This window comes from Thamnophis elegans, chromosome 5, assembly GCF_009769535.1.
Source record: "Thamnophis elegans isolate rThaEle1 chromosome 5, rThaEle1.pri, whole genome shotgun sequence".
Taxonomy (NCBI): Eukaryota; Metazoa; Chordata; class Lepidosauria; order Squamata; family Colubridae; genus Thamnophis; species Thamnophis elegans.
The window spans coordinates 90477385-90590345 of NC_045545.1; the positions used below are offsets into that span (position 1 = coordinate 90477385).

General features: G+C 43.7%; 2 protein-coding genes across 2 annotated transcripts; both read right to left on the reverse strand.

Moving 5' to 3' along the window:
* Positions 1–5397: 5397 nt before the first annotated feature.
* On the reverse strand, positions 5398–18786 carry RPS21 (ribosomal protein S21). Its single transcript, XM_032217218.1, has 6 exons — positions 18683–18786; positions 15972–16065; positions 9892–9955; positions 9197–9268; positions 7700–7755; positions 5398–5466 (listed from the first exon to the last, which is right to left on the reverse strand). The coding sequence occupies exons 2-6, from the start codon at positions 16019–16021 to the stop codon at positions 5457–5459; spliced, it is 252 nt and encodes an 83-aa protein (XP_032073109.1). The 5' UTR covers positions 16022–16065; positions 18683–18786; the 3' UTR covers positions 5398–5456.
* A 6962-nt stretch (positions 18787–25748) lies between these two features.
* Positions 25749–89533, reverse strand: CABLES2 (Cdk5 and Abl enzyme substrate 2). The gene is made up of 9 exons (XM_032218550.1): positions 88875–89533; positions 56791–56883; positions 55904–55981; positions 52374–52482; positions 48995–49160; positions 40994–41097; positions 32972–33078; positions 30322–30526; positions 25749–27721 (listed from the first exon to the last, which is right to left on the reverse strand). Exons 1-9 carry the CDS (start codon positions 89465–89467, stop codon positions 27581–27583), a joined length of 1596 nt encoding a protein of 531 aa, XP_032074441.1. The 5' UTR covers positions 89468–89533; the 3' UTR covers positions 25749–27580.
* Between the last annotated feature and the right edge of the window lie 23428 nt (positions 89534–112961).

Here is a 112961-nt window from a genome sequence, read left to right on the forward strand (position 1 = left end):
TTAGACCTATTGTAATCTCACACCAATTTCCTAGGTTCCAGCAGCCGGGAGAGCGAATTCCAAGAAGGGGGTGTGTCAAGGGGAATTTTCTCTGATTTTGAACAATAGCAACCTTCCTCTTTGGAAGTAGCGTTAAATGCCCTTCCTTTGTTTGCTTCCAGCTTAACCTTGTGGGTAACGCTTAGAGAGATTTACTGTTTCCACCACAAATTATATTTTTGCAAGTTTCTGCAATTTATAGGATGAAAATGGCACATTGCCGACTGACGATGCCTTGATTCAGCTTACATGAGAATCAACACTGCCAAGAGAAAAGATTAACTAAAAAGTAAAGGTAAAAGTTCCTTTCGTACATATGTATTAGTTGTTCCCGACTCTAGGGGGCAGTGCTCATCTTCATTTCAAAGCCAAAGAGCCGGCCTATCCGAAGACATTTCTGTGGTCATGTGGCTGGCATGACTAAACACAGAAGGCGTGCAGAACGCTGTTACCTTCCCACCAAAGTGGTCCCTACTTTTCTACTTACATTTTTACATGCTTTCGAACTGCTCGGTTGGCAGAAGCTGGGACAAGTAACTGGAGTTCACTCAGTTACGCAGGGATTTGAACCGCCGAACTGCCGACCTTTCTGATCGACAAGCTGTGTCTAGCCACTGAGCCACCGTGTCCCTAAAGATTAACTAGATAGGATTAACTAGTTAAGCGAGGCTGTATTGCCACTTTTTCACAAAAGCCGCAGCTGTTGGACCAGCATACCTGGACAATGAGAACCTGGGAAGGCACCCGGTGTAACAAATGTTGGCAGAAGTTGCCAAGGGTGTTTCTCAGGTTTTTCACAGACAACATTCCAGTTTTGGGAGAGGTCCAGACTCCAGAGATGACTTTTTTTTTTTTGAATGACCCAAAGCTCTTGTTATCGTCAAAACAGTTTGGTGGGACTGTGTTTTCTGGAAAGACTTCTTGGCCAAGAAAAGGGACAATGAATTTTTCTCTAGGGGGAAAATTATATTTATGGAGGGCTGAAGCCTTCTCTTTTTCATTCATGTTTTACAGCTAGACATTAGGAGTATTAGAATAGAATAACAGAATTGGAAGAGACCTTGGAGGTCATTTAGTCCAACCCCCTGCTCAAGCAGAAGACCCTATACCAATGAGGGCAAACCTTTTCTTCCTCTGGTGCCAAAAGAGTGTGTGTGTGTGTGTGTGACAACATGCACGTGTGTGCCAACACCCATAACACAATGCCCCACCATGCTCAGGGGATGTGTGTCGCACCCCCCCCCCTCTTTTGGTCCTAGAAGGCTTCAGAGAGGCCGGCTAGCACCAAAATGGGGAATTGGTGGGTAGGCAAGCCGAACCCACCCACCCCCTTTTGGTCCTAGCAGGTCTCTCTGAAACCTCCTGGAACCAAAATCGGGGTGCGAGCCCCCCCGCATCACCCCCACCCTCCATGCATGCATGTGCATTTCCCCACCCTCCCATGAATGCACACACGATCCCCCACCCCTGTGCATATGTGCATGTCTCTCAGCAAGGACCCGAAATCAGCTGGCTGGTGAGAGACATGCGCACAGCTTACCTAGGCGATGGCTCGCGTGCCCACAGAGATGGCTCCGCATGCCACCTGCGGCACACCTGCCACAGGTTCACCATCACGGCCCTAGACTGTTTTAGACAAATGGTTGTCCAGTCACTTCTTAAAAGCCTCCCAATGTTGGAGCATCCACAAAGCCTGAAGGCAACTTGTTTCAAAACTAAAATGGTCATCCAATTTGCAATCTGAAAGAGTCCATTCCACTCTTAAGCCGTTTATCATGGATTATTTGGGAGGCCCCATTACAGGTAGACTCTGGCTTACAACCACAATTGGGTTCAGTCCCTTTAAAATGAATGGATAAGAATTTCACGTTACTGCAAAATAGCCATGTAAGGGCAGGAGGGCACCCTTGGCACCAACCTCCTCCCGTTTATTCCCTTTCATGGCGCTTTTGAAATCTGAACTATTTCTGTCTGAGAACAGCGCAGAGCGTTTTACTGCATGCCGATTCTTAAAATACATCTGGAAAAATTCCCTAAAAGAGCCCAGGCTGGCAAAACACACACACACACACAACCACCCCACCCCAAAACCTTATTTCTAACGGATAAGAGAACAGGCGTTTTTATGTAGCCGCTTGAATGCAGAAATACTACTGTAGTGCTGGGTGGGGAATTAGGTTACTCGTACCCGTGCATGAATGACAAAGGGAACTCTTTCCAAAAAGTCTGCATCAGGTTTTTTTTTAACCGCTGGAATGGGGAGCAGAAATCAAGAGTCGGATGAAGTTGAAATTAACCCTCAAGATTTTATTTATTTCCCTTTTGTCTTCCTAAACCTCCCTCCCTCAATTCTAGGGCAAAAATCAAACAGCAAACAATACTATTTAATGCTTTGATATTGTTCTCCAATCAAGGAACCATCTACTCAGATAAACAAACAGTAAACAAGTGTCTAGTTAAGGAACCAAGACACTCCTAAAACATTGCTAAAGCAGGGTGCTAGTATATAAACAGAGCAAAACTCATTCCCTTCTAGCACTGATCATGTTACCTAGTTGGGTGATTCTCCTGGCACTTACAACCACTGTAGCATCCTCGGTGTCATGCGATCAAAATATGGGTGCTTGGCAACTGGCGTGCGCAGCTGGTCCTCCATTGTGGTAGACCACAATGAGGACCAAAATTTATGTTGCTAAGTAAGAATTTGCTAAGTGAGTTTTGCCTCCATTTTGACTTTTCTTGCCACACTCGTTCCATGAAATCATTGCAGTTGTTCCATTAGTAACAGTTAAGTGAACCCTGTTTCCCCAGTGACTTTGTCAGGTTGCAAAAGGGGATCACGTAACCCTGGGACACTGCAACCGTCATAAAGGCAAGTCACTTGTCAAGCACCTGAATGTGAATCACGTGAGCATGGGGATGCTGCGAGGGTCGTTTTAAGTGTGAAAAATGGCCATTAAGTCACTTTTTTTCTCAATGCTGTTGTTACTAAGTGAACTGTTGTAAGCCGAGGACTTTCTGTATTTATGACGGTTGCATCATCCTGAGGCCATATGATTGTTGTGACCTTCCCAGCAAGCAAGATAGGAGCTCCATGGAAAAAAGGGTCATAAAATCAGGCATAATTCACTGAACCTCCTGGCTCAGCAATGAAAATTGTTCCTAAATTCAAGGACTATCTGTAATACCCAGTTCCTGCAACCGTTCTTCATATGTTTTAGACGGGAGGCCAAAACATATGAAGAACGGTTGCAGGAACTGGGTATGTCTAGTTTAATGGAAAGGACTAGGGGAGACATGATAGCAGTCTTCCAGTTTCTCAGGAGCTGCCACAAAAAAGAGGGAGTCAAACTGTTCTCCAAGGCACCTGAGGGTAGAACAAGAAGCAATGGGTGGAAACTAATCACGTGAAGTGTTAATACCACTTTATAATGCCTTGGTAAGGCCAAACTTGGAATACTGCATCCAGTTTTGGTCACCACGATGTAGAAAAGGATGTTGAGACTCTAGAAAGAGTGCAGAGAAGAGCAACAAAGATGATTAGGGGACTGGAGGCTAAAACATATGAAAAATGGTTGCAGGAACTGGGTATATCTATTTTAATGAAAAGGACTAGGGGAGACATGGTAGCAGTCTTCTAATATCTCTAATTAATTATTGTCAGGAAATTTCTCCTCAGTTCTAAGTTGCTTCTCTCCTTGATTAGTTTCCACCCACTGCTTCTTGTTCTACCCTCAGGTGCCTTGGAAAAGTTTGATTCCCTCTTCTAGGGGAGACATGCTATCATGTGTCCCCTAGTCCTTCTATTAAATTAGACATACCCAGTTCCTGCAACCGTTCATGTTTTAGTCTCCAGTCCCCTAATCATCTTTGTTGCTCTTCTCTGCACTCTTTCTAGTCTCCACATTTTTTCTACATCGTGTCGACCAAAACTGGATGCAGTATCCCAAGTGTGGCCTTACCAAGGCATTATAAAGTGGTATTACTTCACGTGATCTTGATTCTACCCGTTTATGCAGCCTAGAACTGTGTTGGCTTTTTTGGCAGCTGCTGCACATGGCTGGCTGATATTTAAATGATTGTCCACTAGGACTCCAAGATCCCTCTCACAGTTACTACTATTGAGCAAGATACCACCTATACTGTACCTGGGCATTTTGTTTTTGTTGCCTAAATGTAGAACTTTACTCTTTTCACCACTGAATTTCATTTTATTAGATAGTGCCCAATGTTCGTTTGTCAAGATCCTTCTGTATCTTTAGCCTATCTTCTGGAGTATTGGCTATTCCTGCCAGCTTGGTGTCATCTGTACCTTCTTCAGTGATGTTGTAACAATGAAGGTTCCTAAATGAACTATTGTTGACGACTACCTATATATGGAAGCCTGCCTAATTTGTTAAAATTTCTGTTGAGTCATGTCCAATTCTCCCATTATTTTATTCCTAGGGCTGAGAGTGTGTTTCTATCTCTCTCAAGTATTAGAATCCCACAGTCAATAACTCAACAAAGATCCATAGATGATACTTCAAATCACCCAGAGGTGTATGGATTGTCTGTTGTCACACTGCAACAAAAACAAGTAAAGAAGCCATGTATGATTGTGGGCTGCATCTTAATTCAGAAATTTTAACTTGCATGTTGACAAACTCCAAGTGTCTCAAAACTGTGGATCTTTTAGCTGAATCTAATACACCTATTTCTAAGGCTTATGAATGTTTTAATCAATCCACATCTTAATAAAAAGACTTCACCAAATTAATTGCTTATTTCAGTTTCTTAAACTTACCGTATTTTTCAGAGTATAAGACGCACCTTTTTCCATCAAAAAAGAGGGTGAAAACCTGGGTGCATCTTAGACGCTGAATACAGCATTTTTGGCCTCCTGAAACCCCATCCCCTTTGCAAAAATGGCCATGCATAGCCTTTAGGAGGCTTCCAGAGTGTTCCTGGGGGCTGGCGAGGGCAAAATGAGCAAAAATGGGCCTTTGTTTGCTCGTTTTTGCGTCCTCCCCCCGGAGCACTCCTAAAGACTATGTATGGCATTTTTTTTTTTTGACAAAAAACAGGCCATTTTTGGGAGGTCTGTAGAGTGCAAAAACTTTTTTTTAAAAAAATTGCCTCTTCAAAATCTTGGTGCATTCTTATGCTTCGGTGTTTTATACTCCGAAAAATATGGTAATTTAGGAAACACATACTTTTCTAGGATCAATGCCATCGAAATCAACAATTTAATTACACACAGGACTGTATTCTTAAACTGTCTTAAAATGACACCTATCGATAATGCCGTAAACTTCAAAATTAGCCATGGGTAAAGCACTCTGCCTGTTACGACTTGAAATGATGCACTGTACAACAAACGTTTTCCAATGGTTTATTTTCTAGGAAATCCCACGTCGTGACATTTTTTTTTTCAGTTAAAAATTCCTGCAAAGACAAAACAAAATACAGAATGGTTAACTTTCCAAGACATTAAGGACATGGGATCACAGAAATTCTTCCCTGGAACCTGCCCTATTTGACTTTATCTTAAAATAAAATGTTTGGCTGCAACTCTATGCTACATCTGAAAATATACTCAGAAGCACCGAAAAACAAGAGAGGGGGAGGCTTTCATAGGGAAAAATGTTGAGATTGCCTTCTGATTACAGAATAATAGAGCTCATTTATTTAGTCATTTATTTGACATTTATAGGCCGCCCTTTTCCCTGAGGGGACTCAGGGCGGCTTACAATTAATAGGAAGGGAGTGCAAGACAAAACACAAGAAAAAAAATGTGAATAAAAAAATAAACCAGTAAAACACAACATTCATTCAGCATTCGGGTGGGGCGAGGTTAGGGTCTTATCCCCAGGCCTGACGGGATAGCCAGATCTTGAGGGCTGTGCGGAAGGTCTGGACGGTGGTGAGGGTGCGAATCTCCACGGGGAGATCGTTCCAAAGCGTCGGAGCTGCAACCGAGAAGGCTCTCCTCCGCGTAGTCGCCAGTCGGCACTGACTGGCGGATGGAATTCGGAGGAGGCCTACTCTATGCGATCTGATGGGACGAAGGGAGGTAATTGGCAGAAGGCGGTCTCTCAAATAGTCAGATCCACTACCATGGAGGGCTTTATGAATGGTGAGTAGCACCTTGAAGCGCACCCGGAGATCAACAGGTAGCCAGCGCAGCTCACGGAGGATCGGTGTTATGTGGGCGAACCGTGGTGCGCCCACGATCACTCGCGCGGCCGCATTCTGGACTAGCTGAAGTCGCCGGATGCTCTTCAAGGGCAGCCCCATGTAGAGCACATTGCAGTATTCCAGCCTGGAGATCACAAGGGCTCGAGTGACTGTTGTGAGGGCCTCCCGATTCAGGTAGGGCCGCAACTGGCGTACCAGGCGAACCTGGGCAAATGCCCCCCTGGTCACAGCTGACACACAACAGCCACTCGGTCTTGTCTGGGTTGAGTACCAGTTTGTTAGCTCTCATCCAGTCCTTAACGGCCTCAAGACCCCGGTTCATCACGTCCACCGCTTCATTGAGTTGGCATGGGGCGGACAGATACAACTGTGTATCGTCCGCGTATTGATGGTATTTTATCCCGTGCCTCCGAATGATCTCACCCAGCGGTTTCATGTATATGTTGAATAGTAGGGGGGATAAGACCGAGCCCTGCGGCACCCCATAAGTTAGGGGCCTCGGGGACGATCTCTGCCCCCCACCAACACCGACCTGTCCGAGAGGTAGGAGGAGAACCACTGCAAAACAGTGCCTCCCACTCCCACCTCCCGCAGTCGTCGCAGAAGGATACCATGGTCGATGGTATCGAAAGCCGCTGAGAGGTCAAGGAGAACTAGGATGGACGCATGGCCTCCATCTCTGGCTCTCCAGAGATCATCGGTCAATGCGACCAAAGCGCTGAAAGGGACTTTGGGGATCTTCTCGTCCAACCCCCTCATAAGCAGGGAATCCTATACCATTTCAGGCAAATGGTTGTCCAATCCCTTCTTCAAAACCGCCAGTGATGGAGAAACCACAATTTCTGGAGGCAAGTCATTCTATTGATTAATTGTTCTCACTGTCAGGAAATTTCTCCTTAGTTCTGATAAATGGGTGTTTTATAAGAATTATTTTTTGTGAGATGAATGGCTATATACCATATTTTTTGAAGTATAAGACGCACCAAGATTTTGAAGAGGCAATTTTTTAAAAAATTTTTTTTGCACTGCATACAGTACCTCTGAAACCCTCTGCGCGCCTCATTTTTTGTAAATAATGGGGCATGCTTCTGGGGGTTGGGGGGCAAAAATGAGCAAAAAACAGCCCCGTTTTTTTACCAAAAAATGGCCTGTTTTTCACTTGTTTTTGCTCTCCCCACCCCCCCAAGAGCACTTTGCAGGCCTCCCAAACTTTCTGCATGTCCATTTTTGTGAAGGGGGCAGCGTTTCAGTAGGCCAAAAATGCTGCATTCAGTGTATAAGATGCACCCAACTATTCAACCTCTTTTTTGGGGGAAAAGGGTGCATCTTATACTCTGAAAAATATGGTAAACTTTATAAATAAACAACCATTTTCACCAAGGCATATCTTTTGGGAATAACATGTCTCCCAATGACATCCATGATGTGCTATCAAACAAAACAGAAAAGAAAGATGCATTATCACAGCTTCCAGACTTACTTGGAAACAATTCCATCATTCTTTGCCAGTCGCAGAATTGAGTCATCAGACTCCCCCTGAAAAACAGTTTTGTAGTTAGATAAGATGAAGAAATTGAATTCACATCCTGAATTTCAATCTGCAAAATGCTTCGGTGAATTTGGGAAGTTGTCCAAAGGAAATTCATTGGCAACTAAAAGGACAAGTTTCTAATATTAAGAATCAAGTACTATCACATACTTATTTGCTAAGTTTTTAAGGTCAGAAAACGGCCGAGATTGAAAACCTATAAAGAATTTATAATAGTCTAAAATTAGAATATAGAACTAGTATTTGTACAGTGAAGGTAAAGCATTCCATAACAAAACATTGACACTGAAATGGTTTGGTCCTGAAGTGGTTTGATCTTGAAAGAAGTCCATTCTAAGGTTTGTCTGTTTCTTGAACAATTTGAAAGGTGGTCTGTTTGAGGTTACAACATTCCATGATGGAACATTTTATTCCTGAATGTTATTTTGTTTTATTATGTATGTATGTATGCATGCATGTCCCACCTTTTAGTATTTTTACAAATAACTCAAGGCAGTGAACATATCCGACACATTTTTTTGTGTCTTTTAATGACCCCAGTGGAGTCAGAGCAACTGAATGGAGTGGAGTGTTTATTGGCCGGGTGCCCTTCCTGTTGCCAATGCAGAGTTTGCAGCTGATATTTACTCATTGTGCCCAGAGAGAAAAATATCTGCCACTACCTAGGATTGAACTCACAGCCTCCTGATTCTGAGGAAAGAGCTCCACCTCTAGGCCATTGTACCACTCAGTGAACATAGCTGACACATATCCCTCCTATTTTCCCCACAACAACCCAAACAAAGTTGGTTGGGTTGAGGGGGTCTGGCTCAAAGTCAGCCAGTTGGCTTTCATGGTTAGGGCGTGACTTAAACTCACGGCCTCCCACTTTCTAACCTGATGCATAAGAGCTATGGTGGCACACTGGTTAAGAGTGCAGTACTGCAGGCTACTTCTGCTGACTGCCAGCTGCCTGCAATTTGGCAATTCGGATCTCAACAGGCTCAAAGTTGACTCAGCCTTCCATCCTTCCAAGGTGGGTAAAATGAGGACCCAGATTGTTAAGGCAATATGCTGATTCTGTAAACTGCTTAGAGAGGGCTGTAAAGTGGCATATAAGTCTAAGTGCTATTGCTATTAACCATTAGACCAAACTAGCTCTAATATTATGCAGTATGGTATTCAAAATTTCTTGCCTGCATTCTTTCTGTAATACAAACAAAATGCTGACAATTTATTTGTGTAATATACCCACTGCTCTTACTAATTTCCGTATTCAGAAGACAACCATCCCTAGACCTAAAGTCTTCACTTTAATTGAATTGCTACAAGGAAAATTGGAATGGATGTAAACATGTATAAAGACAATGAATGAAACTACCCATTCTATGTTTATAAACTATTCAGAAATAGGCAAGCTCTGAGTCATTGGAAAACAATTAGACTTACCATCCGACGGATTGCTCCACAAATGGCATATGCTTTGAACTGGCCATTCACTCTGCCTGTGGCTTTGTCAACCTGCCATTGGAATTAAGAGGGCTCAATTAACTGTTACACAATCATAACTGCAAGCTGAAAGATTGGAGGTATGAGGCACAGAATATATTTATTCATTTTATGTTTTATAGATCTAACCAGTTTGACAACCAAGCAAACTCCAATCCCATCCTGAACAAATGGGTTTAAAGGAAAAGATGCATTTACTGAGCTAGGGCTGGGAAAAAAATCCCATTTATTAAAGAATATTTTTCATTACTGCTATTCCAAGGCACATCGAAATGAAAGAGAAAAAAGGAAGAATTTGAAGTAATTTTAAACTTTTAAAAGAAACGTGAAACAAAATGATGATCTCATCCTCCTTTAAGTAATATTTTGTTCTAACAATATTTATTCTCTTTCTCTCATTGCTAGCTTTCAGTTGTATTCCGAAAGCTTTTGATTAACAGTTGTAACGTAACAATCAAGCTCTGGTTTTGTTGGCCTGCATTAGAAAATACAGCTTAATGCCTAATGCCCATACATCTGGATCTATCACCCCAAAATAAATACAAATATGTTTGACTATGCAACTGCAACTAGCTGTTTATTTTATTTGAAAAACTGGTAAGATTTCAACTTGGGGTTACAGATATTTTACTTACTTCTGCAACATTTATTTGGATGGAAGCATGGTCTTTAGCACCAATTATCCGATTGCTAGCAGAGCTGAAGGGAAAGAAATACATAAATAGAAGAACTTAAAATCAGACACTGATTTAGAAAAAAAATGTTCTGTTATCTTTCTAGATAACTCAGCATGTAGCATCAATTCCATTTCTTGACATGCCAATTTACCACTCTTTTAGCAGAAGTTCCTACACAATAAATAAACACACACACACACCTCAGAATCCCTCTTATTAAGATGTTGTAGGAGGGCAACTGTACTAATCTACTGTAAGAAAAACCAAAAACCTTTTTTCTAACAAATTTTATTAAACACATTTTCATAAGCTGCAGTTTATGTTTTATACCTTTTAAAGAAATATATTAGTCAGAAATTTCAGATGCCAGATTCCTCCTTATATTTTTAGTTGTAAATCAGGCATATACACTTGAATAACACAAATCACTGTGTGTGCACATGTAATGCACCAGAATAAAACACCATGCCCAATTAAGACACATTTAAGATTAAATTATAATTTGGGTTAAAATCATGAATCAGAAAGCTACTGAAAGGTTTTTCCTGAGAAGGAAAGTTTTTCATCTATAGTAGAGCATTCATTTGGGTATAAAGGTAAACCCAGATTCCAATGTATTTTCAGTTAGCAATTCTCGCTTCCAGAGTGCCCGCATAATATTGAAAACTTTTACTTCCATTTAAAAGTAATTACAATTTTATTTTATAATCTAAAATTGGACAAACTGTTAATCTTAAGCTATAACTGATATAAATAAGGTATTTTCAAACAATAATTTATGAAGTATGATTTTCTCCCATCTTAACTAAACTAACTAGTGGTTAAGGCATCAGGCTAGAAACTAGGAGATTGTGAGTTCTAGTCTCGCTTTAGGCATGAAAGCCAATAGGTGACTTTGAGCCAATGCCCAGGAGACAATAATTTCTAAGCCTTCCTTGGGAAGTAAAGCCAGCTGGATGACCTTAGGCCACTCAATCTAATCCACCTCACAGGGTTATTGTGGGAAAAATTAAAGAAGGAAGGACTATAACCTATGTTTGCCATCTGGGATTATTTCAAAGAATGAGGGCAGGCTAAAAACATCTAAATAAATAAAAAGTACTTAAAAGGTTCCCCCTCGCACATGTGCTAGTCGTTCCCGACTCTAGGGTGTTGTTCTGTTTCAAAACAAAAGAGCTAGCGCTGTCCAAAGATGACTGTGTGGTCATGTGGCGGGCATGACTCAATACCGAAGGTGCACAGAACGCTGTTACCTTCCCACCAAATGTGGTTCCTATTTTTCTACTTGCATTTTTACGTGCTTTCGAACTGCTAGGTTGGCAGAAGCTGGGACAAGTAACGGGAGCTCACTCCATTACGCAGCGCTAGGAATTCGAACTGCTGACCTTTGTGATCGACAAGCTCAATGTCTTAGCCACTGAGCCACAACGTCCCTAGAAAATACTTAGTGGCTATGGTGGAAGACAAAGATTAGTTTAGTTAAGGTTCCTTCGCACCACTGAAACAGAGAAGCCTGACGGTGTAGTTCAGTGGTTCCCAAACTTTTTTTGGCCATGCCTCACCTAAGCATCTCTAAAATCCCGATGCCCCCCCCCCACCTGTGACACATAATTCTTACTTTACTAAAAAATGAACTCTACTCACACGGAGGAAGCCTAAAAGGCCATTAACTTGGTTTAAACAAAGTTTAAATAGCCTCCATTAAAAATCAAATTGCCCCCCACGTTGGGAACCACTGGCTTTAGTTGTAAATATTAGGCCTGATACTGCTGGTTTCTTTCATTCATGGAATAACATAAACAAATTGTCCCAAGCTTGCTTTGTTGGGCCATCTGAACATGCTGCAATGACTTCTGGCAAAAATCATATAGGGGGAGGAAAAAAGAACAAAGCCTGTGATTGGTTCAAGTTAAGGAGGTTTTCCCAGGTACCGAGAGGATGCTGAGCTAAGCTTGCAAGTAAATTGCCTAACACGTATAGCAGTGAGAAGTCTTCGGATGCTGTCTGAGTTTGGTTGCTTTCTTGCGGATGTTTCATTACCAGTGGTGGGTTTCAATTTTTTTTAGAACCTCTTCTGTAGGTGTGGCTTGCTTTGTGGAAGCGGCTTGCCGGCCATGGGATCGAGTGGGAGTGGCTTGGCAATCATGTGACTGGGTGGGCATGGCCAACTTGTAAAATGAGGTGAAACTCATTTAACAACGCTCTTGCTTAGCACCAAAATGTTGGCTTAGAAACTCTGGCATTTGATGCACACAAGTCTTAAAGCTGTCAAGTTACAAGAGCCTTGCACCCCTAACCCTTTAGAAAAAAACCCCAGGGATGTTCAAACTTGACAGCTTTAAGACTTGTAGATTTCAACTCCCAGAATTCCTCCTCCAGTCATGTTGGCTCAGGAACTCTGGCATTGAAGCACGCAAGTCTTAAAGCTGTCAAGTTACAAGACCCTTGCACCCCTAACCCTTTAGAACCCCCCCCCCAGGGGTGTTCAAACATGACAGCTTTAAGACTTTAAGGTTTAGATAGGACTCTTAGAGGCGGGCGGGGCGATTGGTGAGCCAGCCAATCAGTGAGCGGTGGGTGGGGCAAGTATGGTGCAGATGGGCGGGGGGAGGGAGCTGGAACCGGTTCTAAACAGCATGGTAGATTTGTGGAACCTCTTCTATAGAAGAGGTTAGAACTGGCAGGAACCCACCCCTGTTCGTTACCCAAAATTGGTAATACAATCAGTGCCACTAGCTAGCACTGATGATGTTATGTAGTTTGGATAAGGAAACATCTGCAAGAAAACAACCCAGCTCAGAGAGCATCAAAGACTCCTCATTTTAACCCTGAGTTACAAATATTCTCATTTATCAGTACTTACAGCAGTTAGAAACAACTACCTAGAAAAGCGATGAATTCCTTTCATCAGATCTGTAGAGATGGAAGCTAGAAATCAGGGCTTGACTGCCCTTCCAATCCTTATAAATCCACGGCTAAGATTATTTTACTTGATTACCAGACTATATTTACTGTGTTGAGCTTTAGAGAGCCATAAAAGTTTGGATTTTTTAAAAGAAAGCTCCCAATGAGCAATTCATACAAGTTAGGTGTCCATAATCTGGCATGTGTTTGGCTGTTTACTGTTCCATGAGTCTGCAGTCTTTATAATTTTTCTGTACTACTGTTTTTGGAATTGTTAGTTTTGTTATTCCATTTTACTATTTTAATCAAGATAGATAGAATAGAATAGAACAAGCAAAACCAAGCATTTAATAATGAGTGCCATACCATGTGAATGAATCATACAAATGGCAAGAAAACAGGGGCAGTAAGGAATAACACAGGTTATGTAGACAGTAAACACAGGGTTAATCAAAATGGCTCAAATGTCTATACACCAATGCACAGAGTATGAGGAATAAACAGGGTGTCTTAGAAATTCAAGTAAATGAGGGCAGATACAATATTGTTGCCATTACAGAAACCTGGTGGGATGAAACCGACAAATGGAACATACAGCTAGAAGGATTTAAATTATTTAAAAGAAATAGACCAAATAAAAGAGGTGGAGTTGCACTATATATAAGAAATAATTACCTTTCGACAGAAATAGAGCACAACAATGATGAGAACTATCTTGAATGCATTTGGGTCAATATTAAAGGTTGGGGGGGGGGGATGACATTGCCATAGGTCTATACTACAGCTCCCAAAAGAAACCAGCATGGCTGCATAAAGAACTCTCTGACAAATTGAAAGACAAAAAAGATAAGTATAAAAAGTGGAAAGGGGGGAGGGGACATAACTAAGGCAGAATATCAGCAAATAGCCCGAGCATGTAAAGATAAAGTGAGGAAAGCTAAGGCTCACAATGAAGAAAGGCTTGCCACAAAAGTAAAAAATAACAAAAAAAGCTTCTTCCAACATGTTAAAAACAAGAAAAAAGTTAAGGAAACAATTGGTCCATTGCTGGGAGAAAGTGGCAAGAAAGTGACAAGCAACAGGGAGAAAGCCGAACTATTTAACTCATGTTTTGCATCTGTCTTATGAAACAGTCCAACCTATCAAAAACAGCACCACAAAAATCAGCTTAGGAACACAAGTTGAAATAGGGAAGAAAATGGTAAGTGAGCACCTGTCTACCCTAGACGAGTTCAAATCACCAGGACCAAATGGATTACACCCCAGGGTTCTCAAGGAACTGGCAGACGAGATCTCAGAACCACTGAACTATATCTTTCAGAGATCCTGGAGCACCGGGGAACTACCAGAGGACTGGAAAAGAGCTGATGTGGTTCCCATCTTCAAAAAAGGGGAAAAAAACAGATCCGGGAAACTAGAGACCTATCAGCCTGACCGCAATACCAGGAAAGATTCTGGAAAAGATAATCAAGCAACGAATTAGCGAACACCTAGAAGCAAACAAAGTAATAGCCAAAAGACAACATGGGTTTGTCAAAAACAGATCATGCCAGACTAATCTTATTGCATTCTTTGATAATGTGACAAAATTAGTGGACCAGAGGAATGCCGTCGATATAGTTTACTTGAACTTCAATAAGGCATTTGATAAGATAGACTACTTACTACTAGATAAAATAGAAGAATGTGGGTTAGACAGGATCACCACCAGATGGATTTGTAACTGGCTGACCAACCACAGTCTTCAGTGGAACTGCATCTTCATGGAGGGAAGTATGTAGTGGAATACCCCAAGGCTCTGTTTTGGGCCCAGTACTCTTCAACACCTTCATCAATGATTTGGATGAGGGACAAAAAGGGGAACTCATCAAATTTGCAGATGACACCAAACTAGCAGGAATAGCCAACACTCCAGAAGATAGGCTCAAGATACAGAAGGATCTTGACAAACTTAAACATTGGGCACTATCTAATAAAATGAAATTCAACGGTGAAAAGAGTAAGGTTCTACATTTAGGCAAGAAAAACGAAATGCACAGGTACAGTATAGGTGGTACCTTGCTCAACAGTAGTAACTGTGAAAGGGATCTTGGAGTCCTAGTGGACAACTATTTAAATATGAGTCAGCAGTGTGCAGCAGCTGCCAAAAAAGCCAACACAGTTCTAGGCTGCATAAACTGAGGGATAGAATCAAGATCATGTGAAGTGTTAATATCACTTTATAATGCGTTGGTAAGGCCACACTTGGAATACTGCATTCAGTTTGGTTGCCACGACATAGAAAAGATGTGGAGACTCTAGAAAGAGTGCAGAGAAGAGCAACAAAGATGATTAGGGGACTGGAGACTAAAACATATGAAGAACGGTTGCAGGAACTGGGTATGTCTAGTTTAATGAAAAGAAGGACTAGGGGAGACATGATGGCAGTGTTCCAATATCTCAGGGGTTGCCACAAAGAAGAGGGAGTCAAACTATTTTCCAAGGCACCTGAGAGTAGAACAAGAAGCAATGGGTGGAAACTAATCAAGGAGAGAAGCAACTTAGAACTGAGGATAAATTTCCTGACAGTTAGAACAATTAATCAGTGGAACAGAAATTGCCTCCAGAAGTTGTGAATGCCCCAACACTGTAAGTCTTTAAGAAAATGTTGGATAGCCATTTGTCTGAAACGGTATAGGGTTTCCTGCCTAGGCAGGGGATTGGACTAGAAGACCTCCGAGGTCCCTTCCAACTCTGCTATTGTATAAGAACAGAATAAAATTCTTTATTGGCCAAGTGTGATTGGACACACAAGGGATTTGCCTATGGTGCATATGTTCTCAATGTACATAAAAAGACAAGATACATTCATCAACTATCATAAGGTACAACACTTAATGATAGACATAGGGTACAAATAAGCAATCAGGAAACAATCAATATCAATCATAAGGATACAAGCCACAAAGTTACAGTCATGCAGTCATAAATGGGAGGAGATGGGTCACAGGTGATAGATGAAGGGAATGTTAAGACACTTAAGAGTACTGCTGATTTGGAGCCATATGTAAGATCAAATAAGTAATAATACAGCTATATCAGTTTCCAAACTATCCAAGGAAGACACACAATTTCTGATGATCAGACATACTCACCATTTACGAGGCACGTAGAGATCTACAAATTCCCCAGCGTCGTTCTGCATTATGCTTCTTTTACTTGCCTCAAATCAGGTGCAACAGATGATTTCTAAAAAAGATTATTGCTAAGATCAGTTGTTAAGCGAATCACTGCAGTTGTTAAGTGAATCATGCAGTCATTAAGCAAATCTGTCTTTCCCCATTGACTCTGCTTGTCAGAAGCGGCTGGGTAGGTCACAAAAGGTGATCACAAGACCCTGAGACAATGCAACTATCATAATTATATCCCAGATGCTAAGCACCTGAATTTTGGTCACATGATCATGGGGATGCTGCAAGAGTTGAGTGTGAAAACAGTCATAAGTCATTTTTTTCAGTGCTGTTGTAACTTTGAAAACAATTGGTTCTAGGTCAAGGATTACCTGTAGCTGCCCATTTGCACGTAACTTTACAGGATAGAAACTGGAATTGCCAATATTGGCTTATACATCTTTTGGAAACAAGATCATATCCAACTGGCCACTAGTACCCCATTAAGATAACCGTGTATTTAATAACATTTGTATTTGAATGGCAGGATACAAGCTCTCTCCCATCCCTACTAAAGGAAGTCCCTTCTCTTTTCACAGATGCAAGCAGGAATACACCCAGGCAGTTCCTCATTCTTCTTGGCCACTACAACTACCAGCCACTCTGAAGACTACAGAAATTATAGATGCAAATATGTGGAAAGCAACAGGCCGTAGAATGGCTGCATTCATTTGCTCTGATAAATCTGCATCTGGGACAGGGGTATTAAACTCGCAGGATGGATGTAACTCGCAGGATGGATGTATCACGCGCTGGCCACCTCCACACCCGGTTTAACAAAGGGGAAAAAAGTCATGATACGTCACATGACGATGAGTGTTTGACACCTCTGATCTAGGAGATAAAACTCATAAACTTGAGTATAAAAATCTGCAAAGACTGCTCTTCTTAAATCAAAGTTTTCTCAAAAGCTCCAGTTCTATGACATGCATGGATAAGAAGGTGGCTAAACTTTCCCACTGTTCAACCCCATTTTCTAGGTTCTTATGAGCGCTAAGTGAAGCAGAAGGAATGGGCTTGACTTGGAAAAAGTGCCAAGAAGAGCAACCAAGATGATTAAAGTCCCGGAGACTAAAACATATGAAGAATGGTTGCAGGATTTGAGTTTGGTTAGTCTAGATCAGGGGTAGTCAACCTTTTTATACCTACCGCCCACTTTTATATCTCAGTTAGTAGTAAAATTTTCTAACTGCCCACCAGTTCCACAGTAATGGTGATTTATAAAGTAAGGAAGTAACTTTACTTTATAAAATTTATAAAGCAGAGTTACAGCAAACCCTTACCGCCCACCATGAAAGCTGAAACGCCCACTAGTGGGCGGTAGGGACCAGGTTGACTACCACTGGTCTAGAGAAAAGAAGGACTAGGAGGGTGACATAATAGCAGTGTACCAATATTTGAGAGGCTGTCGCAAAGAGGAGGGAGTCCATTTATTTTCCAAAGGGCAGGACAAGAAACAATGGATGGGAACTAATCAAGGAGCCGAGGTGGCGCAGTGGTTAGGGTGCAGTGCTGCAGGCCACTTCAGCTGACTGTTATCTGCAGTTCAGCAGTTCTAATCTCACCGGCTCAAGGTTGACTCAGCCTTCCATCCTTCAGAGGTGGGTGAAATGAGGACCCAAACTGTGAGGGCGATATGCTGACTCTGTAAACCGCTTAGAGAGGGCTGAAAGCCCTATGAAGTGGTATATAAGTCCAACTGCTATAAGGAGAAGCAACTTAGAATTAAGGAGAAACTTCCTAACAGTGAGGAAAATCAACCAGTGAAACAGCTTGCCTTCAAGGTTGTGGGTGCTTCATCACTGGAGGGTTTTAAGAAGAGATCAGATAGCCACCTGTCTGAAATGGTATAGGATCTTCTGCCTGAGCCGGGGGGGGGGGGTGGGGGTTGGACTAGAAGACCTCCAAGGTCCCTTTCAGCTCTATTCTGATCACAGACGTTGGTCCAACATTTCCACTAAGCATAGTCACCATAAAAAAAACAAACTAATGTGCATTTGCCTTGAACTAGAAGGATGGAGATAACTAACATCATCGATAAGAGATACTTGGCTGACTGACCCTGCAAAGTGGCGCTCAATGATCTGGAAAGCGAAGCCTGCACCTGCGGGAATGCGCTAAGAAGAAGGTCGAGCAGGTACCTGGCTGGATCTGACAGGCAAGGGCAGGATCTGTTCTCTCTGGCCTTAAATGCAAGCCAAAAAGGACGGATCCAAGATACAGGAATCAATGTGAAGCCAAGCATGCACAGCTTAGCTGGCTTTCCAAAGGGGAACCCAGGCGGGTGGGCAGGAAACGTGGCCAGGCAGCCATCAGATGGGAAAAACCAGGATAGAAATGTTAACAAACGAAGCTCTCTGGATATTTTCATTTGGAACCCTTGCACTAGTACAGGGGGTTGGGCTCGATGACCTCAAGGGGCCCTTCCCACTCTAGGCTCTACCCTCCTAATGGGGCTTTCTGCATAGGCAGCATTGGGAAAAAGAGGGTCGCGGGCGCATCCCTCCTTCCCCGCCCCGCTCCCAGCCCCGCGGAAACAAAGGAAGATTCCCCCTTTCAGCCGTGGCCCGACCGGCCCCGGGGAAAGGCGGCGAGAAAGAAGCGGCCCCCGCGAACCGGGATAGGCCTCGCCTCACCTCCTCACACGCCGCGAGCTCAAGCCGGAAAAGGAAGAGGGCGTCACTCCGAAGCGACTCGAAAGCTCGCTGCCGAAGGGAGGGGGGAAGGCCGCGGAGCGGCGCGCGGGAGATGACGACATCCGAACGCGAGAGCGAAAGCGGCGGGAAGGCGTCCCAGAAAGCAGAAGGGGGGGGGGAGGCGCTATTTTGAGGGCGGGGCGAAGAGGGCGTAAGTCACGCCCATGCCTTTCTCTTGTTACAAGGGCGGGAAAGGCCCAAGCTGAGCGCGCGCTTCTAGGAGCGGTGCGCCATCTGAGGAGAATTCCGAATCGTCCAGCGGGAGAAAGAAGCGCGCAAAGGAGCCTGCGATGTGTCCTATATATTGCCTCATGCTGGCTGGGGAATTCTGGGCTTTGAAGTCCATCCATTCTTAAAAGTTGCCAAGTTTGAAAAAAAACACTGATCTAGATAGGCCTTGGATCAGATGGGCATAGCTAGTTTGGTGAAGAGAAGGACCAGGGGACACATAGCAGCAGCAATAGCAGTTAGACTTATATACCGCTTCATAGGGCTTTCAGCCCTCTCTAAGCGGTTTACAGAGTCAGCATATCGCCCCCACAGTATGGGTCCTCATTTCACCCACCTCGGAAGGATGGAAGGCTGAGTCAACCCTGAGCCGGTGAGATTTGAACCGCCGAACTGCAGATAACAGTCAGCTGAAGTGGCTGCAGTACAGCATTTTAACCACTGCGCCACCTTGGCTCTTAGCACTGTTCCAATATTTGAAGGGCTGGCACAGAGAGGAGGTCAAGCTATTTTCCAAAGCACCTGAAGGCCAGACGAGGAATAATGGATGGAAACTTCTCCAGGAGAGATTCAACCTAGAAATAAGGAAAAATTTTCTGACAGTGAAAGCAATCAACCAACGGAACCAAAGTTGCCTTTAGAAGTTGTGGGAGCTTCATCACTGGAGGCTTTCAAGAAGAAACTGGACTATCATCTGTCGGAAATGGTGTAGGGTCTACTTGGGCAGTGGAGGGGGGTTGGGCTAGATGACATACAAGGTCCCTTCCAACTCTGTTAATCTGTACCTGGATTCAGATCCCATAATCCCTAGCCCATGACTGGGTATGATAGGAGTCTCAGCCCCTCAATTAATTAGAGGGCAGCCTGGAAAACAGAAAACTATCCCGGGATTCGTGGCTTCTGCCAGCTCATCAGGGAAGCTCACCACATTGGAGTAGTGCAGCCAATATTGGTCATCATGATACAAAAAAGATACTGGGACCTTGGAACGTGTGCATAGAAGCACAACAAAGATGATTAGAGGGCTGGAGGCTAAAAAATATATGAATACAAAATGGGTGTGTCTAGTCTAAGGAAGAGATAGACTAGGGTTGACATAGCTGTCTTCCAGTACTTGAGGAGCTGTCACAGAGAAGATGGGAACCATTTATTCTCCAAAGCACCTCAGGACAGGAGAAGTAGTAACAACGGATGGAAACTTATCAAGGAGAGATTTGACATAGAATTAAGGAGAAATTTCCTGTCAGCTAGAGCAATCAGTGGAACTGCTTGCCTTCAGATTAAGAAGTTGTGGATGCTCTGTCAATAGAGGGTTTTAAGAGCTGGACAGCCATTTCTGGATTGGTATAGGTCTTCTGTTTGAGCAGGGGGTTGGACTACAAGACCACCAAGATCCCTTTCAACTGTTCGTGGCTTTTGCCAACTCATCAGGGAAAATACTGTTTGTGTATGAGGTAGCATTGCAACAAGATTTCTCTTCATTCTGGGCAGCCCATCTTCGCACCAAATTGGCTTCCTGGGAAGACACTTGGTATTGCTCCTTTGAAAAGCAGTGGTGTCAGTAGGAACTGCCAGGCCAACCATCTCTCCCGGTGTTGTATGATGGATGGAACTACTTAGGGCTAGATGGGCCTGGCATGGACCACCGCACCACAAAATGAAAAGGGAACTCAACCTGTCAATTCAGGTCTTACTGATGGGAAGTGAAGCGCAACAGCCAACACCAAGAAGCCATTTTGTATCTCTGTCCTACTCTCCTGACCTACCTGAAAATGACAGCTGCTTGAACTGGCCCTTCTTGCCATTTGCAAGGGTGAGCAAATGTCAAAATATATCTAATGACATCACACAAAGGCTACTGTGTGTCATTTTGACATCACTGTAGTTTGCTGAAGCTGTTGCCGTTTGCTTCCTGGGCATGTTTTGCTCTGAGGATTAGACAAGCCAAATTAGGTTAGGTACACAGAGCTGATCTGATACAGGATATGGGAGATTCCATTCTATATCCTATAATGGGCGTCTCTGCATTTGTGGAGCAGCAGAAGTAGAAGATCTGGCTAACATCTTATTTGATTGTTGCCTGTATAAGGTGAGAGACAGGTACCTTGGTCTATATACTAAACCAGTGATAGTCAAACCTGGTCCCTACGGCCCACTAGTGGGCGTTCCAGTTTTCATGGTGGGCGGTAGGGGTTTGCTGTAACTCTGCTTTATAAATTTTATAAAGTTACTTCCCTACTTTATAAATCACCATTACTGTAGGACCAGTGGGCGGTTAGAAAATTTTAGAGATTCAAAAGTGGGCGATAGGTATAAAAAGGTTGACTACCCTGTACTACACGAATGATACATTGGGATCCCCATATCAGAACAACTTACCTTATGTGCGGCCAGAATCTGAAAATAACATTTCACACAGCACAGTACTTGAGTAAAATGGTTCGGTTCAGATCGGCATTATGGGATTGAGGTAGATTGTAGAAAATTATAGAAATATAATTTTAGCATATTTTATTTATCTACCACTATATATTAAATTATTGTACTTTATTCCAATTTTATTTTAAATCATATTTTATTTGTTCTATTTTAAATACTTTTTTATCAGATATTAGTAATAATTTGTGTCTGGAACTCTACATTCTCTCCTTGGATATGCACAATTCATCCCTATCTGAACATCAGCCCTATCAATATAAAAGCCAACGAAGTTAGTTTTGGACTCAGGTAATCCTCAGAGATTGTTTTTGAAATTTGATACTATACCTACGTAAGAGTTATGCATACAAGACTCAGTATACTTTACCCTATTGAATTATTGCCGACATCCTGGGTTTGAGACCTGAGTGCCATATGACGGGGTGAGCTCCCAATACTTCTAGCTCCTGCCACCTAGCAGTTAGAAAGCATGCAAATACGAGTAGATTAATAGGTACCAGTTTGGTGGGAAGGGAAGTATTTTGTGCACTTTTGGCATATAGCCATGCTGGCCACATGACCACAGAGATGCCTTCGGACAAAACTGACTCTGGCCAGAAAACAGAGATGAACCCTGCACTGTAGAGCCAGACACAACTGGACAGGGAAACTTTACCTTTACTTAAATCCTTTCATTTTACAATTTATTTGACATATGGTAGTACATCTTATGAAACAACCCCGAGTAGTTCGCAGCACTATGTTCGTTATACTATCCCCTTTTGATGATAAACATACTTTTCATCCTCATCCCCCTTAGAATGATTTGAACAAGTATCAACCCATTCCAGCTTAGTGCAATCTTCATTAGCCTATCATCCCTATACCTATAGGAAACTATAGGTATTTAATGATTTAATGATTTAAGAGCCATGGTGGCACAGTCATTAGAATGCAGTACTACAGGCTACTTCTGCTGATTGCCAGCTGCCAGGAGTTCGATTCTGACCGGCTCAAGGTTGATTCAGCCTTCCATGGTGGGTAAAAAGAGGACCCAGATTGTTGGGGGCAATATGCTGGCACTTTAATTTCTTAGAGAGGGCTATAAAGCTCTGTGAAGCGGTATAGAAGTCTGCTATTGCTATTGAACATTTATCGGTTAAAACCAGATAAATGTGGTGAAATGTATCTAGAATGCATGTATTCAAGTTGTATGATAATCACCTTTAGTCCAATGGTGGCTATTTTGAGGCCTCTCCTATTTTGTCTAATTATAGCATCCAGCACCACTTTAGTTGTGGGTGTTGAGAATTATAGTTCAGTAGCATCTATCAGGCCATAGGTTTCCCACTTTTTAGTCTTTATAGCAAAGCTCTCAATTCTGGAAACACATTTGAACATATCCAGGTTCCAAAACAGCCTGCACTGTTGCGGTTATTCTTTGTGTCATAACTGAACAATTCTGATGAGATGTACTGAAGACTACAATGTGTGAAGCCTATCATGTACTTGTAAATAGGTTACAGTTTTGCTGCAAAAGCAGCCACTGATAGAAAGGTCAATAGCTAAATATAGATGCCATGAAAAACATTGATCTACCCCTTCGCAATTACACTGAAGCTCATCAATTTTGCAACTCCGTTTTGTTAAATACCCAAGGCTGATTTTCATTGTCTAATATATCACTGATCAACGGATATTAAAACATGGGCACTTGTTGAAAGAGGTGACCTGTATATAGTTATAATTGGAACAGCTATTTATGGATTTTCCCCCTATTTGTGCAACTAATGAGAAGGGTCAATTTGCTGACAGTTCAAATTACAAGTGAGGAATATACAACTAAGTCATTATTCTTACATATAAGCTATGTTTTTTTCTAGCATATTATTACTATACATCAAAGAATTATTGTGAAATATATGTAGACAAACTTAAGATTTTCACACAAATCAGTTCTAGCAAACTAATACTAACAGCAATTCTGAGTAAACTTTGTTTTCATAGTCAACATTACACTTAATATAAGACAGATAAAAATTAGCAGTATCCCAATTCTAAAACCCCATTATTTATTCCAGAAGGTCCTAGCAAAGAAATCAGTTTTATCAGCTTAATGGTATAAATGGTATTTGTAGTAATGGCTTAATATTCCAGTATAAATTTATAGAATATAAGGAGGTAAAATCTAAAACTATAAAATATATCAAGTAAAGCTAAACCTGAGTCTCTCATATATATAAATATTGTAAATATATAATATATATAAATATGTATTATTTTGTCTCTGTCTTTAAGGTATGTCTATATTTACATATATAAACATATTTTAAAGACAGGCAAAATAAAGCAAATCAGTAGTAATCTTTCTTGCTTTTTCCCTTATGTTTTGATGCATAACTATTTACTGGTAAAACATGAGTAATATACAATCTATTTAATATTCAGACTCATATATATACAATTCTAGCTTTGGAATATGCATGTCCAGAAAGTATTTGTTCTAACATTTAACATTCAGTTGTTCATAAAATCACAGGCTGTTTTTTGTGCAGGGAGGAAAAGAAGAAAAAGACACACCACAATGTTTTAAAGGGTTATTTATGACACAAACCTGAAATATATTCAGATGTGCTAAGTTATAAAATAGGTATCAAAACATTCAATTACACAAACATTCAGTTATTAACAAATTCATTCATTTCATTTGGAAGAACAAAATCAGACAATATACAAAGCAGAAACTTAAAATTTAGGACAACACAAATTTACTAACATAAAAATATACAAACTCCAATTCAGAATGTTTTCTTGGGATGAAGGTATACGAGCACCATTATTTACATAAGAATCTATAATTTAAACTTCAATTGTCAAAAGATTAGTATCTTACTCCAAAGATAGTAAACTGGGATTTTATACTGGATCTAAGTTTGGTTGTAATAATAATAGTTACCACGCAGTGGCAGATATTGCATGAACAAGGAATACAGTGAGTCTTAGACAAATGAGAACCAACCACCCCAAATTAGGTATGAAATTGCAAACACATTACACTCTCCATATTCACTACAGTATTCAATAGTTGAACTGTTCTATGTAACTCAATGTACAAAGCCAAAGTGCAAAGTTAAAAAGGATGATACTCAATTCCTCATTCTTTTGAATCCTGAAGCAACATTGACTCGAATATTAGGCAAGATTTTCAGTCTCTTCCTTCCAAAATATATTTCCATGTATAATAAAAGACCAGAACGAGTCTTTTGTCAATATATAGACCACTGCATATTTGCAAGTCCATATAGAGAGAATCAGGAGAAGGGAAGAGGAGAAAATCAGAATCCCTGATTTATAGATGGGTCCTTAGTTCTAAAATAGATTTTTCTTTAAAAAGTTGTACCGTCAGTCATTACAAATCCACTTTATTATCTGAAGAGGTGAACTCGTACCATTGCCATATACATTTAACACTTAAGGTGTTTTGAGCTTTTAAGGAAAACAGCCTTCTCCAACCTTGTTGCCTCCAAATATACTCTAGAAGGCAGCAACGAATTGCAGAAGAACTTACTTGTCCCAGTGCCCGCATATTACGGTAATAAATGTTTTAACTAAACTGTACATGTTTCCAGAGACAAAATTAAATTTCAGAGTTTAATTAGGACAGCCTTTTCAAGCAGCCTTTTGACAAGCCTATTTGCTTGAAAAAAAGATAACAGCAATAGCACTTAGACTTATATACCACTTATAGTGCTTTACAGCCCTAAGCGGTTTATGGAGTCAGCATATTGCCCCCAACAATCTGGGTCCTCACTTTACCAACCTCGGAAGGATGGAAGGCTGAGTCAACCTTGAGCCTGTCAGGATCGAACTGCTGGCAGTTGGCAAATTTAACCTGCAATACTGCATTCTAACCACTGCGCCATCATGGCTCTTATACCTGCCTTACTTGGGAATCTAAGTTGGCAAATATTTTAGAATACAATGTAGCTAGTCAAGTCATTTGGTGTTAGGTTAGAACTGTTTAACAAAATTGGAAAAATTTGGAGGGGGGGAAATCTGTTGCTTTCTGTTCAGGTGAATTAATGTCTCACCCAATTATCTCTAAGGTTTCCTGGGAAAAACTGGGATGGCATTCTACACTGAAATTCCGTAAAGAAATGCTACGTACCACATTTTTAATTGTGAGCAATAGTTAAGCTACTATACATTGTATCAAAAAAGGCTACAATTAGGACTTGACAGGTATTATTAATACAATGAGGTGCATTAATTTGCAAGCCATGATTAGAAAGCCATTCTCAACTGGGTTGGCTCAAATTTCAATAACAAGCTGACTTTGGGTTAAAAATATTTTTCCAACTAGTTTTTGTTCATGCATGAGTGCAAGAAAAGTCGGATAAATCAAAACTCTTCATGCTAAATAATGCAATCTTGGGTTCTAGTCTTTTTCTCTCCCTTCACTCCAGATGTTTCTGACCCCCTTTGCAACTTTCCATCCCAAACCATATGTATTTCCATCTTAAGATTTGTGGCATTCTAGGTAGTAAACGCCCTCTATTTTACTAAGAGGCTCAGTTTCTGCAGCCCAGAATGATTGACTGTACCATTTAAGATTCAACAGACTTGTGTCTATAATTTTAAATGCTTTTGTTAAACAACATTTACTGTCTTAAAACAGCTTATTGGAGAGAATTTGTTCTCTAAGTTTCTCCCCAGTGTGCTTGTTTACTGTACATTGTCATATGATGGTAGCAGTGTACCTGTGCTCAAAAATGTGATTTTATCCTATACTTGGTACCTTCCATACTGATGCACCTTTATCTTCCCTCTTATTTTGCAAGATCTCTCTCTCTCTCACACTAAAACTGGCCAAAGTTACACTAAAAAAAGTAGAATGGACATTAATCGCAATATCCAAGAAGTAATTTTGTTCACTGGCAAATATCACACGTATACACAGACACTTTGATTTATATCACAATATTGCTTAGGAAAAAAAACAACAACCTGACAGCCACTGACTCCTCTTATAGTCTCAAGAAAGTTCATATTTTAGCATCTCAATGCTTAAATCAATGTATTGTCCAAGTGTATAAAAACGGCATCTACCCAGCACACTGCTAAACATTGGCCTTTATAACATTGGCGGTTTGAATGTGCATTTAAAAACCAGGTTTGTGAGGAACATCACAGTGACGAAAAGCTTGGAAGAACCTTTTTTTTTTTTTTTTTTTTAAACCTTTTACAGAAGTTAGATATGCTGAGTTTCATTGGCTTAATTTAGGTAACGACAGCTATACTTCCCGAGACATTTACATGTCAGTAGCATACAGGAAAGATAATATATGAACACTTTGTTATAAATAAAAGAGTTATTACTTTCAGGCTACAGAAAGCAGTAACAGAAACACATAGCTCTGGAAGCTACATGTCAGAATTACTGCCATTAAATCAATGGTTTCACTCAACCTCTGAGGGACACGTTAAAATGAAGACTGTTTTGCCATGTAGCTCCTTGTTCAACAAGTGCAATATTTCATTTAAAAAGAAAGCAAAACTGAACAATCAACATAGAGAACCTTCCCAGAAATGATAGTGCAGATACGTTAATTTTTTTCCTTATAGCACAAGTAAATAAAGGCAAAAGGATAAATTGCTGCTTAAGTTCAGAATTTGCCACTAAGTAACGTAACTTTAAAAACAAGAAAGAGAAAAAGGGAGACTGGTACCAGCCCAGCCTTAGGCACATCCTTCTTCTTCCCCTCCCCAAGTTTTTATGGTTTGAAATGTCATTTTTTTCTGAAGCACTAATTAAGGAATGGAAGTGTTGCTCTTTTAAGTTTGAAGGAGAGGGGGGAAAAGAGAGTAAGGAAATGATAAAGTAGCAGTGGCAGGCAAGAAGAAGAAATTGTTTCCAGAAAACAAAAAGTTAAATGAAGAATAATTAGCAACTTTAGTGGCAACTGGATGCAAAATCATTTGTGCTTTAGTTTCTCAAACAAAAATTTCCTACTTCTGCCACTTCTCACACTGTATTGTATTTTCCACTTTGATACTTCCATGAAAATCCCACCATCGACTCCCTGCCAGGAATAGTCTTAGCACAGTTTGATCCTGTCACCTAGGCGAAGCCGGGTATCGATCTCCAAATCCACCTAAAAACTGGTGCTTTGGTTGTAATGTAGCTCTCGACTAGGACTGTTGTGTGAGACGACGGAAGTGAGGTAACACTTGGTTATCGGGAAGGTAAAGAGCCAATTCCAAAGCCACAAGAACAGTAAATTCAAATCCGATGAGATCTCGTCTGTTGAATCGGAATCGTTCTTCCAACTTCTGTAAAGGCAGAAAACAAAATAAATTACAGCACCATGTTTTGCATCCTTGCTTGCAACAGTCTGAATATTTGTTCGGCATACAAAACCAGAGCTACCGTAATTTTCGGAGTATAGGACGCACCAAGATTTTGAAGTGGTCAATTACAAAAACGTTTTTGCACTCTGCACGCCTCGTGCTTTGTGAAAAACGGGGCATGCAGAGAGTTTGAGAGGCCTGCAAAGTGCTCCAGGGAGCTGAAGGGGGGCAAAAATGGGCAAAAAATGGCCAGTTTTTCACAAAAGTGGGCCCATTTTTTGCAAAAAACAGGGCATGCATTGGCTTTGGGCAGCTCGTAGAGTGCTCCTGGAGGCTGGGGGGGGGGGAACAGGCCACAAATGGCCCATTTTTCACTCATATTTGCCCTTTCCAGCCCCCAGCACCACTCTACAAGCCTCCCAAAGCCAATGCATGTCCATTTTTGCAAAGGGGCGGGGTTTCGGGAGGCCAAAAATGCTGTATTCAGTGTATAAGATGCACCCAGATTTTCACCCTCTTTTTTGCGGGGAAAAAGTGCATCTTATACTCCGAAAAATACAGTATTTTAGTGATAACATACAGGTAATCCTTGACTTACAACTATTTGTTTAGTGATCGTCTGAAGTTACAATGGCACTGAAAAAAGTGATTTATGACCGTGTTTCACACTTGCGACGGTTACAGCATCCCTGGGGTCATGTGATCAAAATTCAGGGGCTTGGCAACTGATACACTACAGTATTCGCTAGGAGAAAGTATTTTCTGTATGGAGAAGCACTGAAGTATGTAAAAGCACACCCCTTTCTTCAGGGAGAGTAATTTTCAAGGACAAGAGATGACTAGCTGTATGTTATATCACTGGAAGGATGGACGTCACTAGCAGGGGTGGGACTGGCCCTTGTAAATGCTTTAAGAATAGGGAAGGGTAAAGGAAGACTTCTGGAGATAAACTGTTCCATTTTGAGCTTTAAAAATCCACTCATCCAGCAGAGCCAAACTAATATACAGTACCATGAAAATTTAGTGGAAAAGCAGAAACATTTTGGTGATCTGATTTCTCGTCATTACTGTTAAATATTTCTCTCTCCCTCCCTCCCTGTAGTTAGAAATTGGAATGGTTTGTCTCCTTCTTACCCTGGAGTAGGGATTAACATTTTGCCATTGAATTTCAATGGCCTCATTTCCATGTTGCCTGTGGGCTGCCATTTCTGACTTGCGCAGTATTCTGAAAAGTCACGGCCTGAAGGCCAGACAGATTTAGCTGTCCAGTGTCAGGAACGTCAAATGGTTACATAATACGACAGGAGACAGTGAGATGGTCTTCTGCAGAACGTACACTTTTGCAATTGCCATACGTTGGCTTTGCTGAAGTTTGTTACAAGGGAAGTTATAGAACTAATTACATCGCTTCAGGAGGATGACAGACCCTGGTGCTGTTTTCTGGGAAAGAACCAGTGGTGGGATTCAAATAATTTAACAACCGGTTCTCTGCCCTAATGATCGGCTGAGTGGGCGTGGCATGGTGGGCGTGGCCATGGGTATGACAGACAGCACTTGGCCTCCTGCACCCCCCTGGAAGCAAAAATGGGCCACGGTGGGGGAGGGATGCTCTGTGCCCCTCCCTGTCTTCCATTTTGGGCCTAGTAGGCCTCCCAGGAACCAAAATAGGGCACGTGGAGGACTCCTAGAAGGGGCGGGGCAGAGAGTGTCCAGCCAGCAATTTAACAACCGGTTTAGCTGAAGTGGTGCGAACTGGTTGAATCCCACTACTGGAAAGAACCAAATTGCCTGGTACTTGGCCCATCAACAATAATTTATTATAAGGTAAATGGAGTGTAGTAATACATCGAAGGGCAACAAAGAGATAGCTTCAATCCCTGCTCATTTATTTGAGAATAAGTCTCACTGAAAAGAGCAGGGCTTATTATCAGAAGGCATGTATAGAACTAGGATGCATGGAAAAAAAAAACTCTAGTTCCAGACGAAGAATAGAAAAAGAAATTGCTTGATGCCATTATCAGCAAGGTAACAGAATAAGAAAATTAAAAATTGGTGCATATGAACAAATGGCTCTGCTGCAGAGAAATTCAAATTATTTTGACAATAACCAAGGAGACCCATTCTCAGTACAATTTAAATCTGGTATCATTTCCCATTCCAAACTAACACAATCATTTGACTGCTGATCCATTAAGTAGACAATTTGGGGGTGGTAGTTGCAGAGACAACATTATTACTATTATTTTCATCACAATCCTGACATTCAAATGGTAGCTTCAAAGCACTGCCAACAATTCCACCCTGTCGCTTTCCGATTTTTCTCATGCATTTACAGTGACAACCATGTGCAGGCTATTCGTACTGCAATTACTTAAAACTAACTTTGGATTTCCAGTCTCTTATCAACATGTATATATTTCCATTCAATGTTTTTTGCAAGTCTGCAAAGATTTATGTATCAAGTGTATTAAAAAAATTATCATAAATGTAAATGTGATTTGTGTATCAAAAAAAAAATCATTTGAGAACTTTAGCATTTTCAAAGAGCTGGAGACCCCGGGAAATATTCCAGTTGTACTTACATCAATTAGGTGTTTGACTTCGTGTTTCCTGAGATCACTGCTAATCTTGGCTGCGAGCAGCACACAAGCACCGGCACACAGTTTTCGGTTCTGTTTGTTGAGCTTGCCTTGAAGGACGAGCTTCTCAAAGTAGACGTAAGCCATGGACACAGTAATTGGCTCCAGGTTGCACTCCATACTCAGGGTCCGCATTTCTCTCTTTAAACTGCAAGGGAGAAGGAAGTGGGCAAGAATCAAAGCTCATTTTCTTTCTAGACAGACGAGAGAAACTTCAGAATTAGGTGAAATACGTATGCCAGGCCTGGAAGCCGTTTTTTACATTTGGGCCTTCAGGGCTGCCACATTTGCTACGGTGGGAAAATGGGAAGGGGGATTATATGGAGTATGGGAGATATACAGTCAAAATAACATTCTTTTCTCAGAGAGTCAAGGACGTCTTGCCCTGCAGCTGCGATGATGTGCCTGGGAGGCATCTCCAGTTTTGGATGGTGCCTAACTGGATCATGTGGTAGACATGTGGGAGCTGGGCGGGGACTTGAACTTTCGTTTGGGTGGGGAAAACCTGGAAGCTTTCAGATTCAGGTTTTCCCAGATGTGCCAATATGACATATCTAATAAAATGGAACATTGAGGAAACTCAAGCTTTGGAGTCTTCTTTCATTGGGGGTGTTACTTGGAACCCTGACAATGTATGTTTTAAAGCACGGGGTCTCCAACCTTGGCAACTTTAAGACTTGTGGATGAACAACATTTTAGTTAAGCTGAAACTGCTAGACACACTCTGTGAGGTTTCTTCAATCAATCAGAATAGAGCTGGAAGGGACCACCGAGGTCTTCTAGTCCAGCCCCTGCTCAATGAGGAGACCCTAGACTATTTCAGTCAAGTGACTCTCCAGTCTCTTCTTTAAAACCTCCAGTGATGGAGAATCCACAACTTCTGAAGGCAAGCTATTCCACTGGTTAATTAAGTTTTTTCTTAATTTCAGATTGCTTCTCTCCTTGATTAGTTTCCATCCATTGTCCTTCCCTCTGGGGCTTTGGAAAATACGTGAAGACCCTCTTCTTTGTGGCAGCCTCTCTAATACTGAAATATTGCTATCATGTCCCCCCCTAATACTTCTTTTCTCTAGATTTGCCAAATCCAAATCCTGCAACTGTTTTTCTATGGTCTCCAGACCTTTAGTCGTCTTAGTTGCTCTTCTTTGTACTTTTTCCCAAACTCTCAACATCTTTTTTGCAATGTGATGACCAAAACTGGATGCAGTATTCCACACGTGGTCCTTTTAAGGCTTTATAAAGCGGTATTATTACTTCACACGTTTTTGATTCTACGCCTCTGTTTATGCAAGCAAGGTGTCAGCATTCCAAGTATCATGTAGAATTAAATCAGAGTCCAAGGCAAAACGATCCTTAAAGTTCCAATTTAATAAATCAGACATCTTGGTACATATATGGAATCCCAGTTCTGGAAGTTACCTAGGATTCCCACCCAGTTGAAAGTTCATGATCTTGTCCCCACAGCCCCAAATCCATAACATGGCCCAATCTTCTTCCACGCTGGCATCTCCACCCAGCTGGTTCCGGTCAGGTGCGGAGACAAAAGATGACCTTGGGCTTCTAGAAAAGAACACATTCCACAATTCTACTCCTTTCTATTCTCCCCTCCCAACTACTACACTAATAAAACAGCATAATGAAATAAGAGAGAGTGTGGCAGGCCCAAGATCCTAAAAGGGATATAAGTGCAGGCCTGACACAAGGATTGTATTAGCTTTATTGGCTGCTGCCGCACATTGCTAGCTCAATACTCTGGTTTCAGTTGAAATTTTTCAAATTCAAATATGTTTCACAGTTCTAGTCAAAAACTGTACAGAACTGAAGTTTTGTTAGGGACAAAAGCATTCAAAATATGCTAGAAGGTTTGATGGCACATGCTTGATTTGTATGTAAAATAGAAGATGCAAAAACATGGGTACGAAACAAGCCAAGAACAAAACTTTGCCCAGTATCGTCTTCTAACCAAAACTAAACCAAATAATTAAATTTCATACTTCATTGTAGGAATTAAATCTGTGCTTATGCCAGTGTTTCTCAATCTCCAGAACTTTAAGCTGGCTGGGGTATTCTGGGAATTGAAGTCCACACATTTTATAATAGTTGAGGTAGAGAAACATTGATTTAAACTACATCACAGCATATTTAACAACTAAAAATTCATTACAGAATCAAACCCCTCCCCCCCCCACAATTCTTAACATAATTAGAATGAAAAAGAAGGAAATAATAATACCTCACCTCCTGACTACACTGCTACCACTTTACAGTGCTTTTACAGCATATTGCCCCCAATTGGGGTCCTCATTTTACCCACCTCGGAAGGATGGAAGACTGAGTCAACCTTGAGCCTGGTGGGATTCAAACTACCAAATTGCAGGCAGTCGGCAGGCAGCAGAAGTAGCCTGCAGTACTCAATACTCAAGTCTGCAAGTTATATGTACTTCCTCATATTTATTAATACTTGTGCAAGATTGGGCTGTAAATGTTTACAGATAAAACTGTTCTGATAGAAATCTGGATAGAAAGAAGCTTGTTCCAAAGGAAGGACTGAGAAACAAAAGTGATTTTCACATCCCCCAAATAATTTCTTTACCTTCTGATTTTGCTTAGCGTGAGCTTGATGTAAGGAAATTTTTCTTTAAATGTTTCATTCATATCCTTTTTAAGATCTGAAGGTTTTACATATTCGATCACGGTGGTCTGAAATTTAAAAAAAATGATTTATTTATAAATTTGTACTGTGAAAGAGAACGTGGGACACCCAAAAATAACAGAACAGAATATAGAATAGAATATAGAATAGAAGAAAATAGAATAGAATATAATAGGAGAAAATACAGGTGACACTCGAAAAATTAGAATATTATGCAAAAGTTCATTTATTTCAGTAATGCAACTTAAAAGGTGAAACTAATATATGAGATAGACTCATTTATATGCAAAGCAAGATAGTTCAAGGCGTGATTTGTCATAATTGTGATGATTATGGCTTACAGCTCATGAAAACCCCAAATCCACAATCTCAGAAAATTAGAATATTACATGCAACCAATAAAACAAGGATTGTACATAGAACAATATCGGACCTCTGAAAAGTATAAGCATGCATATGTACTCAGTACTTGGTTTGGGTCCCTTTTGCAGCAATTACTGCCTCAATGCGGTGTGGCATGGAAGTTATCAGCCTGTGGCACTGCTGAGGTGTTACGGAAGACCAGGATGGTTCAATAGCGGCATTCAGCTCTTCTGCATTGTTCGATCTCATGTCTTTCATCTTTCTCTTGGCAATGCCCTATAGATTCTCTATGGGGTTCAGGTCAGGTGAGTTTGCTGGCCAATCAAGCACAGTAATCCCGCGGTCATTGAACCAGGTTTTGGTGCTTTTGGCATTGTGGGCAGGTGCCAAGTCCTGCTGGAAAATGAAGTCAGCATCCCCATAAAGCTCGTCTGTGGAAGGAAGCATGAAGTGCTGCAAAATCTCCTGGTAGACGGCTGCGTTGACCCTGGACTTAATGAAGCACAGTGGACCAACACCAGCAGATGACATGGCTCCCCAAATCAACACCGATTGTGGAAACTTCACACTGGACTTCAAGCATCTTGCAGTGTGTGCCTCTCCATTCTTCCTCCATACTCTGGGTCCTTGGTTTCCAAATGAGATGCAAAAGTTGCTCTCATCAGAAAAGAGGACTTTGGACCATTGAGCAACAGACCAGGTCTGTTTTTCTTTAGCCCAGGTAAGACGCTTCTGACATTGTTTGTTGTTCAGGAGCGGCTTGACAAGAGGAATACGACATTTGAAGCCCATGTCCAGGATCCGTCTGTGTGTGGTGGCTCTTGATGCACTGACTCCAGCCTCAGTCCACTCCTTGTGAAAGTCCCCAACACTTTTGAATGGCCTTTTCCTGACAATCCTCTCCAGGCTGCGGTCATCCCTGCCGCTTGTGCACCTTTTTCTTCCACATTTTTCCCTTCCACATAACTTTCTATTAATGTGCTTTGATACAGCACTTTGGGAACATCCAACTTCTTTTGCAATTACCTTTTGAGGCTTTCCCTCCTTATAGAGGGTGTCAATGATGGTTTTCTGCACAACTGTCAGGTCAGCAGTCTTTCCCATGATTGTGATTCCTACTGAACCAGACTGAGAGAGCATTTACAGGCTCAGGAAACCTTTGCAGGTGTTATGGCTTAATTAGCTGATCATAGTGAGACACTTTGAGCCTAGAATATTGCACCTTTTCACAATATTCTAATTTTCTGAGATTGTGGACTTGGGGTTTTCATGAGCTATAAGCCATAATCATCAGAATTATGACAAATCACGGCTTGAACTATCTTGCTTTGCATGTAATGAGTCTATCTCATATATTAGTTTCACCTTTTAAGTTGCATTACTCAAATAAATGAACTTTTGCACGATATTCTAATTTTTCGAGTTGCACCTATAAAATAAGAGAAAATAGAGCCCTTTAGTAGAATGTTAGCTGCAGCTAAAACTGAGCAGTTTCTCCCTAGCCCAGTGTTTTTCAATCTTGGCAGCTTTAAGATGCATGGACTTCAACTCTGGGGAAACACTGTCCTCGCTTATTTTCCATTAGTGTTTGGTTATTTTGCTGATTTCTTTTTCTGTGCTTAATTTTGTAGGTTGCTCGGAATTGTAAGACAGGCAGCTATATAAATCTGCTAAATCAATCAATGTTTAAGAATAAATCTAACCTCTAGGCAAAAATATAGAACAGTGGGGTCATTGGGGGTCTCCGAGCTTGGTTGTTTTCTTGCAGATGTTTCATTACCGAACTACGTGCACTGATGATATCTAGTTGGGTAATTAAATGTTAGTAAGAAAACCACCGAGTTCAGGGAGCACCAAGGAACCCACTGTTCAATCCTTAGCTACAAATATTCTATTAAAAATGTAGAAGGCCCATATATTCTGCACTATGCAGTAAAATTCAATGCTTTGTTTCAGCTGCAACCCATTAAATTGAACTTTGCACCCAAATAACCCTTAGCTGGTGTTTAGTTGTACTAAGTTTGTGCTGTTAAACCACATTGCTCGTCTGTGTCCCGGCATCAGAGTCAAGCCCTCCCCTAACTAGGTCAATAGGGTTATGAGACTAATCGCTTTTAAGACAGAAGGTTTCCAAAGCCTTTTAATAATCATTTAATCCTGCAACACTTGGCACTTCAAACAGAATGGTGCGTTGAGACTCTTTAGAAAGAGTTCAGAGAAGAGCAATGAAGATAATTAGGGGACTGGAGGGTAAAACATATGAAGAACGTTTGCAGGAACTGGGTATGTGTAGTTTAATGAAAAGAAGGACCAGGGGAGACATGATAGCAGTGTTCCAATATCTCAGGGGCTGCCACAAAGAAGAGAGAGTCAAACTATTCTCCAAGGCACCTGAGAGTAGAACAAGAAAAAGCAATGGATGGAAACTAATCAAGGAGAGAAGCAACCTAGAACTAAGGAGAAATTTCCTGACAGTTAGAACAATTAATCAGTGGAACAACTTGCTTCCAGTGTTCCAGTGAATGCTACAACACTGGTGGTTTTAAAGATGTTGGATAACCATTTGTCTGAAGTGGTGTAGGGTTTCCTGCCTAAGCAGGGGGTTGGACTAGAAGACCTCCAAGGTCCCTCCCAACTCTTGTTATTCTATGTTCCACGTCTCTGCCAGTCTAGGTTGAGAAGCACAGCTTTAGCAGCAAATACACCGGGTTTAAACACAAGACGGATAATAACAGGAGGTGCAGAGAAATTGCTCCAGCCTTTAGGAGTTTGCTTAGTAACTGAAACTCAGAAGTTGAATCTGAGCTCATTAGGATCTGGGTCTGCCTGCTAATGGAAGCCAAACCTGCTGGAGAGATCATTAGAAAAGCATTACTGCTCATCACCTGGTGTTTGACGGCGGCTGCTGAAACTATTCCTGTGTGCCTCAAAGAGAAAAAAAAATGTAGGTTTGTGATAATATCTGCATTGCCCTAGAGGTCTATATAAACTCCATTTATGTCTGTCCTTAGGCCACGGTGCCTGGCATTGCGCTACAATTGGATTAAGTTTGAATACAATTTGAATACTTGATTTACTGTTTGGTTATAAGAGTCCCTATAACCTTTCAGCTGCATATTGATTTTGCAGAGAGATTGTGCGGGCTTTTAGTCGCAGGTGCAGTAAGGAAAAACTAAGCATTTTTAGGAACCCTGAGATAATTCCAGGTTGGTTGGTTTTTTCTCTGACCATGCTGAGAGCCTCCAGTTCTGGCAGGTTTTTTTGGAATTATCAAAGCAACATGATTGGCATGATCAGAAGGAGAAACAGTCTAAACCAGTGTTTCTCAACCTTGGCGGCTTTAAGTCCTGTGGACTTCAACTCCCAGAAACCCCCAGCCAGCTATGCTGGCTGGGGGATTCTGGGAGTTGAGGTCCACAGGACTTAAAGCCGCCAAGGTTGAGAAACACTGGTCTAAATGATGTGGAATAGTTTTTAAGTGGTCCAGAATAGGTTTTGGACTTATATAACCAGAAGTAAGGTTAAGCAATCTGTAACTCCATGACTATGGAGATTCTCAGTCGCCCAGATCATGGTTGTCCCAAAGGTGCATTTTTCAAGAGGCAGCTGGACTTTCTTGGGTTTTTAAAAAAAAGATGTTCGGCTTCTCATCCAAGAAACGTCTTCCGCTCTGACTGGATGATGGGGAATGGAAGGATTTAGAGTCCTTGCAGACAGCTGGACATTTGCATTCTTTTAGAGAGCTTTAGAGACTTACTGGAGAAGAGCCTAATGCTGTGAAAGACTGATGGCAAAAGATTAAAATAAAGAGGAGGGAAGCCTTAGCTACACAGAGGAAGAAAGCTGAAGTGTAGGTTACGGATTGCAAGAAACTCCCCCCCCCCCCTAGAAAACTTTCTTTTGGAGGCATTAAACCAACATTATAAAATTTGCTGTCAGAAACCTGGTGAAAAATAGACTTGACTGGTTTCTTAGCGGACAAATTTTTAGAGGTTCCTTTTGTTAACTTTAATATTGTCTCTGTTAGGAAGCAGAGAAATCATCGTGCCAAGAAAAGTGTGTATAGTCAAGGCTGTGGTTTTCCCAGTTGCAATGGATGGCTGTGAAAGTTGAACCATAAGGAAGGCTGAGAGCCAAAGAATGGAGGCCTTTGAACTCTGGTGCTGGAGAAGACTCCTGCGAGTCCCTTGGACTGCAAGGCGATCAAACTGGCCAGTCCTGGAGGAGATCAACCCTGACTGCTCTTTAGAAGGCCAGATCCTGAAGAGGAAACCCAAATCCTTTGGCCACCTAATGAGAAGGAAGAACTCATTGGAGAAGAGCCTCATGCTGGGAATGATTGAGGGCAAAAGAAGAAGAGGACGACAGAGAATGAGGTGGCTGGATGGAGTCACCAAAGCAGTCAGCGTGAGTTTAAAGGGACTTCAGAGGATGGTAGAGGACAGGAAGGCCTGGAGGAACGTTGTCCATGTGGGTCGCGATGTGTCAGACACGGCTTCACAACTAGCAACAACAAGAGAGTTGTTGAGGCAACCTGGAGATTTATCTGTGTTCTCGGGGTCATCCGAGTAGTGCAAATGGACATGTAGCCTTCCTAAGAACTATTGAAGGGACAGTGTTGTAGACACAGTTCTTTCAACAGTTCCAATTCCATTCTTTCCATTCCCCAGCATCCGGTTAGAGCTGAAGAAGCTTCTTGGATGAGAAGTGAAACTTTGTCTTTGAAGAAAAACCAGAAAGTCCATCTGCCTTCGTCCATCCAGGTCAAAATACATCTTTGACCTGGATGACTGAGAAGCTCCACAGATGTACAGTTGTTCGGTGGCTTGTGGGGAATATTGATCCAGTAGTCAGATTAGTTTTCCCTACAATTCGCAAGATCAGCCCATCTCCCCCCACCCCATCCCGGCGATCTAGAATCATATTAGGACTAGAAGCTGATTCACGTAGCAGATGATAAACGAGTAGCAGCAAACGGTTTTCAAATGGGAGGAAAAAAAGGCTTGTTATCACTAAGAGCTCCACACGAATGAACTTCTATAAACTATTCTCTTTGCTTTCAATGCTGTCGAAGTCTGGGGCCATGCAGTGGTAATTAATTCTGAAGGTTAAAGTCCATTACGTGCCATTTCAGAACAAAACAAATCTATCTTGGTTAACAATGGTCACCAAACTGCAGCTTGCTAAGGGAGGTTGGTGCAGGGGAAAAAAATAAGACTATTTGTGTAAACCTCTTTCTCCTTTATTTCACGGAAATGTTGGAGTTGGGGGAACCTAAGTCAGGAAAATAACCCTAAAACAGTGTTTCTCAACCTTGGCAACTTGAAGATGTCTGGACTTCAACTCCCAGAATTCCCCAGCCAGCATTCGCTCCCAGAATTCTGGGAGTTGAAGTCCAGACATCAAGTTGCCAAGGTTGAGAAACACTGCCCTAAAAGAAGAATATGGGGTTATATTGATCACAATTCTATCTAGTTTCAAAATCAATATGATCTTGGATCCCAGGATGGTGAAACTGGAACACCAACCCGAGTTGGTTAGGAAGACGTGAAAAGAACCGAAAACCACAGGCAGTTCTCAACTTATGACCACTATTCCTGTTGCTAAGCAAGGCGTTTGTTAAGTGAATCACGCCTGGTTTTAGGATCTTTTTTTTTTGCCATGGTTGTTAAGCAAATCACTGAAGTTGTTAACTGAATCCGAGTTCTCCATTGCCTTTGCTTGTTGGAAGCGGATTGCCATGACCCTGTCAGAGCCTGAATCTGTGGAGGAGGAGAACTGGAGCTGGGGCCTATGAAGATCAAAGGGGCAGCATCGTTGACTTCGGAGGAATTTGGGCAGAGCAGGACAAGGCAGCCCAGGGGTCCCTCAGGCTTGGGACGGCTTGCCAACAGAGAGAGAGAAAGGGGCAGGACGACAGAGAGCGAGTGGGCCCGTGGAAATGAGGAGTGATGGAGTTCAGACCATGAGCAAGGACCACCCCCCTTCTGATCTCCAAGCACGGAGAGTGGAGAGAAGGTTTCGAGTTTCGAGTTTCATTTTATTTATATGCCGCCCTATTCCCAGCGGGACTCAGGGCAGCACACAAACCCAAGGAGGGGAAGGGAAACACAACAACTACACAAAAGTACAGGGCATGTAAAACAACCAACAGCCACACGATTTGAGAGGGGAAGGGAACTCATCAACCCCAGGCCTGCCGACACAGCCAGGTTTTAACGGCTTTTCGGAAGGCCTGGAGAGAGGTGAGGGTCCGAATCTCTGCGGGGAGCTCGTTCCAAAGGGCCGGGGCCGCCACAGAGAAGGCCCTCCCCCGGGTAGTGGCCAGATGACATTGGCTAGTAGACGGGACCCGGAGGAGGCCTAATCTGTGTGATCTAATGGGTCTTTGGGAGGTAATTGGCAGCAGGCGTTCTCTCAAGTACCCAGGTCCAATACCATGAAGGGCTTTATAAGTGACGACTAGCACCTTGAAGCGTATCCGGTGGGAATGGCACAGGCTAACCCGACAACTCCAGAGGAGAGCATCCCACCCCTCTTCACAAAGCACATTGGGGGACTGAGACTTAAGGAGACACTATGGGGAGGGGCATTTGTCAGGAACAAAAGCTGAATTTGTGGAGGTTTTTTGTGCTTGCTTCTTCCTTGCTTCGTGGATTCATTTCCCTGTTCCTTTGCCTCACTGGACTTCTTGCAGCCAGAGGCTGCTCTGTGTGTGTGTGTGTGTGTGTGTACGGGTGTGCTTCTCTTACATTAAAAGGGCTCTCAGCTAGCTGTGTGGCCTTTCGTGCCTTGTCCCGGGTCATCACATTGACTGGAAAAGTTGTAAATGATGATCCTGGTTGCAAGCCAGGATTTTTTCAGTGCTGTTCGAATGGTCTTTAAAATGAATAGCTGTAAGTCAAGGACCACTTTTAAATGTTATTGTTAATATTAATTGGGTTTGTTTTTGGATACTCTATCTAATTTTCTTTTTAACTTTTGTAATATGTGTTCTTTTTTTAATGTTGTATGCCGCCCTGAGTCCTTTGGGAGAAGGGCGGCATATAAATCCAATAAACAAACAAACAAACAATTATAGCAGGGATGGCTAACCTTTTTGTTGTCACGTGCCCAAAGCCATGATGAAATGTGCAGGTGACATCCTCGTGCCCCCTGCCCCGTGTGCACCCCACCCCCGCGCATGCACGGGTGACCCCACACACTCCCTCCGCTCAAGCCTCCACATGTGCCACGCCCTCCCCACATGCAAGTGTGGACCCCCCACCATGGTGCATGCTTGGCAGCGACCCGAAAACCAGCTGGCTAGTGGGAGGCGTGCACATGCGCAGTGGAGCTGAGCTGGGGCGACCGCTCATGTGCCCGCAGAGAGGGCTCTGTGGGCCACCTGTGGCATGCGTGCCATAGATTCGCCATCACGGACCTATACATTGTGTAGAAAATAGTATAACCCTCATTGCTCTCCCATAGTAATTTATAACCAGTCCGGGGAATGAGGACTCAAGCTTCGCTGCATGCAGGTGAATAAGACACACAGGGAAATACATCACAAATACTTAACTACTGTACTTGTCAAGAATCTGCACGGAAACATCTTACCATGTATGATGCAAAGATGAGGACACGCTTGTGTTTCCCACATGGCCACTGCGGGTCATCCAGCAAATTAGGATTGTACTCTATCAACTCTCCCACTTCGTTTCCTAGAAGTAAAGAAGAAGTTGAAGACTAAAAGCTCACTAACGTAATTTAGGAAAAGCATCCCCTGAATCTTCCTGAAGGATCTTTGCTGTCAAGTCCAGATGAAGCTAAGTATTCTGACGTAAGCCTCCCAAGAGCATGCAACAGACTCCTTGTCCCGATAAAACCTCTTTTATTTAGGTGAAAGGGAATTCCTCTCCAGCAAAGTCCTGGCAAACAGTCTTTCATGGGATTTCTCAACAACAGATCTTCATCACACTTGGAGAGCTGCCAGGCCGATATCTCCCAAACTACAAGCTGTAGCAGCAATTACTTGGCAATTACTTGGCAAGAGGAACAGATCTTCCCCCTAATGAATTGAACTAATTGTCTCCTGCAAACTCCCCTCCCCTTTTGCTCCTCTTTATGGGAGGGGCCATTCACCTGTGCCTTTACTCCTGAGTAGACCCTTGTTTTTTAGCTGTTCCCTTCTCCTGGGAGCTCTGTGCATGCACACATTGGGAACAGGCTCCAGCTGTTCTTCTGCCTCCCTGATGTCTGACTTCGAAGGCAGCTAATAACTGTCAGACAGCTCTGGCCCTCTCTCTGCCTTCGACACAGAGCCCTCATCAGAGCTTTCCCCAGACTCCAGGACCGGCCCATCTTCCTCCCCAACTTCACTGTCTGAATCAGCCACCAGCTCCGCTGGCAGGCCACAACACTAAGAAAGGTTCAATCCTTAGATCCAGGGGTGGGTTCCTGATCCCGTTGCAACCAGTATGGTGCAACGAGGCCCGGTGTCCTCCACATAAACGCGCACAGCACACGCACACCTGCGTCCTTACCTCCTGCGACACTCCACCTCTGTGATGCTCTAGCTGCTCAGCGGAGCATCGCGCAGGTGCTGTACGCTCTGTGCACGGACGCCCCAAAGAGCTCAAATACAGGTAAGGATGGCGGGCGGGCAGGTGGGCCCTCAGGAGCACGGTACCAGAACGATACCCAGTGCTCCTGGCAGGCACCAGTACACCCGTACCAGGGCGTACCGGTCGTAACCCACCACTGCTTAGGTCACTCGTTTTGGAGGTCAGGAGGACACAACAGTTGTGCTCTGCTTACAACCAACAAGAAGACCATTTTCGGCTACATGTCCAAAGAAATGTGTTCCTGACTTGGACTACTGGTCATAAATGTTGTTTTGATTCACCTCAGAGGTGGGCTGCTGCCAGTTCGGACTGGTTCAGGCGAATTGGTAGTTCCGATCAGCAGCTGGGCCCGCCTACCCGCCCTGATGTCCCTATATAATCACCGAGTGTTTGAAGCTGTGCACATGCACATACTCACATTTTTGATTCTGGGCTGCGGTTACATTATGTGATGCTCACCTTTGGTTCACCTGCCTTCTTTCTTGGTTGGCAAGCCCATGCACCCCCACAGCTTAGAGTGTATCATAGCAGGAGGGAATGCAACCTCTCAATTGGTCACTGATTACCACGTCACAAGGTGTGTGTGTGTGTTTTTAAGATTTATGCATGGAACAGTGAAACATATTGCATTTGTTTTTACCAGGTAAAATAGACAAGAGATCTGATACTATTCCCTTGTAGCCCTAGTAAAATGAAAAAATTCTCCTCTCCTCCCTTTTTCTTCTTTTCCCTCCTTCCTTCCTTCTTTCTTTCCTTCTTTCTTCTTTTTCTCTCTCTCCCTCTCTCTTCCTTCCTCCTCCTTCCTTCTTTCTTTCCTTCCTTCTTCCTCCCTTTTTTCTTTTTTTCCTTCTTTCCTCTTCTTTCTCTTTCTTCTTTCTTTCTCTCTCTCCCTCTCTCTCTCTTCCTCCCTCCCTCCCTCTTTCTTCCTTCCTTCCTTCTTTCTCTTTCTTTCCTCTCCTCTCTCTTTCTCCCTCCCTCCCTCCTGGAGAGAATGAATCAGGCTCAACACAATCGGAAGAGAACATCAGGTCATCAGTGCCACTAAGCAGTGGCAGAGCAAAGAGTTAAATCTGGAAAAGAATGCTTTAAGCTGGCTTTACTTCCAGCCAATTTACCCAGGGGAGACAAGCAGCTTAGCATTGCAAAAGCTCAAAATCTTCAAAAACCCCAGAAAGTAACTAGAGATAGTAAAAAAAAAAAAAAAGGACACTGAGCTAAACAGGCTGCTAATTTGATTAAGCAAATGCATATTTATATATCTTTGACCTAATTTAGTCTAGTCTTAAAGTGCCAGATTAGAAACCAGGAGAACTGGGAGTTCTAGTCCCACTTTAGGCATGAAACCGAGCTGGGTGACTCTGTTCCAGTCACTTTTTCTCACCCCAACCCACCTCAGAGGGTTGTTGTCAGGGGGAAAATAGGAGGGTGAACAATAACTAGGTACCCTTCCTACTTTGTTTATTTTTATTTATGAAAATAAAAAGCCAGGGTAATATTCTCTCTCTCACACACACACAGGCACGGAGACAGAAAGAGACAGAGAGAGTGTGAGTCAGGGTAATATTTACACACCCAGACCCTCTCACATATCGTATTTTTGGAGTATAAGATGCCCCTCCCCCCCAAAAAAGAGAGTAAAAATCTGGGTGCATCGTACACACTGAATACAGCATTTTTGGCCTCCTGAAACCCCACCCCTTCACAAAAATGGACGTGCAGAGAGTCTAGGAGGCCTGCAAAGTGCACCGAGGGGGCTGGGGAGGGCAAAAAACGAGTGAAAAACGGGCCATTTTTTGCTCGTTTTTGCCTCCTGTCCCCCCCGCCAGCCTTCAAGGTGCACTTTGCAGGCCCCCCAAACTCTCAGCAAGCCCTGTTTTTCACCAATAATGAGGCGTGCAGAGGGTTTGGGAGGTGTTCAGAGTGCAAAAACGTTTTTTTTTTTTAAATTTACCTCTTCAAAATCTTGGTGTGTTTTATACTCCGAAAAATATGGTATATACATACATACATATACGTATGTATGAATAGATACACACACACATAAACACACCCACTTTCTCTCTCTCTCTCTCTCTCTCTCCCTCTCTCACACTCACTCACTCACTCACTCACACACACACACACACACACACACAAATAAACCACATTTTTTTTTTTAAAAAAACCAGATAATTCCCAAAGGTCTTTTTTGGGGGGGGGGGTAAGATACAATATTTAAGACTATCCTCATTTGGCTTTAATTTTTTTTTAAAAAACCTATGAAGGCCATGCAAATGTCTGGGAAAAGGCTGGGAAAGGATATACTGAATCCCTTCCAAATGTGCCCAAATCCTTCTCTCCAGGGACCCCTTCCTCTCTTCCTCCTCCAGAGACCACTGCAGAGAGAGCACAGATTCCTGCGTTTGTTTGTTTGTCACTCATCAAAAGCTATGGCCTGCAGATCTGATGGCCCCAGCGGTGTTGCCTCTCTTAGTGGGGTTCTACAGGGCCTCGAGCAGCAGGTGCCAGGCTCTGGCCTTCCATCTTGCTGCTTTTTGGAGGAGGCGCGCTGAGTCGCGACGGGGCAAAGGCAAATTTTTCTGAAGGTCTCACAGCGGTGGTTGAAGGGATTCGTCAAGTCACCTCGGCAAAGAAAGGCCCCGCCGTGTATTTCCAGCAGCGGCTCAGCGACAAAGCAGCATCGGGAGAGCAAAATGGGGATTCCTCTGACGAGCACTTAAGGCTCCCGGAGAGGCTCTCTTGATGGACCACCGACCCAGCAGAACCCAATGGGCTTTTGTGGGTGCAGTAATTTACTGACAGAATCTCGGGATGGGAGAAAATGGAAAATTAGAGACAGGCTTTATAAAGGTAATAGGGATGTGGTGGCTCAGTGGCTAAGACGCTGAGCTTGTCGATCAGAAAGGTCGGCAGTTCAGCAGTTCGAATCCTTAGCATCGCGTAACAGAGTAAGCTCCCATTACTTGTCCCAGCTGCTGCCAACCTAACAGTTCATAAGCACATAAAAATGCAAGTGGAAAAATAGGAACCATCTTTGGTGGGAAGGTAACAGCGTTCTGTGCACCTTTAGCATTTAGTCATGCGGCCACATGAACTTTGGCTCTTTGGCTTTGAAACGGAGATAAGCACTGTCCCCTAGAGTCAGGAACGACTAGCACATATGTACAAGGGGAACCTTTACCTTATATAACAGGTTGGCATCCTAAATAGATGCAATCTATCTTCCTGTATTGTGTTGTAAGCACAACCTGTTTATCTCATCATCTAAAAGGAGAACTGGCTTGTTTTCAAATTTAAAAGGTGGCACTCATTGAGCGAACACAGCTTGGTTTCCCAAAGCCAAAGCCAGTGGGATGAAGTATTCGCTAAAACATAGCGGAAAACTATTCAGAACTGCTATTTTAACGCGACTGGTACTTTGCCCAGATTTTTATAAGAATATATTTACGTTTTTGGCTTTTTAAGGCATTGCTTCGACTTTCAGGAAATGTCTCATTGGTATTTTTTGCATAACCATGCTTATGAGATATTAAAAAAAATATTTTCTATCTTTAGCTGGTTTGAGACCTCCGGACGCTGAATCCCAGCTAGGAGTACCCAGCCAATAATAAATTTGATTAAATTGCGGGATTTTAAAATAATATTTTGTAAACTCAATATGCCTTTTTAAAAAAAAAATATTTTGTTGAACTGTGGAAGTTTGCATCCAGATAGAGCCAACTTTCTGCAAGCTTGAGAGTACTTGTATTTGAGAGACCGCCTGTTGCCAATTACCTCCAATAGACCAATTAGATCTCCTCCGAATTCCATCCGCCGGCCAATGCCGACTGGCGACTACCCGGAGGAGGGCCTTCTCTGTGGCTGCTCCGACCCTCTGGAACGAGCTCCCCGTGGAGATTCGAACCCTCACCACCCTCCAGGCCTTCCGCAAAGCCCTTAAAACCTGGCTGTTCCGACAGGCCTGGGGCTAAAGAGCTGTTGCCCCCTGCCTCGAATGGTATGACTGCTGTGTGTTTTTTTAAATTATGTATTGTTATGTTCCGTCTTTTTATTTCTTGTCTGTACCCCCCTCCCCTGATTTGAATTGTGAGCCGCCCTGCGTCCCCTTGGGGAAAAGGGCGGCATATAAATGTAATCAAATCAAATCAAATCAATCAAGCCTCACAGCTTGCAAGATCTCATGCCAATTCTAAAGGTGAGATAGAAATATATTAAATAAACAACAGAAACTTATTTAGTTTCTTATTGAGTTTAGGAGCAGGAAAGCGTTTAAAATGGTTGTTGGTATCTGTTCTCCTATCCTTTCTGTCATTATTTAATTAAACACAGCATCAAATTTATATATGGACTGCTGGATACCCGTGCTCCTCTACGAAAGGATGTGATCGGGCTTGATAAATCAACACTTACAGCTTGAAAATTAATTAGTAGTTACGGCCTCTCCTCTCCCCTTCTCTCCCTCAGGTTTTCCCCACAGAGGCCTCTCCTATCTTATCCCCTTTTCTTCCTCAGGTAACTCCTTAGCATCAAAGCGTTTTTTCAGGTGGGAGGGAGAGTAGAATGTCTAAACTGCCAACCACAAGCTGGATACTTCATGCACTAGCCAAGCCCACACCCAAGCTGGATCAGAATTCTTTTAGGTTGGGGAGGGGGAGTAGAATGTCTAACTCCTTAGCATCAGAGAGTGTTAATAATAATATAAGAAATACTTATGATCTGATGGTCATTTTGAAAAATCCTTTCTTAGCGAAGGATTAGGTCCACAAACCATAGTGGAAATTAACTATGGCTTCACAGAATATGTCTATTTCCAAAGCTGAGCAGTTGCGGGAGAATTGGAATGGGATAACTGTGGCACCCTTTGCCACAGAAGACTAGCCTTGACCTTCCTCTGATAAATTGTCTGTTTCTTGGCTGTTCTTTGTTTCATATTTACAGGTTTTTACACCATAGATCAGTCTCAACCTTAGCAGCTTGAAGATGTATAGATTTCAACTCCCAAGATTCCTCCCCAGTCATGATGGCTGGGGAATCCTGGGAGTTGAAGTCCGCACATCTTCAAGTTGCCAAAGCTGAGAAACACTGCTACATATGGTTTTCAATTGAGGTGAACGGCAGCATGTAAGCAAGCTTGGATAAATGCATTTCCATTTTTCCTGTCTTTCTCTGTTTCTATATTCTTTGCAAAGTTGAAAAATTCCCAAACAGGAGGTTCAGAATTCAGAAGAAATGACTAGATAGATAGCCACTGATTTATATGTCTATTATCAAATGTGGAAAGCAACTGGTTAGTAGGAAATAATTGGATTACAAATTACAGTTGTGCTTTTTACACATTGATTGGAAGCATTCAGGCAAATTAGATAAGTAGATGGGTTGGAAAATTTGCTAGATAAGCAGAACACCTCATAAATTGGAGGTTGGGCTATTTCACTCAGCAGGGTAAAACCAGAGTTGCATATTGTGAGGCTACCGAGCCAGTGAGATCCTGAAGCTTTGGGAGCAGTTGCACAGCCCCTCCAAAACTTACAATAAAGGTGTAATTTTAATGTAAAATACGCATGTAGTAAATCCCTCTTCAGGTCAAGGGTGGCTCTCACTGACCTCCCAGACCCGTGCAATTTTCTTGGACAAAACAAGGAAATAATTTCAAATTTGTATCCTTCCCAGAGTTGGCATTTAGCCAGTTCTGACAGATTATGGAGAACCGGTTGCGGAAATTTTGAGTAGTTCGGAGAACTGGCAAATAGGCTGGCCGCGCCCCCGCTGCCTCCCAGTCAATCTTCTTTTGTTGCCCTCAACAGGAGAATGGATCTGGAAAGCAGGTTAGTGGGGTGGGGAGGGAACGGGGATTTTTCAGCAACATTCCCCTGCCACGCCCACAAAGCCACGCCCACAAAGCCACGCTCACAAAGCAACACCACAACCACAAAGCAACACCCACAGAATCGGTAGTACAAAAAATTGAATCCCATCACTTTGACCCTTCCAGATTGTTTTCGATGGGCCAGTTTACAAATTTCCTACTGGTTCACACCTGTATTAGTCAAACTCAACTGCTCAATTTCTGAGCCCAGAAAAGACAATTGGAGTGGCTCCTCTACTGAGGCTAAATGCTCTGGGAATAGTCATATTTGCTTTGAAACACAAAAGACTAAACTGATATTTAAAATACATGAAATAAATGTGAGCATTTATTTATTTCTTTATTCTTCCTTTATTACTTTATAAGCAACTCATGGCGGCAAATATACCCAATACTCCTTCCTCCTATTTTTGCTACCACAACATCAACCTGGAGAAGTGGGTTGGGCTGAGTGGGAGGGACTGGCCCAAAGTCAATCAACAGACTTTCACGCCCTAAGGCGGGACTAGAACTCACGGTCTCCTGGTGATTGGCCCAAAGTCACCCAGCAGGCTTTCGTATCTAAGGCGGGACTAGAACTCACTGTCTCCTTGTGATTGGCCCAAAGTCACCGATCTGGCTTTCAATCCTAAAGTGAGACTAGAACTCAACAGTTTCCTGATTTCTAGGCCAGCACCTTAACCACTAGGCCAAACTGCTTCTCCTTTACATTTGACCTCACTCTACCCATGTCTTGTAGTATCTCCCCTTGCACTCTATTCAAAGCAGCTGCTGGTTTAAAAAAAATTCATCCCAAGATTATGCTGAGTATATAGGACATCTATCCTTTGCTACCATGCCAAGTATTATGTACAAAAATGTTCTATTAATGCAATTTTTATAATTAACTCTCAGAGTACTAACAAGGACAAAGAAAAGCATCAAATCTGTGAAAAACGTAGTCTCCCAAATTGCTGTTTTAGAAAATGAAATACTATATTTTCACCCAGTTGGTCCATTAAATCTACAGCTGGCAATATTCCACCTGTCTTCTTAATTGCAATGCAACCACTGTTTGCTTTTATTTTTCTTATTTAAAATTTTAAAAAAAAATACAGAAAGGTAGCATATAATTCTTGAAGGACTTACCGAGATCTGCTGTAGAAGGGATGGTTTTGGCTGCTGACGTTTTGTACCTCGACCCTCCAGCTGTTCGGGGTGCAGATGCTCGACATACGGAAATGGCACTGATGCCATCACTTTTGTGGCCCATGAGAGCGTTGGTTGGATACAAGAATTTTGCATAGGACACCACCTGAAAGACAGTTCCACAGCCGTCAGCAACACACGGCCCATGATTTCGGCAACAATCTTTGGTCTCCGAGTAGTGTATTTTCTTGGAAAAGGAATTCCCTGGGAACAATCTGGCCAGTAGGAATTTCATTTCCCAACTTTGGTCGCCACGATATACTAAAAAAAAAAGATGCTGAGACTCTTTTAGAAAGGGTGCAGAGAAGAGCAAGAAAGATGATTGGGGGACTGGAGGCTAAAAGATACGAAGAGTGGTTGCAGGAATTGGGTATGTCTAGTTTGATGAAAAGAAGGTCTAGGGGCGACATGAGAGCAATGTGCCAATATTTAAGAGGCTGCCACAAAGAAGACGGGACCAACCTATTCTCCAAAGCACCTCAAGTTAAGGACAAGAAGCAGTGGATAGAAACTCATCAAGGAGAGAACTAATCTAGAACTAAGGAGAAATTGCTTGACAGTCAGAATATTTAATCAGTGGAATGGTTTGCCTCCAAGTTAGGGGTGCTACAACATTAGAGCTTTTTAAGAAGAGATTGGCAACCATTTGTTTGTAACAGTATAGGGCAGCGATAACGAACCTTTTTTGGCTCGGGTGCCATAAGTGGGGGGAGCGCAGGGGGGGTTGTGCGTGGGCATGCTGCACCATAATGCAACGCGTGACCCCCCCCAGCGCGCATGCGCACATGATAGGCGCTCCCCCCCATTTTTGCTTTTTTTTTCGCCCTATAAAGGCTCCGGAGGCTTTATAGGAGCCTGGGGAGGGTGAAAACAGCCTCCTCCACCCCCTCCAGAGGCTTCAGGGACCTTTAGGAGGCTTCCCTGAAGCCTCCGGAGGGCAAAACACTATTCTAGCAGCAAATCGGAAGTGACCTCTGGTTTGCTCGTAGGGTTGGTTTAAGCCCTCTGGAGGCTTCAGGGATCTTCAGGAGGCTTCCCTGAAGACTCCGGAGGGCTTAAAGCGACCCTGCATTGTTTTTAGTCCTCCCCCTGAAGGTCTCTGAAGCCTCCGGAGGGCTTAAACCAACCCTACGGAGCAAACCGGAAGTCTGTTCCGGAACTTCCGGTTTGCCCATAGGCCATTTTTTTTGCGCTCCAGAGGCTTCAGGGAAGCTCCTGAAGCCTCTGGAGGGTCTCGGGGGGGGGGGGCATGGGAGACTCTTTTTGCCCTCCCCAGGATCCTATAAAGCCTCTGGAGCCTGGGGAGGGGGGGAAAATGGCTTTAAAAAAGGCTGAACTGAGCTGGCCAGCGCACACATGCGCACTGGCCAGCTGACAGGGCAATGCCTCGCGTGCCCTGACAAATGGCTCAGCGTGACACCTGTGGCACGGGTGCCATAAGTTCACCATCCCGGGTTTTGGGTTTCCTGCTTGAGCAGGGGATTGGACTAGAAGACCTCCAAGGTCCCTTCCATCTTAGTTATTCTCTTATTCAACTTCAACTCCCCATTTGGAAGACACAAGTTCAGTTGTTGGAAGGCCATAACACAGCAGAATTTTGAGCTTGAAAAATTAATCAAATCTGGGAACCCAGAACTAACCAGTTTTAAGTTCAAGCGAGCCACCCGGAGGCAGTTTGCTAGCCATGTGGCGTTGTGCATGGAGCGAGCAAGCGCCTTCAACATTTAACAGAGGCAAGCATGGCATGCAAAGCACATAAGGAGAAGTTTCAAAGGAAAGGAGTTGAGAGCAAATTAATTACGGAATAGTTTCAGTACCTCTAAAAAAATATTTCTTCCCAATTGATGTCTATGGAGATTCTCAACCATCCAGGTCAAGGATGTCCCAAGGATGCTTTTTCAAAAGGCAACTGGACTTTCCTGATTTTTTTTTCCTTGAAATGTTTTGCTTCTCATCCAAGAAGCTTCTTCAGTTCTGACTAAAGAACTTCAAGGAAAAAAACCAACCAAAGTTCAGTTGCCTGTTGGAAATGTAACCAAAAAAAGGGCATATATTATCATATGTGGTGGAATTGTGTTAAAGCAAAAAAAGTTTTGGGCAAAAATACATAAGTGGTTAGAAAAGATGATAGGAAAACATGTTGATTTTAAACCTGAACTGTTTTTATTAGGTATAATATCAGAAAAAATTGATAAGCCAAGTATATTTTTAATACTGCATGTCTTAACAGCAGCGAGGATTACTGTATATACTCGAGTATAAGCCTAGTTTTTCAGCCCACTTTTTGGGCTGAAAAAAGCCGCCTCGGCTTATACTCGAGTCAGTGAAAAATTTGCCCGAAATGGAGGAGAAAAAGGGGCGTGGCCATGCCGCTGGGTGACACTCGTGAATGGCCCAGTGCCCCTGTGAGTTTCCCCTCCCTCTGTGTCAGTTTGCCGCGCAGCGCGCACCGCACCATCCCCCCTCCTCACGTTCTAATGTAATGCAGGGCTGTCTTACAATTCCCCTTCCTCCCCCTCCTGCCGCTCTGCAACGATGTCCCACCTCCTCCTTGTTATGGCAAGCAGCCACATAGCGATGTCCCACCTCCTCTGGTACAGTGATCCAATGATAGGAATCACTGTGCCGTGTGTCATAGGAGGCGGGACATCGCTCCCGCGGCTGCACGGGACATCATCATCACAGCGGGACATCAGCATCATGAGGTGAGTGAAGTATTTCATTGAATACACCGCTAGTTTACTGTTTTTCTTTGAAATAAATATTCAAAAACATTATTGGTATCTATTTTTATTTTTGAAATTTACCGGTAGCTGCTGCATTTCCCACCCTAGGCTTATACTCGAGTCAATAACTTTTCCAGTTTTTTGTGGTAAAATTAGGTGCCTCGGCTTATATTCGGGTCGGCCTATACTCGAGTATATACGGTATATTGGCGCAATATTGGAAAAACGAAGAAACACTGCGAGACGAAGAGATAATTAGGAAGATAGTAGTTTGCGCAGAAATGGGACAGACTTACGCTGAAGATTAAACAGAAAGAAGACACAGAATATTATCAAACATGGACTTTATTTTACCAGTGGTTGGGAAAGAGAGGTGGAGATTAAGAATGTAATCTGTATTTTTAAGTGAATTAAATAACCCAGACAACACGATGTTTATGAAGCAGTAACAAAATGTAAACAACAGAAAATCAATAAAACCTTTTAAAAAAAGGAAGGGAAAAGCAAGTTTGGGATATGGAAGCGCACACACACACCCTTGGAAACCTCCACATCACAACACAAATGACTTGTTCCGCTCTGTGGGGTCTTACCTTGCCGTCAGCTCCTAGTTCCACGCCTTCCATTCCTAACACCATCTCTGACGTGACTGAAATTCCACCCGATGGATGCCTCTGTTTCTGGCCCTCTATCCTCAGTTCGCTGTCCAGAAGGCAGAATAAGAGCAAAGCAGAAAATTCAAAAGTTGCTTTCTTCTCATCCCCAGCCCCCAAAACAGCTGGGTCAGCAAATAATAATAATAATAAAGCATCCGCACATGTTGAAAAATTAAAAGGGCGATTCCCTGGTTGGAAAGTGTTTGTTTTCAAAAGATTAGAGAAGAGAAGAGAAAGAAAAAAAATATAGCTCAGTAAATAGTCAAGAGGACTTAGTTGGAGTTCATCCTATTTTTAAAAGAGTTTCGTTCGCAAATGTATCCGCGGACAAGACTCAAAATGTTAAAAGTTATTCCCACGATTCGAGAGGACTGAAAACAGAACTCGGCCTTTGAACTCCATCCTGAGGCTGGAGGATATAATATAGGAAAAGACGTAAGCTCGAAAAGCTATAAAATACACAAAGAACCGATCCTGCCCTGGGAACCTCTTTTGCTAGAAATAACATCTGTGAACTTTACTTCGCACTCATCCCCCCTTCAAAACGACATAAAAGTAGGAAGTTTCCTGGCAATTGTTAACTCGTTTAAATTTATGCCCAGTGGGATATTATAAGTCACCCAGCGCTTAGAAAGAAAACATTCTGCCAGCTTTCTCTAGCCGGGCTGTCTTTCGGATGTGATGTGATTGTAACTCTTTAGGATTCCTTGCAAAACATGAGAAATGTTGGAAGGCCATAAATAACACATCAGGATTTCGAGCTTGAAAAATTAATCCAAAACTGGGGAGCCAGAACTGAACAAATATGAAAACTACTTTCTCATATCTTAAAGCAGTGATGGTTAACCTTTTTGGCAATGAGTGCCAAAACTGGAGCAAGCGCATGTACATGCATGCAGGTGCGCTTATGCACGCCGGAGCACCAGAACCCAGAAAAGAGCAGCTAGCCAGGGCGCAAGGGCGTGCCAAACAGCTGCTCTGCTGGGTTCTGTTACGTGCGTGCATACCAGCTGGTCTTTGTGCATGCACATGATGGAACTCAGGAGAGAGCAGTTGGCTGATGCAAATGCGCAGCTGGCCATTGCACATGCACACAGCGTAACCTGGAAGGGCAGCTGATGACGGTGCATGTGCCCAGAGAGAGGGCTTTGCGTGCCACCTCTGGCACATGTGCTATAGGTTTGCTATCACCGTCTTAAAGCATGTATACGGGTAGTCCTTGTTTTATGACCATCATTGGGACTGAAATTTTCAGTTGCTAAGCAATGTGATCCTTAAGAAAACCATTACATGACCCGACCTGATTTTATGACTTTTTTTTTTTTTTACTGTGGCTGTTAAGCGAATCACATAAGGGAGTTGCCTGGCTGTTAACTGAATCTGGAGACTTCACTTGTCAAAATCCAAATTGCAAGACCTTGGGACACTGTGACCATCATACATGTTAGCTGCCAAACCTCCAAATTCTGACCTGGTGACTTCGGGGGATGCTGTGATGGTCATAAGTGTGAGGAACAGTTATAAGTCACTGTTTTCAGGGCCATTATAACTTTGAGCCACTGTTAAACAAATGGTCATAAGTCGGGGATTCTCTCTATTTAGCTGCACGCAAGCCCATGGTATATTAGACAAGTTTGCAATTATATTATTCTACTGCAGAGGTCTTCAAACTTGGTAACTTTAAGACTTGTGGAGTTCAACTCCCAGAATTCTCCATGCTGCCTGGAGAATTCTGAGAGTTGAAATCTATAAGTCTTAAAAGTTGCCAAGTTTGGGGACCCCTGTTCTAACTGCCTTTCCCCAAGACTCTTAAATCAGTAGCTAAACTATTTGCGAGGTATTCAATCTACGTTTCCCATCCCCAAATAATTCATTTGTCTTTCATTAAAACGAAGCACTTTTGAATGTCTTCGCTATTTCCCATCAAGTTACAAAGAAGTTTCCCATACGTTATTTATAGCAGCGGTATCCGTATGGGGGACGGCTGTCATGAAAATATCCATTTCCTTCTTCATAGCACTAATCACAGGAACTTGTGTGGTGACATAAGTTGTTTTATTTTCATGGCGAGGCTAATTAAATGTGATATATACTTCCAGTAAGAACTCGTAGCATGTCGTGGGAGTTCCGAAGGAAAGGTGTTTAAACGGAACAGTCTGCTTATCAGCTCTGCTTTAATTAAGGTTTAATGAGTGATTCAATTCTGAAGTGCGCAGGGCCAGGGATATGACTTATGGGGTGCGATACTTTAGAATAGAATGACAGAGTTGGAAGGTACCTTGGAGGTCTTCTAGTCCAGCCCCCTGCTTAGGCAGGAAAACCTAGACCACTTCAGACAAATGGTTATCCAACATCTTCTTAAAAACTTCCAGTGTTGGGGCATTCACAACTTCTGGAGGCAAGTCGTTGCACTGATTAATTGTTCTCACTGTCAGGAAATTCCTCCTTAGTTCTAAGTTGCTTCTCTTCTTAATTTCTACCCAATGCTTCTTGTCCTGCCTTCACTGTTTTGAAAAATAGGATGACACCCCCCTGCCGCCTCTTTGTGGCAGCCCTTCAAATATTGGAAGACTGCTATTATGTCTCCCCTAGTCCTTCTTTTCATTAAACTAGACATACCCAGTTCCTGCAAACGTTCTTCCTATGTTTTAGTCTCCAGTCCCCTAATTCTCTTTGTTGCTCTTCTCTGCACTCTTTCTAGAGTCTCCACATCTTTTTTTTACATTGTGGCTACCAAAACTGGATGCAGTATTCCAAGTGTAGCCTTACCAAGTGTGGCCTCTTGATATGTTTCTAGACATCCATGGGAGAATGTTACCTGGGAGGAAATACACACACACACACACACACAAGTGTGTGTGTGTGTGTGTGTGTGTGTTCCAGCATAACTCTGGAATGCCTGGGCCGCTGAAAAGAAATGAATTATATCTATAGTGTTAAATCACAGTACTTTTGACAGTGATAGTGTGCATTTTGGATCCAAGTTTTTGTGTGTATGTGTGTGTGTTCCAGCATTACTTTGATATAATTCATTCCTTTTCCAGTCTAATATAGGATTCGGATAAATAAATATCTGGGCAATGCCGGGTTATCAGCTAGTCATCAATATTATACAATCTGAAGCAAAACCATATTATTGCAAGAGTGAGCAATATGATCTTATCCAAAAGAGTAAAAAAAGGAGGGGGGGGGAAAGGAATGACTTCAGATAAGCTTAGAAAAATGTATATGGAGATTCTCAGTAATTCAGGTCATGGTTGTCCCGAAGTTATTTTCTTAAAAGGCAACTGGACTGAAGAAGAGCAGAACTGAAGATGCTTCTTGGATGAGAAGCAAATGTCTTCAAGGAAAAACAAATCCAATTTGCCTTTTGAAAACAAAACACCTTTGGGATAAGCTTAGAAAGATCACCACTTCATAGCCCATCAGAGTTAAAGATACTCGTAAGAAAAATTGGAATTTCTCACCTGATCCTTAAGCTCTCTCCGTAAGGCAGGATCGAAAAAGCCACACAAAGGGTTCGTTTTGCGCAAATTAACACTATCCTGAAAAGAGAGGGAAAGAATATTGTGAATTATAGTAGCATTTTCATTTCTAGCGAGTTGGATCAATAGCCCTTATAATTCGGGTTTTTATTAAATAGCTTTCTGTGAGCAATTAGAAGCCCAGGTTTTTATTTTTTTTTTAAATGCAGCCATTTCATGCTTTCCCTAATTCAAGATTTAGAAAAATGACTTCTCCAGTTTCCAACAGAAGTCATCTGTAACCATCTCTGCTGTATGGTCTTCAGTGAGGAAGATTTATGCAATATTGGTGAAACATTTAGTTGGCAAGGTGGAGTCTCTAAATCCCATTCTCCAATTATAAGAGGATAACCCTAACCTTAGGCATGAAAGCCGGGAAGGTGATTTTGAGTCAATCACCAGGAGGCTGTGAGTTCTAGTCCTGCCTAAGGCATGAAAGCCGGCTGGGTGGCTTTGGTCCATTCACTCTCTCTCAGCACAGTTGACCACCTCACAGGATTGTTGTTGTGGAGAAAATAGGAGGAAGATGGTGGATATATATATACACAACCTCAAGTTATTTGTGTAAATAATAAAGGCGGGCAATAAACAATTAACCTAAACTAACTTAAGTAGACCTGACCTAAACTGAATAAAATAAACTTAAAATAAAATAAACCTAAAATTAAAATATCTGCCATTGGTCAGAGAAAGCCAGTAAGGGGGGCACCTCAGAGATCCAACAGAACCGCCATCCCACTTTTTCAGCCATCTTGTCCCTCCAATGAATCTGTGAACCAAAATGTGCATGGATTTGCTCAGAGATCTACTTCGGTTAAAGCAAAAGTCACCTGCTGTTCCGTGTGTCATATTGCCTCATATTCTTGATGAAATGTACTTTCTTCAAGCCTTTGTGTCGCGGAGATCCAGATGCATGCTTCGTTCTACATTTCAAGAAAAGAAAAAAAAAGAGAGAGAGGACAAATACGCAAATATTTGCGATTAAAAAAAAAAGATCTCTCTCAAGGATAACGAGAGGACTGCAGATGTCATAGTTGGATCGAGCATGCATGCTTAGGTTCGGGAGTTTTTTTAATTTTTAATTTGGCTTGAATGAGGGTGGCGGGGAAAAAAAAGGACTTGCAAAGCATGCAATGGAAGGTTAATGCTGCTTTTGACAAGTACCTGCGCGCACTGGCATATCCCACTATGTCTTCTAAAAACTCTAGAGAGCAGCGCTGGGAGATAAAACGCCTTCTGCAAAAATGCACAACAGCACGAAGAGCGAATCGTATTAGTTCATGGCCTCCAAGAACTGCAAACCATCAATCTAAGCCAGGGGTGTCAAACTCAAGGTCTACGGGCCGGATCCGGCCCGTGGGGTGCTTAGATCTGGCCCGCGGGGCCGCCCTGGAAACAGCGGAGCAGCCAGCGGTGCCTCTGCCAGTGAAAACAGAGCTCGGGAGGACCACGGCAGAAGGTTGCAAGAAGTCACAGCCAAAAATGGAGCTCGGGAGCCCGTTTTTGCTGGCAGAGCACTAGGGCCCCCCACAGGCCCCCCTGACACGAGTAACGTTGAGCTGGCCACGTTCACCCCGGCCCCCCAAGGTCAAACACAACCCTGATGCGGCCCTCAATGAAATCGAGTTTGACACCCCCGATCTAAGCGCATCCCTATACAAGAAGTCCTTGACTTACAACCTCTCATTTAGAGACTGCTCGAAATTACAAACGGCACTAAAAAAACCTGACTTATGATACTTTTTCCACATTTGATGTTTGCGGCATCCCTGGGGGGTTACGTGATCAAAATTCAAATACTTGTCACCCAGCCTCTGTGGTGGTTGGAGTGTCCCATGATCATCTTTTGGCGAACTTTGTTTTAAAACAGTTTTTTATTTACATATAAAGTATCTTAAATGCAGTGTATTGCTCGGGCATTCCATTTTACAGAAGAAAAAGAAGAAGAAAAAGTAACCGATATACTGATACGAATAAAGATAATGCAACAGAATAATTCTAACCATATTTATAATTACGTTCGCTTATTTATGATCTTATTTTGGCGACCCTCTGACAAGCAAAGTCAACAGGAAAGTCAGATTCACTTAACGACCTTGTTACTAACTTTAACAACTGCAGTGACTCGCTTAAAAAACTCTGGCAGGAAAGGTCGTAAAATGGGACCAAAGCTGATTGTCTTGCTTAGCGAAGGAAATCTGGGGTTCAGTTTTGGTTGTAAGTCGAGGACTACCTGTACGGTCATTTTCCCACAAGTAATCTAGAACTTCGGTCTTTCAGAGAAGGTTCTCACACCGTTATGGCCACCAGATGGACATTTTTGGACCACAGGCTGTGGTCCCTAGGAACAAACTCTAACCGTCAGAAGTAGCAACCCTAGGCCTTGCAAAATACAGTATTGTGGTACATATTTTGGGAAACAGACTGATCCCGCTCTTGGGAACAGACAGTGAATCCATCATTCTCAAGAGCATACCTTATTAAAAAAACACTGAGTCATATTTTGATGAATTTTCCCACGTTTCTCTTTTAAAATAGCAGAATAGGGCACACAGCATGAAAACCACCGATTGAGAACAGTCTGTTAAGAACAAAACTTACTATTCCGTTTCTGTTTCCGAGCGGCTTTCAACTCTTTAGGAAAAAACTCTTCAGTCTCCCTCCCCCTCTGGGATTTTAGGTAAATATCAAGCCTGTATTTTTAATCATTAGTAGCTGCAGCATTTCTCTGCCCTAGCTTTTCATGTGGAAACAACAGTGTTCAGAAGTCATGCTTCAGTGGTTATTAGTACTTGCCAGAAGAGAAGAAAGGAAATTATTTATAGACTATTGATGATTTTTTTTTAAAAAAAAAAGTTGTTGCTAGGAAGTCCAGGCGTAAGCCAGAGACAAAGGATTTATTGTAAATGGATATTAGTCGAAGTACAATCGTTCTGAAATGTAAATAAAACTATGTTCTTGCTTTATCAATACTGTTGGTCAACAAAACTGTTATCATTCCTGGCCCAGCATAGGTTTTCTCTAAAAAAAAATACTGATCTTAAAAAAAAAAAAAGAATCACTGACCTGACAATTTACTTTAAAATTGGTTTAAGAATATATCAGAGCACATCTCAACAGTAATTATCTTCTTTTCTGGTTAATAACAACAACAACAACAACAACAACGATCATTTCGGTTTTGCTAATAGAATATGACACGGAGGCAACGGGCTGGGTAAGTTAATTACAATTCACTAGATTACATTTGTATACTTTTTGAACAAATGGAATTTGTTTTAAACCCAATTTATCTAGGCCGGGGGGGGGCAAACTCAAGTCCCGGGGCCCGGATCCGGCCCGCGGGATGCTTAGATTTGGCCCACGGGCCACTCTGGAAACAGCGAAGGACTGCCCTGCAGCGCCTCTGCCAGCGAAAATGGAGCTCGGGAGGGCTGCACGCGGATCCTTCCATGCGCCGTTTTCGCTGGCAGAGGTTTGGAGGAGGCCATTGCAGCTGGAAATGGAGCTCGGGAGCCTGTTTTCACTGGAAGAGCGCTCAGGACATCACAGGCATCCTTGACACAAGTGATGTCGAGGTGGCCACCCCCACCGAGGTCAAACACAACCCTAATGCAGCCCTCCATGAAATTGCGTTTGACACCCTTGAGCTAGGGACTAAGGCATCAAGCTGGAAAGAAAGGGACTGTGAGTTCAAGTCCCGCCTTAGCCATGAAAGCCAGCTTTGGGTTGGTAATTCTCTCCCAGCCCAACTCACCTCACAGGGTTGTTGTTGTATGGAAAATAGGAGGATCAAGTGTTTTTATATTTGCCACCTTATTTCTAAAAATAATAAGGAATAAATAATCAGGAAATCGATCAACCAACCTTCTGGAAATGATAGATTAAACTAATAACTAATAATTATTACTGTAGCACTGATGATGTTACCTAGTTTGGGTAATGAAATGTCCGCAAGAAAACAAGCAAGCTCAGAGAGCACCAAGGAACCAACCCTCAAACTATGGAGAAAGATGATTTTGTAGTAGAATTTCTCAGATAAAATTATTCTACCCTGTCTCCTCAGGTAAGGTTTAATGGGATAATCTCCCCAGCACTCAAGATGTGGGACATGTCAAGGATGTCCCTCTCTTCTCTAATATTTAATTTGGTATGTGTAATAAAACAATTGGATGATACACAAGGCAGGTGGGGAGTAGGAATTGAATAAAAGTTGCTGTTAAATACAGACGATATTGGGAACAAGAAATACTACCCTGTTTTCACGAAAATAAGCCCTAGCACAATTTTTTTCAGGATGCTCATAATATAAGCCCTTCCCCAAAAATACGCCCCAGTTAAAATTGTCAGAAGACAGAGGCGTTTAGTACTGTATTTCCCTCAAAATAAGACCTAACCTCAAAATAAGCCATAATGCGTCCTTTTTGAGCAAAAATTAATATAATACCTGGTCTTAAGTTTTGGGGAAATACGGTAGTAGGCAAACCACTGGCAAACTTTTGAAATACTTGAAACAAGCACACTCACATTCTTCCTATAATAATAGATGATTTGTAGATGATTTGTACTGACTATATCATCTTTTAAAGATCTTAATCAAAGATCTTTTACTTAAATAAATAGAAACGATACACCGTTATGTATTATTCCAGGGTTAGGTTAAGGGTTAGGGTTAGGTTTAGGGTTAGGTTAAGGGTTAGGGTTAGGTTTAGGGTTAGGTTAAGGGTTAGGATTAGGTTTAGCGTTAGGTTAAGGGTTAGGTTTAGGGTTAGGTTAAGGGTTAGGTTTAGGATTAGGTTTAGGTGGGTTAGGTTTAGGTTTAGGGGTTAATTTTAGCTTTAGCGTTTACACCGTGCTTTTTTCTCCGCGCTGTTGTCACGCTGTGATGACGTCAGCTGCGCGGTTTCGTCATGCGCGCTTTAGTCGAACGCGGTTTTGTGGTGGAACCCTTGTGGAGTATTGTGAAGCCATTATCATGGCAACTCCACTGCACTGTACAGTAGAAGCCATTTTACAGCATACCATAGAAGCCGTTTAAGACACAATAAACTGTATCTTAACAGAACACACACCCTAAGTTGTGTTAGGGGTGTCTTACCTCCATATTATCTGTTTCCAGAGAGTAAATCATCTACGTACCAAGTTTGGTTGAAATTGCTTGAGATGTTCCAGAGTTATGCTGGAACACACAGATATAGCCACAGCCATATGTATGTATGTATGTATGTGTGTGTGTGTGTGTGTGTGTGTGTGTGTGTATGTATGTATGTATGTATGTATGTGTATAAATAAATAAAGGGAGACTAGTCTCCCTTTATTTATTTATCAGTACAAATACAACATATATATATATATATGTTGTATTTGTGCTGATATATATATAACATATATATATATATATATATATATATATATATAAATATAAATATAAATATAAATATAAATATAAATATAAATATAAATATAAATATAAATATAAATATAAATATAAATATAAATATAAATATAAATATAAATAAGATTGTTGAAACAATGACAGGTTCTATCCAGTCTTTATAAGAATACTCATTGAAAGGAAGGGGATAAGGGGGAAAAAATAGAACTGGCAGGGAGAGATATATATTAATTAAATCCCAGGTAATGGTACCAATAAATCATGGTTATGGTTGAACACTTCTGACAATTGAAACATTAAAAAAAACACACCAAGATTATATGTCAAGGCATGGAAAACCGTATCGGTAAAGGAAGATTTCACTCATCAAGTTTAATGGCATATTGTGCATTCAGTATAAATGTCAGCCTACATGAAAAATAATTCTTTAGCAGGAGATGAATAGCCATACGAGCTAGCTGGCCAACAGCTCCTATAATCAAAGAAGAGCTTCAGACGGTTTTAAATAAGATTTATAATCTAAGCACAAACCCTTCGTGATATTGCTGGGATTATTAACAGGAACGGTAACAGACGAATGCTATTTATTAGCCTTAACTTTTAGTTAAAGAGTGATGGGAAAAAAATCCTTCCAGTTATGGAGCTAAAGTATTACAGCTCACAGAGAAAATGCAAGACCCAAGGCTAAAAACCGTCATTCTTTATTATTTATTTATTGTGGTGGGGTAGAAGTCTGAAAAATAGAAATAAAATTTTTTGTTGGCTCACGTTTTTAGGGAAATCGTGGTTATACATTGCATTTTGCCACTTTAAATATTTGTATATTTTGTACTGAAAATATGGGACATTTCTGATGCCACTGAAATACTGCAGCAGAGAATTCTGGAGAATTGGTCTAAAATCCACAGGCAGCCCAAAGATTATCCGGCCTCTGAATCTACCACAGCAGCGTTTTCCAACTTAAGACAACTTTAAGATGGACTTCAACTCCCAGAATTCCCTGGCCATGTGACGCTGTAGTCCACACATTTCAACGTTACAACAACAGAGTTGGAAGGGACCTTGGAGATCTTCTAGTCCAACCTCCACCATTTCAGACAAGTGGCTGTCCAGTCTCTTCTTCAAAACCTCAGTGATGGAGCACACAGAACTTCAGGAGGAGACAAGCCATTCCACTGGTTCATTGTTCTCGCTGTTAAAAAACTTCTCCATATTTCTAGGCTGCTCCTCTCCGTGATTAGTTTCTGTCCATTGTTTCTTGTCTTGCCTTCTGGTGCTTTGGAAAATAGGTTGACCCCCCCTCATCACCCCTCAAGAGCCGAGGTGGCGCAGTGGTTTAAATGCAGCACTGCAGGCTACTTCAGCTGACTGCAGTTCTGCAGTTCGGCTGTTCAAATCTCACCGGCTCAAGGTTGACTCAGCCTTCCATCCTTCCGAGGTGGGTAAAATGAGGACCCAGATTGTTGGGGGCAATATGCTGACTCTGTAAACCGCTTAGAGAGGGCTGAAAGCCCTATGAAGTGGTATATAAGTCTAACGGCTATTGCTATCTTTGTGGCAGCCCCTCAAATATTGGAACGCTGCTGCTTTTCAAACTGTTTTCCAGTTTGAAAAACACTGCAAGGCCCTCTATTACCATGTCATGAAGGGTGGAATTTCTCTGCTATACTATATTTCCATTAAAGGTAAAGCTAAAGGTTCCCCTTGCATACATGTGCTAGTCGTTCCTGACTCTAGGGGGTGGTACTCATCTCCGTTTCAAAGCCGAAGAGCCAGTGCTGTCTGAAGATGTCTCGGTGGTCATGTGGCCAGCATGACTCAACCCCAAAGGCGCACGGAACGCTGTTACCTTCCCACCAAAGGCGGTTCCTATTTTTTCTGCTTGCATTTTTACATGCTTTCCAACTGCTGGGTTGGCAGAAGCTAGGACAAGTAACGGGAGCTCACTCCATTATGTGACACTAGGGATTTGAACCACCAAACTGCCTAAATCAGGGGTATAAAACTCGATTTCATTGAGGACCACATCAGGTTTGTGTTTGATCTTGGGGGGGGGGGAGGAGCGTGGCCAGGGCGTGGGCAGCTCAACGTCACTCGTGTCGGGGCTGCCTGTGGTGGGCCAAGCGCTCTGCCAGCGAAAACAGGCTCCCGAACTCCGTTTTCGGCTGCAACAGCTTCCTGCAACCTTTTGCCAGCAAAAACGGAGCTTGGGGGGGGGGGGGGGGGGCGCACATGCAGCCCTCCTGAGCTCTGTTTTTGCTGGAAGAGGCATTGCAGGTCCATCCTTTGCTGTTTTCAGGGTGGCCTCACAGGCCAGATCTAAGCACCCCACGGGCCAGAACAGCCCCCCCCCTCCGGCCTTGAGTTAGACACCCCAGCCTAGAAAAATTTGGAAAGCACAATAGCTTTTGATTTAAAAGGCAAACTCCACCTCCTTGTTGATGGCTCGATCTGATTATTAAGTCACAGAGATGTGGGAGAAAAAAATAGCTAGGACTGGGTTCTGGACAGCCCTTGTCATCCTGCCTTTCCAAGTTGTTTACCCAGAGGACTGAAAATGGCAGAGGCTGAAGCAGCCAAGGTCGTGGGAATCTTTTGGCTAGACTGTTGGAGGTCACAGTGATCACAGAACCACAGAAAACTAGAGGAGGTTTTAAGCTGGAACACGCTGTACTTTCTCAAGGACATCATCCCTGCACTGTCATCCTTCTGCAGCTTATTTTGGAGGCAATCCCTTAATCTCTGTGATAGGAGAAAAATCAGATGTCAACAACCACAATTGGTTTTGGGTTCCGAGTCCTCAGAGCAATCTTGCTATTGTTTTAATAAGTCTACCCTTCTTCTGCAAAGTCTGGGGTGTCCAACCTTGATAAATTTAAGACCTATAGACTTCAACTCCCAGAATTCCCCAGCCAGCCGAAGCCCACAAGCATGGCTGGCTGGAGGATTCTGGGAGCCGAAGTCCACACGCATGGCTGGCTGGGGGATTTTGGGAGCTGAAGTCCACATGCATGGCTGGCTGGGGAATTCTGGGAGCCGAAGTCCACATGCATGGCTGGCTGGGGGATTCTGGGAGCCGAAGTCCACACGCATGGCTGGCTGGGGGATTTTGGGAGCTGAAGTCCACATGCATGGCTGGCTGGGGAATTCTGGGAGCCGAAGTCCACATGCATGGCTGGCTGGGGAATTCTGGGAGCCGAAGTCCACATGCATGGCTGGCTGGGGAATTCTGGGAGCCGAAGTCCACAAGCATGGCTGGCTGGGGGATTCTGGAAGCTGAAGTCCACACGCATGGCTGGCTGGGGAATTCTGGGAGCTGAAATCCACACGCATGACTGGCTGGAGAATTCTGGGAGCCGAAGTCCACACGCATGGCTGGCTGGAGGATTCTGGGAGCCGAAGTCCACACGCATGGCTGGCTGGGGAATTGTGGGAGCTGAAATCCACACACATGACTGGCTGGAGAATTCTGGGAGCCGAAGTCCACACGCATGGCTGGCTGGGGGATTCTGGGAGCTGAAATCCACAGGCATGGTTGGCTGGAGAATTCTGGGAGCCGAAGTCCACACGCATGGCTGGCTGGGGGATTCTGGGAGCTGAAATCCACAGGCATGGTTGGCTGGGGAATTCTGGGAGCTGAAATCCACAAGCATGGCTGGCTGGGGGATTCTGGGAGCCGAAGTCCACACGCATGGCTGGCTGGGGGATTCTGGGAGCTGAAGTCCACACGCATGGCTGGTTGGGGAATTGTGGGAGCTGAAATCCACAGGCATGGTTGGCTGGGGAATTCTGGGAGCCGAAGTCCACACGCATGGCTGGCTGGGGGATTCTGGGAGCTGAAGTCCACACGCATGGCTGGCTGGGGAATTGTGGGAGCTAAAATCCACAGGCATGGTTGGCTGGGGAATTCTGGGAGCCGAAGTCCACACGCATGGCTGGCTGGAGAATTCTGGGAGCCAAAGTCCACACGCATGGCTGGCTGGGGGATTCTGGGAGCTGAAATCCACAGGTATGGTTGGCTGGGGAATTCTGGGAGCTGAAGTCCACAAGCATGGCTGGCTGGGGAATTCTGGGAGCTGACCTCTACATGCATGGCTGGCTGGGGGATTTTGGGAGCCGAAATCTACATGCATGGCTGGTTGGGGAATTCTGGGAGCTGAAGTCCACAGTCTTAAATTTGCTAAAGTTGGACACCCCTTCTTGAGATTAAAATTCCCAGAATCCGCTAGGAACATGGTTGGAAGATTTCCAAGTTGTACTGGCAATACACATTGGTTCATTTTGTTTGCTTTGTCGCCCATTTTTATATCTTATCTTTCAATGTTTTAATGTTTTTAATCTTTTCGTTGAAAGAGAGGAAGACATAATTATGTTCTCTTGTACAGTACAGTTAGTCCTCGACTTAACAACAGTTCATTTCAAGACTGTTCGAAATTAAAATGTCACTGAAAAAAGCGATGTATGACCACTTTTCACACGTATGATCATTGCAGCATCCTCATGGTCATGTGACAAAGAACTGGATGTTTGGCAACTGGTTCATATTAATGACAGTTGCAATGTCCCCAGATCATGTGATCCCCTTTGGGAACCTTCTGACAAGCAAAGTCAATGGGGAAGCCAGGTTCACTTAACAACCGGGGAATTAACTCAACAATTGCAATGATTCACTTAACAATGGTGGCAAGAAAAGTCATAAAATGTGGCCACGCCCACTCAACCAATGCTTCACTTAGCAACACAAATTTTGGGCTCAGTTATGGTCGTAAGTCGAGGACTGGCTGTATTTAAAAGTTGAGTTTACCCCTGAAATTTATTTGCACCCATTCCAGCAGTCACTCATACCAGAGAAACCTCGACAGCACGTACTTTTACTGGAGATTTCAGATGATGGATAGTCACCATCAACAATATTCTAATGGATAGCAATAGCACTTAAGACTTATATACGGCTTCACAGTGCTTTACAGCCCTAAGCGGTTTACAGAGTCAGCTTGTTGCCCCCAACAATTTGGGTCCTCGTGTCAGCCACCTCGGAAGGATGGAAGGCTGAGTCAAACTTGAGTCTGGTGAGATTCGAACTGCTAAATTGCAGCCAGCAGTCAGAAGAAGTAACCTGCAGTACTGCACTCTAACCACTGTGCCACCACGGCTCTTCTGGATCCTACTGCACTGAGCGTAGAGTTGGACTAGGTCGGGAACCCCAACTCCTGGTCCGTGGCCCACAACTGAGCTGCAGCCTGTTTGTGTGAACTGGGCCACGTGAGTGGCTGGCCGGCGCACATGCACACACAGTTCAACTTGTGTGAGTGGCAGGCGGTTCCCCTGCCCTCCCCCGCTGGGTTGCCAAGCTGTAAATGTTAGGGAACACTGGACTAGATGACCTCTAAGATCCCTAGTAGCCCTATGATTCAGTGATTCCAATAGGCCAGACCAGAAAGTACCTGTCAAAACATGTTCAGAGAAGCAATTCTTGGACCACGTAGTTAAGCATTCTTCAAAGAGGTTCCAACAATTGGAAAGCCACTTGGTGGACCAATCAAGGGAATCAACTATTTGGGGTGATCTATTTTTCCCTCCTTCTTATTGTAAAAAGCTCGGCCCAAGAAGGCAACATGTGGTGAAGTTTACCATACACAGGTTCAAGCAGGGGTGAAATGCTCTGAAGTCTGCTAACGCTTTGCTTTGCTACCGGTTCGCTTTGCGCTCATGCTGATTGTCGCACAGCTGATGGTCGGAACGTTAAAAAAATGGTACTGGTTCACGCAAACCGGCAGTTCTGACGATCAGCTGTGCAACAATAAGCTGTGCCACGCGATTTCTAATCGTGCGGCATAGCTGATTGTTGGAGTTTCTGGTTCACCTGAACCTGTAGCATTTTTTTTACTACCGATTCGGGTGAACCGGTAGCATTTTTTTACTACCGATTTGGGTGAACCGGTAGCATTTTTTTACTACCGATTTGGGTGAACCGGTAGCATTTTTTTATTACCGATTCGGGTGAACCGGTAGCATTTTTTTACTACCGATTCAGATGAACTGGTAGCATTTTTTTACTACAGATTCGGCTGAACCGGTAGCACTTTTTTTACTACCGATTCAGGTGAACCGGTAGCATTTTTCTATTACCGATTCGGGTGAACCGGTAGCATTTTTTTTTTACTACCGATTCGGGTGAATCGGTAGCATTTTTTTTTACTACCTGTTCGGCTGAACCGGTAGCACTTTTTTTACTACCGATTCAGGTGAACCGGTAGCATTTTTCTACTACCGATTCGGGTGAACCGGTAGCATTTTTTTACTACCGATTCGGGTGAACCGGTAGCATTTTTTTTTTACTACCGGTTCAGGCGAACTGGTCCAAACCAGTAGCATTCTATCCCTGGGTTCAAGCCTCACTGCAATACATCTTAGAAGAAAGAGGCAAAACCAGTATTTTCTTCCAAGTGTAATATGAACCGGATGGATCCTTATCAACCGCCCCCATCTCTAAAGATTTTTTTAATCCATGCTTTTGAGCGGCTAAACATGCACAGCTGAAAATGGCATGCAGATCCACTCTCCAAACTTCCTTGATAGCTGAGTCACTTAAACCGTGTCAGCACCTAATTAAACAGAAGTTATTTTTACTCTAGGATTTGCCTCCTAAGAAATCACTGGCAGATTTCCCCTTCTATTCTCCATCGTAGGACTGCAGAGTGGCTCAAGGCGAATGTGTTTGGGCAAAGATTCAAAATCCTGCTAAGAAAAATGGGATGCAGTCCTCTGAAATGCGCTTGAGGAAAGCTTAGTGAAGCTTTCTGGTGGGTTGTTTTTTTAGGCTGTGGATTATGGGAGAATAAATTGAGAGTCAGTTTGGTCTAGTAGTGGTATCAGGCAAGAAACAGGGAGATTGTGAGTTCTAGTCCTGCCTTAGGCATGAAAGCTAGCTGGCTTACTTGGAAGCAATCACCAGGGGACTGTGAGTTCTAGTCCTGCCTTTGGCATGAAAGCTGGCTGGGTTATTTTGAATCTATCACCAGGAGACTGAGTTTTATTCCTGTTTTACACACGAAAGTCGGCCGGGTGACTTTGGACCACTCACCAGGAGACTATGAGTTCTAGTCTTGTCTTAAGACAAGAAAGCTGACTTGGTGACTTTGGGCTAGTCATTTTTTTTCAGTCCAACCCACCTCGCAAGGTTGTTGTTGAGGGGGGGGAAAAGGAGGAGGAAAAGAGTATCAGAGATGTTCACCACCTTGAGGTGTTTATAAAAATAATAAAGGCTGACTATAAATATGAATTAAACATGCCCGAGGATATCACATCGCAGCTCCCATCAAGGGAAATGGCGCCTAATCACAGCAAGCAGAGAGCACGGTTGATTGTGCCAGCAAGACCTGGAGAAATTTCACCTCAGAAAACCAGATCTGTGATGCTTTATTAACACGGCTTAGTATCTGTTCTGACCCCACTCGTCCCACACCAACACACTCCGAGCCAAAGATAAGTTACGGCATTTAATTAACAGACAGACAGGTCCTTGGCAGCAAACCGGCACAGACAAGCTTGGGCAGCAATCCAGCACAGATAAGCCGTGGCAGCAATCCAGCCTGCCAAGCTCACAATAATGTTCTCCGACATTAGTTCCTGCGTTGACTTCTGCAAGAGGGGCGTGTGCACAAGCAGTCATTTTATAGTCTGGAGAGGAGCCTAATGACCACCAGTTGAGTGCAATTACCTCCTGTAATTGCGTAATTGTTCCTTACGCCTATTAGCTCTCTGGTGCCGGGCATCTAGGAACAACTCCCTTGTCTCCTCCCCACTGCTGACGTCCGGATCACACTTCCTTGTCTCCTCCCCACAGGTCCAAGGCTCAGGCGCCTCCTGGTGGCCAACCAGCCTCTCTGTGCCCTGCTCGGAGTCGGAACCCTGTCCAGGGTCCTCCACATCCTCCAAAGCCGGCTCATAGGGCTCCTCACTGTCGGAGTCTGGTGGCAGCTCCAATGGCTCCTGCTGGGCCCTTCTTCCTCCCCAAGCGTGCAGCTAGGATGCTGCAAGCACAAAGATCAAACGACAGAAACTCGGGCAAATGCCTGTGATTTTCCTCACATTTTTAATGTTTTCTAACCATTTTTTTTTGGTAGCCTTCAGCTGCCTTGACCGACTTTGTAAATCCTGCCCATTTCCTTGGTGCAGAAATTAATAATAATAATAATAACAAAAAAACCTGGCTACACCGCAGAGTGTATGGCTGCCCTTTTTCACACCTTTTGTTAGACTTACTTTTTAAGAGAACAAAGAAGAATCAAAAGATGTAGGAAGCTCTTTTCAAGAAATTGGTGAGGGGAAAGAAGAAATACAAGAGAAAAAAGGAAAAAAAATATCTTTTTAAACCGAGGCGCAGTAGCAATTCATAGGAATTCACAGGAAACCAAGTTCATGTGTTTTATTTTCAAGCCCCTATGCTTGAGATCAGGTTTTTAAAAAGTGTTTCAGGATGAAAATTGGGCTGGTGGAGAGACACACGCAGCCTCTGATCACCACCTACTGTATACCTGGTGAAACAAGGACTCTCGGATTTCATTTCTCTTTTATTTAAATCAATCCCTCCTTCCTGAACACACTGGCACCATTCGAACCACCCACAACATGCAGCCTTGTTCGATACTACGCAAACAATTCAAAGATCTGCCTGAGTAAGCTAGTTGCAGTGCTGAATATGAACACCCTGGGGTTGTTTTTTTATTCACAGGCAAGATGCAAATCTTATTCTTTTATGTTACTTTCACCAATACCCCCTTTTTATGCCCGGGATATATTGGCAAGGTAATTCTGTGGTGATAATTAGGACTCTATTGCAGGCTAGAACACCAATTTGAAAAATAAGGGGTTGAAACAGAAGACCTATGGGAACAATTAATCAGTGGAACAGCTTGCCTCCAGAAGCTGCGGGTGTTCCACCATTGGAGGTTTTAAAGAAGAAATTGGACAACTACTAGCCTGGAATGGTATAGGGCTGTGATGGCGAAACTATGTGGCACGCGGAGCCATTTGTCAGGTCACGCAAGGCAGCGCCCATGCGTTGAAGGCCCTGGAGGTCGAAAATCGGCCCTACGGGGAACCCGGAAGTTCGGGAATGGTGATTTCCGGTTTGTTCGTAGGGCTGATTTTTGTAAGGCTTCCCTGAAGGCTCCAGAGGGCAAAAACCGGCCCTCCGAGCAAACCGGAAGTGACTCCTGGTTTGTCCGTAGATCAATTTTTCGTCCTCCAGAGCCTTCATGGAAACCTCCTGAAGGCTCCAGTGGTCGAAAATCAACCCTATGGACAAACCGAAAATCACCATTCCCGAACTTCCGGGTTCTCTGTAGCTCTGTTTTTTGCCCTTCGGAGGCTTCAGGGAAGCTCCTGAGGCCTCCGGAGGGCGTCTGGGGTGGGGAGGCTGTTTTTGCCCTCCCCAGGCTCCTAGAAAATCTCAGGAGCCCGGGGAAAGCGAAAAAAACACAGCAAATATGGGGTGGGTGAGTCACTGATTGAGTGCATGCATGCAAGCTGGGGGGCACGTGCATAGCATTAGGGGTGTGGCACACCAGGGCACAACCCCCCTGTGCTTCCTCCGCTTTTAGCACAGCAGCCAAAAAAGGTTTGCTGTCACTGGTATAGGGTCTCCTGCTTGAGCATGGGGTTGGACTAGAAGACCTCCAAAGTCCCTTCCAACTCTGTACTAGATGGATACCCGTGCTTCGCGATGAAACTATGTGATTGGGCAATGCAAGAAAAAGCCAGTTCCCTCTGGTTCAATCCTTTGGCTCAGTGGTGGTCGGTGATTGAAAGACATAAGGGAATATCGCTCCCACCGCTTTGAGTCCTGAAGCAGTTCCATAGGTGGAAGGCGTAGACATTTTGGTGAGGTACCGATGTTTAGTATGTAAGGAGCCCCAGATCGCTTCTGAGTGAAGGAGTGGAATAGTTTGAACTGAAGTAGTGGAATGTGAGGCAACTGGCAGTTGGAACAGAGTTCTTTTCGGGTGGGGAGGGGAAGTAGAACTCCTTAGCATCCGAGTGTGTTAATCACTGTATAAGAAATACTAATGATCTGATGGTCATTTTGAAAAATCCTTTCTTAGCGAGCACCTAGAAGCCAAGCGGAACATACGTGCCAAGTTTCAAGTTTGTAAGCTTTACGGTTCTGGAGATTTCGTGATGAGCGAGTGGTATTTGCCTTTTATATAGAGATTCTGAGACTCGTCTTAATGGGGTTGTGAATACACAGTATTCTTCCTCTTGCATTCAAAGTAATTCATTCTTCTTTGTAAAATAGTTTTGCTCATCAGGGTAACCTTTAAATAGTCAGAGGAGATTGGAAGCTATTCCTGAAGTCTCTACAGTATCTACAGCACCGTAAAACTGAGGCACCCCAAACTGATGAAGCCTGATCTAAAAGAGTTAAGAATAGGAGGCACTGAACCTGCTGTTAAAAAAAAACACTGAAATATATTCTAAACAATAAAGTAAGGAGTAAACTAAGCCCCAGAATAGTCCAAAGCCCCTGAAAGATCAGGATGTTTGTAATGCTCAACGTGGCAAGAGAGAGAAATGATTAAATATGAGAGCTGTGCCTTAAATGCCAATCAAGGGTCCTTTGATTGAGATGGACAGTGAATGAATGAATGAATGAATGAATGGAATGAATATGGTTTGGAGAAAATGCTTTGGACTTAACAAAAGACAACATTACTCTGCTGTTTGTAAAAGATGTAATCTTCTTTCCAGATTATTTTTGAGCCAAGCTGGTTGCTTTAAGAGTCACATTATAAATTGGCTCATCAAAGCAGCTGCATCTCTCTCCCCACCCTCCCTCGCAGGCTTCGACAATTGCCAGAAAAAGATCAGGGAGAGGTGCTGTCCTCACCCAAGATCCTAATCACTATTTCCAAACCATATTAAAAGTGTAGGCAAATATACAGGGAGTAATCAAATAAACTATACCTCTGATGGCACGCGGAACCATTTCTAAGGGCACATGAGGCGTTGCCCTGTCAGCTCTAGCACGCATTTGCACGCTGGCCAGCTGATTTTCAGCCTTGATTTTTGGCTGTTTTTCGTCCTCTGGAGGCTTCCCTGAAGCGCCCGGAGGGTGAAAAACAGCTCAACATGCAAACTGGAAGTCCGTTCCCGATGGTTTGCGCGTTGGGCATTTTTTCGCCCTCCGGAGGGGCCCACTATTCGGGAACGAACTTCTGGGTTGCCCGCTGGGCCGTTTTTCTCCCTCTGGAGAAATTTTTTGCGGAGGGTAAAAAAATGACCCAATGTGCCTCCAGGAAGTCCGGAGGCTTCAGTGAGGCCTGCACGCATGCACGGGTGTGTGCATGCATGCATGGTGGGAGGGCATTGCATTATGAGTGTGGGCACAGGCACGTGTGACCCCCCCCTCCGCTCCCCCCTGCTTTTCACACACCTCAACAAAATGGTGAGCATCACTGATCTACACCGAAGAATGTTTAATGCTAATTACACTTAAGCAAAACAGAGTGAAATATGGTTTAAATCCTGCCACACCCAATTTTTCACCTCACCTCCTTGTTCAGAACAGCTCCAAGGCATGTTACACCACCATTCGAAAGAGAACTAAAAGTTTGCAAGCCAAGCCATTGAGGAACTGGCAGCTAAATTCTATTTATTTATTTCCTAATCAAGGAACCATTAGAGAAAAGGTTATTTGTCAAATCTGGCAGGGGTGTGGAGGGGAAAAATGGTTCCTTGAAATTGCAGAACTTAAGATCTAGAATTTTATAAATTTATGATAGGTATATTGTAAATCAGTTTTTCCTCCATCTCAGCAACTTGAAGAGATGTGGACATCAACTCCCAGAATTCCTCGTGCTGGCTGGAAAATTCTGAGTGTTGAAGTCCACACATCTCCAAGTTATTGAGCTTGAAAAGCATTGCTTCAAACCAGGGATGCCAAACTCGATTTCATTGAGGGCCATATCAGGATTCTGTTTGACCTCGCATGGCCAGGGTGGGTGTGGCCAGCTCGACATCACTTTCGAGATTCTGTTTTTGGCTGTCATGGACTCCTGCAGCCCTTTGCCAGCAAAAACAGAGCCCCCCCACCCCCTGCCCAGTTTTCACTGGCAGCGGCACTGCAGCCTGGTCCTTCACTGTTTTCAAGCCGACCCCGCGGGCCAGATCTAAGCACCCCCTGGGCCAGATCCGGGCTGCGGGCCTTGAGTTTGACACCCCTGCTTTAAACCATCATTTCCTTGCGAACGTCCATCCTTTTATTACTGCACGGAAAAAACTTGAAAGCAAAATCCAAGCTATTTCTAAAACCTTTTCCTAACGGAAACAGTCGCATTTAAGGAATCACATTTAAATGTTCCAGATAAGCACAGCTTATATTTTACATGCTGGTTAGGAATCAAGATTCCTGGCTCGGGCCTGCAAAATCCCTCCTACTGACATGAAGGTACAAAATGTGCTCCTCGCAGCTGTTGTATTGTTCAGATATATTGCCTAATCCTAAAACACGCAGGATAGAGGCTGCGTTAAGCCACAAAATGTGGTAGACACAATTGACAATCCGTTATTTTTTAGCAGATTTTTTTTAAATTAGTTTCTCCCTTCTACAACACCTTACAGTCATTACATCAACATTGCTATGTCATCATACCTGTACATGTATATAATATTTTGCTTCTATATTTACGCACCTTTATACACAGTTCTATATATATTTATATATAGCTTTTTTGCTTAATTAATTTTATTCTTGTTTTGCAGCCATTTGTACCAATTGTTCCAAATTTCATAATATTCAGTCTCTTCTTTATATTTTAATTTTAGTGTTAATTTGTCCATCTCTTCACAATCCAAAGGTTTTTTTTAATCACTAATTCGTCCGAAGGGGTATTATTTTGTTTCCAGCATTGGGCAAATGCTATTCTAGCTGTAATTAGCAGATGTGTTAATATGTACTTAATTTTCTTTGTATATTTCCCTTTGATTATTCCCAGTAGAAAGATTTCGGGTTTGTATTTTATCTGTTCTCCTGTAATTTCTTGCACCCATTTCCAAATTTTTGTCCAATATTTTTGTGTTTCCGGGCAGGTCCACCATATGTGATAATAAGTCCCTTGTACTTTTTTACACTTCCAGCAGGTCGGCTTCATGTTTGGGTACATTTTAGCCAATTTATAAGAAAAAACATGCCCCCCTAAATCACTAAGATTCCCTGTGCACCAAACACCGCGGAAAAGCATTTTCTGCTGATATATTAAAGCATTTTCTGCTGATATATTACTGTTTAAATTTGCTGATGGTTGGGTCCATATGTCCTATTATACATTTTGTGCCAAGATTCCAAGTTGGAATATATTTGATGTCAAATTCCATTAGCGCCCCCACCCCCACGCAAGCAGAGCTGAACACAGCTTTCCTCTATCAAATATTAAAAAGAAATCCAAGAGAAATAACATCCAAGAATACAGGCATACTTGATATTTTCCAAATTAAAGAATCTTAAAAGTTGCCAAAGCCGGAGGGAGGCTAAGCAACTACAGAACATGGAAAACTCCTTCTCTGCAGCAACCCAAATATAATTTATTCCACTGACGGGATCCTGGGATTACTCTGTAGAAATCCGATGGCTGCTTTTATGCCCCTTGGCACAAAAACCGGCAGAGTATATGCGCTTGTCATATTTTTGCATTTCGAAACATGTACGGTGCATAAAATAGTTTAGACTGGTACGAACTGCTCATATGAGGAAGCAGTCAAAGGTTATTCTCATTTCACGGAGTTCTCTCACAATATTGCAAGCCCGACTTGTTAAATATGTGTGAAGCAAATATCTGTTTTAGCATTTAGAAGAGATGCCAGTCCTAGCTACAATCTGCCTCCTTGCTAATCCTTCTGTCCCCAGGAGACAATCATTTTATAGGAAGATAAAAGTGCCTTCTATCTCAAGTAACAGAAATATTACCTTCTTTTTTTGGTTTGCTGTTATGACTGCTTGTTTCAATTTCTCAGAGCAAAGATAGCGAGCTCTTTTTTTAATATATACTGTTGTTTAGAGGACTTATTTCCCCCCCACCCAACACTTTTGGAAGTGGGTCTCCAAATTATGCCTTTCTTGCACCTTTCTATAGTTAGGTACTTGTTAAAAAAATGACAGCATGTGTTTTTTAGATTCTCAAAAGGCAGAAGTGTTAGAAATCTTATCTTCGCCTCTTATTTAATAAACAGCTTGAGTAAATTTCATAGGAGCCTTTACAAGGGATTAATTTTTACTTTTGCAGAATGAGGCTTTAAATGTGCTTTTTTCCTCATTTGATGTCGAAGGAAGATATTTCTTGATGCTCGCCTCTCCCAAAGGGATTCGTGTACAAATGATACTTTCTTCTAAGTTATTTTGCATCCTGCATTTTCACTGCCAAGAAAACTGCAGAGATTTCGTCCACGCTGTTTATTGGGAATTGACATGGACTTGAAAGCATGCAGCAAATCATTTTTTTAAAAAAATCATTACAATTCTACCGTCTGCTATTAGTTACAAAAAGTGATTGAATAGCCTTATTATTTATATCCCACATTTATTATTATTTTTATAAATAACTCAAGGTGACCAACGTATTTACCGTAATACTCCTTCCTCCTATTTCCCCCCAAAACAGCCACCTTGTGGGGCCAGTTGGGTTGAAAGAAAGTGACTGGCCCAAAGTCACCTAGCCAGCTTTCATATCTATGGCAGGACTAGAATTCACCATCTTCTAGTGATGGAGAACCAATGGCATGAGTGCCACCTCAAGCCGTTGCCCAGCTCAGCATCATGCCACATGCGTGTGCCTCCCGCCTGCCAGTTGATTTTTGGGTCTCTGCCACGCATGGGGAGACGTGCGTCATGCGTGGGGGGCGGGCAGGAGCACGGAGTATGTGTGGCCCACAGCCCATTTTTGGTCCAAAGAAGCTTCAGGAAGACCTGCAAGCCCCAAAATGGGGCACAGGGGGGGAGGGATGTGTCACACACGGGGGGAGTGTCACTCATGCATTGCATTATGGGTGTGGGCATGTGCACACGCTTTCGGCGCGCAAGGAGAAAAAGGTTAGCCATCACTGTTTGATTGGTTCAAAGTCACCAAGCTGACTTTTATACTTAAAACTACAATTCACCATCTCCAGGTGACTGGTCCCAAGTCAGCTGACTTTCTTGCCTAAAGCAGGGCTAGAACTCACAATCTCCTGATGATTGGACCAAAGACACCCAACTGGTTTTCATGTCTAAGGTGGGACTAGAACGCACAGTCTCCCAGGCTGTAGCCTGGTGCCTTAACTATTGCATCAAACTAGCTCTAGTTCTTTTCCTCAAAATCTCCACCATTTTGCCCCCCAAACTGGTAGGACTTCCAAGCCACCAGAATGGAGAAGACTTCTACTGCTAAAGAGCCACGGTGGCGCAGTGGTTAAGGTGCAGTACTGCAGGCTACTTCCACTGACTGCCGGCTGCCTGCAATTGGGCCGTTCGAATCTCACCAGCTAAAAGTTGACTCAGCCTTCCATCCTTCCGAGGTAGGTAAAATGAGGAACCCCGATTTTTGGGGTCCATATGCCGACTCTGTAAACCCTTTAGAGAAGGCTGTAAAGCACTGTGAAGTGGTATATAAGTCTAAGTCAGTGTTTCTCAACCTTGGCCACTTGAAGATGTCTGGACTTCAACTCCCAGAATTCCCCAGCCAGCATTCGCTGGCTGGGGAATTCTGGGAGTTGAAGTCCAGACATCTTCAAGTGGCCAAGGTTGAGAAACACTGGTCTCAGTGCTATTGCTATTGCTACTATACTTAAGAGTCTACATTTAGCTTGCTTCTCCTTGTCTCTAACAAGAAAGATAAATCTCAATTTAACTGTAACCTCTCTTTGCTTGAAGGCCTTGGCTTCCAGTATCCTGCCATCAGCACCTCCTTAATGAGATACTAATTAACCTGCACAAATCTTCTTTTCACATCCCTGGAGCTCAGCACTCGGTTGCTGATCGGAGGAGAATAAGAAATAACTTGGCATTTGCTGCTTAGCTATTTATTGCCCACAACAAAAGCTGGAACAAATGGCCTGCAGTAACGCACAAAATGAAACGAAGAGAGCTTTGTGGTCATCCCTGCTTCACACTTTTTTTTTCCTGGAGGACTGATTAAATATAGCTTTCCAAAGTCCGGGTCAAATATAGCCTTCCAAAGAAATCCACATTAAGCCAGTCAGATGTCAATGTTACTTAACCAAAAGTGGACCACTGCAAGGTAACCATTAATGGTTCTTTACTTAACTAGATAGGACTAATTGTCTCAGTTTTGAAGAACCACAATAGAACCAGTGTCCTGGGAAAATACCATGAACATGGTAATGTTGAGACTCTAGAACAGTGTTTCTCAACCTTGGCAACTTGAAGATGTCCGGACTTCAACTCCCAGAATTCCCCAGCCAGCATCCGCTGGCTGGGGAATTCTGGGAGTTGAAGTCCAGACATCTTCAAGTAGCCAAGGTTGAGAAACACTGCTCTAGAAAGAGTGCAGAGAAGATCAATAAAGATGATTAGGGGACTGGAGGCCAAACATATGAAGAATGGCTGCAGGGACTGGGCATGGCTAGTTTGATTGAAAGAAGGACCAGGGGTGACATGATAGCAGTCTTCCAATATCTCAAGGGTTGCCACAAAGAAGAGGGAGTCAAGCTATTCTCCAAAGAACCTGAAGGCAGGAAACGAAGCAATGGGTGGAAACTAATCAAGGAGAGAAGCAACCTAGAAATAAGGAGAAATTTTCTGGCAGTGAGAACAATTAATCAGTGGAACAACTTGCCTCTAGAAGTTGTGAATGCTCCGACACTGGAAGTTTTTAAGATGATGTTGGATAACCATTTGTTGAAATGGTATAGGGTTTCCTGCTTAAACAGGGGGCTGGACTAGAAGACCTCCAAGGTCCCTTCCAACTCTGTTATTCTATCCTATTCCTATTCTTTTCTATACATTTATCTTTCCAGTCATTGCTCCGGTTAGGAGGAAGTTGGGATGCTTATCTTGCACACCTCTGCCATTTTCCCTTTATCATATAACTGAGGGAAGACCACCACCCCACTCTCCTAGAAGAATGAAATATTTTGAGAAATATTTAAAAAAAGGCAGAATATTATATTTCCCTAAAGGAGGAATGGAGAAACATGCTCTCGGAGACAGAAAGAGACGTCCCCCACCTTTCTTAATAGCCCCCAGCAAGTATTTTTTGCCCATTGAGAAAGACTGGGCCAGCCTATTTACAAAAGAAAAGACCTTCAGCTCCAGGATGATGGGATTAAGATGTGACCTTCCAGTACGTAATAGGATTAACCCACTGGCAGCAGAGCTCACCACATTGCACAATCTCCTAAGGACATTGCACCAGAGACCAAACTTCAACCAAACCTTAGATAACCTACCGAGCCAGCTCTGACTCCTACAACAGCCAATAGGATACATGTCCTTGCACAGGAACAGGAGGCTCAAGGGCAAAGCCCAAGAGAAGGTATAAATACCCCTCACTCTGACCCACTCCATGTGGTCAGCTGCCCAGAACCACCCACGTGCTTCTGCTTCATCAATGAATGGACCCTCTTTCCAATCAGCCTCCAGTGCCTTTCTCCCGGCTTCGAATGGACCTGGGTATTTCTTCCAACACAGCTGAGTAACTTTCTACCAACAAGGACTGGGACTTTTGTTGTGGGCTACGTGTTGGCCATTGACACAGACAAGATGGAGAGAGCCCCATACGTATCAGTTATCACTATTTCAACAGTGATTTCTTTTCTCCACTCAGCTGATCTACGATCTTGGTAGAAAGGGAAGCAAAGCAAGGTAGGGTTCTTTTGAGCTGCACAGGAGGTAGCCAACCGTGAAAGCAAACCTGGATTCCTTCCAGAAAAACGCACGACGTCAGCTGTAGATCAATAAAGACTACCAGAGGAGGCTGCCAACAGTGACAATAGGAAATCTGAGAGCCCTGGATAAGAGGAGGATGGGAAGAATGATCCGGCTGAAACAAGATCTGGGTTGTCTCCATAGGCAGTTTAAGGCAGAGCTTTGGGAGGCTCTTAGAGTGCTGATGGGGGCTGTGGGGGGAAAAACGAGCTAAAACGGCCCTCTCTAGCCCCTAAGAGCACTCTGCAAGCCTCCTAAAGGCTATGCACGGCCATTTTTGAACGTGACCCGACAAAAGCGCGAACGTCAAAAGCGCGCCGACAAAACCGCGACGCTAAAACCGCAATGTCAAAAGCGCGCCGACAGAAGTGCGATTTAAGTTAAGGTAAGGTTTAGGTTTAGGTTTAGGTTACAGCGCGCCTCTGTTGGCGCGCTGTTGTCGGCGTGCTTCAGCGCTCATTCATCGGCGCGGTTTTGTCGGAGCGGTTTTGTCACCGCGGTTTAGTCAGGCGCGCTTTTGTCATTCGCGCATTTGTGGTGGAACCTTTTTGCAAAGGGGCGAGGTTTCGGGAGGCCAAAAATTCTGTATTCAGTGTATAGGATGCACCCAGATTTTCACCCTCTTTTCTGAGGGAAAAAGGTGCATCTTATACTCCAAAAAATACGGTATATCTAAAAGGGGAAGCTACTAAAACATTCTACAAGTCACTGTAGAATGACTTAAAAGCCACAAAAGTCAACTTGGTGACATTTGTGAATCAGCGTAGCAGTTACAGGTAGTCCTCGACTTACAACCAGGGTGGATAAAAATCGATGATTTTTTTTTTTTAAGATTAAAAAAAATTGGATTTTTAAAACTTTAAATCGGATTTTTAAAAATTTAGATCGGATATTTTTTTTAAAAAGGTTTATCCAATTTATTTTAATAAAATGCTTTTGGAGTAAAAATCTATCTAAAGAGTTTTCTATTTAAGATGCATTAATAATTTAGTTTATTCTGCATGAAATGGAGCTTAGTGATATAGCAAGAGGCTATATATTCTGCAATATTGGGATTGTCAGTGAATCAACAGCGGGTCAGAGGAGGAGACGCTGTGGGACAGAGATGACAGTTGCTCTTTAAAAATTATGATTTAAATGAGCCTTTTTACTAGTCAACTTGATTTAAATCAACCTGGTTTAAATCGTGATTTAAATCACGGTTTAAATAATGATTTAAATCGCGATTCAAATCATGGTTTAAATCAAGTTGATGTAAATCAAATCCACCCTGCTTACAACAGTTCACTTAGTGACCATTTGAAGTTATAATGGTACAAAAATATGACTTATGATTCCTTTTCACACTTATGACTGTTGCAGCATCCTCATGGCCGCATGATATAAAATTCGGACACTGGGCAACTGACATGTACTTATGACTGTTGCAGTGTCTCAAGATCATGAGATCCCCTTTTGCGCCACTCTGACAAGCAATGTCAATGGGGAAGCCAGATTCACTTTACTAACAATTGCAGTGATTCACTTAACAACAGAGGCCAGGAAGGTAGTAAAAGGAGGCAAAATTCACTTAACAATAATCTCGGTTAGCAACAGAAATGTTGGGCTCCGTTGTGGTTGTAAGTGGAGAACTGCCTATATATTGGAAACCTTGACTCTAAATTGGGATGCTCAAGACGATGACTCAAAGAATTAATAAAACAGAATCCAAAATTGAAGGACACCTGTTATAAGGGGAAATTCCTGGGATGGTAATCTGCCATCTAATATTTCAAACTAAAACAAAAACAAAGCAAAAGAAGGCCTTGATCTAATAGCAATAGCACTTAAGACTTATATACCGCTTTACAGCCCTCTCTAAGCGGTTTACAGAGTCAGCCTTTTGCCCCCAACAATCTGGGTCCTCATTTTACCCACCTCGGAAAGATGGAAGGCTGAGTCAACCTTGAGCCTGGTGGGATTTGAGCTGCCAAATTGCAGGCAGACGGCAGTCTCAGGAGGAGCCTGCAGTACTGCACCCTAACCACTGCACCACCGAGACTTAAATCAAGTACACAATCAGTGATGCCCAGGGAACATAACCTAGATCAGTGGTGGCAAACCTATAGCATGTGTGCCACAGGTGGCACAGAGCCCTCTCTATGGGCATGTGTGCCGTCTCCCCAGCTCTGTTTTGGTTCTCTGCCGCACATGTGCGCATGCCTCCCACCGGCCAGCTGATCTTTGGGTCTCTGCCGTGCATGCACGGGGTGTGCACGGACCTACGCCCGTGCTTGGCCGTTTGGGTGCGCACACACACTCTGGGCACTTGGTGCCTAAAAGGTTCGCTATCACTGACCTAGATAGCAATATCTGATAATCAAAGGTGTACTATCTAGTCCAGAAATGATTCAACAGGACTTGGCTATCAAAACACCATTTTAGGATTGGAGGAGGTATCAGCCAATCACTTGGGAACTAAGGAAGGTTTCTTCCTCAAAGGATGAAGAAGGATGAATAAGAGAATCTAGAAGGGCACCAGCAGTTAAAGGACAGTTCATCAGCTGATAACACAGAAGAGGAATAAATAGCAGAAAGTAAAAAGAAAAAGGATGAGCAGAGGATGGAAGTGGAAGGATGGGATTCCATACTGTTGAACCTTTTTATCCGAAAGACGGATTGACTCAAATGCAGAGGGAGTAGAAGACATAGAGAAGATAAATGACGTCTAGTAGAAGGAAAAGAAGAAACAATACTCATCATTTGTAATAGGCAGCTTGCATAGGATAAGCAATAGCACCATGTAGTGGGGCCAAGAAGGGCCTTCTCCGTGGTGGCTCCCTCCCTGTGGAACATTATCCCTGCAGAGATAAGAGATTGGCCCCACTTTGACACTCTTTACAAGGCCCTGAAGATGTAGTTTTGCTACTGGGTCTGGAGACTCCAAGAATGATATGGAGTCCATCAAGTGGCTTGTTAGATTGCTGTCACCATCGAATGAGCCAGGATATTGAAGTGTGTGTTTGTGTGTGTGTATCTGTGTCTGGGGGGGGGGGGGGGGGGGGCTGTTGCTTTTTTATTGTCCTTGCTTTTATCCTTGTAAGCCAATGGGAGTCACTGAGAGTAAATTGGGTGGCCATAAACCTTTTTTAAATAAACTACTTAAGAGGGGAAAACCCTGCTCTTGTTTGGCTTTTCAGCTTTCACTTTTTCTGGGCTTGTCTCTTCCTGCTCCTTAGATTGACAGGTTAGCTAGTATCCATGAGACATGGGAGGAGAGAATTGATGGCTGGCCCCATTTAGCTTAAGGTGAAAAAGCAAAGTCAACTTGACTTTGGCTGACAAATCAATGCAGGGTTTTGCCAACAGGGAAGTTATTTCCATTGCCTTCTTGGGGGAATTTTGTTTTTAAAAAATTCCCAGTCTAGCTCACAGTGCTGGTGATGTCCCATCCAAGTATCAAACAGGCTGGATTCCACTTAGCTTTCAGGGTTAGACAAGGTTACAGAAGGGTTAGCCCCGTGATGGGGTACCCGTGGCACGCGTGCCGCAGGTGGCATGCAGAGCCCTCTCCACAGGCATGCGAGTCGTCGCCTAGCTCAGCTCCGCCATGCATGCACACACGCATGCCTCCTGCCGTCCAAATGGTTTTCGGGTCTCTGCCATGCATGCGTGGACAGTGGGGCGCACATGGGGGGTCACATCTGCATGCGTGGGGGGATTTGGGGCACACATGGGGGTTGTGTGTGCGTGCATGCACAGGGTCCCACGTGCATGCACGGGGAGGGGCACATGTAGGGCATGTGTATGCATGCACGGGGGCGATGGGGAGCACAAGGGGGTCTCGCATGCATGCGCGGGGAGGCGAGGGGGAGCACGGGCGCATGCGCGGGGCACAGGTGGGGGTTGCACACGCATGTGGGCGGCCCCCCATGTGCACATTGCATTATGGATGCCCGCTCATGCGCTTTCGGCACACGATAACGGGTTAGCCATCACTGATTTAGGCTAAGAGGGTTGACAAACAGTCACTCAATTCTCAAATCTGCATTGTTTAGGGAAGTGAAGTGGAATCCTTTATCCTTAGAAGAATAAGGCAGAAGAAAGAAGATGCTTTCCCTCTACTATATGTGAACTGTGGGAATCAACTCTCTGCGAAGTTTTCTAAATGTATTGGGCAATTAAAATGTGAAGATCTGGAGAACATCCTTCTTGCAAGAGGGAGCTGCTTCTCTGTATGTATGCAAATGACTTTTTAAAAAAAAAATAAATTTCGCCTTTATTTTTTATTTTTATAAATAATTCAAGGCAGCAAACATATCCAATATTCCTTCCTCCTCCTATTTCTTCTTTCTCCCTTCTGGTTATTTTAGTTTCTTTTTCAACTTGGTCCATTTTGGATTTCTGGACCTTCTTAAATCAGGGGTGTGTCCACCCTGAGTAATTTTACGGCTTGTAGACCTCATGCCAGCTGGGGAATTCTGGGAATTGAAATCCACAGATCTTAAAGTTACAAAGTCTGGACACCCCTGTTCTCAGCACTCTGAAAGAAGACCCGATCCATTTGGAGAGAATTAAAACAAATTGAATTGTTTTAAAAATTAAATTGTTTTAATTAAATCAAACTCTCCCTGTGGATGGGCTCTAGCCCCAATTCAAAAGCTCAAACGACAAAATCTCTAAACAACCCAGAATCTTGCAACATTATCCTGGAACACGTATATTTCGCTTTCCTTCGTGAGAATTTAAAACAGGAAGGTTGCATGACACGCTTGATTGGAGATAGCAAAACATCATGCAGGATAGAAATTTTCCCCCCCAAAAATGTATTATTTTTTCCCCCCTCTGGGAAAAAGTGCTCTAGCAGATACTTTTGTTCAGCAACAAGCAAGGAAAAACACATCATCCCCGTAGGGTTCTTAATTATGGGAGTGGAAGCCCAATGCCTCTGTTACAGGCGCCTGGTAGCGAAAGCTGGCCTATAAATTTCTAGCTTCCACAGGTAGATAGTAAATTGTACCTGACAGAGAAGAAAAAAGCCTCAACAACGAAGACAAGCCTGAATGTTAAAGAGGTTAGGCAGAGGACATTCCATACCCTAAGCAATTCTATCTGAATTGATACTGTGTTTTCCCGAAAATAAGACAAGCTCCTATTTTCTTTTGACCCCTCGAAATAAGCACTTGGCCTTATTTTCAGGGAGGTCTTATTATTTTTGAGGTGCAGGAGACGGCGAGTGTGGTCACCTCATGGCTGCTGTTGTGTTGCAATATTTTTGGGGAAGGCTTATTTTTGTGCGTGTGCTCAAAAGGCCGATTGGCCTCATTATCCGGGGAGGTCTTATTTTGGGGGGAAACAGGATATTGGTACCACAAGTGGCACAACTCCTTCCGAATGAAGCCGGACACAAGGAGATCAATTATACTCTGTCTTAATGACAAGGCTACTTGGATTTGTTCCAGCCAGTATCAAATTTGGATAGGATTGTTTGGGATCTACCAAAAACAGGTCACTGGAAGAGTCTGCCCGGCTATTCCGAGCTCAGAGTTGGGTTGAAGAGATCTAGGATACATTCACAAGTCGGTGTAAATTGAAAGAAAACTGAAAATTGAAAGACGTGAGCAACAATCTTGTTAAGGACAATGCTAGACAATGAATATCTATAGAACAAGAGTGTCATTGTACAGAGGGATGTCTTTAGCTTTCTGTGCTGTATTGTGTGTGTGTGTCTTTGTGTACTTTGAGTAATTGTTGTCTCAGATGGGGTGGGTGGGGGGCGGGCGGGGGACACTGATCCAGCAGGCTTCATGCCCGAAGTGTCAAGAGGCACTTTGGATAGTGAGATGGGGGAATGTGTAAATGTAATAAATAAAATAGGACCAGAATTATATAGGACAGAAGTTCTCTGAAGAACTTCTAGCCTAGCGCTTGGAAGGATTTTTCAAGTCACAATTCCAGTAAGAACAAAAACAATACCTCTCCTAAATTTCAGGTTTCAGATATCTCTCTCTCTGCTCCGTTACTAACAGGTTTTAAAAAATCAGAAGCAGTCTGCTACAAAAACAGTTTGACAAAGTCTTTAGGAGCTGCACAACTCACATTCGATTTCTGAGAAGCAGGAAGAAAATGGAATAGATCAGGGTTCACCAAGCTTTTGGATCTCAGGGACCACTAAGTTCATAATTTTAAATTCTGTGGGCCACTAATGTGATCTGCCAAATAACCAGCTGGGGGGGCGTGGTTAGGTGGTCATATGACTGGGGTGGGTGTGGCCAACTCGATGTCACTCACATTGAGGGGCACCTCGACCAACTTCCTTCTTCTATAACTGCTAGAGCTTTTTTAATTATTGCAGATCCGGAAGAAAGGAAGATGTATTGGACAGGGATATGTGGAAAGTCATTGAAAAGTTACACAATACCAACACTATTTTTGCAAGTGGCACAAAGATCATTGCGGGGGTGGCTTTTGCTTTGTTTTTGTTTTGATAAACATCACAAGCACAATGCTACAAGGTCAAGCTGAACAGGACAATCACATTTGCACTAAAAAAGAATTATTCTTTCCCTTCCCTGAGAAAAATAAGATTTCCTTTTCTCTGGATACCCCTCCTACAGAACACAGAAAAAACATTTATTAACAGGACAAACCGAACCGAACCAGAAAACCAACTAAAATAAAAGCAAAATATAAATTGTTTTTGCCTGGATGGGTTAAATTATGTACCAGCAAAATACCAGGTAGGCTGAACGCCAAAGAATGGAGGCCTTTGAACTAGGGTGCTGGAGAAGACTCCTGTGAGTCCCTTGGACTGCAAGGTGATCAAACCGGTCAGTCCTGGAGGAGATCAACCCTGACTGCTCTTTAGAAGGCCAGATCCTGAAGAGGAAACTCAAATACTTTAGCCACCTAATGAGAAGGAAGGACTCACTGGAGAAGAGCCTCATGCTGGGAATGATGGAGGGCAAAAGAAGAAGGGGAAGGCAGAGAATGAGGTGGCTGTATGGAGTCATCGAAGCAGTCAGTGTGAGCTTAAATGGACTCCAGAGGATGGTAGAGGACAGAAAGGCCTGGAGGAACGTTGTCCATGAGGTCGTGATGGGTCGGACATGACTTCGCAACTAACAACAACAACAACAACATTTTGTTGTTTACTTTATGATACTTAACTTGTTTAGGGGCCTCGTGCATTATGCAAACCTTGAATATAGGCTAATTCAGAAACCAGGTTGGATGTGCCGCCAGAGGATTCTACGACTTGGTCAAGACCAACCAACTAGTTTGACAGATGTGAGGATTGCAACCAGAGCCCCAAATAGCACATTTCTGAATAATCACTTGGCCCTGAGTCTATGTGCTCAGTGAATCTTATATTTTTACCTTCTTCATAGCCTCTCTGCCAAATTTGAGGCTTATTCACAGATTCCCAGTACAAACCACAAAACAACTCGTAAACTTATCCTTTAGGGTCGGGCTTGAAATGGTGACCTCACGAACATATTCAGAGAGTTTAATTGGCAACAAAACTACTTGCTTTTGACTTCTTCCAGGATATTTTTTTTCCCAATTTCTCAATCCACAGCTTGTTCTACTCTACAGATTGATTTACGATTTACTTTGCAGACTTTCTCATCCAAGTAGGTCTCAACCTGCTCAGCTTTTGAAGATCAGTCAAAGCTCATACATTGGCTTAATCAATGTGGCACAACCTAAAGATCATCACACACACACACACACACACACACCTGTGATGTGGGAGGGCGTTAAGAAGGAATTCCATGTGGAGAAGGATTTTTCTCAAACTTTGCAAAGTGCCTTCATTTTTTGGAGCCTGGGCCTAAAAACGCTATTCACACATTCACAATGGCAAAAATCAAACTACCCAAGTTGCCTCATTAGCCTCCAAGGAGAGATCCCTGGGCAATAAGCTCATTTTGTACACAAACACAACCTCCTTCCGTCTTTGGCCATTCTGGGATGGTGACAATGCACCCCAGATTTGCTTCTCTTAAGGCTCAAAGGGACCCAGCAGAACACAACTGTGTTGTTGAAAGCTCCACAGAGCTCCGACACTCTTCTGCAAGATTTGAGTGTGAAAACCAAGAAAAAAAAGGGGGGGAAGGGGTTAATTTGACGTAACTTCTCTGCATAGCAAAGTAAAACCCCAAAAGGAGAAGGGGTTGAGGGTAAGGAAAAGTAGTCAATATGTAATCCCTGGAAAAAAAAATAGAAGCAAAGTTGCACGCTGCCCCTTGGTTCCTTCCCTCCCAACCATCTCCTCTTAAAGTCCAGAAAATGCAAACTCAACACACACACAAATACCTTTTAAAACAGGGGTCACCAACCTTTCGGACCTCAGGGACCACTACATTCATAATTTTAAATCCCGCAGACCACTAATATGAATTAAAAAAAAAAAGATAAAATAGTATTTGGTGCAATACAAAAAATGCAAATGATTTTTTCTGCAGATCACCAAAGTTTTCTCGTGGACTACCAGTGGGTCTACGGACCACCAGTTGCTGACCGCTGCTTTAAAATGTAGGGTACTGAATGGGGAGATTGGGGAGGGGGTCACAAAGGGACACTGGCAAGCTGGCCACAAGGTTTTGGGGTGGGGGGTTTGCACTTCTGGTCTAGGGCATCAAGTGGCATTTCCCAACTTTCTTTCTCTTTTAGGGACTAAGGAGGAGACCTCTGGGTGAAGCAAAACTCTTTGGGGTGACTTTCCTCAATCTTGCTTCCAGGATAAAATGCTCTGTAGGTTTCCTTCGGGTTGCACACTAAGGCAGCCTCTTTGCACGGCTCCCTTGAGAAAGGGCACACACACACAAACACACACCTTTATGCTGCCGGTAGACAGAAAGTTTACTCAGCCTAAAAAAAACCAGAGGTCCCTGGAGCACCGCATACAAACGTGTTCTCTCCGGCTCACCCGCCTTGCCTTTTACCTTATGCCACCTTGCCCCAAGCCGCTTCCGCTACTGGAAGGGGGGGGGCGACTGGCAACAGAGTGGTCAATGCCTGGAATGCACTACCTGACTCTGTGGTTTCACCCCCAAACCCCCACAACTTTAACCTTAAGACTGTCTACTGTCGACCTCACCCCATTCCTAAGAGGTCAGCAAGGGGGTGTGCATAAGCGCACCAGCGTGCCTTCCATCCCTCTCCGACTGTCCCCACTTATTCGTACCCATTTCCCTGTATTCATAATCATGTTTATACTTATACCTGTTATCTGATGCATGCTTGACAAAATAAAATAATAAAACAATCGGCCCATCCTAAAGAGGGGATGGGTGCTGTAGTCCCAGGGTTCCCAGCAGGGGGAAAAGTTGCAAAAAAAAAAGACAAGGGATGGGGCTAGGGGTTTTTTCCCCGTGGCCCCCCAATACCCATTCCTTGGGGCTGGCCACAAAAAAGACAAGGGGTGTGTGTGTGTTTTCCCCCAATCCAGAAGGCACAGCCGGGAGGGGACCTTAATCCAGCCGATCCGCCAGCAGGTTAATTAATTAATTGGAATTAATTGCAGACCATCATAAACAGACGGTACAAGCTTCCCCCCCCCCAATATTTGTGCAAAACCCGGGGAAAAGGGGGGGGGGAGAAGAGACCCTTACCTTTGCCTCTGTACCTCCAAAGGTAGCCCTCCTCCTCCAGCTGCTCCTGCTGCTCCAACAGAGGCGCCCTGCGTGGGGCTCAGCAATCCGGGGGGCGCGATGCCCGTCTTGGGGGCGCCCACCAAGACCCCCGCCAGGGCGGCCGGGCTGACAGCGGCAGCGGGCACGGGACAAAGCGGGCTGCCCAGCAGCAGCTGGGGCAGGAGGGCAGCGGCCGCGCCCAGCCCGCGGGAAGGGTCCAGCTCAGCCGCGGGGGGCAGCAGGAAGCCCGCGGGGGGCCCGAGCGGGGCCGGCAGCAGCAGGCGGGGCGCGGGCTCCGCCGACGCCGCCCGCCCTGCTTCTTCCTCCGGAGGAGGCGGCGGCGGCGGAGGAGGACGCGGCAGCGGCGGCGGCTGAGGTTCTCCCGGGGCCGGCGAAGCGGGCTTGCCCGGCGGCGGCGGCCGCCCGTCCAGGGAGATATTGTTGAGGAAGAAGAGGGCGGCCTGCCTCCGCCGCGCGTCGCCGCCCCGCTTGCGAGCCCCGGCCGGCGCTGCCTCCGCGGGCTCCTCTTGGGGCGGCCGGCTGGCCGGGGAGCCGCACGCAGCCGCAGCCATTCTCCCGTAAAGCCGCGGCAGCCGCCACTCGCAACGGCGGGGAAGCCGTCGGCCCGCCGGCCGCCCGCCCCCAGCTCGGGCGGGTGGAGCGGACTCGCGCTTCCCACTCTTGGGCCGCTAAGGGACGGGGCTCAATAGCGCCCGGGCAGCCATTGGCCGCAACGCAGCGGTATGTAAATAGGGGAATCCTTCGCCGCCTCTCATTGGCGCGCCCACGGTCCTATTGTCACGGCCGCTCTGTTTTCCCCTCCTCCTCCTCCTCCTCCTGCTGTCCCCACCCCTTCACTCGGGACCTTTTTTTTTCCTTCTTCCTTTCTGTTTAACGCGTCTTCGCCAGGTCCTAAAGGCCGCCGGGTTCAAAGGCTGGGAAGGTTTCCGAAGGGGGGAAAAAAACAACCGCTAAGCAAGTTCAGTTGCCTTTTGGGAAAAGCGCCAAACGTGCTTTTTCGGGAGGCAACTGGACTTTCTTTCTTTTTTGGGGGGGGGGGGTTGAAGACGTTTCGCTTCGCATCCAAGAAGCTTCTTCAACTCTGACAGAGGAGAGCAACCAGGATGGTTGGGGCAGTGTTTTTCAACCTTGGCAACTTGAAGATGCTTGGACTTCAACTCCCAGAATTCCCCAGCCAGCGAATGCTGGCTGGGGAATTCTGGGAGTTGAAGTCCAGGCATCTTCAAATTGCCAAGGTTGAGAAACACTGGGTTAGGGGATTGGAGGCTAAAACATACAATGGACGGTTGCAGGAGCTGGGTATGTCTAGTTTAATAAAAAGAAGGACCAGGGGAGACAGGATAGCAGTCTTCCAATATTTGAGGGGCTGCCACAGAGAGGAAGGGGGTCAAGCTATTCTCCAAAGCACCTGAATGCCAGACAAGGAATAATGGATGGAAACTGACCAAGGAGAAATTCAACCTGGAAATAAGGAGGCATTTCCTGACAGTGAGAACAATCAACCAGTGGAACAGAAGTTGCCTTCGGAAATTGTGGGAGCTTCATCCCTGGAGGCTTTTGAGAAGAGATTGGACTGTCATCTGGTCTCCTGCTTGAGTGGGGGGGGGGGGGGATGGACTAGATGACCTATAAGGTCCCTTCTAACCCTGATAATCTGTTATCAGTGGGGAATGGAAGGATTTATATTCCTAGCAGACAGCTGGTCATTTGCATCCTTTTAGAGGATCATTGATCTCCAAGTGCTTCCTGTCAGAGCTGAAGAAGCTTCTTGGATGAAAAGCAAAACATCTTCAAAGAAAAAAGTCCAGTTGCCTCCTGAAAAAGCACCTTTGGGACAAACACGAACTGGATGGTCAAGAATCTGTATAGACATTTGACCACGTACGCAAGGAAAGCAGCGTTTAGAGCAGCGTTTATTTCTCAAACTTGGGGGTTCTTTGCATGTCTGCCTAGAATAGGGGCAGATGGATTGCCACACATATTGAATAAATAAATATTATAGTCAAAATAGAACTTTGGACAACAAAACCCAATGGTTTTCAAACTTGGCATGCTGGCAGGGGAATTCTGGGAGCTGAAGTCCACACATTTTAAAGTTGACTCTGCCAACAATCCTTTTCTTGGATTATATAGAATTTGCAAATGTCACTTTTAATAGCCTTATGCTATTCGTACCATACATCTGACCAGGTGAAGGAAGTTCAGGGAAGTTTGACATTTAACCTTCTTTTACCTGGTGTTGAATGATTTAATGGTTCATGCAACAGGTTTATCTTTCCATTGAGCCAATTAGTAAACATAGGAGCAGAAAGAATTTGAAATGCAAATTTATTTCCCTAGAGTTCCACACTTTTATTTTCTAATTAAGAGCTGGTTTAAGGAGATTCCCTATAATATTTATCACTGTTATCTGTTTTTCTGGAAGTATCTTCAGTAGCCCTGAATAAAATATGTAATGCTAGTCTTGGAAGGGAAGAAGGAAAAACTCAATTTTCAGAAAATTTGCTTCCAGTATGTTTCTAATAATAAGACACGTGTCTTATCTCATAGGATTTGCTGTCACAGATGTTCAAAGCTATGCTAAATTTTGTTTAATACCAATAACTGAATTTTCAACTTAATGTTAACACTTAAAAGTTACTGAATTTGAGAAATATTTGCTTAGAGTGAGCAAGTGAATGAGTTTGTGGCGATGTGGTCCCTGCAGTTTTCTTGGCAAGATTTTTGGAACTATTTTGACCATGCCTTCTTCTTAAGGCTGAAAATGAATGATTGGCCCAAGACAGAAAATCATTTTTAAGGCTGCATAAATTTTATTTTGGTTAATTTCTATCCCTACCCCTAAATAATACTACATACATGGATGGGAGACCACTAGGACTATAGGTTAGAATGAGAAACTGAAATCCATATAGGTAGCCAACACAAAAAATCTTTATTTTTAACCAATGCAAACCTATCAATACTTTGACACTTCCGCTGGGAGGGGCTTGCTGGTGGGAGCTGGACGTTACAGCTCCGGAATCCTGGTCGCGTTTATCTGTTGGATGGACAATCCATCAGCCATCTGACAGCTTGTTTACCTTTTCTTCGGGCCAAGAAGATAAGGATATGTTAAGTATATTGATATGGAAGCGGAAATACACCAATGAGAGGAAGAGTGGGAAACAGAAAGGAGAAGAAAGATGGGAAGAGAGGGATAGGAGAGAGGGTAAGGGGGGAAGATGAGGAGGATAAGGAGGAGTGGAATGTAGAGAGAGGAGAAGGAGAAAGGAAGGGGAAGTAGAGTAGGAAAGGATGATGGAGGGAAGAAAGGAGGTAGGAGAGAGGCAGAAGAAAGAGGTGTATGGAGCGCAGAAGAGCTAATAATGGGTTTTTATCTTTTTGGGCATTGATGACAAGGGGAACTGATGTAACTTCTATTTAACACTATAGGATACTGGCTATGTATAGTATACATGTGATTGTATGTTAGGAAAATGGAAAATAATTTTTTTAAAAAAAATACTTTGACACAGATATTATTATTATTATTATTATTGCTATCATTTTATCCTTTCATTTCATCCGATGTTGTGCGCTGCCCAATAATATTTTGAGACTGGTGGGTTTTTAAAATTACATGAATAAGTAAAATAAAAACTGTGATGCCTTTGCTTTTCCTGCTGAAAGCTTTCATCTTTTTTTTAGATGCAGCAGAAGTTAATTTCCAAATAAATCCTTCAACCCACCTGCTCCAGAGGGAATTTCTGGCTTGTAAAGATTCTGATTTGAAAAGAAAATTGAATATTGATTTTACGATTTATGAAATGGTTTTGGGTTTTAATCTTTGTATGCCACTCAGGGTCAACTTGGTGAAACAGGCAGCCCTATCAATTGTTTAAACAATTAAACAAAGAGACGAATGAATAAAAAAAAAAGCCCTTTGCACATGTATATTCTTCCATTTTCAAAACTTTTCAAAGGAGTAAGCCTTTAAAGCAGATTTCCTAACTGAATCCTGTTTTCTACATTAGAGAAAACATTTTTTTTAAAAAGCATAGCCTAAGTGGCTAATTAATATATTAAAGCCGCTAGCATCAATTATTTATTAGGTAGCAGATCATCATTTTCTCACTGTGCCTACAGGAATTCTTTTATTATTATTATTTTCCACCTTCGCATTGGGGAAAATAAGCCCTTTCTGTTGGATTGCTTCCTTCGGGGTATTCTTAAAGCCATTGCAGGATCTCTGTGTCGCATCCCACCCAATTGTGTGGTGCAGCCCTACTAGGCAAATTATCATTTGACTTGTTTATGGAGTGATGAAAGAAATGTCCTTCTGGGTTCGGCTCCAAGTGGGGAAAATGACACTGGAGATATGGAGGCTGCTTGGAAAGATGGTTTATTGGTGGACAGGAACAGATGGCTTGAGCCCTGAACAGAAAAGGTAATCACATGCTTCAATGTTGGTGGAGAAGAAGTGAAGGGAGGACTGAGATGCTGAGTCCCTGGTTTTATCCCCCTCTGGTCTTTGATCTCGAGCTTGTATTCTGATTGGTTGTCAGACTCTAGTTCAGTGTTTCTCAACCTTGGCGACTTTAAGTCCTGTGGACTTCAACTCCCAGAATCCCCCAGCCAGCTGTGCTGGCTGGGGGATTCTGGGAGTTGAAGTCCACAGGACTTAAAAGTCACCATGGTTGAGAAACACTGCTCTAGTTAAGGATCTGCCCAGTTCAGCGAACCTGCAAATCCCACCCCTGGCTGGACCCTCCCACTCTGCCCAGCCCCTCCCAGGAGTCTCCACATGGCCCATTAGGATACCATTAGGTAAGCTAAGTACAGGGCCCTCATGGAGGCTCTGGGAGGGTGAAAAACAGACCTCCTGGAAGTCCGAACATCGACCTGTTTCCAGCCTCCGGAGGGGCTCTGGAGCCCAGGGGAGGCCATTTTCGCCCTTTGGAAAGCCCCTGGAACTAGGTGGGAGCAAAAAAACCCCACCCACCCGCTATGGTGCAGGAGGCTGATTAGGCCACGCCCTCCATGGCCACGCCCACCCAGCAGCCGGGAAGAGAACCTGTTGCTAAAATCTTTTGAAGCCCATCCCTGCCAAAGGTGCTTTGTTTTTTTTCCTTGAAGATGTTTCGCTTCTCCTCCAAGAAGCTTCTTCAGTTCTGATGGTCTTTCTTTTTCCTTAAAGATATTTCACTTCTCATCCAAAGAAGCTTGGTCAGTCAGCACCGTCTTGGGTGAGAGATGAAACATCTTCAAGGAAAAACCAAGTCCAGTTGCCTTTTGAAAAAGTACCTTTGAGATATCCATCGATTTGCCTTGTGCTAATTTGAGAGGAAAGATGATTTGGATGGCGGGGAGACGCCGCAGATTTCAAATCTTGCTTTTAGACTTTCCAGCCACGGGTTAGTCCCTGCAGGAATCCTTGATGACATTCACACAATACATGTCTTAACCTTAAGAGGATCAGATTTCTTATTTTCTAAGCTGACACAAACACTAGTATATCAGACAATAAATTAATCAAATAGCCGAAGTTGACATTGGCGGCCGCTAGCTGACCCAAAATTTGCCAAATCAGCTCGTGCAACCTTGGTTGAATTTAAGGAAGGCTCTGATGCCTCTTCTGAATGCTGCTTCATTGCTGCAGATTTAGTGCTGCTGGTATTTGAACCTGGCTGCAGCTGGCAATGTTAGCATCCCCAGAAGAAAAGAACAGCTGCATTGAAGGTTATTTGGCAATGATGTAAGAAATGGCCTTTATTTTGTGATTGTGAGTGTGATTGAACAGAGTCATGGATTGCAAACTTAATGCTACGTTTTTCTTTCTCTCTTTGCTGGCTGGGCCTTCTAATTAGGAAACGTTAAATGTGCTCCTGGAAAAGGGCGTTTTTCTCTATATGCTATCTGCAAGATCCAGCTGCTTATAGTTGTCAGAGTTTTAGTAACTAACCATGGTAGACTAGACAGGAATTTCCCTCCCCATCTCACCCTGGATGTTAAATTAGCATAGAATCACTGGACGGGGAAAAACATACTATTTCCATGTGGTGCTTCCTGTTGCAAAGTGACTCTCTTTTTATTTCGTGCTCGTTCACACAACATACTAAACCTTGAACTCAGATTTAAAAAGAAAGCTTTTCTTTAAATTGAGCTTCATTTTTGGTGCCAGAGCAGTTTTTTCAACCTCAACCAGGGGTGGGATTCAGCCGGTTTGCACTGGTTTGGAAGAACTGGATGTTAATTTTGCATCCCGTTCGCCGAACCAGCTGTTGCAACGACTGGCTGGCCACGCCCACTCCTCCCCTCCTCTCCCAGGAGTCTCCACGCTGCCCATTCATCATGCCAGGTAAGTGTAGGGCCCACACAGAGGCCCTGGGAGGGCGAAAAATGGGCCTACCGGAAATACCAGTCGTCTGAAAATTGGCCTGTTTCCAGCCTCCGGAGGGGCTCTGTAGCCTGTGGGAGGCCATTTTTGCCCTCCCAGAGGCTCGAGGAAAGCGTCCAGAGCCTGTGGAGGGCAAAAATGCCACCCCCACTGTGGTACAGAAGGCTGAGTAGGCTACACCCATCATGGCCACGCCCACCCAGCAACCAGGCAGAGAACCGGTTGCTAACATTTTTCAATCCCACCCCTGAGTCCTCAACTACTTTAAGATGTGTGGACTTCTGAAATAGATTAACGGTACAATGAAAAACTGATACATTTATGAATTGAATACTTTAGAATGTTTTGTTTTAAAAAGGATAAGGATAACAATGATTTTATGTATACTTGATAGAGGATTGGTGATATAATGTATAACCTTAAGAACATATTACAATGATATCTTGTTGTTGATAAATAATTTTAATAAGGGAATAATTAAAAATTGGTGTGTGTGTGTGTGTATGTATGTATGTATGTATGTGTGTATATGTATGTATGTATGTGTGTATATGTATGTATGTATGTATGTATGTATGTATGTGTATGTGTGTGTATATATATATATATATATATATATATATATATATATATATATATATATATATATATATATATAGCGACTATTTAGAATATTTTGTTGAAAAATAAAGGAATAAGATTTCTGTTTGAAGGTATGAGGTATAAGGATAACAATGAACATAAGCATACCTGATAGTTGATTGGTGGAATTATGTATAATTGAAAATAGTGATATATAAATATAAATGGTTGGTAAAAATGTTTTTTTCTTTCACATGGGGATTATATAAAGGTATACTGTTATCAAATAGACAATCAAGAATGTAAGGGAATTATGATTTATTGGGAAAAAAATAATACTAATTGCAATTGAACATATACTGTACAATGAAAGTGAGGTATTTAGTTACACTAGATGAAAAATCTGTGATGGTAAATGTTACTCGAGAATATGGATGTTAAAACACTTGTATGTGATGATGCTTTTTTTTCCTTTGTTTTTCTTTTCTTTTGTTTTTTATTGTTGTGTGTATGTGTTGTCTGTGTAATAAAAATAAAAATTTATATTAAGATGTGTGGACTTCAATTCCCAGAATTCCCTAACCAGCTATGGTGGCTGGGGAATTCTGGGAGTTGAAGTCCACACATCTTAACATTCTGAGGTTGAGAAATACTGCTTTAGATATACCTTGCCTTTCGCCAGGAGGTAGATAGGCACAGATTCCTAGTCTGGCATCAGTGGTGGGTTCCTACCGTTTCTGGTGAACCAGTAGTGGTTTGGCGGCCTGGGTTGTTGGAGCCGGCAGCAACCAAGGCCTGCCACGTCCCCAAATCAATTCTCTCCATCTTGTTTTTTGCTTCTGCACATGTGCAGAACAATTAGCAATAGCAGTTAGACTTATATACCGCTCCATAGGGCTTTCAGCCCTCTCTAAGCGGTTTACAGAGTCAGCATATTGCCCCCAACAACAGTCTGGGTCCTCATTTCACCCACCTCGGAAGGATGGAAGGCTGAGTCAACCCTGAGCCGGTGAGATTTGAACAGCCGAACTGCAGAACTGCAGTCAGCTGAAGTAGCCTGCAGTGCTGCATTTAACCACTGCGCCACCTCGGCTCTTATTGTACTGTGCATGCGTGCACAGCGCGCATCAAGCACATGCGTGTTGCGTGCCCATGAGCGAACTGGCAGTAATGGCTGCCAGAACACCCCCCCCCCCTGTCTAGCATCTACTCTTGGGGGTCTCCCATCCATGTATGAACAAGACCCAACTTTGTTTTTAAAGTTCTTACAAGGTCAGCTTGGTGCTAACTGTGCTTTCATCTGATTTGAATTACAGCTTAGCTTCCTTATTTATTTATTTATTCAATCAGCCAGTCATTTTATATCTGTCCTTGGCTGGAAAAATAAATATTTGACAGAAAAAGAGTTAAATTTAACTGGCTGAATATCAATGCAGCCTATACAGCAGAGAAATTGACTAGAGTGAAACAAGCTATATAATCATGTAACAGTACAATTCTAAATTTATTTTGTAAATTAATATAGTGAAGCAATTAGAATAAAGCTATTGTGGTTATTTAGAATGATAGAATAGGGAAATTACCAGTCTAAAGTATAGAAAAATTATAAGACCAAATTTTTTTTTAAAAAAACTTCTTTTTGTAGACCTTTTATTTGTGTATTTTTATTGCATTTTTTTAAAAAATGGGTATTTTATTTTATGGATTTCCAAGAGAACTTTGGGACTGCAGCTATTTCTAAATTTGGGTAATAAATAAATAAAATACGACATCCTGTACGTACTGCTTGAACCGCATTATAATTTAAAGCAGTGTTTTTCAAACTTGGCAACTTTAAGATGGCTGGCTGGGGAATTCTGGGAGTTGAAGTCCCCATATCTTAAAGTTGTGAAGCTGAAAAACACTAATTTAAAATGATGGCCTGGTGGTCTCATCATACACCTTTGCACGTGGTGGAAGATTTCTACCACCTCTATTAAATTACTGGTAATCCTCAACTTACTACAAAATTGAGCCCAAAATTTCCGTTGCTAAGCGAGACAGTTGTTAAGTGAGTTTTGTCCCAATTTACCATCTTTCTTGCCACATTTGTTAAGTGACTTGGGTCCCGGCCTTGTGAACTTAACATCCAGGTCAAAGGAATGCCTTCTTCTAAAGAATTGGTATGGAAAAAACTAAATTAGACGGACGAAAATGTGGGATCTGTTTTTTAATCGATGCTTTGCAATTACAGATAATCCTCGACTTACGACCACAACTGAGCCCAACATTTCTGTTGTTGAGTGGGACATTTAACCAGGGGAACATCTTGCATGCAGAAATCATGGGCGCTCCATCACTAGAGGTGTTAGATATCAGTTCTAACTACAGTGGTTTCCACCAAGGTCCTCTGTTCCGGTGGGAACAGAAGTTTAATCCTATTGGTCGAAGGGTCTGACAGCTCCCTATAAAAGGGCTGCTGTCAGACTCAACCTTCGCTGGATTGTTCTCACTTGTTCTCAATCCTACTCCAGTGTCACTTTCTCCACGGAGGACCAGGTGGACCATCTTCCTAGCTGCTTACTCCTACTGCCCCATCCACCGACCAGGCTCCACTTTGGGGCACGCTGACGTGTTGAGCCACTGCCCGCTGCCTGAACTTCTCGCTGACCCTATCCCCGAGACGCCAGTCCTCCTCATTGACTGCCTTGAGACCCGGCCTGTCTCGTCCAGTGACGTCGCCCTTCATTCTGCCCAGGACTCCACCATCAAGCAAATTTTGAACTGGGTGTGGAGGGGGTGGCCCAAGGGGCCTGTTGGGGTTGATTTTAAAATGTATTTTGCCAAATGTGATGAGTTATTGGTTGTTAATGGCTGTTTACTGTGGGGGGACCGGGTCGTTGTTCCACCCAAACTGCGCATTGCAGTATTAGAGGCTTTACACGTACGGCATCCTGGAATTGTCAGGATGAAGTCTTTGGCTAGGAGTTATGTGTGGTGGCCTAACATAGACAGGGAGATCGAAGAGTGGGTGGCTACCTGCACACCGTGCCAGGAGTCCAGACCAGCTCCCCGAGAGGCGCCTGGTAAGGAGTGGGAGCGACCTCAAGCACCATAATCTAGGGTACACATTGACTTTGCTGGCCCAGTTCATGGCCAGACATTTTCTCGTAGTTGTGGACGCCTACTCGAAATGGTGAGAGGTAGTCCTGATGACCTCCACTATGGCAGAAGCGGTCATCAAGGTGCTACGAAGACTTTTCTCCATGCACGGCTGCCTGACGTTTTGGTCTCTGACAATGGGCCCCAATTCACGGCCATGCAATTCGAGACCTTCCTAGCAGCACAGGGAATCAGGCATGCCCTGGTCGCACCATTTCATCCGGCCTCCAGTGATCAGGTGGAAAGAATGGTGAGATCTGCAAAAGAGGCCCTCTCTAGGATGGGCCCAGGAGATTGGCAAACACAGGTTGATCACTATTTGCTAATTCAGCATAACACACCCAGTGCCACTACAGGGAGAAGCCCCTCCGAGCTTCTCATGGGTCGCCGGCTAAGGTCCCACTTAGACCGGCTACACCCCAATTATTCTGCCTCAGACTCCCCCCAGACTCCACAAGCAAGATTTGGACATTTAGCATAGGGGATTCGATATACGCCCACAACTACGCTCGGGGAACTCTGTGGATTCCTGCCACAGTGATAGGCATCACCGCCCCTCGCTCTTCCCTCTTAGAGCTGGAGGACAGTAGGAATTGGAGAAGGAATATCGACCAACTCCGTGGCCGCCTCTCCAACTCCACGCTTAGACAACCAGAAGTAACTCCTGCACGAATTAGCCAAAGCCCTACCCAAACGGAGCAAACACTCACTCCTTCCACGGCCAGCTCAAGCCCGAGGGTACCGGGAAACTTATCTGGTTTTGTTGGCCTTGAGTTTGACACGCATGCATTAATCAGTGGAACAACTTGCCTCCAGAAGTGGTGAATGCTCCAACACTGGAAGTTTTTAAGAAGAGATTTGTCAACCCTTTGTGTGAAATGGTGTAGGGTCTGAGCAGGGGGTTGGGCTAGAAGACCTCCAAGGCCCTTTCCAACTCTGTTATTCTATAACCATGATGGCGAACCTATGGCGTGCGTCAGGGGCAGTGGTGGGTTCTGGATCCCATACCGGTTGGAACGGGCCCAGTGGCATCCACATGGACACACACAGTGAACGCGCACATGCATGCTGCATGCACGTGTGTGTTAGCCCCTCTGTGAGCCTCCGTGACGCTCCAGCTGCTCCGCAGAGTGTCGCACAGGTGCTGTATGCATGTGCACGGAAGTGCGGAAGCCTTAAAAGACAGGTAAGGAGCTCGGGCGGTCAGGTGGGCCCTCTGGAGCACCATACCGGAACGGTATCCGGTGCTCCGGGCAGGCTCCGTTATACCTGTACCGGGGTGTACTGCCTGCAACCCACCACTGGTCAGGGGTGAGTTCCGGCTTCTGCTACTGCCGGTTCGCTCAGGGAACTGGCAGTAGCGCGAGCTTGCTGTTTGCTACTTGATGCGCGTATTCACAGCAGTAAAAAAAATAGCTTCTGTGCATGCACAGAAGCAAAAAACAAGATGGTGCTGCCAATAGAGCCATTTTGGGGGCTGTGGCAGGACAAGTTATTACTTACTCAGCCGAACCTGTAGGAACCCGCCTCTGGCAGTCGTGCCGGAAGTGGCCCACAGACTCATTTCTCCAGGCATGCGAGACATCACCCGCTGCTCTTCTGGGTTCTGACAAGCCAGAGAACTAGTTTTGACGCACATGGGAGCGCCGGAAACCAGAAGAGCAGCTGGCCAGTGAACAAATGCATGCCAGGACGATGATATTCCGGTTTCTGGCACTTGCATGTCCATTGGCCAGCTGCTCTTCATGCACACTTGTGGGCCAGAAACTGGAAGACTAGGTGGTCGGTTTCTGGCAGGTGTGTGCGTGTGTGCACTCTTGTTTCTACGCTCAGTGCTGAAATGGTTCGCTAACCCTGTTCTATAACATCGAGGTGATTGATTTAACCACACAGACCAGGAATGATGATGCATTCAGCTAACAAAACAGGACGACAGAAAGAAGAATATTCTCTTACGATACATATTGGAAAAAAGGATACCGTCCGAGCAAGGGAGGCAAACAGTGGTGGGTTTCACATTTTTTTACAACCTCTTCAGTAGGTGTGACCTGCTTTGTGGGAGTGGCTTGCCGGCCATGTGACTGGGTGGGAGTGGCTTGGCAGTCATGTGACTGGGTGGGCTTGGCCAACTTGTAAAATGTGGTGAAACTCACTTAACAACGCTCTTGCTTAGCAACCAAAATGTTGGCTCAGAAACTCTGGCATTTGAAGCATGCAAGTCTTAACGCTGTCAAGTTACAACACCCTTGCACCCCTAACCCCTTAGGGAAAAAAACCCCAGGGGTGTTCAAACTTGACAGTTTTAAGACTTGTGGACTTCAACTCCCAGAATTCCTCTTCCAGTCATGTTGGCTCAATAACTCTGGCATTGAAGTGTGCAAGAAAGCTGTCAAGTTACAAGACCCTTGCACCCCTAACCCTTTAGAACCCCCCCCCCCCAGGGGTGTTCAAACTTGACAGTTTTAAGACTTGTGGACTTCAACTCCCAGAATTCCTCTTCCAGTCATGTTGGCTCAATAACTCTGGCATTGAAGTGTGCAAGTCTTAAAGCTGTCAAGTTACAAGACCCTTGCACCCCTAACCCTTTAGAACCCCCCCCCAGGGGTGTTCAAACTTGACAGTTTTAAGACTTGTGGACTTCAACTCCCAGAATTCCTCTTCCAGTCATATTGGCTCAGGAACTCTGGCATTGAAGTGTGCAAGTCTTAAAGCTGTCAAGTTACAAGACCCTTGCACCCCTAACCCTTTAGAAAAAAACCCAGGGCATTCAAACTTGACAACTTTAAGACTTTAAGATTTAGATAGGACTCTTAGAGACGGGCGGGGTGATTGGTGAGCCAGCCAATCAGTGAGCAGTGGGCGGAGCAAGTGTGGTGCGGACAGGCAGGGGGAGGGAGCTGGAACCGGTTCTAAACAGCACGGTAGATTTGTGGAACCTCTTCTGTAGAAGAGGTTAGAACTGGCAGGAACCCACCCCTGTAGGCAAAGTACGTTATAAAAGTATGGTATAAAAACCCCAACTTTAGAAATTCAAGGTCATTTGCTTCTAACCTCTCAGGAATGCCAAGAAGAGAGCATTGCCAAAGAATACAACAGCGATCTTGCGGATCTAATAGGTTCAGCAGAGCCAATGTTGCTAAACTGTAATTTTCATTAGGAAAGTGCAGGAAATACTTATTGTAAATACTCAGGAAACAATCCCATTAGCCCCATTCGTGAATTTGCGTCAATGGTACGTAAGCTTCTATTTAGGGGACGCGGTGGCTCAGTAGCTAAAACACTGAGCTTGTTGAACAGAAAGGTCGGCAGTTCGGAGGCTCGAATCCCTAGCACTGCATAACGGAGTGAGCTCTCGTTACTTGTCCCAGCTTCTGCCAACCTAGCAGTTTGAAAGTATGTAGAAAAAATAGGAACCACCTTTGGTGGGAAGGTAACAGTGTTCCGTGTGCCTTCGGCATTTAGTCATGCCAGCCACATGACCACGGAGATGTCTTCGGACAGCGCTGGCACTTCGGCTTTGAAACAGAGAGAAGCACCGCCCCCTAGAGTTGGGAACAACATATGTGCGAGGAGAAGCTTTACCTTTAATCTTAAATAATCATTAAATTCAAAGACTCTTGAAAATGTAATAATTCGAGTCCTAATCAAGGATTTAGGAACTACGTAAATTGCATATGAGGATATAGGCACTTCCAAGCAGGATTCTTTTCCCCCCGGTTGTAAGTCACTTTTTTCAATGATGGTGTAATTTCAAATGCTCACTAAATGAAATTTGAGGACTACCTGTAGAAGTTTAGCCTATTCCATCTCTCTTGTCTTAGCCTCACTCACTCTTTTTTAAAATAATTATTCATTTATGTATTCAATTTATATGCTGCCTATCTCACTATAAAACAACTCTGAGGTTTGATTTGTGGTTGCGGGCATAGCTACTCCCACCCCAGAGTATTTTTATTGGCCTGACAATTCATTGGCTTGCCTAATCATCATCTCCCTCCTTCTCATTTTCCTGTCCCAGCATACTACCACCTGCCTGATCATCCCAGCATCTTCACAACTTCCCTCCCTCAACTAGACTGTGTCCATGTCTAGTCTACTTCTAGCACTGATGATGTTACCTAACTGGGTCATGAAATGTCTACAAGAAAACCACCAAACCCAATCAACCAGCCTAGTGGATTCAAATAATTTAACAACCGGTTCTCTGCCCTAATGATTTCTTCCAACAACCTGTTCACGAAACTGCTCAGAAAGTTAACAACTGGTTCTTCCGAAGTGGTGCGAACTGGCCGAATCCCACCACTGCCCCTAGGCCTTCTTTTTATTAAACTACACAAACCCAATTCCTACAACTTTTGTGGGAAGCTACCCTGTTCTCCTAGAAGAACGAAATATGTTGAGGAATATTAATATTATATTTCTCTGGATGAGAAATGGAGAAATGTGTTTTTCAGGCAGGAAGCACTCTTAATAGTCCCCACCTTTTGCAATAAGATATCCGTACTTAAGAGATAAAGAGATAGATGGCTCTATTCATAAGCAAATTCCCTGCAGCAAGGTCTGAACAAAGGTAGGGTTAGCCCTCAGCCACAATAGGAATTGCCCAACAAGCCCCTTCATTGCATCAGCCAACCAAACCTCAACCAAACTGAGCTCAGACAAACTCCTAGGACTTGTACATGGCCCCGTGGGAGTCTGACAACAGCCAATAGAATATACGTTGTTGCACAGGAACAGGAAGCTCAAGTTCAAAGTCCAAGAGAAGGTATAAAGAGTCCCCACTGTCAACTCCATGTGGTCAGCTGCATCAGAACCACAACTTATGTGGTCCTGTTCATCAATAAATGGACCTCCAGCCTCCAGCCTTCATTTTTTTCTCCCAGCTTGGAACCAAACCAGATGGATATTTCTTCCAACATAGTCTTCATATATTTTAGCCTCCAGTCCCATAATCATCTTTGTTGCTCTTCTCTGCACTCTTTCTAGAGTCTCAACATGTTTTTTTACATCATCTCGACCAAAACTGGATGAATATTCCAAGTGTGGCCTTACCAAGTGGTATTATAAAGTGGTATTAACACGTCACGTGATCTTGATTCTGTCCCTCTGTTAATGCAATCTAGACCATCCATGAATCTTCACTGAGCAGGCTCTTTGCACCAGCGTTGTGGTTTTTGCAGAACTGTGCAAACATTGATTGCTAACCAACTTCCAGGGACAGCTGCATAGAGAAAGCATATCTTCTCCATGTCCAGTAGGTGGCAGTCAAGGACAAGCAGAGCCATAGGTTTGTCCTATGGCATTAATCTCCATTTTGGAGGAGATAGGGCAAACATGGTGGCTTGCTTAGCAGATGAATTACCGGTAATCAGAGTCCAAAAATAAGAATTCTGGACAACAGCAATATGTTCTTGGAGTCCAGTAACGATTAGGATATGTCACACTGTTTTCTTGGCAACCATTCAGAAGCAGTTTGGCACTGTCTGCTTTCAGGATGGAATAATAGGATTGTCTGGTGGTCTCCCATCCAACTGCTAACCAGATTTGATCCTGCCTAGCTTTCTAGGGAATCATCCAAGGCTGGTTAATGCCCCCCGCACCATGAGACACAGGGCAAAAGACACCACCAATAACTGATAGGTAGTCAGAACCAGAGGTGGTATGCAGCCGGTTCTCTCCGGTTCGGGCGAACTGGTAGCGGCAGCTGCAGGAGATTCCGCCCACCAGCCTTGACAAACCAGTAGGGAAGGTAAGTGAATCCCACCCCTGGTCAGAACCCCTTTACTTCAAGACCCAGAGCCTTGGAAGACTTTGGAAGGAGGTCATCCACACTTCTCCTACATTTGCCAGCTACTAAGATTGTTGGACGAGCAGGCTAAAAAACAGCCAGGGAAGTGATCGAAGCTTGGGAAAGAAGCCCCCGACAGTCAATAGGAGTGCTGATTTATCACCAGCTTATCAAGTACGTAGAAGGTGATGGCTGTTCAGCACGAACCACAACAGCCAATGGCTTAACAGCCAGCCATTAACAAACCTCAATCAGCAATCATATTTTAATGCTCAGAAACCTTGCAAATCTGAAATGATCTGGGAGTAAAAGTTTAATTGAAGACATGAAAACCAAAACACCGTGAACCTTTCTGATGATTAACCAGGAACTGTTATTAGTATGTTTGTTACCAGAAAACTATAAATATATAGTAGAATTAATCAAAGTTTGGGATGATGCCTCCCTTGGGAATTTAATGGCCAAATTAGAGACACTTCAGCATGATTTGAATGAAGGAGCTGAAAGGAACATTTTACAGGAGACCAGAGGAAAAATGTTAACATTTGCAATAATAGGACATTTTATTACATAGAAGAAAAAAACCAGGACACATTTGATTACTTAAAGAATGCAGACTTGAAATCACAGACAACGAAGAAAGATAACGAGAGCGAGGTTTTGTAGGAGTTGCAAAAACATTGAGGTACGGACGAAGAAATAATATCTAAGTTAATAAATAATTTCAATTACTTGAAATTGGACATGATCGTGAAAGAAAAACAAATTGCTTCGGATTAACAAATCTGCAATAAGGAGAAGCCTTGATAAATCTTACCAAGGAAAAGTTAATTTAGTAAATGAAATGTGAAGAGATATTTGTGGAAAAAGCAGTATTAAACGGAAATACCTGATGAATCCTGATCAAAAAAGAAATATAGTAATACAGGTAGTCCTCGACTTACGACCACAATTGAGCCAACGTGTCTGTTGTTAAATGAGACATTTGTTTAAAGAGCTTTGTCCCATTGTGTGACCTTTCTTGCAGTTGTTTCGTGAATCACTGCAGTTGTTAAGTTGGTAACATGGTTGTTAAGTGAATCTGGCTTGTCAGAAGGTCACAAAAGGGGATCGCAACGATTCCAGGACATTGCAACTGTTATAAATATCAGTCAGTTAGCCAAGCATCTGAATTATGACAATGAGAGCATGGCGGTGCTGCCAAAGTTGCAAGTGTGCAAAATGACCATATAGTTCACTTTTTAAGGTACTGTTCTAACTTCAGTCACAAAATGAATGGTTGTGAGTCAAGGACTACCTGTATACATCCTGCCAACAAAAGTGCGTGTAGTCAAGGCTATGGTTTTCCCAGTTGCAATGGATGGCTGTGAAAGCTGGACTATAAGGAAGGCTGAGCGCCAAAGAATGGAGGCCTTTGAACTCTGGTGCTGGAGAAGACTCCTGCATTGAGTCCCTTGGACTGCAAGGCAATCGAATTGGTCAGTCCTAGAGGAGATCAACCCTGACTGCTCTTTAGAAGACAAGATCCTGAAGAAGAAACTCAAATGCTTTGGCCACCTAATGAGAAGAAAGGACTCACTGGAGAAGAGCTTCATGCTGGGAACGATTGAGAGCAAAAGAAGAAGGAGACAACAGAGAATGAGATGGCTGGATGGAGTCACGGAAGCAGTAGACGTGAGCTTAAATGGACTCCAGAGGATGGTAGAGGACAGGAAGGCCTGGAGGAACGTTGTCCATGGGGTTGCAATGGGACGGATATGCCTTCGCAACTAACTACAACAACTTCTATTACAAGTACAGTGTTTTGTAGCTGAACTGGATCCTAATGATACAGGTCTCTGCAACAAGTTGTAAAACGGCTTTTAAAATGGATTTTGCATTGTTAGAAAACATCCAACAAGTAATATTAGTGGAAAAAAACAGAATGATACCAATTTGCAGGAACTTATATATCCCTAATGCATGTAACAGGAAGTGTGAATAATAATAATCCTGCAAAATTGCAAGAAGATTTGGTCACAGAGATGAGAGTGCCATTAAAACATCCGCTGGAAACAAAAGGAATCAAAATATATTTTGTTACTTTTAAAGGAAACTTTTCCAAGCCAGTTAGAACCTATTTTGTTTTCAGATGTTTGTGATCCCATGCCAATCAAAGTAAGGGTGAGAATATTTATGTAACATTCACAGGCTGTCACTCAAAAGTATATTTGGACCTACCTCTGAAGCATTTAAGGCATTCAAAACTGTTTGGTGCTTATGTAAGAAACTGGTTCAGCTTGGAAAAAAAATGAGGAAATTAAGATCTGATAAAGGAGGAGAATATTGTCACTGGGAATTTGAAAAACATATTTGACATTAAGACTTAAAAGATGGGGGGGGGGGGGGAATCACACTGTTATAGCTGTGGCAAAATAGGTTTCCAAAAAAAGAGAGAAAAGGATCAGAATCTGTTAAGATCAAAAGATCTTTGTAGTTGCAAGGTTAGCCAGTCTATTTTTGGGGGAAAGCAGAGTTACAAAATTATTTGCCTATAAAAAGTGCAGATAAAACTCTACATGGGAGAAGCCACAATCTGTTGTGCCTAAAGGTATTTTGATGCAAATATATGCTTAAACTGGGAGTCCTCGCTTACCAACTGCCTTGTTTAGCGACCATTCAAAATTACAACAGTGTAAAAATATAGCTTTGTGACCAATGCTCACATTTATGACTGTCACGGTGTCCTGCAGTCATGTGATCATCACTTGGTGACCTGGTGGTGCAGTGGTTACAATGCAGTATTACAGGCTAATCCACCTGACTGCCGGCTGCTAGCAGTTTAACAGTTCGATTCTCACTGGCTCAAGGTTGACTCAGCCTTCCATCCTTCCTAGTTTGGTAAAATGAGGACCTAGATTGTTGGGAGCAATAGGCTGACTCTGTAAACCCTTTAGAGAGGGCTATAAAGCACCGTGAAGCCAGTGGTGGGTTTCAATTTTTTTTAGAACCTCTTCGGTAGGTGTGGCCTGCTTTGTGGGAGTGGCTTGCTGGCCATGTGACTGAGTGGGAGTGGCTTGTGGCCATGTGACCAGGTGGGCATGGCCAACTTGTAAAATGTGGTGAAACTCACTTAACAACGCTGTTGCTTAGCAACCAAAATGTTGGCTCAGAAACTCTGGCATTTGAGGCACGCAAATCTTAAAGCTGTCAAGTTACAAGAGCCTTGCACCCCCAACCCTTTAGAAAAAAAAACCCAGGGGTGTTCAAACCTGACAGCTTTAAGACTTGTGGACTTCAACTCCCAGAATTCCTCCTCTCGCTCTTCATCTTGATGATGTGCGGATGGGCGGGGGGAGGGAGCTGGAACCGGTTCTAAATGGCACTGTAGATTTGTGGAACCTCTTCTATAGAAGAGCTTAGGATTTAGGATTTTAGGATTTTTATTAGAATTTATAGGCCGCCCTTTTCCCTGAGGGGACTCAGGGCGGCTTACATAAAATAAGGAAGGGGGGGTACAGACAATAGACGCAAACAATACATAAGAGTAAAATAGTAAGCAACATTCATTCATCATTCGGGTGGGGACAGATTATCTTTATCCCCAGGCCTGCCGGGCTAGCCAGGTCTTGAGGGCTGCGCGGAAGGTCTGGACGGTGGTGAGGGTATGAATCTCCACGGGGAGATCGTTCCAAAGGGTTGGAGCTACTACTGAAAAGGCTCTCCTCCGTGTGGTTGCCAGTCGGCACTGACTGGCAGATGGAGCTCGGAGGAGGCCTAATCTATGCGATCTAATTGGTCGCAGGGAGGTAATTGGCAGGAGGCGGTCTCTCAAGTACGCAGATCCACTACCATGGAGGACTTTATGAGTGACAAGTAGCACCTTGAAGCGCACCCGGAGATCAACAGGTAGCCAGCGCAGCTCGCGGAGGATAGGTGTTATGTGGGTGAACCGAGGTGCACCCACAATCACTCGCGCGGCCGCGTTCTGGACTAGCTGAAGTCGCCGGATGCTCTTCAAGGGCAGCCCCATGTAGAGCACATTGCAGTATTCCAGCCTAGAGGTCACAAGGGCCCGAGTGACTGTTGTGAGGGCCTCCCGGTTCAGGTAGGGTCGCAACTGGCGCACCAGGCGAACCTGGGCAAATGCCCCCCTGGTCACAGCCGTCAAATGGTGGTCGAAAGTCAGCTGTGGATCCAGGAGGACTCCCAAGTTGCGAACCCTCTCTGAGGGGTATAAAATTTGACCCCCCAGCCTGAGCGATGGAACGCTGATCGAATTTTTGGGAGGGAAACACAACAGCCACTCGGTCTTCTCCGGGTTGAGTACAAGTTTGTTAGCCCTCATCCAGTTCATAACAGCCTCAAGAACTGGCAGAAACCCACCCCTGGGTGAAGCGGTATATAAGTGCTATTGCTATTGGGTGCTTTACAATAGGCTTGCAACTAGCAAAGTTAATGGAGAAGATGGTAGTATAATTGTACCTTGTTTCCCCGAAAATAAGACAGGGTCTTATCCACAAAATATTACTTGGGCCTTATTATGAGAGGAGGGTTTATTGTTTTGGGGTTGCCGGGCAGCTGCTCTCTTGTGAGCGGGCTCCCGAAGAGCCAGGCACAGCCTCATGGGCGAATGACTGTGCTGCGCTGTCGCAGCAGCGCAACACAGCAGCCATGAAGCGACCATGCTCATTAGCAGCCACCTGACAAACCCCCTTTCCAGCCGGGCACAGTGCCATTCACTGACCTAGGGGTATCGCCAAGCCACGTGAGCGCTTGTTCGCCGGCACCCAGCTCCCGTGGCTTGGCACCTTCGAAATGGCAGTGAATGGCGCACTGCACAGCTGGAGAAGGGGGTTGCGCGAGCAGCTGTTCCGCTCTCGCTCACATGCCTCCCAGCCTCACAATGTCTAAATCCTTATCCCCCGTCAGGCCTGGGGATAAGGATTTCTACCCCGCCCGAATGTTGTATGCATGTTGCTCATTATTTTATTATGTGTTGTTGTCTCAATGTTGTATTTCCCCTTTCCCTGGTTTTCTGTGAGCCGCCCTGAGTCCCCTCAGGGAAAAGGGCGGCCTACAAATGCAAATAAAACCTCTAAACCTCTAAATGCCCTGGCCCAACTCTCTCCGCAGAGCCAGGGCACCTTTGCTGCCGCCTGGCTTTTTCTGCGGCTTCCAAACTGAGTCTTCTGGCCGTGGCCGCTCTGGGCGTTTGCTCTATGGTTGTGGGCCAGCTGCCGGCAGAGTGTTGTGGCATTGCTCCAAGCAAAAATACAGTTACTATGTCATATGCAATTCAAAACCATGTGCTCATATGGGGAGGGAGAGGGAAATCTGATGGGGGCAGTGGGGATTTACACTTTAAATTTACTTCTAGAGTCTGCACACGTAAACACCCTCCCCCCCCCCCGCCCAAAACACACAAACACACCTGTCAAAATGACTGGCATAAGAGGCAGTTTGCTTCGGATGCTCAGCTGCAAACCGTTCTCTTGGGAATAATGAAATTATCAAATTAAAATAATAAAAATAGCTGCAATGATATGCATAAACATCACCCCCCTAAGTAAAATTAAAACATAAAATTAAATTAAAAGATGCCAAGTCATGGCTACATTTGCCTATTTGCAAAAAAAAACTCTGGCTAACTTACCTACCTGCCAACAGGAAACGGTTGCTGGCTGATTCAGGTGCACTGCTGACCTTCTCTGGACGTTAAGCATAGAGGACAAGAAGCAGCGGATGGAAACTAACCAAGGAGAGAAGCAACCTAGAACTAAGGAGGAATTTCCGGACAGAATTACCGTATTTTTCAGACTATTAGACGCACCAAGATTTTGAAGAGGTAAATAAAAAAAAAAGGTTTTGCACTCTGCAGGCCTCCCAAACCCTCTGCATGCCTTGTTTTTTGTGAAAAACAGGGCATGCAGAGAGTTTGAGAGGCCTGCAAAGTGCTCCTGGGGGGTGGGGGGGCTGCAAAAACAAGCAAAAAAGGTCCATTTGTTTTTCAAAAATGGACCCTTTTTTTCACAAAAAACAGGGCATGCATAGGCTTTGGGAGGCTTATATAATGTTCCTGGGGACTGGGGGGGGGGGGCAAAACGAGCAAAAAAAATGGTCCGTTTTTGCCCTCCCCAGCCCCCAGGAGCATTTTGTAGGTCTCCCAAACTCTCTGCACGGCCATTTTGGTGAAGGGGGCAGGATTTCAGGAGGCCAAAAATGCTTTTTCGGTGTATAAGACGCACCCAGATTTTCACCCTCTTTTGGGGGGAAAAAGGTGCGTCTTATACTGCGAAAAATATGGTAATCAGTGGAACAACTTGCCTCCAGAAGATGTAGGTGCTCCATCCCTAGAGACTTTCAAGAAGAAATTGGATGTCAGAGTTTGCTGCAGCAATCACATCCAAAAAGTACACACAGGTAACTGATTCAGCAGGATTCATTAACTTCTTTATATACATAATTACACAGAAGGCATATATATACAATCCCCATTCTGGTTCTTCCAACGTGGTAGAGAAAATACAAGCAAAACACAAGCAGAGGAGAGGAATTTCAATTTCAGTTCAGAGTAGCAGTCTAGTTTAGAGCTCAGCACAGACTCAGAGCTTTAGAAGTTAATCTAAGCCACGCCCAGGCTCCTTGCTGTCTCCTTGGTGTTCACACAACAAATACTGTTTCAGTTTCCAAACAGCCCTCATTGGCTGATCTGTTACCATGTCTATCCCAACAGTCCCCATTGGCTGACCTGTTACCCTGTCTATTCCAGTCTATGACCATTCATACTGAAGAGCCGAGGTGGCGCAGTGGTTAAATGCAGCACTGCAGGCTACTGCTAGATCAGCAGTTCAGCAGTTCAAATCTCACCGGCTCAGGGTTGACTCAGCCTTCCATCCTTCCGAGGTGGGTAAAATGAGGACCCGGATTGTTGGGGGCAATATGCTGACTCTCTGTAAACCGCTTAGAGAGGGCTGAAAGCCCTATGAAGCGGTATATAAGTCTACTGCTATTGCTATTGCTATACTCTGACATTGGACAACCATTTGACTAAGAAGGCCATCTAGCTCTTTTGAACCTGCATGAGAATATGGTGGTACCAAAAACGCTGGAGGACAAAAACTACATAATCTTCTAAAGCCTTGTAGGCTGTTGAGGGAACATTGGCTAGTACTTACCTGAGGTGACCCTACATCAGTGGTTGGATTCACTATCCTTCCCCACCAGTTCGCTTCACACGCGCAGTGCTCGCGCATTACATTGGGGCGGGTAGGCAGAGTGTCCCACAGCCGCCGCTACCTGGTTCACCCGAACCAGAGAGAACCTGCGGAATACAATCTCTTCCCCTTTATCAGGGGTGTCAAACTGGCGGCCCACCGGCTGAATGCGGCAAGCACAGGCCACCCCGACCCCAGCTCCATGAAGGGAAAAATGTTGCGATGCATCATATGACTGCAATGTGATGCCAAAAGTTTGACACCCGCGTTTTAGCCCAAGGTGAGTAAGGATGGTCCCTTTATGACCGGTGGACTTCAATTCCCAGGATTCCTGAGCCAACATAGCTGAAGAACATAGTATTCAGATCAGTGGTGGGTTGCTTCTGGTTCGGCCGAACCAGCAGTAGCAGCGGGAGGCCCTGTCTATCCTCACGGACGTTTCTGCGCATGCGTAGAAGCCAGAGGTGGGTTCCTACCAGTTCGCACCTATTCGGTAGAACCGGTTCGTCAAATCTACCGAACCGGTTAGAAGAGGTTCCACCAGTGGACCCGGAAAGCAGGCCACACCTACAGAAGAGGTTCCAAAATTGTTTGAAACCCACCACTGGTCCTTGGATATGATTATTCTACACTATCATGCTCCTATTTATAAAACTCAGTGCCTCTGTGAAAGGGAAGGATGACTACTGCGTTTGTGGTGCAATCAGAACATTGCGTGTGTTGAAGTTGTTTTAACGCAAACCAAAGATGCCTTTTAAAAAACAAGTTTACATCATATTCTTATGCATGCCAGTGCTGTGTGTGAGGTAATTTAAGGTGGTTCTGACAAGTGTCGTCGGCATCTTCATATCCTGTCACATGGGCGGCAAGCCACTCCCATCCGGTCACATGGCTGGCAAGCCACTCCCACAAAGGAGGCCACACCCACAGAGTAGGTTCGAACAATTTTTGAAACCCAC

Coding starts and splice junctions, on each gene's coding strand:
- RPS21 (XM_032217218.1), bottom strand. CDS start 16,021: ATGCAGAACGACGCTGGGGAATTTGTAGATCTCTACGTGCCTCGTAAA. Junction 9,269..9,891: donor TCCAAATAAATGTTGCAGAA/GTAAGTAAAATA, acceptor TTCCAATGGCAG/GTTGACAAAGCCACAGGCAG. Junction 7,756..9,196: donor GTGGAGCAATCCGTCGGATG/GTAAGTCTAATT, acceptor ACTGTTTTTCAG/GGGGAGTCTGATGACTCAAT.
- CABLES2 (XM_032218550.1), bottom strand. CDS start 89,467: ATGGCTGCGGCTGCGTGCGGCTCCCCGGCCAGCCGGCCGCCCCAAGAG. Junction 55,982..56,790: donor TATGACACACGGAACAGCAG/GTGACTTTTGCT, acceptor CTCTCTTTTCAG/GATAGTGTTAATTTGCGCAA. Junction 27,722..30,321: donor AAGTCAAACACCTAATTGAT/GTAAGTACAACT, acceptor CTGCCTTTACAG/AAGTTGGAAGAACGATTCCG.